This window comes from Macaca nemestrina, chromosome 8 (assembly GCF_043159975.1).
Source record: "Macaca nemestrina isolate mMacNem1 chromosome 8, mMacNem.hap1, whole genome shotgun sequence".
NCBI lineage: Eukaryota > Metazoa > Chordata > Mammalia > Primates > Cercopithecidae > Macaca > Macaca nemestrina.
In genome coordinates, this window is record NC_092132.1 from 42695479 (window position 1) to 42839657 (window position 144179).

Here is a 144179-nt window from a genome sequence, read left to right on the forward strand (position 1 = left end):
ATTATTTTATTCCATGAATTTAAGAACAGTCTTCTGAGAAGCATCCATGGTCTTCATCAGACAGCCAGGTGGTCCAAGGCACAAAAATGGCAAGGAGTCGTCCTGCCCCGTGCATTGCTTCATTGGTTGAAGCTGGGCCACTGCGTGTCAACCTTCATGGCAGAGGGAAAGGTGCAGGTATGGGACTAACAAATTCCTTGCAGGTCAGGGATGTGGAAGCTGTACATTTCACTTCTGTCACCTTCCACTGCCAGAACTCAGCCACAAGGCTGCACTCAGTTGCAAGGGAAGCTGGGAAGTATGGTCTTCACCTGGGCAGGAATGTGCTCAGCAAGACCCTGTTGTTATGGAGCCTGGCAGGGTGGCTCACAACTGTAATCCCAGCACTTTGGGAGGCTGAGATGGGAGGGTCAGCTGAAGTCAGGAGTTTAAGACCAGCCTGGCCAACACAGGAAACCCCGTCTCTACCTAAAATACAAAAATTAGCTGGGTGTGGTGGCAGGCATCTGTAACCCCAGCGACTCAGGAGGCTGAGAAGGGAGAGTCACTTGAACCCAGGAGATGGAGGTTGCAGTGAGCCGAGATTATGCCACTGCACTCTAGCCTGGGACATAGAGAGAGACTCTGTTTCCAAACAAACAAACAAACAAACGAAAAAACTTTATTGTTACGGATGAAGGGGAGAAAGGATATTGGGGTCCAACTAGCATTGTGGTTACAGTCTCCAACAATTTTACTTCCACACCAGGACCAGGAATCCTTCAAGCCCACCCTCTTTTTCCTGTCCTTCCCCTGCCTCATGGCTTCCCGTCTCATCCAGCTCAGCCTTTGTCAGTTCCTTGTCCTCTTGCTTTGCGTGAGGGTCCAGGCCTCGCCCTCCTTCCTGCTACTTTGGATGCTCCAGGCTAAGGCTTCTTCTCCCACCATACCCTCGATCCCATCCGTCTCACCTACTCAAGCCTAGCGCTCCTGTGAGTCTCTCCTTCATTATCAATGCCCCATTTCTCTTTCAATCATTCCCGTCCGCTTGTGGACAGGCTGTCACTCCCCCACCGGAGGAAACTTTCTCTTGACCTTCCACCCTTGCCACTCCATGGAAATTCTACTGACAAGCTCACCAAAGCTCTTCTCGTGGTCCATCCAAATACCACTTCTCCCGTCAGCAACACCGGACCCAGGTAAGCACCTCTTCCTCCCTGAAGCACTGGTTTTTCCTTCCAGGACACCAGGCACTCCTAGTTGCTCCGTCTCAGTTTCATCTCTAAGCACTGACAAGCCCCAGAGGTCAGACCTGGGACCTCTTCTCTGTGCACAGTGCCTTGGTGGTGATCTCATTCAGTCTCAGGCCTCGAATTCCAACCATATGTGAATGAGTTCCCATTTTATTTCTCTAGCCTGGGCTTCTCTCCTGAAGTCCAGCCTAATGTATCTAGTTGCCTATTTGACTACAAGAAACATCTCAAGCTTAACATATCCAAACTCAAAATCCTGATCTCACCCCCAGGAGCTTCTCCTCCCCTAGCCATTCCCATCATTCCAGCTGCTTAAGCCAGGAACCTCTGAGCCATCTTTACACAATTCTTTCACATCTAACAGCCCACCATCTTGGGCTTCAAAGCCATCCAGGAATGAACTGCTTCTCCATAGCCACCAGGCTTGTCTATGTGGCAATGATCTCCCACCTGGATTCTTGAAATACTCCCTAATTGGTCTCCCTGACTCCTTCTTTGTTCTCAGCTTGGCAGATGGAGGGTTCCTATCGACCATCCTTCTGTGGCTTGGCTCCCAGCTCTCAGAAGAAGGTGCAGATTCTCCTCAATGGCCTTCAGAGCCTTGTGGCCTGGCCCCTGTCATTTGGCTGACCCTGACCTCACTCACAATAGGCCTTCTTGCTGCTCCTCCCACTCATCAGGCACGGTCCCACCTCCTGCCTGGAAGGATCTTCTCCAGATGGTCACAGGGCTCCCTCCCCCACTTCCTTCAGATCTCACATTCCCCATGAGGCTCTCCCACACACCCCACTTCACCCAGCAGACCCGGTCCTCCTTTCCTGCTTTATTTTCCCCACAGTACTGCCACCATCTGTCAGGCTGCTTTCTTACTATTTATTGTGTTTTGGTCTGTTTCCCCTCAGTAGTGTGCAAGCTCCTTGGGGGCAGGGATATTTGTCTGTTTTGTTCATTTCTGGTTCCTAGTACTTAGAATGGTACCCAAGAAACTTTTGTTGAATGTATGAATTGACTATTCTGTTCTGCGGTCTTATTCAGGTCCCATAGGAAGGCTTCTTTACCCTTTTTCTCTTTCCCCTCTGCACCCTGGAAACTTTCTCCGAAACATTAGGCCAAGGCTGGGAACTCATCAGCAGGGGCACGAAACAGGTGGAGACCAAGGGTACAAAAAGGTGAAGGTGGAGTGTGTACGTTCATCCAATAGGCATTTATTGAGCACCTTCTCTGGGCCACCCAGATGCAAAGATAAAGGGTGTCCCAGGGCCTGAGAGAAACTGACATGCAGTAGAGTGGAATGGGCAAGCCAGTGACTATAGTGCCATGCTTTCACAGGAGAAGTCCTGCAATGGAGGCGCCAGTCAGGTAACAGGCGCTGCCTGTCAGGGTCAGCAGTGAACACTGAGTAGTGCCGAGGTCAAGAGCACAATTTGGGCCGGTGCAGTGGCTCATGCCTGTAATCCTAGCACTTTGGGAGTCCAAGGCAGGCGAATTGCTGTAGCACAGGAGTTTAAGACCAGCCTGGGCAATATGGTGAAACACCATCTCTACTAAAAATACACAAAATTAGCCAGATGTGGTGTGTGCCTGTAGTCTCAGCTACTCAGCAGGCTAAGATGGGAGAATCTCGAGCCCAGGAGGTTGAGGCTGCAGTGAGCTGTGATCATGCCACTGCATTCCAGACTGGGTGACGGGAGTGAGGCTTTGTCTCAAAAAACAAGAAAAGCACAATTTGGGGCAAGTTACCTCTTTTTATTTATTTGTTTGTTTGTTTGTTTATTTATTTATTTTGAGACAGAGTCTCTCTCTGTCGCCCAGGCTGGAATGCAGTGGTGCGATCTCAGCTCACTGCAAGTTCCGCCTCCCGGGTTCACACCATTCTCCTGCCTCAGTCTCCCAAGTAGCTGGGACTACAGGCACCCACCACTACGCCCCATTAATTTTTTTGTATTTTTAGTAGAGATGGGATTTCACTGTGTTGGCCAGGATGGTCTCGATCTCCTGACCTCGTGATCCACCCGCCTTGGCCTCCCAAAGCACTGGGATTACAGGCGTGAGCCACCGTGCCCGGCCTGGGGCAAGTTACTTCTTATCTCTGAGTCTCACTCTTCACATCTGTAAAATGGGGCAATACTTACCAACTTCATTGGGTTATGGTGGAGACTGCTTGAGACCAGAGATGGATTTACCACGAAGCTGATGAAGCTGGAGCATCAAGGCCCATCACTTGCTCAGACGCCTTCCAAGGCCCTAGCTATGTGCTCACAAGGTTTGTTTTTGTTTTTTTTTTTTGAGACAGGATCTTGCTCTGTTGCCCAGGCTGGAGTATGGTGATGTGATCATAGCTCACCGTAATCTCCAACTTCTGGACTGAAGCAGACCTCTGGCCTCAGCCTCCTGAGTAACTGGAACTACAGACTCAGCCACCATGCCCAGCTAAAGGAGGTCATTTTTGTTTTAGAAACCCTAGAAATACAATCAGATGTCGTGTGTGTGTGTGTGTGTGTGTGCGCGCGCGTGTGTGTGTTAAGAAGGCTTCCTAAATTGTGTAAGTTTAAGGCCTCACAAAACCCGAATCTGCTCCTGCATGGACGTATGTGAAGTGTTCAGTACAGATCCTGACATAAAACAATCACTTAATAATGCAGTGGCATGAGAAACGGGCTTCACAGAGGAGGTGTCATTTGAGCTGGGTCTTTTTGGAGAAGTAGAAGTTCACCAGATTCCAAATGGAGTACTAGGAACATAAGTATCTCCCTGATTTCGCAGGGATGTTTCAATGAGCTTCATTACAGACTGCAAGGAATGAAATGATGTTTCTGGTAGGGTAATTCTACCATTTGTCCAGCACTTGTGATGTGCTGCTCTAAACGCTTCTCCTGTAATAATTTATTAGATCTAAGTATCAGCTTAAGGTCTCACAGCTACACAAGGCATAGTGGGGATCTGCCTCTTGTGTGTGACTTTGGAAATTTCATCTATGGACAATGGCTCTTGCTTTTCCTCCTTGCACCCAGGATGGATAGTTCCCTGGTGGCCCCACTTTCCCAGGGCCCTAATTCATTGTCATGCACCAGCCAGGGAGGCTGGGCTCCCTAGCCTGACCCAGCCCGACCCAACCCGACCTGAGTCCCAGGCACGGCTGATCCACACACAGAGAAGGAGCCAGCACTGCCTGCACCCACGGAGCCACAGGGCGTTCTTTTTTTAGATAAAGGCTCTGATGTGACAGCATGGTGGCAGGATTCTTCTCTGGTCTCATTTCCCAGCTCCCGTAACCACCCAGCCCCCGGAGAACCTGGCCTTGAGCAGCTCAGAGCATCAGTCTGCAACATCTGAAAATGAGAATGGAACGCCCAGGGGCTGAGCTGAGCACAGTGTGTGCAAAATGAAAGCAGCAGTGTCCCCCAGACCTGTGGCTTCTCCCACTGCCCCTCCTAAATCTACAGGACACCCAGATCTCAGTGCTGCCAGAAAAACCTGAGTAACTGTCCAAACCTCCTTGCAAAGCGACAATTGTTTGAATAAGTCACAATTGCTTTGGGTTTTATTTAACAGATGTTGTCCATTATGCTACATATTGGGACAAACGTGTTTTCCCTCATTTCCTACACCCTAACCCCACAGGCGCCCAGCTGAGTGAAGCAGAAAACAAAAAGAAACTGGAAATAACCAGAACTCCTTGCATTTGGACAGCATCCTAGAATGTACCATGGACCCATTAAGCCTGTTTTGTAGATGAGACCCCACAGGGGTTCAGAGAGATTCGTGACTTCTCAAGTCCAGTGGACTGATAAGTGGCAGAGCTAAGACTGAAACTCCACTTCCAACCTGGATCCAGCTCTCTCCTGTGGAGCCATGCATGTGGAGTCAGTCCCAGGGAAGAAAGGCAGGGCCCAGGAGGTGGCACAGTCAGACAATTGCTAGGTTTCATGTGGCAATTTGCTGTGAACTGGGTCTATTGGCTAGTCCATTTTTAGACTGGAGCCGCGGGTTCCGTATGATACAACAGGCCTCTCATGGAAGACTGTGGGCCCGGAGGGGATGCCTGGGTCCCAGAAAGGGTCCCATTCAGCAGGGATCCAGAGCCTGATGTGTCACGGCTGCAGCTGTGTCATATCTGCCTCTACCTCCAAATGCCCTTTAAAACGTGAATATTTTTGCTAACATTTAAAACTTAGTAGGATTTACATAAGAATGGATATTTCTGGCATCTCTTAACAATGTGAGGATTGGCTGGTACCAGGCTTGCCGTCCCTGGAGCTGAGCAGTGCTGCTCCCTCTAGAAGGAGCATTTGCTGTCCAGGGCACTGAGCCTGTGGCCATGCCCTCATCTGACCTCTGTGATGTCACCTGTCTGGCCCCTATAGGCATGGGGGTTTTTGACTGTTGCTACAGAACCGAAGTTCTTAACATTTTTGAAGGTCAGGGGGTCCAAGAACTTGGATGGGTAACAATTACATCTTTATTTTCACTGACCTCTACCTAAAACTGAGCATTTCCTTCCATTAAGAGTGTAGGCAGCAACCATGGTCATAATGGGATCTGTGACTGTCACCAGAAGAAATCACAGACAGTTTTGTATCACATGAGAGTTCTGCAGGTACCTCCAAATGCCATCCATGCTCATCAACACTGTGACACCAGCTGCGGTTCTTTAATGCATGTGATAAGGAAGCACATATATTAGAAGTTTGGGTTTTAAAATATATTTTGAGAAGTGTTTTTCCATGCATTTGGCTCCTTTGGTAATCCTAGGTATTTTATTTTATGCCTTTATTCTAAGAAAAGGTCCATCGCTTCATGTCAGAGGGATCCAAGCACAGCACTGGACTCTTCAAAATACAGTTGTCAGCATCCTTGGGGAAGGGGAGGCCGTTCTAGAACCTCTAGGGGAAGTGAGGCAGGAGAGGAGCTGCACTCCCCCATCCAGACCCTCCACAGTGGCTTCACACCGGACTCCAGACCCAGGGCTTGGGGCCCTCTGAGGACTCCTAGCAAGGGGGCTTTCTAGGAAAGGGGCTCAGGGTGAAGGCTGTGCTGTGGGTCTGCATTCAGAGCCTGAGTTCCCGCCTCCAGCCTCCATGGTCATTCTCCCTTCTCCAAAGCAACCCCAGCGTGAATATAGAGGGAGAAAGTTTAGCTCCCAGCCCGAGCCACGGTGCGGGTGCCGCCTCCCTGCAGCGCTCACTGACTGAAGCGCTGAGCGCTGACTCATCATCGGACTCTCCTGCCCAGCCTGGTGCACGCCCACGACGTGCCCTCCTTCTTGCTTCTCCACTGTTTCCTCCCCGGCTCTTCCCGGGCGCCTGCAAACCCACGCGCGTCTCCCCATGTCCTGGCTGCCCCCTCCCAGCAACCATCCTCTTCTTTCCCTGCCAAATCCGGAAATGTGTGGTCTCGTTGTGTTTCCTCCTGAATCCTTGAAGCACCCACTCAGCCTCACTTCGTCCTCCACCTCCCATTGCAGTTTACTGAAACTGCCCTGCTGAGGGTCAGCAGGGTTGATCTTCCCAGCAGGACAGGTGGCCCTGGGCCTCCCACCTCCCCCTCCCGCTCCCGCCCTGGTGTTCCCACAGCCCAGCCGCCTCTTCCTGGATGGAGGGATGGATGGACAGATGTACTCCCTCCCCTGGTTTCCATGACACTGCACTTTCCCACATCTCTAGGTTTGTGACAGCTCATTTCCTCCTCGCTGGCATCGCCTTCTCCCAGCTTCTCACCGTGGGTGTGCCCAAGGCACTGTCCTTCGCGTTCTTTTCCTGTGTGCCCACCACCTCCCGTGGAGGGCTTATCCTCCTGGCGGCCTCATATCACCTCCCACCACTGCTGCCTCTCCAGCCTCTGACACCCACCATCCCAGTCCTACATTGTCAGGGTTTCCAGAACCTCCCCCCGTTCCCCACCCCATGAAACGTGTCTTAAATCACAGGTTTTAGACGTTGGGCCCTGGAGGTATTCAAGGGTAGGCTGGCCAGGCAACCCCAAACCTGGTAGGATGCTGCAGGGCAGACTTAAATATGTGCCCCCCCGAGCCTGAGAGGCTGCAGATCTGTGAGAGACAGTCTAGTGTATGGCTAAGAGGAGAGGACTCTGCAAGCTCACTGCCCACGTTCAAATCCTGCCTCTGCCACCTGCTGCTGTGACCTTAGGCAAGTTCATTGATTTGTTTGTCCATTTATCTAGCAAATGTTAATTGAGCCCCTACTCTGTGCCAATGTTAAATTGTGACTGTGAAAGCAATGAGAGGTAGAAGATGCTGTGAGAGCCCATCATGAGACAGTCTTATGAGGGAGGTCAGGGACAGGTTTCTTGAGGACATGGCCTTTAAGCTCAGATCTGAAGAATGGGAGAAGTCACGATGTGTGACAGATTGAATCAGGTCCCTCAAAGATGTCTGCATCCTAATCCCCAGAATCTATGAATGTGCTACCTTGCATGGCAAAGAAGATGTGAAGAAGTTAAAGATCTTGAGATGGGAGATTATCTTGGATTATCTGGGTGGGCTCAAGGTACCACAAGGGTCCTTATGAGAAGGAGTTAGAAGGGTCAGAGTAGAAAGAGATGGAAGCTGAGGCCGGAGTGGTGTCATTGCTGGAAGGGGGCCATAAGCCAAGGAAGCTTCTAGAAGCTGGAAAAGGCAAAGAAATGGATTCTCCCCTAGAACTTCCAGAAACAACACAGCCCTGCTGACCCATTTTGGACTTTCATCCTTCAGAACAGTAAGATATAAATTTGTGTTGCTTTAAGCCACTGAGTTTGCAGTAACTTATTACAGCAGCGATAGGGAATTAGCACACTGGGAGAAAAATGGAGAAGCATGTGAGGCAGGTGACAAGGCCGGGGTGAGAGATGGGCATTGGAGATCTCGTGTGTGTGTGTGTGTGTGTGTGTGTGTGTGTGTGTGTGTGTGTATGTGAAAAGGGGAGTGATGAGGCTGGACAGGAAGCAGGTGGTGGGTTAGGCAATCATGAGGGATGAGGGGTCTGGCATATCATTGTCCAGATGTGGTGATCTGGTGAATTTCAGCTCTTTGGTACTGTCTGGGAAGCCTGATGGTTGGTTTCCTGAGAAAAGAACTCAGATAAGACAAATGTAACTTTCTCAAGTGTCAAGACTGGATCAATTTCTATATTTATTCAAGGAAACCGGAAAAATTAGTTCTGTGAGACAATTGGGCCCATTTCAAAACTATCAACAAGTTTCAAGCAGCTATTTGTTTACATTATTAATCCCTCTAAGCCTCAGATTCCTCACTGATAAAATGATGACTTTGTAGGGTTGTTGGGAAGATTAAATGGGATGATGTAATGACTGTAGCTCTTAGTTAGTGCTCATTTAGTACCATTATTATGATCCAGTGGCTTTCCAGCTGGGCTCCACACAGCCCTAGAAATTCTGAGTCTCTGCGCTGCTGTGAAGTGGAGGGAGACAGGGAACAGTGGGGCAGTTCTCTCCTCAATCAGAGCAGCTGAGTCTTGTTAGCACTTGTTAGCACATTGGACTGGACATTTGCTTAAGATCATGTTTGTTTGTCTGTTTTCAAGACGAGGTCTTGCTCTGTCACCCAGGCTGGAGTGCAGTTGCATGGGCATAGCTCAATGCAGCCTTGAACTCCTGGGCTCAAGTGATCCTCCTGCCTCAGCCTCCCTAATAGCTATGACTGCCAGTGCATGCCATCTCGACTGGCTAATTTGATTTTTTTAGAGGTGTGGTCTCACTGTGTTTCCAGGGCTGGTTACGAACTCCTGGGCTCAAGCAATCTTCCTGCCTTGGCCTCACAAAGCACTGGGATTACAGGAGTGAGCCCCTATGCCTGGCCTTTAAGATCGTGTTTGAATAAAATCTATTGCCTGCCCCTGCTTTTTCCTGTAAGGAAACCCTGGCCTAGAGGTGACACCATGACATTGGAACCAGCCTGGAGAACTCAGGCTGCAAACCAACAGCGCTTCCCTCCTTTGTGGCCCAGTGGCCTGGGCCTGGGGTCAGCGTGGGGGCTTCATGGCATGGAGTCCATTTTCCTTCTTGTCACTCCGTATGATTTGTGTGATCTTTTTCCTTGCATTTCTGTTATGTGTTAATCTCCCTTGTGGGACACTCTAAGGTCCACAGGGGCAGGAATCACATATGATTTGTTATCCACAGTGTCTCCAGGGCCTGCCACTGTGGCTGGTACATGATAATGACAGGAAACACTTGGAAGATGCTCACTGTGTCCTGGGCTCTGTTCCACGTCCTGCACACACATTCACACATGTGTGCAGAATTAAAGGCTTCACGTCACTTCTGCATCTGGATGAGTTTCTTCACCTCTTTGAACCACAGTGTTCTCATCTATAAAATGGAGAATAGCAACACCTCCAGTGGTGATGGTGGGGGTGAAACAACATGATGACGTCTGCAAGCCTCCTGGCTGGGGATCTGGTCACAGCAGGCATTCAGGAAAGGACAGCTATTATTATTACTTCATTGCACTGGTTGCCAGATTGCTCTGATTCCAGTGCCCAGTCTCGATAGGGTCACTACAGTAATCCCTGGACTGGGATGAATTCCTTCCCTCCATCAGTCAAGTCGCTTCCTGCGAGCTTTCTTTCTTTCACTCACTCCTCCTCCTCCTCTTTCTCCCTTGGGCCTAGACCAGCTCCTCTGCCCCTCTGGCCTCCAGCTGCCTTCATTCTAATCAACCATGCAGGCCACTGCCTGTGCTTCCGCCTGCACCCACTTCCATTGCCTCCTTCCCTCCCAGGGCCCCAGGGAAGCTCCTACAGCCTCTATCATCAAATGTGATCCTTGGGCTCATATTGAGGGGATCCTGAGCACTAGTGTAAATCGCTCCCTGCTCAACTACTCCCAGGCTACCACTGACACCCCCAGCACCTGGCCCAAAATTTAAAAAATAAGCATTTATCACTTTTACAAAAAACAAAAAAGCTTTTAGTTGTGGTAGATGTTGTTGTTAAAGTACAAAATTAACAACACAAGCTATAGAAGCGAAGAAAAAGAAAAGATGAACTCCAGGGTGTCTAGGGCAAACTAGAAAACCTTTCAAAAAGAATAATGCTATAATGTTTGGTTCCTAAAAAAAGTTCATCATAGAAATAGCCAAGAAGATGTTCTAAAACCAATGCCATAGTAACTAGAAGTTTCCACAATTATTCAAAAGAGTAAAATTATTTTCTAGGCCCTAGGAAATATACATATCACATTGATTACATAAGGGCCTGCAGTGAACTTTTAAGTATATGTATTACATATTAAAACACACTTTTATAACATACCAAAGCATATGCAATACTACAAGGTTGGCTACAATAAATGATACACATCCAGGCTGGGCGTGGTGGCTCATGCCTGTAACCCTAGCACTTTGGGAGGCCCAGGTGGGTGGATTGCTAGAGTCCAGGAGTTCAAGATCAGCCTGGGGAGCATGGCAAAACCCCATCTCTACAAAAAATATAGAAATTAGCCAGGTGTGGCATGTACTTGTAGTCCCAGCTACCGGGGAGGCCGAGACAGAAGAATCGCTTGACTCCAGGAGGTTGAGGCTGCAGTGAGCTGTGGTGCCGCTACTGCATTCCAGCCTGGGTGAGAGAGAGACCCTGTCTCAAACAACAACAAATAAAACACATGTAATTGACGATTGTTTTGTTCTTCTTCCACTTTAGAAGTGGCATAATGCTTGATGTAATACCTCCCTTTTCTGTGAGCAAGCAGGGATGTCTGAAGTCACTCCTTGGAGCTCAGTGCTGAGCTAATCGAGGAGGACAAGTGTGATTTAAATGTCTTGGTGCTGATGCTAACGATGCCCTTCTTTTAACTGAAAATTGTTTTATTAGGTTGGTGCAAAAGTAATTGTGGGTGTTGCCATTATTTTCAACAGCAAATACCACAATTACTTTTGCACCAACCTAATAAATATCCAGAAGGGCTGGCCTAGCATTCTCCTTCCTCCATACCTGTGTACATGCAGAGCTCAGGGGCCAGGTTAACACGGGTTCTAGGAAGTCTTCTGCAGGCTCTGAAGACAGCCCTCCCACCGTTCCCTCCCTGTGGACCACCAGGCACTGTTACTGACAGCCATCAGAGCTCAGAGCCATGCTGCTGCTGCTGCTGCTTGGCTCTTTTCATCTGGGCCAGTGGAAGGTAAGGGAGAGATGGCAATTGAGGTACAAAAGCTCATCAAACACGCTCTGTGGAGGCACAGAATTAAAGTAGGTCTAGAGTGGAAAGGATTTTTGCTATGAGCTGCTCCAACCTCTAAGAGCCGCCACCACCACCACTGACAAAACAGAGCACACACTCTATGCCTGGAATTATGACAGAGATGGTTTAATTTCATGTAATTGTCAGAACTGTGTGAGGTAAGTAAAATCATCCCCATTTTACAGATGAGAAGGCAGAGGCTCAGTGAGCCTAAGAACTTACTAATTATATTAGTTTGCTAGGCTGCCATAAGGAAGTGCCACAGACTGGGTGGCTTAGAACATCAGAAATGTTCTGGAAGCTGGAAGTCCAAGATTGAGGTGTCAGCAGGGTTGGTTCTTGGGGTCATGAGACAGTATCTGTCCCATGCCTCTCCCCTAGCTTCTTGCAGTTTGCTGCAAGTTTAGCCTGTTTTAGCATGTAGACGCATCACCCCATCCTCCCCTCGTCTTCATATGGTCTTCTCCTGGAGTGTGTGTCTCCACGTGCACATTTCCCCTTTTTATAAGGACACCAGTCATGTTGGATTAGGGGCCATTTGCACCTTTAGTCTTTTCTCCTTTTTTTTTTTTTTTTTTTGAGATGGGGACTCGCTCTGTCACTAGGCTGGAGTACAGTGGCGTGATCTCAGCACACTGCAACCTCTGCCTCCTGGGTTCAAGCGATTCTTCTGCCTCAGCCTCTGTAGTAGCTGGGACTACAGGCACACACCACCACACCCAGCTAATTTTTGTATTTTTAGTAGAGATGTGGTTTCACCATGTTGGACCAGGATGATCTTGATTTCTTGACCTCGTGATCCTCCCGCCTCGGCCTCCCAAAGTGCTGGGATCACAGGCATGAGCCACCACACCCAGCCTACTTTTTTAAATTCAGAAAGCACTGTTGCTCCTTGTCTAAATTAGGTTTTGTCTTGGTTCCCTTCCAGGAGGTGGTCAGCTCTGACCTGGAGTGTGTTTACCCTGACCGTGTGACACTGGCATCTAGTTCATCCTCTCTTAGGGTCTTGAGGACGCCACATGTGGGTGAGGCAGTCATTGAGCAAGGCAGACCCTGCCGAGGGTCTTGTGGCGGGCATGGCCGTGTGCCACTCAGATCCCCCTTCAAGCCAGGCCTGGATGCAGCAGCTGTGGAGAGTGCCTCACCTGCAGGCGCCTCACCACACCCCAGACCAGGCCAACATTCACAGACTGATTGAGGCTGGTGCATAAAGGCCTGGGGTTTCAGCCTATGTGGGACAATTCTGAGGGGCCATCTTAGCCCTAGAGTCACTGTGGAGTTGGCTGAGGTTGTCCTTGGGCCTAAATGTCAACTTAACTTCTCAGTCCACCCCTGCCTCCTTCTCTTCCCTTCCTCAGGCGTTGCTCTAAGGAGCACTTGCTCCTAAGCCTCCTGCACATGGAATTCCACTGTGGAATCTGCTTCCCAGGAACTCACCCTGGGACCAGCCCCTCTGAGACTCAAGTCAACATTTGGTCCAGGGCTGCAAAGAGGAGGTGCTAAGAGGCAAAAGGCGACTTCCGCCCAGAGAACAGGCCCCACGAGCCAGCTTCCCCAAGGCCTGGCCAGGATGCTCTGCTTGGAGGCCTGTCTTGACTCCCTCTGCTCATTGCCACCTGAAATTACCTAATCAACACCTTTCTTCCTCCCACCCTTCCACAAATACTTACTGAGCATCTGCTAGGTGCTAGGTACTGTTCTGCACAATGGCAATACAGCCGTGAAAGAAAGAAAACAGAAACATTCCTGTTCTCATGAAGCTTCCATTCTAGCAGGGGAGCAGATAAATATCAAATAAATAAGCAAAAGAATGTCACTTGGTGATAGTACTGTGGGGAGGAAAAAGCAGAGTTAAGGAGCAGGGTGGAGGAGACCCAGTGAACAGGAAAGGGCTCACAGAAAAGGTGACTTTTGAGAAAAACCTGAAGGAGGTGAGGGACTGGGTCATGAAGCTATTTTGGGGAAAAGCCTTCAAACAGCAGGACCAGCAAATGCAAAGCCCCTGAGGCCGGAGCTCGCTGCGTGTGTTCAAGGAAGAGCAAGGCTGCTCCGGTTGCAGCCGAGGGAATGAGCAGTAAGAAGTGACCTCAGGGACTGTGGGAGGGATCATGGGACTGCAGGTTGCGCAGGCCTCCTAGGCCACTGTAGGGACTTTGGCTTCGACTCAGAATGCGATGAGTCACCAGAAGGCTCTGAGCACAGGAGAAATGAACATTTTAAAAAATCACTATAGGCTGGGAGTGGAGGCTTATGTCTATAATCCCAGCACTTTGGGAGACAGAGGTGGGAGGATCACTTAAGTCCAAGAGTTCAAGACCAGCCTGGGCAATGTGGTGAAACCCTGTCTCTACCAAAACACAGACACACACACACACAGACACACACAGACACACACACACAAATTAGCTGGGCATGGTGGTGCACGTCTGTGGTCCCAGCTACTCAAGAGGCTAAGGTGGGAGGATGGCTTGAGCCCAGGGGGCAGAGGCTGCAGTGAACCAAGATCACACCACTGCACTCCAGCCTAGGTGACAGAGCGAGATCCTGTCTAGATAATAATAATAATAATAATAATAATAATAAAGAATCACTATGACTGCTATATGGAGAATGACCAAGGGGGTAAGGGCAGGAGGGGGAGGCCCCTTAGACTGTTCCAGTGAGTCCCGGTGGGAGGTAGTCGTGGCTCAGGGTGAGGGCTGGGGTCAGATTCTGGGGATATTTTGAAGGTGGAGCTCATGGGATTTGCTGTCGATCCTTCCAGGGGAGACAGCTGTGTAGCTGGCAGTGTTGTGCAGGTGCGTGCAGCCGGCAGCATTTCTCAATGAGGCAAACACCGTGCGGTGGCCTTGGAGCCACACACACCTGGAGCCACACACACCTGGGTCTGGATCTCAACTCCTCGCATCCTAGTTGCTCATCTCTGGCAGGCTACGCCTAACTCTCCCAGCCTCCATTTCTTGTAAACTGGGGATAACAATTTTTATGTCATGGGATTACTGTGAAAATTAAGTGAGATAATGTAAAAGAAGGTCTGGCACAAAGTTAATTATGATTAGTTTAAATAATGTGGTTTCCTGTGAGTCCTGGATATAGAGCAGAGATCAGTGGGAGGAGGGGTGAGTGAGCAAAGTGTCCCTGCAGGGGAGGCTGGGACCCTGCAGAAGGCACTTGCCAGAGCTGGGGGCAGTCAAGCCGACCCAGGAGCGCAGTGGTGGGGAGACAGTGAGAGTCCAGGGCCCACACTTGCCTTCCCAAGTGAGGATGGGGAATTCCAAAGCCCAGGAAGACTGGAGTGGGGCGACCTTTAGAGAAAAGACAGTCAGAAGGGAATTCCTTGGATAAAGGCGGAGCTGTGGAAAATGGGAACGCCACCAAAATCTGGAGAGGATGAGGTCATCCCAGCTGAAGCCAATCAAAACTCTCCCTGGAGCAGGCAAAAAAATAAAAAAATAAATGGAAGGGTTTTACTAGGCCAGAAACTGGAGATTTCTAGCAGCTGCCAAGAAAGGAAGCAAGCCCTGGGCCCAGAGCCCATAAGCCCTGGGAGGCCCCACCCTGGCTAGGAAAAGAGACTGGGGGGTGCTGGGGCACAGCCCAGAAGTCAAGACGGGAGGGGAAGCCATCTGAGTTGCCTGGGGGTAGTGATGGGGGCGCTCCTGGAAAAGCCATTAGATCCTCGTCAGAGGCGGCCGGCAGAGCTCTGTGTCCCACCGCTCTGTAGGCTTTTTTCCTTAAGAAAGACAAGAAGCAAGATTAGTATTCCTTCAATCAGAGCCGTTCTACTCATTTATACTTAGGATGCTTTCCCGATAAACCAGGGCCTAGCCAGAAGTTTAAACTGAGGGTCTGCCCTTCTTACCTAATTAGAGAGAGCGCTGGGATTGAATAAATGTGGGTTCAAATCCCGCTTGATTGTGGGCAGGAGGCTTGACCCCAGAGTGCTGTGACATGGAGATCGCACTCACTTGCATGTGTTTGGGGGTGGCTGGCTTCTCCCCTCCACCCCCAGGGTGTTAGAGAATTAAAGAAGACATAACGACTGTGAGAGTGGACACTTGGCCACACAGACCATTCTTTCCCATGTCAGGAAAGTCAGGCACCGGCTTCCAGGGGTAGGAGTGGAGGGTCTGGAACAGTGCCCCTGGTCCCAGGGCAGGGGTGTGACCCTTCTTCAGTGTCCTGCAGTTCAGACTCCCTCCCCCTGTGGCTCTACCATCTGTTCCCACTTCTCCAAGGCCCTGAAGAAATGGCATAGAGTCCTCAGGATGGGAGGCATCCTCTTCCCAGACTCCCAGACCCCATGTGGTCCAGGGTGCTGACGTCGGCCAGAAGCGGCGGAGCTTTTCTGGTAACTTCTTCCTAGAAGCATCCACCTCCGGGAAGGACAACAGCGGGACCAGGGCCAAGTCCAGCAGCTGCTCCACGCCTGCCTGGCCTGGGAGGTTTCCTGTGTGTCCACTCAGCCTGTCCAGATCCAGGGCAGTCAGGGCAGGCGATGGCTGGCTTGCCACTCCCCTCCCCTCCTTGTCACCACCCTCTCCAGGAAACCAAACCACTTTAACCGCTGACCCCCAGCACCACTGATGCCCTGAGCCTGTTTCTCCAGGCAAGAAGGGAATGGGAGTGCCTCCCCTCCCCGCTCCCCTCACCTGCTCTAACAGTGCTTCCTCCATGTATCAGAGGCTTCTAAGCCATCTGAGTCTTGTTTCTAAGTAATTTAGCTGAGGACAGAAGCTCCCTCCCCTGGTCCCTTCTCAGAGTTTTTGAGGCCAATGTGTCATAGAATTTTGAGCAGACACAGGGATCTCCCAACCCAGCCTAGTGCCTTTTAATGAGTGGTTTTTGGGGGCCAGGAATTGTGCTCAGTGCTTCACAGGCATTATTTAATTCCGACAACTGCATGGGGAGATAGTATTATTTAGCTTCATTTTCCAGATGTGATATGGACATAAACAACTCGCCTAAAGTCACACAGCTACTAGGTGCAGAGCCTGTGAAGCCAGGTCCTGTGACTTCAGAACCCACCTCTTGGCCACCATGTTCCACTTCTCAAAGTATATTCCATGGGCCATTCATTCCTCAAGGTCTGTAGCAATGAAACAGACCTGTGGTCAAGCATGCTTGGGAAGAACTCTGTCTTCAATCCCACCCTTGAAGAGTCTTGGAGCATACTGACAGTTTAAAGAGTCTGGAAGTCCTGGAGTGAGTCGATGTTTAATTTTCTTTAACCCGGTGTTTCCTAAATTGTGTTTCCCAAACTTATTTTCACTTGGAACCGCTGCCCCCACCCCGTCATTTTTTAATGGTATACTGTGAATATCCCAGAATATGCTTTGGGAAACACCACACAAGATCGCATTGCTGTCTTGTTCAGCTGGTGTCTGATACATATTAGAACTCGATAAACATCGGTTCCATAAAACTAACAACATTGTCTGCATTTTAGGTGATCCTAACCCATTCTCCAGTGTTCCTTTTCTTAAGGAGTTCCTTAGTGGTGGAAGATACCCCAGATCCTGCAGATAACCCAATCCTGATGTCACCTCCCCACTGGGGTGAGTCTTCTTTTCTGTGCAGGTCACACGGGAAGAAAATTCCATCTAAACAGTTCCTCAGGGCACCCCTATTTCAGCCTCCCAGAGGTTTCTATTCCAAGGACGAAGGGAAGTTTCCAAGACAATTCTGTTCAGTGCGGCAGCAGGAATGTGGGTGTGGAAGAGGGTGTGAAAACCTCTGTACCTGTTCACCTTTTCCCAGCCCGCCAAGCCTTCCCAGCAGGACAGTGCGGACCCCTGAGCATCCCTCACCTCTGCCAGCATTCACCCCAACCTTTACCTTTCTTAGAGCCCTGCCCTAGCACCCCCTCACTGTCCTCCTTTGATTTTATATAGCCTGTCTAGCAGCCCCTCTTACTCCCGACATCCCAGTGTGACTTGAACTCCACGCTAGATTGGATTCAGAGCTCCTCCACCCTGGCCTCCACCTCAGGGTCGTCACGGGGACTGTGAGCACAGAGCAGAACCAGGCCCAGCTCTGGAGACTCAAGTTCCACGGCTGTGAAGTGGGGCTCAGCCCTCCTGTGCTTTCAAATGCAGCTAGGGTCGAGAACCGCTGATGCTCCCCAGCACCCACTGCCCTGGTTCCCAACTATGCAGTCTCCAGCAGGCTTCTCCTCCCCTCTCCCGGCCCCTGAGCACCACTGGAGAGGTCCTCGCACCTCACAGGACCAGCACCACTGTGAATCCGGTCTCCCCTCTCAGCACCACCGTGGCTGCCAGCCCGTGTACCACACTTGGTCTCATCGCCTCTGCCACTCACTGCTCTGGGCCTTCCTCTCTCTCCCCGCACTCCCTTCCCACCTGAGCCTAACGCTTGGCACCTAGTCTCCTACTTCTTGAAAAAAAAAATCAAGGCCATTGGGATCACATGATCTCCATCAAATTCCTGCTCCCTACTGATTCTCCTCCCCCGACCCTCCTCCAACCCCCACTGCTTTCCTGTTAATTTTAGAAGCAGGCCAAAATCCAGGCCAAATACCCCCAGCAGATAGAGTCAGGCTGCCAGGTTCAAATCCCATTTCTATCACTTTCTGGATATGTGATCTTGGGCAGATCTCTCTGGTTTTTTGGTTTTTGTTTTTTTGAGACAGAATTTTGCCCTTGTCACCCAGGCTGGAGTGCAATGGTGAGATCTTGGCTCACTGCAACCTCTGCCTCCTGGGTTCAAGAGATTCTCCTGCCTCAGCCTCCCGAGTAGCTGGGATTACAGGCACCTGCCACCACGCCCAGCTAATTTTTGTATTTTTAGTAGAGATGGGGTTTCACCATGTTGGCCAGGCTGGTCTCGAACTCCTGATCTCAGGTGATCCATCTGCCTCGGCCTCCCAAAATGCTGGGCTTACAGGCATGAGCCACTGTGCCCAGCCAGATCTCTCTGTTTCTCTCACTTTCCTCATCAGTTAAATGGGATAATGCTTGCCTTTATCACGTGGAGCTGATGGAAGGATTAAATGGAGTAAGCCACGTGGAGAGTTTGGCATAAACCTGAAACACAGCAAATGCCAACAAGGTTTGTTACTGCTGTGCCTGGCTCTTTCATGGTGAAACCTCTCCTCATGTGGAATGTGCTTCTGGCACATTCCTCCAGCCAATAAAAACACACAGTCCAGGCCGGGCGCCGTAGCTTGTGCCTGTAATCCCAGCACTTTGGGAGGCCGAGGCGGGCGGATCACGAGGTCAGGAGATCAAGACCATCCTGGCGAACACGGTGAAACCCCGTCTCTACTAAAAACACAAAAAAATTAGCCGGGCGTGGTGGCAGGCAGCTGTAGTCCCAGCTACTCGTGAGGCTGAGGCAGGAGAATGGCATGAACTGGGAGGCGACGGAGCTAGCAGTGAGTGGAGATCGCACCACTGGACTCCAGCATGGGCGACAGAGCGAGACTCCGTCTCAAAAGAAAAAAAAAAAAAACCCACAGTCACAGTCCCTCCTGTCCTCATAACCTCTTGAATCTACAACACTAATTTCTCGTCTCTTCTCCAAACTTCTCAAAAGTGTCCTTTATCTGAGAGCTCCTTTCTTTATCTCCCTGTCTCTCCTCAGTTCGCTGTGATCTGACTTCCAGCCTTACCATAGTTCAGCCTTGTCAGGGTCGCCAAGGTCCTTGCCAAGATCCAGAAGTGGACGTGGGCCCTTCTCTGTTCCGGGCTTTCTGCCTGCTGCCTTTGTTGATCTTTTCCTCCTTTTTGAAATGGCGATGGCTTGGCTTCAGTGCCTCTGCATCATTTGCCTGGCTCTCCTTATGCTCCCCCGCCTTTCCTTCTCTGTCTCCTCACAGGGCTTCCCCAGGACTGCCACTGCTTCCCTGAGGTTGTCCTTAGCTCACGGGTCTCCGCTGCCCTCACTCCTTTTCAGGTGGTCTTAGCAGGCCTCATGGCTTCCACTCGAAGGATTGATACCTGTTATGGACTGAATTGCGCCCCTCCCAAATTCATATGTTGAAGTCCTAACCCCCAATATGATTGTATTTGGAGACAGGGCTTTAAGGAGGTAATTAAGGTTAAATGAGGTCACATGATAGGGCCCTAATCCAGTAAGTCTGGTATTCTTATAAGAAGACAAAGAGACACCAGAGATCTGTCTCTCTGTGTGCACACAGAGAAATGGTCATGTGAGGACACAGAGAGAATGAGGCTGTCTGCCAGCCAGGAAGAGAGGCCTCACCAGAACCAAACTTGATGGCATTTTGATCTTGGACTTCCATAGATCTAGTCTATGGAACTGTGAGAAAATAAATTTCTGTTGTTTAAGCCACTTGGTGTGTGGTATCCTGTTATGGCAGCTCACCCTCAAGAATACAGTACCTAAGTATATCAGTTAGCTTTTGCTGTATTATAAAAACCATTCCAAAATTTAGTGACTGAAAAGAACAACAATTTGGTTAGCCACCATGGCTCACCATCTGTAATCCCAACACTGAGAGACTGAGGCAGGAGGATCACTTGAGCCCAGGAGTTCAAGACCAACCTAGGCATCATGGAGAGACCCCATCTCTATAAAAAATTGAAAAATTATCTGGGTATGGTGGTGGACACTTGTAGTCCCAGCTACTCAAGAGGCTGAGGTAGGAGGATCACTCAAGCCTGGGAGGTCGAAACTGCAGTGAGCCATGATTATGCCACTGTACTTCAGCCTGGACAACAGAGCAAGACCCCATCTCAAAAAAAAAGAAAAGAAAAAGAAAGGAAGGAAGGAAGACAGAAAGAAAAAAAAGAAAAGAAAGAGAAAGAAAGAAAGAAAAAGAAAGGAAGGAAGGAAGGAAGAAAGAAAGGAAAGGAAAGAAAGAAAAAGAAAGAAAGAAAAAGAAAGAGAGAAAGAAAATAAAAACCATTTATTTATTTAATTTTTTTTTAAGAGATGAAGTCTCACTTTGTCACCAAGGCTGGATTGAAGTTGCAGGATCACTACCACCTTGAATTCCTGAGCTTGAGCTATCCTCCCACCTCTGCCTCCCCAAGCAGCTGAGACTACAGGCATGTGCCATCATGCTAGCTAATTTTTAAATTTTTGTGTAGAGATAGGGTCTTGCCATCTTGTTCAGACTGGTCTTGAATGTCTAGGCTCAAGCAATTCTCTCATCTTGGCCTCCCAAAGTGTTGGGATTACAGGTGTGAGCCACTGTGCCTGATCCAACCATTGATTTAGGTCACCTTTGTGCAGATTAGCAATTTGGGCTAGGCTCAGCTGGGTGGTTCTTCTGGTCTTGGCCAGGCTTACTCATGTGTCTGTGGTCAGCTGCTAGGTTGTCTGGACACTGACACTGGTTGGTCATAGTGGCCTCAGCTGGGATGGCTCACTTCTGATCCCTATAGTCTCTCATTCTTCCAAGGGCAGGCTGGGGCTTGTTTTCATGGCTGGGGAAGAAGGTTCCAAAACATCAAGCAGAATGGGGATTTAAAAAGAAAAGCCTCAAACTAAAGGCAGAGATCTAGTCCTTTCTATTCACATCTGGGATTCTGGTCATTGGCTTGTCAATATTAAGACACCTTGGACAATGAACTAGGAATATATAATAATAATTAAATAAGTAAACTCTGAGAATGCACCTACTGTTTTAAGGTATAGCAGACAGGACTTGATGGGTATAGAAGGAAGAATAAGGGAAATAGGCCTCCTTTTGGGTATCTGGTTTGGTAGACTGCCTGGAGAGTGGAAATAATTTGCTGAGCAAATTATTTGTACAAGCCTGGGCTCCCCAAGCTTGACCAAATTTGAATACCCTTCCAAGTCACTTCCCCAGACATAGGGTCTTATATGCTTGATATTGTTCAAGGAATTTGCACACACAGAACACTCAGGTGCTTAAGAGGACGCCACTAGAGCCAAACTTCCTGAATTTGAATTCTGATTTGGCCACTAACACAAAGAAAATTACTTCTCTGCATCTCAGGGTTGCTCACCCATAAAAGAGGAATAATAATGGCCCTTACTCCAGTGGGTTGTTGTGAAGATTAAATGAAATAATGCATGAGAGTCATATAGAAGTGCTTGGCTCAGAAAGTACCCTATAAATATCTGCTATTATCATTATTGTCTCATTTAATTCTCACAACCCACCCATGAGGCAGGCACTTCTATCTCCATTTTCCAGGTGAGAAAACTGAGGGTTAAATAATTACTATGCATGGCTAGTAGGTGGATAAGCTGGGTTTTGGACCCCGGCAATCATAACTCTGGAACCTATCATCTTACCTGACACTTCCTCCATATTCCCCCATTTGCCATTCTCCAAAAGGAAGAGAGCACAGTTGGGGTTGAAGAGAATGAGTCTGGTTTTAGGAGTAGATTTGAACCTGCCCCTAGGACATCCAAGTAGAGACTTCTGGGCAGCAGTTGCACTTGTTCTTGGAATAGAGAAATCAAGACATTGTACTCACAGTATAGGCAGGGAGTCCTCAGCAGACAGAGCGAGATTGAAGCTATGGATGGATAAGATCACTCAGGGTGGCCAGGAGAGGTGGCTCATGCCTGTAATCCCAGTACTTTGGCAGGCCAAGGTGGGCAGATTGCTTAAGGTCAGGAGTCAGAGACCAGCCTGACCAACATGGAGAAACCCTGTCTCTACTGAAAATACAAAATTAGCTGGGTGCGGTGGCACATGCCTGTAATCCCAGCTACTCGAGAGGCTGAGACAGGAGATCTGCTTGAACCCGGGAGGCGGAGGTTGCAGTGAGTTGAGATCACGCCATTGCACTCCAGCCTGGGCAACAAGAGCAAAACTCTATCTCAAAAAAAAGATCACTCAGGGAGATGGTGTAGCATGAGAGCAGGGGAGAGCCCAGAGCACTTTTAAGGAGTGGACAGTGGATGGAGGAAGGAGGAAAAGGATCCCATGAAGGAGTCTGAGGAGGCTGAGCAGCCCAGGGAAGGGAAAGGCACGTTTTGCAGGGAGGGTGACCACACGTCGGAGTGTGCCTGGGAGAGTCTTGGCTTCTGACAGTGAGCCTGGCATAATTATTCATTAGTGCCCCCTTTCACTTTAAACAGTGACCCAGTTTGGGAGATTAATTGTATATTCACCCTACTTAGAGGGTCAAGGAGGGGAAACCTTCAGGGAGGAGGAAATATAAGCATAAAATCCCACTGAGAAAACAAGCAGGGTAAGAATGGAAACTGGTCCATTAGAATTAGATTTGGCAAACTGATGACCTTGAAGAGAGAAGTTTCTGCAGAAAAAGGTGGAAAACAGATTGGATCAAGCTGAAGTCTGACAAGAGATAAGTAGAGATAACAAATGTGCATAAATCTTTTCAGAAGCCAGGCTGGGAGAAAAGAGGCAAGTGGACAGCTGCAGGGAAAGAAAGCCACTTCCCAGCCGCCACCCAGTGTGGAAGGGATTTTTGAGCATGTCCAGACCTGACAGGGAGGAAGCCACTGGATAGAGAAATTGACAAGCATTAAGCGGGGAATACTGACTGCTGAAAGTCCCTAGAGAGCCAGAAAGTACAGCCCAATTAGATGCAGAAGAGCTTTGAAGAAATAAAATTGGAAATTTAAGACATGTTGGGAAAAATCATCCCAAGAAGGTCAGTTTCTGGTCATGGAGGTGGCATCATCTTACGAATAGTTCCACCCAGGCTGCGACAGAACTCAGTCAGCAATGCCTGGTCTTTCTCGTTTACCCCAGTGTGACTCCTTACCCCTGAAAAATGCATGATTTCTACGTATGCATGATTTCCACACACTTGTAGGAGGTTCACAACTCCCTGAAGTCCAGAGAGCAGTCAAGCACTGTGAGGAAACCCTGCCCTTTGGAGCACTTTTCTGCTCCTTGAGTGTCCCCACCCCAAAAGCCATTCCCTCCAGCTCCTCAAGCTGATCAGGAACTCTTACAGTAGCCATTAAGGTGGCCCCGTCTTCGTTAAAAATTTTTTTAAATCTTATTTTTTTAAGCCACCTCCTACCAAAAAGACCCTTCCTCATTTTAAAAGACTTTCATAACTTGCTACAAATTCCACATTTGCAGATTACATTTTACCAGTTGCATTCAAAATCAGCTTCTTCCAGATCCTTCAGGGGAGAGTTGAATACAATTAATTTGGTTTCTTAGTCCCGTTAGTGTGGTTTCTCCAAGGCTCTTCCTGGGGTGGGGTGGGGTCCTGTTGAGGGTTTCCAGGAACCCCACAAGCTCCTGCTTGGGGTCTGGGCTCCCCAGGCTTGACCAGAAATGGACTCCCTTTCAAACAGGGCCTTACAACACTTGGGGCGCCGAGCTTCTGCTTGATGAGGGCCTGTTTTTACGATGCTCCTTTCACCTCCCAGCTGTGTAGAGATTATCTGGTAAGAATTTTCTTCTTCTTCTTTTTTTTTTTTTTTTTTTTGAGACAGAGTCTTGCTCTGTCACCAAGGCTGGAGTGCAGTGGCACAATCTCAGCTCATTGCAACATCTGCCTCCCTAGTTTGAGCGATTCTCCCGCTTCAGCCTTCTGAATTACTGAAACTAAGGTGCCTGCCACCACGCCTGGCTAATTTTTGTGTTTTTATTAGAGATGGGATTTTGCCATATTGGCCAGTCTGGTCTCGAACTCCTGGGCTCAAGTGATCCACCCACCTCAGCCTCCCAAAGTGCTGGGATTATAGGCGTGAGCCGCTGCACCCAGCCTGTCTTCACTTCTTACACTTTATCGCTTAATGCATATTAATGAGGTAGAACATGGCCTTCATTCATTTATTCAACAAATGTTTGTCAAGCCCAGGTACAGGGTCGGATACTGGAAAGGGAGAGGGGCTGATGCCTGCTCCCTGAGCTCAAGGTGTCTCTCAGAGGCAAAGTCCATCAGCAAAACAGATGGCAAAAAAAACCCCTCACCTAAATAATTCTGAGGAGTTGATGACATGTAGAAGCATTCATCTGAATCTCCACGGAGTTGTGGATTAAGACAGTGAAAAGCCTTTACAGCCTCCAAACACTCGCTTCATTTCTGTAGCAATGGAAGCCTGTGTGAAGGCAGTGTGAGCAGGGGGGTGGGGGTCTTCTGAGGCCTGTTCTACAGACGAGGAATCACAGACAGAGACAGAGGCTGAGAGCCGCCTTGAAGGCCAGCTCAGACCCTCTGCCTTCCAAACTGGAGGACGAAGAATCCACGAGGAGATAGAAGAGTACAGGGAGAGAAAAAATAGCCTGGAGAAGAGTTGGAGAAATGGGGAAATAGTAGATGGAGCGACGTGGGTGGAATAGGCACCAGGCAGAGATGGAACAGAATCTCTGAATGAATGAAGACAGCCAGAGTGCTGCTGACAAGATGAGAGAGAGTTCCCAGCTCTCGTAATTCTCAGTGCATGGGTGCCATGGCCCACAGGCAGATGCGAGGCCCTTGCCTGAAGGGCAGCCCCTGACAGCCCTGCCAAGATACCATCCTGACTGCTTTCCTTGTCATCCCCCAACTTTCAGCACGTGTTTCAGTGAATCCTCCCACTCCCCCAGGACTCATAGCCCTGACCTCTCTCTGACCTGCATTCCCAGGGGACACTTCCACCAGGGCTCCCAGCCACCTCATTCATTTATTCAAAAATGTTCTTTCAACACCTATTACGTACTAGTAACTGCTGTACCAGTCCCAGAGGGGACAACCAACAGCAAACGACATGGTCCCTGCCCTAATGGGGTGGGAGACAATTAAATAAACAACTCGATCACAGTAAGGTGGGAGGATGTCTTCCACTCTATGCCTGGGATACTAGCACCATCATCAACTGCAGTAGACCCAGCCAGAGTCCTGGGTCCCCTTGACCCCTCCTCTCCTACATGACCACATGTCCAGGTGCTAAGAGTGTCTTGCATGTGTCCCCCCGCTTCTCTCTCCATGACCTCTGCCTGGACTCCTAGTCTCCACTCCCAAGCCCTCCTCCACATTACTCCCTGAATTTTCTTTCTAAAATGCAAACATAATCATGGTATTCTCAAGATTAAGAACTTCTCCAGGTCAGGGGCAGTGGCTCATGTCTGTAACCCTAGCACTTTGGGAGGCCAAGGTGGGTAGATTGCTTGAGCCCAGGAATTTGAGACCAGACTGGGCAACATGGTGAAACCCCATCTCTAGTGAAAATACAAAAATTAGCCAGGCGTGGTGGTGTGCACCTGTGATCCCAGCTACTTGGGAGACTGAGGCAGAAGAATTGCTTGAGCCTGGGAGGTGGAGGTTGCAGTGAGCTGAGATGACCATCACAGCTCACTGCACCCTGGACCTTCTAGGCTCAAGCAATCCTCCTGCCTCAGCCTTCTGAGTAGCTGGAACCATAGGTGCACACCATCACGCCTGGCTAATTTTTTAATTTTTTGTAAAGACGGGGTCTCACTATGTTGCCCAAGTTCGTCCCGAACTCCTGGGCCAAAGCTATCCTCCAAAATGGCTGGGATTGCAGGTCTGTGCCACTACACCTGGCCTGACCTATTTTACTAAAGAAGTTGAAGCCACATGATGACTTGATCCAGCTTCCTCCTCAAAACAGACTCTCCCAGCTCCCTTGTATTTCTTCTTCCTGTCTATGTGGACTCAGAGATTCATCCTCCCCTTGTATTCTCTTTTGTTTTGTTTTTGTCTGTTTGCTGGTTTTGAGACAGAGTCTCACTCTGTTGCCCAGGCTGGAGTACAGTGGCATGATCATGGCTCACTGCAGCCTTGATCTCCTGGGCTCAAATGATCCACCCAGCTTAGCCTCCTGTGTATCTGGGACCATAGGTGTGCACTACCATGCCTGGCTAATTTAAAAAAAAAAAAAATTTGTAGAGATGGGACTCTTACCATGTTGCCCAGGCTGGTCTCGAATTCCTGGGCTCAAGCGATCCTCCTGCCTCAGCCTCCCAAAGTGCTGGGGTTATAGCTGTGAGCCACTATGCCTGGCCCCCCGTATACTCTCAATGCTGCCTATTTCCTTGCTCCATTCATCTCCTTATTCATTTATTTCTCTTTCCTCACACATCTCCTCTGCTTTCATTCCTACTTGTCTTCGTTTGGATTCCTCTAGGAGCAGACTCTGAGCCAAGGCCTTTATTGGGAGATAAGTGTAACTGACAGAATGGTGTGCAGGGGGAGAGTGGGGAGGGAGTGATACAGGGAAGGAAAAGTCACCGAGAACAGGTGCAGTTAGATGCCACGCACTGTGGTGAGCTACTGGAGTTGAATCCTGCAGAGCAAACTGGAAAACATCACCAAGCACATTCCCAGAAGTGTTCCCATGAAGGGCGAGGAGCCAGGGGTTCCTCTGTATTAGTCCATGTTCCCCAGAGAAACAGACCAAAAGGAGATATGAGAGAGAAAGACAGGGAATTGTTAGAGGAATTGGCTTATGTGATTGTGGGGGCTGAGAAATCCCATCATCTGCCGTTTGCAAGCTGGAGAGCCAGGGGAGCTAGAGGCATAATTCAGTCCGAGTCCAAAGGCCTGAAAATCAAGAGTGCCAACATCTTAGGGCAGGAGAAGAAGGAGGTCCCAGCTTCAGAAGAGTGAGCTAATTTGCCCTTCCTCTACCTATTTGTTCTATTGGGGGCCTCAATGGATTGGATGGTGCCTGCCCACAATGGTGAGGGTGGAGCTTCTTCACCCAGTCTGCAGACTCAAATGTTAATCTCTTCTACAACCCCCTCACAGATGCACCCAGAAATGTTTCACCAGCTATCTGGGCACCACTTAGTCCAATCAAGGTGACATATATAATTAATCATTACATCCTCCTCCACACCCATCAGGCATCGGAGAAGGGCTTCAGGGGATAGGGGGTGAGGGACGGGACAGCGGGGGTCGGAGGGGTGTTAATTCCCAGCCACTCCCAGTCTTCCAGCTGCTTGCCAAAGTGGCTTCCTTACCTTACCCTTAAACCAGTGGTTCTTGACTTGGGGTGATTTTGCTGTCCAGGGGACACTTGACAATGTCTAGAGACATTTTTGTTATTGTAACTCAGTGTATGTGGAGGCTGCTACTAGCATCTAGGGGGTAGAAGCCAGGGATGCTGCTAAACATCTTACAATGCATAAGACAGACTGCACCCCCACCTTCGGCCCAAGAATTATCTTTTTTTCCCCCTTATTTTACTGCTCCATTCCAGTTGTAACCAAGAATTATCCTGCCCCAAATGTCAATAAAGCCAAGATTGAGAAACCCCACCTTCAACAACACTGCAGGTGCTGGCAGCTGGCCGTCACTGACATGCCAGAAACCATACGGGGATCTGGGACAGTAAGGACAGCATCTGCTAGGGTGCTCAAGACTCTGGCCTAAAACCAGCGACAAAACGCTCTCCACCTCGCTACCCCTCGAACTTCACTCCAGCTCTCTCTCTCCTTCTACTCTCACACGGCTAAAGACCCCCTACCCCTCTGCCTCCATGTCTTAGCACCCGATCTCATCCTAGCCACTTGCAGTCTGGCCTGCCACTGAACCCCACCCTCCCCCGCCGAGATCACCAGTGAAGTCGTCACTGCTAAATTGAATAAACACTTCTCAGAACCTGTTTTGCTTCACCACTAGTCTTTGAAACTCACCTTACTGGCTTTTGGAAACCTCACGGTGATCGCTCCGGTAAGTGAAGACTAGCCACTGGCACCAGGGCCAGGGGAACTAGCAAGGATTTGGAAACTGTGGAACCTGAGCCCATGTAAATGCAGGGAATTAAGGCAGCCTCCATGAGTCAGAAGCTGACAAGCAATTCTAGAAAACATGTCCTGGGCGCAAAGCCAGGAGGCATTCCAGGGGCAAGCAGCAGCCTGGTGACGTCCCCAGGAGTGCGGGGTGTGCTACACCAGAGCTGAACCTGCCCAGTGCTATGGGCGTCTGGGACCTGGCCAACAGGAGAACTGCCCGACTGAGGAAGTAGAACTGGTGCTGGTTCCAGAGTGTTCACGATGTGCTGGACACCGGTGCTGCAGAGATGATCCTCATGGAGTGACAGCCAAGTAGAGAAAGCAGTGAAGAAGGCAAGTGATGTGACCATGAGAATGGGTAATGGTAAAAGCATGTGGTACTAGGGCGGCAGAGAGAAGTCAAATAAGGCTTCCTGGAGTGGGTGACATAGTGACTGGGCTTTTTGGTTTTTATCATTTTTTTTTAGGACAGAGACTCGCTCTGTCCACCAGGCTGGAGAGCAGTGACGTGAGCTCAGCTCACTACAACCTCCGCCTCCTAGGTTCAAGCGATTCTCCTGCATCAGCCTCCTGAGTAGCTGGGACTACAGGTGTGCGCCACCACGCCCAGTTAATATTTTGTATTCTGTTTTTTTTTTTCTTTTTTGTTGAGACAGAGTCTTCTTGCTCTGTCACCAAGGCTGGAGTGCAATGGTATGATTACGCCTCACTGCAATCTCTGCCTCCCAGATTCAAGCGATTCTCGTGCCTCAGCCTCCCGAGTAGCTGAGATTACAGATGTGTGCCACCATGCTTGGCTAATTTTTTGTATTTTTAGTAGAGATGGGATTTCACCATGTTGGCCAGGCTGGTCTTGAACTCCTGGCCTCAAGCAATCCACCCACTTCAGCCTCTCAAAGTGCTGGGATTACAGGTGTGAACCACCGTGCCTGGAAAATTTTTTTTTGTATTTTTAGTAGAGACGGGGTTTCACCATGTTGGCCAGGCTGGTCTCAAACTCCTCACCTCAGGTGATCCACCCTCCTTGGCCTCCCAAACTGCTGGGATTATAGGAGTGAACCACGTGTGTAGCCAGGAACTGGGTTTTGAATGAAGAAACAGACCCCAAGCTGAAAAAAGAGCAAGCCGTCAGAAGAGACGACACCAGGTGCAAAGACTCAGCGCGAGGGCCGTGGCAGAGTCCTTAAGTGTGAACAGAGGGAAAGCGTGAGGAAGCGTCTGGGGTGGGGTGCGTAGCACCACAGGGGTGGGTCACCGAGGGCCTGGGATGCCCAGGCGAGGAGCCAGGATGAGCTTGTGGAAACTGGTCATGATTTTTAAGCCCAGTGTGATCAGATGTGACTGGAGACAGGTAAAAGGTAGCTGTGTCTGAACAGGCAAAGAAAATAAAGGCAGGCATGAAAGCATCAATCGTTTCTTCAGTAGATTTGTATTAAATGCTTACTCTGTGCTAGTCTGCTTTAGACACTAGTAGTACAGAGGTGGTAAACCAGGTGAGGCTCTCTGCCCTCACAAAGCCTGTCGTGTGTGTGTGTGTGTGTGTGTGTGTGTGTGTGTGTGTGTCGGAATAAGATGAGAACAAATCTACAAATAAACAGGAAGATACTGGATGGTATGAAGGCCTAGGGGAAGAATAAACAGAGTGACACGGTGGAGTCACTGGGGCTTCTGGAGGCCGGTAGGGAGGGACGCTCTCTTGTAGGCGGTGGTAGCTGAGCTGAGAACTCTGAAGAGAGTGAGCCCACTCATGAGGCTTGAGGGATGGAACCTTCCAGAGAGGGGGAAGAGTCCATGCAAAGGCCCTGGTGGGAGCTTGAGGAGGAGAAAGAAGGCCATGGAGGGTTGCTGTGGAAATCAAAGAGGGTGCGCTTGAGAGTAATTAGGAGTTCATTGACAGCCTTTGGTGACTGACTGGATATGAGGTAGAGGGACTTCCCATGTCCACTTCGGGAATGTGGGTACCCCCAGGCAGACAAGAGACAGCAGGATGAGCCCACCTGGGTGGAAGGGAATGCAGTGGGCTGAACAGTGGTTTGTCCAGTTGGATAGAAGAAGGCAAGTCCAAGACCTAACCTTCAGAACGAGTGAATGTGACGTTATGTGGAAAAAGGGTCTTTGCAGATCTAATTAGGTTAAGGATCTTGAGATGAGGTCATCTTGGATTTAGGGTGGGCCCTAAATCCAGTGACAGGTGTTCTTATGAGAGAAAGGCAGAGAGGGAGATTGGAGACACAGACACACAGAGGGGAGCCGGCTGTGTGAAGATGGAGGCAGAGATGGGAGTTGTACTGCCACATGCCAAGGACAACTGCGATACCAGAGGCTGGGAGAAGCAAGAGGACATTCACCCTGAGAGCCTTTGGAGGCAGTGCGGCCCTGCTAACATCTTGATTTCAGCCTTAGGAGAATAAATTACTGTTGTTTTAAGTCACCAAGTTTGTGTTGATTTGTTACGGCAGCCACAGGATGCTAAAACAAACCACTCCATGATGAGTCTAGGGAGCCAGAAAGAGGAGTTAACTAGGCAGGTGGATGCACAGAGGTCCTCTTGGGAGAGCAGCCAGGGCAGAAGACGAAGTTCAGAAGCCATTTGAGCTTGCAGGTGGCCGTCTAAACCAGGGTCATTTTTGTGCTAGTCAGAAACCACCCTAGAAGCTCTCTCTCAGAAGCACAAAACAGAAAGCTTTCCAGATTCTTCCTTCAACAGATTTCACTCCCATAGAACCGAACACCCACACTATCTAATCAATAAGATACAATGTTCATATCAGAGAATATGTTTCTTTACATTTTAATGCCTCTTGATAAATTAAATTATATTTTGTCAGATTTTCTCTTTCTCTCTCTCTCTCTTTCTTTCTTTCTTTCTTTCTTTCTTTCTTTCTTTCTTTCTTTCTTTCTTTCTTTCTTTCTTTCTCTCTCTCCCTCTCTCTCTCTCTCTCGCTCTTTCTTTCTTTCTTTCTTTCTTTTTTTCTTTTTTTTCGGCAGAATCTTGCTCTGTTGCCCAGGCTAGAATACAGTGGCATGATCTCAGCTGACTACAACCTCTGCCTCCTGGGTTCAAGTGATTCTCCTGTCTCAGCTTCCCACGTAGCTGGGATTTACAGACACACGCCACCACACCTGGCTAATTTTTGTATTTTTAGTAGAGACGGGGTTTCACCATGTTGGCCAGGCTGGTCTCAAACTCCTGACCTTAGGTGATTCACCAATCTTGGCCTCACAAAGTGCTGGGATTACAGGCGTGAACCACCAGGCCTGGCCTCCCCTTCTCTTTTGAGATTATTTTCTTAAGTCAGTAGTGATTGCACCTCCTTGCAATTCTGGCCTTATGTAAGGCCAGCCCATTTTATATCCACCACAACTGAGAACATGTAAAGAGAAAGGCTAGAGGAGAGGAAGTGCCAGAAATGATCTTTATTAGTTGATGGCATTGTGCATCGTAAGTTCCTCCTGATGCCTCAGAGCGGGCTGAGGAAATGCTTCTGTTGCTCAAGCTGTATTTGCACCTCCTCATTACAATTCCTTTCAAAATGTGTCCACTCACAGATAGTGCGAGAGTGCCACCCAGTCTTTGCACCTGGCCTGCCCTTAACATTTGCAGGACCCAGGGCATGAGTACAAGTGGAGGCTCACATTTCCTATGCCTAAGTGTTTACAAAGTATTAAACCACAACATGTTAAGTAGAATATATTTTGTCTACCTACCTTAACAGTAACGTCCCAATGCTCTGGAAGGCCAGGATCAACCTCAGAACTCTTGGGCTCCTTGGAATTAAGCACCAGAATGTAGAATGCAGCCGACTGGGACAGAGGGAAGAGAGGAAGATTTATTTTTCCTCTTTACCCTCTGAGCTATTTGAGATTTTAAAAATCAATAGTGTTGTAGTGGAAGGTGTTGAGTTCCTGTCTACCACCTCTTCCCCAACTCTCCTTCCTTCCTTCAGATATCCATCAACCTCTGCATAGCCCACCGCCTTTTTGGGGGAAGCTGATTCTTAAGCACCAACTTGGCTGTCAGAGGGAGTGTGGGTCCTGATAAGTTAAGCCATTCTCTGCATGTATGTTATCATTGTGTGCCCTGACTGGGGCACAAGACCCAAGCTGACCCAATCAACTGTCTTCGCTTTCCTCATAGATGTGGACAAGATAATGCCAACTGTTTCTGGTAGCCATGTTGCAACCACAAAGGGCCCTGGGGATGGTGGGGGGGCAGACAAAGCTCTTACTGAGGATGGCAGACCTGAGAGACAAGAAGAATTTGGGCCCTTGATGCTGTCACAGGGTTCATTAAGAAGCTACCCTGTGTCTACATGGCCAGTTCACTCATTCCTTCATTCTACAAGTATTTATTGAGTACCTACTATGTGCCAGGCACTGTTTTACATGCTGGAATATAGCAGTAAATATAAACAGACAAAAATCCCCATCTTGTGGAACCTATGTTTTTGTGTGGAAAGAAAAAAGTGACAGACCATAAACATAACTAAAATAAGCAAGAATAATATGTCAGAAAGTTATACGTGCTATGGAAAAATAAAAGCAGTTTGCTGGAATGGATTATCAAATACTAAATTCCTGTATGTACTGAGCATTATTTTCAGTAATAAATCAAAACATCCCTTTTAAGAATGCATAATTGTGCACTGGTGCTAGGCTTCTACTCAGAAGCCTGTAATCCCAACACTTTGGGCGGCCAAGGCGGGCAGATCACAAGGTCAGGAGTTCAAGACCAGCCTGACCAACACGGTGAAACCCCGTCTTTACTAAAAAAATACAAAACTTAGCCAGGCGTGGTGGCGCATGCCTGTAATCCCAGCTACTCAGGAGGCTGAGGCAGGAGAATCACTTAAACTGGGGAAGCGGAGGTTACTGTGAGCTGAGATCGTGCCACTGCCCTCCAGCCTGGGCGACAGAGACTCCATTTCAAAAAAAAAAAAAAAAAAAAGTTATGATGGAAATGGGAGGATTCCTAGGGATTGTGATTTAAAAAGGCATTTGCCTTTGGACAAGTGTGATAATCAAATTAATGAATCTTATGAACTGCCTATTAGTGTTGCAAAGGTATCAGATTCAAACAAAATAACAAAACGGCACACACACATACACACACACGCAGTGGCAGTCTTTGAAATCTGGATAACCAATGAGCTGGCGATAAAAGTGAAACTATGCCATCACGTGACACACATTTTAGAGATGCTCCTAAATTCTGGGATAAATCTGTCCAATTTCAAACATCATTTTGAAATGTACACAGAATTCCACATAAAAACTATCAAAATAATTTAATGTTAGGACAAGAACACAGTACATTAGAAGATAAAAATGCAAAATCTATGGAAGCCAAATGTATATGATCATATTTAATTTCAAGGCCTGGAACTGCTAAGTTTATTGACAAATTGTCAGTCCTGATGCCAATGAAATGTGGTGAGTGATGATCAGAGCAAAGTAAGCTAAATGATTGACAAGGCATCTCTGTTCTGCAATGTACTTCATCACTGAATTACAGAGATTGAATTTATTTACTTTGCTGTTGATATAAAGCACAATGAAGTGAAATGAGTCACTGCAAACTAGCAAATCCGGTGATACTACGAATTCTTGCATTCTTTTACGGTTGTCAGCCATGAGCCGAGTGAAAGTCAATGAAGATATTTTACACTGCCAACCTTTGCAACTTGCAAGGACAACTTGCTAATCACTCATGACATAGACTAGAAGTGAAGATTTGGGATAGGCATGGATGGGCTGAGGCTGTGGATGGTAAATATCTCCACAGTCAAGCTGTTATACCAGAGCTGTGTCCCCTCAATGCCACTGCATGCAGGGAAACCATCACCCTCCAGAACAGGTATGAAGATTTCAGACAAGTACGAAAGCCCGTAAAATTGACAGCCATGTCACAAGCAGGCAATTAAATACCTGACTTTTTTCTTGGCTGTGTGAGGAGATTGGCAATGTCTACAAAGAACTGCTGCTTCAAACAGAAGCTCAATGTCTTTTGACTAGAAAAGCTTTCATTCATTTAGTTCAGTTATAAGAGAACTTCATTTTTTCTTTTTTTTTTTTTTTTGAGATGGAGTCTTGCTCTGTCACCCAGGCTGGAGCGCAGTGGTGTGATCTTGGCTCACTGCAAACTCTGCCTCCTGGGTTCAAGCGATTCTCCTGTCTCAGCCTCTGGAATAGCTGGGGCTGCAGGCACGTGCCACCATGCCCGGTTAATTTTTTGTATTTTTAGCAGAGACGGGGTTTTACCGTGTTAGCCAGGACAGTCTCGATCTCCTGACCTTGTGATCCGCCTGCCTCAGCTTCCCAAAGCGCTGGGATAACAGGCGTGAGCCCCTGTGCCCGGCCTACTTCCTTTTCTTAGAAAACTTTCCCTTTGCGAGGCCAGGCACAGTGGCTCATGTCTGTAATCCCAGCACTTTGGGAGGCCAAGTCGGGCAGATCACGTGAGGTCAAGAGTTCAAGACAAGCTGGGCCAACAAGGTGAAACCCTGTCTCTACTAAAAATACAAAAATTAGCCAGGTGTGGTGGCAGGTGCCTGCAGTCCCAGCTACCTGGGAAGCTGAGGCAGGAGAATCGCTTGAACTCAGGAGGTGGAGGTTGCAATGAGCCAAAATCGCATCACTGCACTCCAGCCTGGGCAACAGAGCGAGACTCCGTCTCCAGAAAAAAAAAAAGAGAGAGAAAACTTTCCCTTTGTGAGATATTATGACTGAATGGGTCTGGCTTTGTAAATGAATCTACTTGCTCATCTAAACCCCTAGCTGTACGGTTATGAGGAAGTGCAGGAGTACTCCCCACTCAAGACTAGGGACTAAAAAGTGGGGCAAATCTGGTGCCACAGACTTTGATTTGAGTCAAGATTTTTTTTCCATTGCCTAAAAGACTTGGCTATTAACTCATCTGAAGATGTGTTAGAAAACAACACTTAAGGCCAGGCACTGTGGCCCACGCCTATAATCCCAGCACTGTGGGAGGCCGAGGAGGGCAGGTCACCTGAGGTTAGGAGTTCGAGACTAGCCTGGCCAACATGGTGAAACTCCTTCTCTACTAAAAATACAAAAATTAGCCAGGCGTGGTGGCAGGCACCTATAATCCCAGTTACATGGGAGACTGAAGCAGGAGAATTGCTCGAACCCAGGAGGCGGAGGTTGCACTGAGCTTAGATCACGCAGCCTGGGGGACAAGAGCGAGACTTCATCTCAAAAAAAAAAAGAAAGAAAGAAAGCAAAAGAAAAAGACACTTAAAAGACTTAATAAAAAGGCTTCCATAAGTATTTTCCTTAAACTGGCAGTGGTTAAATATACAAGGAAACTTTTATTCCACCACTTTAGGACATCACCAAATGACTCTAGACCTTCAGAACAGATTCTGAAGATATCTGCAGATGGTTTCTTGAAACACTTTTTTGGTTTCTTTTCTGTTTTTGAATACAGTAATTTACATTAGTTTATTCCACTTATATCATTTTAAATGGGAATCTTTTCTTAGCAACTGAACCTATCAGAGAAGATGGTTAAACCTAGTAGCAGTCAACGTTTATTAGCACTTTCTTTGTGCACATATTGTGTTGGAAGCGCACATATTAACTCATTTAACCATCAATAACCCTTTGATGTGGATATTACCTGCTAAACAAATAAATGTTAGTATTTTTATGCTATAGATGATAAAACTTAGACACAAAAGGTTAAGCAACTTGCCCAAGTTGCACAGTTAGGAAAGCCATTAAAACCCAGATAATTCTGGCATCCAAGTCCAAGCTTCTAACCATTATAGTATATATTTTGAATATATAAAATGTATGTAGGTGTATGTGTGTGTATTTAAAATAAGTGTTACATTAATACTGCTGCAAAAAATTACCACAAACTTAGTGACTTAAAACAACACCACTTTAGGCACATATTCACCATGGAATACTATGCAGTCATAAAAAAGGATGAGTTCATCTTCTTTGCAGGGACATGGATGAAGCTGGAAACCATCATTTCAGCAAACTATCACAAGGATGGTAAACCAAACACTGCATGTTCTCATTCATAGGTGGGAATTGAACAATGAGAACATCACACCTGTAGCAGGGTAGGGGGCTGGGAGGGGTAGCATTAGGAGAAATACCTAATATAAATGACGAGTTGATGGGTGCAGCAAACCAACATGGCACATGTATACCTATGTAACAAACCTGCATGTTGTGCACATGTACTCTGGAACTTAAAGAATAATAATTAAAAACAAAAAAACCAAAAAAACCACCACTTTATTGTGTTAGATTTCTGGAGGTCATTAGTCTGAAATGGGTCTCACTGAGCTAAAATCAAGGTGTAGTCAAGGCTGTGTTCTATCCGGAAGCTCTAGGGGAGAATCCATTTCCTTGCCTTTTCCAGCTTCTAGAGATTGCCTGCATTTCTTGGCTGTTGACCCCTTCCTCCATCTTCAAAGCCAGAAGGGTAGCATCTTCAATTCTCTCTACCTCTGACTCTGACTCTGACACTGTCTCTCCTGCCTCCATCTTTCATCTGTAAGACACTTGTGAGTACATTGGGATCACCCAGAATAATCTCTTTATTTTAAGGTCAGTTGATTAGCAACCCTAATTCCATCTGCAACCTTAATTCCTCCCTGGTATGTAGCATAACATATTCACATGTTCCAAGGATTAAGGCGTGGACATCTTTGCAGGGTCATTATTCTGCCTTCTACAATTTCCTCAGTTCAAAATTTAAAATTTACAAAACAGCCAGGTGCAGTGGCTCACACCTGTAATCCCAGCACTTTGGGACGCCGAGGTGGGTGGATCACTTGAGCCCAAGAGTTCAAGACCAGCCTGGGCAACATGGTGAAATGCCATCTCTACAAAAAATACAAAAATTAGCCAGGTATGGTGGTGCACGCCTGTAGTGCCAGCAACTGAGGAGGCTGAGGTGAGAGAATCAATTGAGCTTGGGAGGTTGAGGCTACAGTAAGCCATGATCATGCCACTGCACTCCAGAGCCTGGGTGACAGGGTGAGACCCAATAAATAATTACAAAACAGAAAGGTATGGAGTGAAATCTTCCTTCCTTCTCTACCTCCAAGTCACACAATCTCTTTCCCTGGAAGCAGCTGATGCTTCTAGGACAAATATGTCCTAGAGATCATTTGGGTTGATACATAAAGATCTGTGTCATCAGGCCTCCTTTAAATCATATCACCTTTTTAATTATAAATAAATATATTTAAATGGAATTTTATAGTACTTTACAAGTGGAAAGCCAGTGTCACTCACCATAAATAGGAAGCTTAAAAATTACAATAAAGATAAGGCCAGGCATGGTGGCTCACGCCTGTAATTCCAGCACTTTGGGAGGCCGAGGCGGGCAGATCACGAGGTCAGGCATACAAGACCAGCCAGGCCAACATGGTGAAACCCTGTCTCTACTAAAAATACAAAAATTAGCTGGGGGTGGTGGCACACACCTATAATTCCAACTACTCGGCAGGCTGAGGCACGAACATCGCTTGAACCCAGGAGGTGGATTTTGCAGTGAGCCAAGATCGTGCCACTGTACTCTAGCCTGGGTGACAGAGCAAGACTCTGTCTCAAAAAAAAAAAAAAAAAAAAAGACTCTAACATTTGTCTAAACCAGCATTATCCAATGGTGGTCTACAGAAAATAATTTGGTAGGACTTCAATAAGTATTACTTGAAAAGGGGGTTCCATAATGAAGTGTTTGGGACACTCACTTTGACTTAAACAGCTTTGTTTGCTACCAGCCTGCTCAGAGCATTTATTATGCTCTTTGGCTAGAGCAGTGCACATGCAGATCATCTCAAGAATTTCATGGACCAGGCTTTCACGGCACCAGCCCAGACGAAACCTAATTAGGAAAGTGAAACTTTGCCTAAATCAGAAAATGCATGCTTTAGTCCATTTGGGTTGCTATAACAAAACACCATAGATTGGGTGGCTTAAAAACAATAGAAACTTGTTTCTCACAGCTCTTGGAGGCTGAGAAGCCCAAGATCAGAACTCTGGCAGATTTGATGCCTGGTGAGGGCCCACTTCCTAGACAGTTGCCTTTTGCTGTAACCTCACATGGTGGAAGGGGCTAGCTAGCTCTCTGGAGTATCTTTTACTAAGAGCACTGATTGTAATTACCAATCACCGTGACCTAATCACCTCCCAAAAGCCCTACCTGCTAATACCATCGCCTTGGGGACTAGGATTTTAACATATGAATTTGGGCACAAACATTCAGACCATAGCAATTCAGTTCCAAAGCTAAATATAGGGATAATTGAGATTATCTGTTTTTTAAAATTGTTCATATGATGATAGCTTCCAGTTACCCAGCACCTATTTTGTGCTGGCATCTCATTGAATCTTATAACAACCCTGAAAAGATCTTTTCAAAATCTCCATTAAAAAAAAAAAAAAAAACCAATTAAGGGCCAGGCGCAGTGGCTCACATCTGTAATCCCAGCTCTTTGGGAGGCTGAGGTGGGTGGATCACCGGAGGTCAGCAGTTCAAGACCACCTGGCCAACATGGTGAAACCCCATCTCTACTAAAAATACAAAAATTAGCTAGGCGTGGTGGTGCACGTCTATAGTCCCAGTGACTCAGGAGGCTGAGGCAAGAGAATAACTTAAACCCGGGCGGCAGAGGTTGCAGTGAGCCGAGATCACACCACTGCACTCCAGGCTGGGCAACAGAGCAAGACTCTGTCTCAATAAATAAATAAATATAAACAAATTAAGGATCAAAACAACTAAATAACTGAGTTCATTCATTCAACACATTTTTATTATTAAGAGCTTAAGTGCTGGGCGCTGTGACTCCTCACTGTCTCTGCAGCCCTCATGACCTCTGAATTAGTTTCCTGTAACCAAGAGTAAACATTCCTGGAAAACAGGCAAACACAGCTCTACAAAGCCCCTAGCCCCCAGCATAGCCTGGGAAACAGTGACATGGTGGCTAAGAGCATGGGCTCTAGAGTCTGAATCGCTCAGAATCTCAGCTTTTCCACTGGAAAAACAGGGCTAGTGAGAACACCCTACATCACACGGATGTTGTGGTGATCAAGCAAGAACATACAGAGAACATGCTTTGCACAGAGCTGAGCACACGGATGTACCCAACAAATGTCAACTTGAACTGTGGGTCAAGACATGAGAAACCCAAGGATTCAGACTTTCTGTGGAAATACTCTTTGTCTCATCAATCTAAAACAACAGAGGGAGGAATGGAAAGAAAAAGGAAAAAAGGAAATCAAACAATCAAAAAATTTGATTTTCTAACAAAATCGCTTGGGATTGGTGGTGGTGCTGTGGAGTTAGCCTTGATATAATGCAAAACTCCCCAAATGGAGGTCTCAGCTCACCAGCCCCAGGGAAGGAGAGAAGTCAGAGTTGCTCTCCCAAGGGGGAACATTTCTGAACAGGAGCAAGGGCATTTAAAATGGCATACAGAATTTATAAAGCAAAAGAACCCTGATGCTAGAAATGAACTATCACAACTAATAGGAACTTAAGTTTATTATCCTTTAAAGGCAAAAGTAAGTCTGGTTGACTTATTAGAACCAGACTGGGCAAACCCTGATAAAGGAGCAGATGCAAGCAATGATGGTGACTTCAGCATGGATGGATCAGGCTGATATCATCTGAAGCCCCTGATCAATCTGAATTTCAAAGACTGAGTCTACCAGACACCATGTGCCTTCTGAGGTGACATGATGGAGACAACCCAGAACTGCCTATGGAGAATTCTTGCAAATAAATAACCAAACCTGACTCAATTGAGTCTCTTCATTTTATGGTAAACATAAATTTAAATAAATGGAACACGTTAACTGTCATAAAGATGCATTTAGCCAAACCTAGAGTGAGGGAAACTACAGGACAAATTACTTTGCTTTTCAACAAATACATGGCATGAAAATGGAGGTGGGTTGGGGAGGGGAAGTTGTTACAGATTTAACAAGCATTTAGGAAATGAAAGAAAGAAAAAAAGAAAGAAAGAAAGAGAGAGAGACAGAAAGAAAGAAAGAAAGGAAAGAAAGAAAGAAAGAAAGAAAGAAAGAAAGATAAAGAAAGAAAGAAAGAAAGAAAGAAAGGAGGGAGGGAGGGAGGGAGGGAGGGAGGGAAGGAAGGAAGGAAGGAAGGAAGGAAGGAAGGAAGGAAGGAAGGAAAGAAGGAAGAGAGAAAGAAGGAAGGAAGGAAGGAAGGAAAGGAAGGAAGGAAGGAAGGAAGAGAGAAAGAAGGAAGGAAGGAAGGAAGGAAAGGAAGGAAGGAAGGAAGAGAGAAAGAAGGAAGGAAGGAAGGAAGGAAGGAAGGAAGGAAGACAGGCAGGCAATGTGTGGAGCTTATTTGGATTCTATTCAAATAAACCAACTGTTAAAAGGCATTTTTTTGAGACAACTGGGGAAGATTGAACTCAGACAGGATATTAGATGATGTTAAGGAGTTCTGGGTAGTGGTAGCTGTGATAAATACTTTTAAAAAAATATACAGAGACAAGGTCTTGCTGTGTTGCTCAGGGTGGTCTCAAACTCCTGGCCTCAAGTGATTGTTACCAAATGCCAGGGGTTTGGTCTAGGTCCTGCCACTTGCTGCACAGAAAGCCAATCACTGAGACAATGAGTACTGCCAGGGAAGAAGGCTTTAATCAGGTGCTGCCACCAAGGAAATGGGAGGCCAGTCTCAAACCCATCTCCCTGACTGACTAAAATTAGGGGTCTATATAGCAGGGAAGAAATTTAACCGTGTGTGGGGAAACAGGAATTAGGGAGGGGTAAGGAAGAGAAGTTGGTTAACAGGAAGCAGGTGGTCAGTTAGGTAATCATGAGGGGTGAAGGGTCTGATGTCTTATTGTCAGGACGCAGTGATCTGGTACATTTCAGCTCCTTGATACCATCTGGGAGGTTTGATGGTTGGTTTCTTGAGAATGAAACTCAGATAAGACAAATGTAACTTTCTCAAGTTTTAAGACTGGGAGGGCCCAGCCAGGCATGGTGACTCAGGCCTGTAATCTCAGCACTGTGGGAGGCTGAGGCAGGTGGGTTGCTTGAACTCAGGAGTTTGAGACCAGTCTGGGCAACATGGTGAAACCCCGTGTCCACAAAAAATTACAAAAAGTAGCTGGGCATGGTGGTGAGTGCCTGTAGTCCCAGCTACTTGGGAGACTGAGGTGGGAGGATCCCTTGAGTCTGGGAGGTCAAAGCTGCAGTGAGCCACATTTGTGCCACTGTACTCCAGCCTGGATGACAGAGAAGAGAAACCTGTCTCAAAAAAAACAAAAACAAAAACAAAAACAAAAAGACTGGGAGGATTAATTTATGTGTTTATTTAAAGAAACCATAAACATCAGTTCTATGGAACCGTTGAGCTGGTTTCATGATCCTCCCACTTTGGCCTCCTAAAGTGCTGGGATTACAGGCATGAGCCACCACACCTGGCACGTTACGTTTTTATTAAAGGACTTGTTGGTTAGAGATCAATCCTGAAGTATTTACGGATGACATGATATGTCTTCAGGAATTTGCTTTAAAATACTTCAGCAAAAACCAACAAGCAATTAAACAGAATTGTTTTGGGGGGCAGGGAAGGCCAGAGGAAACAAAAAACAGCGGGAAAAAATGTGGACAATGATTGAAGCTGAATGTTGGAGTCCATGGGGCTTCATGACCCTTCTCTCTATATTTGTGTATGTTTAAAATGTTCGAAAACAGTCAAATGAATAAAACTAATTTTTAAAATTTGAGAGCTGAACTGCAGAGTTTTCCCAGTTCAGATCAGATGGAAAACAGGTACCTGGTGAGATGCTAAGAGGGTTTCTGGTGCAGCCCTGGGGAGCCCTGATCAGCACTGCAGCCTCTGCAGACAGCTCAGGATGTCTGGTATTCACAAACACGGATCATGAAGGCGCCCGCACGGCGACTGTAAAACTGTCTATTTGACATGCTGCACTGGCTTTGATAACGTCTAACTATCTATGGGGCTAATTAAATTATTAGACTCAAAGCTGTGAGATGGCCCCGTTTACACGTGAAGAGTCTCTCTTCCAAAGCTGCAGCAACTCAGCGAATTCCCTTTGAAGTCATAATTACTCATCTGGAGTTGTTCCCAATCAAGTTGTTCCTCTGATAGTGATTTCCCAATTTACTCCTAACCCTTCCTGAGTGGCGAGATTGTTTATTTGGTTTCAGCACAAACAGATAAAGCTGGGGGCAGATCAGCAAAGAGCCACCCCATGTGGCCTGGAAGGGCCTGTTTGAATCAAGGTGCCCGGTTAGAGGGGCGTCTACTCACCAACAGGACTGAGTCCACTCCTCTGGAAAGGCTCAGATGAGGCCTGTTGACTGTGGCCCAGAAACACCAGTCTCTGAGATGGGGAAACTGTGTTCCCTTGACCCTCTCTGTCAGCACCCAGCAAGGTCAGAAAACGGGGCTCAATGCCCAAGCGGGGGACGGATTCAACCCCTTGAAGAGAAGTGACAAAGATCAACAGCATGGTGGGTGGAGAAGCTACTATGCAGAGAACCAAAGACCTGGGCTCCAGGCAAGGCCCAAACTCAGCCGGTCTCTGCATCCTCATCTGTGGTATGGGGGCTGAACAAAGTGGTTTCAAAGACTGTAGCTAGAAAATGAACTCATTTCTGGTTTAAGTGGCTTGAGCTTTTCTGGCAAAAGGAACAAAATCTCAAAAGGAAATGTTTACAATTTCCATCCTCACCAGAGAGGCAGTATAGCTTAGTGGTCAAGAAAGTATTCTGAAGCCAGATTGCTTGGGTTCAAGTGCTGCTCTGGCACTCCCCAGCACGGTGGCCTAAAGAATGTCATGCATCCTCTTGAGCCTCAGTTTCCCCCTCTATAAAATGAGGATAACAGCAGTACCTTCCTCATCGGTTTTCATGAAGACTAAGGAAACTAATACATGTGAAATATGCAGAACTTAAAGGATAAGTACTATCTATACAAGTGTTGCTATTATTTTTATCCAGAAAAGTAACACTTTACATACCTTTACAGCTCTAGGAATCAAGTATGATGCTGTTGAGGTTTTGTAGATTAATGAGACCACTCTCCATTAATTTTAGAGTTTAGAAGATAGACGTTTCTATTAAAACCCTGGCCTCGACAGTGATAACTATTATGATACTGAGTAGCATTTAGTGCACACTTCATTTTCTGACCTTGTTTTTAAGTCAGAAGGTTGGAAGGACATAGGGCTGGGAAGGGACCCTAGGATTTGCCAGCTGGAGCCTCAATCACAAGTTGCAGTCCCATCCCTGCCGAGTGACCTTCCATTTTCTGCTTGCATTCCTCCAGAGACGTGGGACCCACTTCCCTCCAACAGAGCTGCTGTTTGAAAACTTCCCCAGCAGAAAATGTCAAAAGAACTGGAGACTTTTAAACTAGAAAACAGAGTTTCATGGCAACATCACGGACATCAGATATTTGCAGAACTGTGATTATAATTATTGTTAACCTTAATAAGATTAACATTAGGGATCATCTCTAATTTTTTGTTATTATGGTGATCATGCATTGATCTCACACTATAAGCCAGACATTGTACAAAATGCTTCACACGCCTTCTCATTTAATCCTTCAATGACCTCATAAGACGGTATTATTATTCTGATTTTACAGTTGAGGAAACTGGAAAACAGTTATGGAAAACTCTGCCCAGGGACAGAGAGTTAATGAGGGGCAGAAATAGGATTCAAACCTAGATTGGTCTGATTTTGGAAGGTAGAATTAAAACAGCTTTGTGGAAGTTATCAGGACTCCAAAACACAGACTGCCTGGGAAGTGGGTTTTGGGTTAACGTGATGAGAACTTTCAAACGAGGCTGGACTCATTTCAGGCAATGGGGTGTTGACAGGTGTTGACACACACACATACATACACACACACCCTGCCTGGCATGGCACACTTTCTTGAAGGGGCAGTGGATAGATAGGCAGGGGCTGGGTCCCAGGAGGCTGGGAGGAGGAGCCCGGCTGGTAGAATGGGGCATCCATGGTAGTCTCATTGCTGGAGAAAATGCCCAGGCAAGATACCCGGAACTGCCACCAACATATGGTTTCCAGTAGCAACTGCTTGCTCAGTCCCGTAGACCCCGCCCCAATTCCCTGGGCAATTCACCCTTTCCCTGGCCCAGTCCCTTCAGGACTGAGCACGCTTCCCACTTCACGGAGAAGAGAGCTTACCAGGCATGAATTGTCTCAACTGTCATCCTCCAGGCTGATGCACAAAGCTGCACTGTGGGCTCTGCATTCCATCCCATTCCATATGGCCTGCTCCAGGTCTTTGTTCTACCATTGTCCACTCTCTTTCCTGCACCCTTCTCCCCTGGCCTGTCCCGGCTTCTTTCCATCAGGCTGCACCCGTGCTAAGACTGGGTTTTTGAAAAAAAAAAAAAAAAAAACCAGACAAGGAAAAATAATTCTTTGATCCTGCTTCCAACTCCCAGTAAGTGTTGTAGGCTTCCTTTTCCAAGCTGACCTTCTCAAAGAGCAGGTGGCACTAGCTCTCTCCTTCCTTCTCCTGGCATTTCCCTTCATACCCCCACCTGGTTTCCTACCACACCATTGCAGGGAAACAGCTCCCACCACAGACGCCACTGACCATACCATTACTGACATCCAATAAACCCCTGTAGGTCTTTTCTTACATGACCTGATCTGTTATTCACTCTCTCTTTATGAAACTCCCATTTCTCTCGGTTGCTGTATAACACTCTTTCCCAGGTTTTTCCCTTTCAGCTTTCCAGCTCTTTCTGGATCCCCTTTCACTTGGGGCCTCTTATTTGTTTGCCAGGGGTCATCTGAGGCTCTGTTCTCAGTCTGGACCCATCCAGGACCATCCACCCACACAGGGCCTGCCCCACCACCTCCATGCTAACCACTCTCCCAGTCTAGAGGTCCAGCTCCTCTCATGATCTAGGCTTCTGCATGCAGCTGCCGCCTGGGTGGTGCTTTGGTTTGAATATGTCATGTCCACAACTCAGATGTTGAAACTTAATGGCCAATGTGATGGTATTCAGAGGCGGGGTCTTTAAGAGGTGATTAGGTCATGAGGGCTCCACTCCTCACGAATGGGATTAAAGTCCTTATAAAAGAGGCTTCACACTGCACAGTGTTCAGCTTCCTTTGCTTGCCCTTCCTCCTTCTGCAGGGACACTGCTTTTCCCCTTCCAGAGGGTGCAACAACAAAGGATCATCTCGGAAGCAGAGAGCGGCCCTTACCAGTGAGGAAAATGCTGCTACTTTGACCTTGGACTTCCCAGCTTCCAGAACTGTGAGAAGTAAATTTCTGTTCTTCATAAAGTACTCAGTCTTGGGTATTTTGTTAGAGCAGCACAAATGGACTAACGCGGGTGGTTCTGTACCCTCATCCTAGAAAAACCACAAATTTCCAATACACACAAATCTTCCAACAACTTTTGGGAATTCCTGAAAGATGCTTTAACGCTCCCCAAACATCCTATGTGATCTGTAGTTTTACAGCTTAGAAGGCCCCAGGCTAATGCAAAACTTTCAGGATCCTCTGGCCGGGCTCCCTCAGTGCTTCCTCCTCATCTCAGGAGCGTGTTCCAAGGCCTGCTGGTTTTGACTTCGCCTCATCCCACCAAGGCTGCATTGCAGACACATTGTCTTTCTTCCGCCGTTTGCTTCACTTTTGTCCCTTCTCTCAACCCCCGATTTTCACACTTTTTCAATAACTACGTTCCCACACATTGTTTTTTATTATAACCCTCTCCCTTTTCTTCTTCTACACTATTTATAGAACCCAAACCAATTATTGCATATCCGTTATCTTTTCAGCTCACTGTAAGTTCTGGGGAGAAGAGAAATGGCTCACAAAAAGACAATGAAATGTGATAGATCGAGGCCATGAATGAAGATGACACATGGGTGCTCCTCTGCCCTCCTCCAGGGGCTGCAGTGGGCCCCAAAGCACAGGCCAGCTGAAGAAGAAAGAAGTGGTCTTTCCCAGCCAGGACTCCCAGGGGATCCAAAGCATCCAGGAACTCATAAAAACAGCACGGAGCCTCATGACAATGCTGAGGGTGGATGAGAGGAGGAGCGAAAGGAGGAACATGCCGGCTTGGAAGGGCTGTGAATATTCTGCTATGAGTCAGCTTTCCAAAGGCAAAAACAGGCTTAATCCCCAAGTCCCCCTTTCTGCACCCCTGTGCTCTTTGGCTGCATCTTCCTTCTCCAGGACCAGTGTTTGCCGTGTCAGGAGCAGCTCTTACCCTGTGGATCTCCTTTCTCCTCTTTCTTCTTTGGAGGCCAGAATTCCTGCATGTCCCACCCTACCCTCTCCACCCTTGCCTGTTCAATGTGCCCATGTCAGCCTCCAGCAATGGCCCCTGCACCAGGCTGTCCTGGGTGTGCCCTTTCCATCTACTGGGACTCAACACTGTGCCTCCCCCAGGAAGCCCAGGATGCTTTTCATAAGGGATGTTCAATGCCCCTCATGGATTCTCCGACACACAAGAACAAGCTGTAGAACATAGTGATTGCCAGCCTTCAAGCTACACTGGGCCCTTCTCCTGCTTTTTGATAATCAGACACTTAGCTCAGGATGGGGGATAAAAGATCTCCTTACACTGCACTGAAGATTCTTATCGTATCTGTGAACAATAATTTTGTCCAGATACACAGCAATCTTTACCTTAGCTTGGTACACTCTTAAATTCTCAATAGATACAAAATAACCAATGAAGAATGTTAAAAACAAACAAACAAAAACCCAGGAATTTTTTTTTTTTTTTTTTTTGAGACAGAGTTTTGCTCTTTTTGCCCAGGCTGGAGTGCAATGGCGCGATCTTGGCTCACTGCAACGTCTGTCTCCTGGATTCAAGTGATTCTCCTGCCTTAGCCTCCCAGGTAGCTGGGATTACAGGAGCCTGCCACCACGCCCCGCTAATTTTTTGTATTTTTAGTAGAGACAGGGTTTCACCATGTTGGCCAGGCTGGTCTTGCTCTCTTGACCTCGTGGTCCGCCTGCCTCGGCCTCCCAAAGTGCTGGGATTACAGGTGTGAGCCACCGCGCCCAGCCAAAACCCAGGAATTCTTAATTGAGAATACACAATAAGCTATTTAAAAGAAAGATCACCAGAAAAATATACTAGATATTTCAGTTAGACAACTCACACCCAAAAAGTTCATACTATAAAATTTACGTAGGTCAGATATCTGTTCTACATTGCCTAGATCTCAAAAGCCCAGATCACAAAAATCAGTTAAAACCTATTTTTCCTGAAATAAGAATTTACCAAATGCAACTGCAGTTTAGAGGCTAGGGAAGTGATAAACTCTGTGAACCTGAACTTTGGCACAATAATCCCCCCTGCCACCGTTCATGGCACTCTCCCTCCCCACCAGGCAGTGTGCTGGGTGCTTCACACGCATGACCTCATTTGGTCCCTGCCGTGGCACTAGGAAGCAGGTGTCATCCCATTTTGCAGGCCTTAGAAAGTTTACTCAGTGGTCCAGGATTTCAACCATGAAATTATTTCAAACTCCAAAGTCTTTATGTTTAACCTCTGCATTCTTTTGCCTCGTGCTATATTTCAAGTCCTTTGCAAACCTGTTATAATTCATTCTCATAATCCTTAGCAAAAAAACAAAAAATAAAAATCAGAATTCTTCCCAAATGAAACAAGGGCAGAAAACAAAACTTAGGGTGTGCTCATCCATTAACATTTTATTATTTATTTATTTTTGAGACAAAGTCTCGCTCTGTTGCCCAGGCTGGAGTGCAGTGGCGAGATCTCAGCTCACTGTAACCTCCACCTTTCAGGTTCAAAAGATTCTCGTGCCTCAGCCTCTGGAGTAGCTGGGATTACAGGCAGCCACCACCATGCCCAGCTAATCTTTTTGTATTTTTGGTACAGATGGGCTTTCAACATGTTACCCAGGCTGGTCTTGAACTGTTGGCCTCCAGTGATCCAACTGCCTTGGCCCCCCAAAGTGCTGGGATTATAGGCATGAGCCACTGTGCCTGGCTTCATTAGCATTTTACTATATCTTAATTAATTAATTAATTAATTAATGTGGAGACTCAGTCTCCCTCTGTCACCCAGGCTGGAGTGCAGAGGCGCAATCTCGGCTCACTGCAATCTCCGCCTCCCAGGTTCAAGCAATTATCTTGCCTCAGCCTCCCGAGTAGCTGGGATTACAGGCGAACGCCACCACACCCAGCTAATTTTTGTATTTTTAGTAGAAACGGGGTTTTACCATGTTGGCCAGGCTGGTCTTGAACTCCTGACCTCAGGTGATCCGCCTGCCTCGGCCTCTCAAAATGCTGGGATTACAGGCGTGAGCCACTGCACCTGGCCGCCGTTAACATTTTAAATGAAATTCCACTCCAGTCTAGATCAGGGTGTCTCAATCTTGACACTACTGATGTTTTGGATGGGATGATTCTTGGTTGTGGGGGTGTCCTGTGCACTGTAGGAAGTTTAGCAGTATCCCTGGCCTTTGCCCGCTAGATGCCAGCAACACCCCTCTCCCACCCCAAGTTGTAATAACCATAAATTTCTCCCAACATTGCCAAATATTCACTCAGTGGGTGGGTGCCTCTAGTGGAGAACCAATCTAGACATCCAGACAATTTGCAGGGACTCTATCTCATTCCAGCTTTACTTTCTATGCCTTGCACACTCCCATCTTGAAGCAACAGATCTGGACACAGATCACAATAGGCAAGAAGAGCATGGCCATGAAGAATTCAGGAACAGGTGATGACTTAAAAATCAGGTCGGCTGGTAGATGGCATCAGGTTTAGGACTTTTCATTCACATTAGTATTTTATTGACAAAAATGTCAATTTTGCCCTCCCCATGCCAAGTCTGCTCATTTTATACAAAGTACATTCGTGTCGTGTTGCTATTAATGGTCATGGTTGTGAAGACTATGAGCAGCATAAAAATGCTCACGCCAACAGGAAAAAAGCAGGTTAAACAATTGCACAAACACTGTGATGGCAACTGAAGTGACAAGAATGATGGAATTATGGTGGGATTATGGCTGACATTTTTCTTCTCTTTCTAAATTCCTGTCATGTGACTTCCATAATGCCTTCATAATTCAGAAAGTACATTTTCAGATGATGCCCCCAGACACTGCTCCACTGTCCCCCAACCTTCAGGTAGTGTCACCAGAGCAGTACCCTCATACATTACCACCTGTACTCTCCAGATAATCCCCTAGACCCATAGGTGAACCCTCAAAAATGTCATCTGGGTGGTCTGTGTTTTATCCAATGGCACTTAATAAATTTATGTAATGACCCTGACTAAAACTCCAAAGTGATTACATTTATTTTTAATAAAAAATTAAGAGTTATTCTCTTATTGCCTCATCCCATTCTGGAATCTTGCAGAAACCCACTGTGTCTCAGACTGCTCTGGGGGTGTCACACAGGTCCAGCAATTCCCATCTTCTGGAAGCAGCTCCAAGGCATGAGGTGCCTAGCAGCCATGTTGGTCCTTTAGGTCCTGTCCCTCAACACAGCTGGGCCCATCAGTTTCTCTCCATCATCTCTGTTCCTTCTGAAATTTAGTGGATAGACTCTTCCTGGGATCCTCCCCCAAATATTATTATTTTTTTAATTTTTTCTCTTTTTATGTAAGCTGGCTCCAATCGATTTTTGCTTCTTGCAACCAACAGAATCTTAACTCATAGGGGTCATATCTGAGATCTCCTTGTTATTCACATAAATATTAGGCTGTAAGTATTATTAGGTCGATTCCAACTTCTGGCTCTGCCTCTTTGCCTGAGTTTCCTTACGTAGGCGAGAAGACCCTTAGCCAGGTTTAAATGAGCGGCGTATACAGGGCATGGAGCACAGGATGTTTCTGCACAGATCACCCCCTTCCCCTTACATTCTCCCTCAAGCCAGGGGAGATTTGCTCTTCCTCATTAACTCATGATCCAAAAAATCAAATCCTAGTTTGCAATAAAGTCTACATTTCTCTTCAAGCACTTCTCACAACTCCTTTCTCTCCCCTAATCCCAGTGTTTGACTTGAAGCCTGTCCTGAAGGCCTGCAGTCTCCTATCCAGGCTTTCCTGGGCCCTGGAGATGCTTGTCAGGTTTCTTCTGACGTAGCCTTTGGTCCTCACACAAGTGCCTGAACATAAGTAGTAGTTAATGGGCTCGAGGCATCCAGGAATGATAACAATTACTGACTGTTACAACGTGCTCTACTTGAGTTATCTCATTTAATCCTCATGCAGCTCCAGAAGGGGCAGGTAGCATTATTACTCTTGTTTTACAAAAGTGGAAACTAAGGCTCAGAGTGGTTAAGTAGCCTGCTCAATGTCACAGAACAAGTAACTGGGAGAGCTGAGTCCAGAGTCTGTGTGCCTAATGGCTAAAGATGCTAAATTTACCAGCTTTAGTCACCCACGAATAACCTCCTGGCCTGCCCTCAATGCACGATGAGCCAAGCAGCATGAGACAGCCCTTTATCCTGGACCCTGGACCAAGAGTCCTTCTTGACAGCATCTGGGAGCACAATCCGCAGCTCTTCCCCTAGCAAGTCCCACTTCGTGCTGCCTAGCTCTGTTATTTAGAGTCTGCTCCTTCTTCTCTGTGTCTCATTCACCTACAGACCATCTACATCCTCGGCTTCTTGAGCTTTTGTTTATTGAGCACTTACTCTGTGCTGCGTAAGTGTTCAGAATATCCTTCACAATAAACACTAGCTCTTGTTTTCATCATTGAGTCACACACACACACACACACACACACAAACACACACACACACACAGGCCCACATGGCCCTGTGTGGTCTAGTCCTGCTCACTCCCTCACAGGTCCAGCCACAATGGTCTCCTTGCTGTCCCTGGAACCTGTCAAGCATGCTGCTGCCTTGGAGACTGTGCACTCCCCATTCCTTCTGCCTGGCTTGTTCACATACTTCCTTCAGTTCTCTACTCAAATACTCCTTAAAAATTGTCCTAGGAGGCCAGGCGTGGTGGCCTGTAATCCCAGCACTTCAGGAGGCCAGGGCGGGCGGATCACTTGAGGACAGGAGTTCAAGACCAGTCTGGCCAATGTAGTGAAACCCCATGTCTACCAAAGAAACAAAAATTAGCAGGGTGTGGTGGTTCACGCCTGTAATCCCAGCTACTCGGGAGGCTGAGGCACAAGAATTGCTTGAACTGGGGAGGCGGAGGTTGCAGCCAAGATTGTGCCACTGCACTCCAGCCTGGGTGACACAGTGAGACTGTCTCAAAACAAAAAACAAAAAACAAAAAACATTGTCTTAGGCCCTTTGTTTTCCTCTCTCTCTCTCTCTCTATTTAGAGACAGGCTCTCTCGGCCGGGCGTGGTGGCTCATGCCTGTAATCTCAGCACTTTGAGAGGCCGAGGTGGGTGGATCATGAGGTCAGGAGATCGAGACCATCCTGGCTAACACGGTGAGACCCCCCTCTCTACTAAAAATACAAAACATTAGCTGGGCGTGGTCACGGGTGCCTGTAGTCCGAGCTACTTTGGAGGCTGAGACAGGAGAATGGCGTGAACCTTGGAGGCGGAGCTTACAGTGAGCCGAGATGGTGCCACTGCACTCCAGCCTGGGCGACAGAGCTAGAATCCGTCTCAAAAAAAAAAAAAAAAAGAGAGAGAGACAGGACCTCTCTATGTTACGCAGGCTGGCCTAGAATTCCTGGGCTCAAGTAATCCTCCCACCTCAGCCTCCTGAGTAGCTGGGACTACAGGTGCGTGCCACCACTCCTGGCCTGCTATGCCCTTTTTAATAAATGATCGTTCATTCTCAGCAACTGTATGAGGTAGGTACCAACTTATCAGGTTGTACCCGTATGAAGTTGAAAATATTTGGTAATAATTTGAAAATAATTACATAAAAGCCATTTCCTATGGTTCAACCTCATAGTATTGCTAGCTTACAGATGAAAGAATTGAGGCTTAAATAATTTGGCAAAGATCACACCATTTTGAAGTGACAGAGCCAGGCTTTAGTCTTAGATCTCTTTTATCCTAAAGTCCAGATTCTTAATGTCTACACTGCACTATTTTGATTCTTAGATCTTCACTGTGTCCTTCTTGGATTTTTGTCCTTCCATTTTGTCCACACTCTCTACTAAGCTAGGGTGCAGAGACACTGAAACACGGATACTGCCCACTTTAAAAGTCTGGAGCCCTTCAGTCAAGAAGGTCTGTCTACCTGGATATCCTGCATCTCTGCCTCCGTGCAGCTCCAAAGGCCCGGTGAGGGAGCTCTGCCAGCAGAAGGCTGTGCCCTAAGACTGGATTTGAAAAGTCTAGTCACTTCCTGAAGAGTGAAGAGGAATTACGAGCTACGAAGTGTTGGGCACCTTGCCTAATAACAGAGAAATGACTCAGAAACCATGGAAGGGAAAAGAAAGCCAGAGAATTAAAAAACATTTAGAAGATAAAGACTCTGTAATTCTCTCTAATGTTACTCTCTCACCTGTTTAGAAGAAACCTCCTTAAGCGGTAGGCATAGAGCCAAGGGTTTAGGGAAATCTCTGAGAGTCAGTATCAAGAGTGCAATGGTAATAAACACAAACTTGGAGTTTAGGGAACACCAACCATTATCCACATTTCCCCCCTAACCTACTTGCAGTCTAGAGGCTAGATCTGGTCTAGGCTTCACTTTGTTGATGTCATTTTGAATATCACTCCCAGACAATACTGTGCATTACAGAGTTCACCAGTTATGGCAAATCTCAGGAAAAAAAATAGCTCCCATCCTCTGTTTACCTTTCTGGCTTCCCAGTTTTACTTGGATTTGAACCTATCAGACAACTCTTTATTATCCTGCCAAGTCATTGATACCTTTGAGATTCTGAGTATGTATTGTACAACGGAAGGTTTGTCTGAAGCCTACCCCATCATATTATTGAAAATGGAAGTCCATTAAATGTTTGAAAGCAGAGAAGACACACAGTATCAGACCTTTTGTTTTGTTTTGTTTTAAAGATGACTGACAGTTGTGTGGAGAATGGGCTGATTAAAGGACAAAATTTAAAAAAGGAAGATCATTTAAGAGGTCATTCCAGTACTTCGCGTGTGGATGGGTGTTTGCTTGGCCTTGCCTGGAGAGGTGGCAGTGAGGGAGACAGAAAATAACCAATTCAATGTGAATTCTTGAGTCATCTGTACAGATGACTGCCGGCAACCTGCCTCTGTGTGCAGGTGCTGCTGTTAGCGAAACACCAGGGGTTTGGTCTAGGTCCTGATGCTTGCTGCACAGAAAGCCAATCACAGAGACAATGATTATTGCCAAGGAAGGTTTTAATCGGTTGCTACAGGTGAGGAGATGGGAGATCAGTATCAAATCCAACTCCTTGATCCACTAAAACTAGGGTTTTATACAGCAGGAAAGAAATGTAACAAGATATGGGAAAACAGGTACTCAGTAGGAGTAAGGAAGCAATCACGATGAATGAGGGGCCTTGCGTCTCGTTGATGATCTTGTGAGTTTCAGTTCTGCGATATTTTTTGAGAGGCCTGGGGGTCCTTTGCTGAGTGAAGGAACTCAGATAAAACCAATCTAAGCATCAAGCTTTAAGACCAGAAGGGTTAATTTCTACATTTATCAAAAACAAAAACAAAAACAAAAAAAACAAAAACAAACTGTCTACAGGACCACTGGGTCAGTTTCATTGCAAGAAGCCCATCCTATTGCCTTCACCCTGTAACTAGTTGGACCAAATGACCTCTAAAATGCTTCCCAATGTGGTTATTCTCAGATTTGATATGGAATAGCAATTTAATAGTTATGACACATTTCCACCTACATGGTCTTGTTAGATCCTCATTACAGCTCTGGGAGATAATATTATTTTCTCTATTTTATAAATTGAGAAACGCAGACTCAGAGAGTTGGAATGATTAATTCAAATACTAGTTCAAATTAATTCAAATACTAGTTCAAATCCAGGTCTTCTAACTCCAGAACCCATCTGTTTCCTCTGTGATGAGAACTGATCACTTCTGAGCAACAGAGCCAAGGGGACCATAAAGCTGAGGTGCACAAAATCAATGGTGTTATTTTTAAATAAATAAACATTCCATGTTATTAAATTGATACAAGTAGAATTATAACAGCCCCTATATGAGTGTTTACTTATATATGATCACATTTCATCTTCATGAGAACCCAGAAAGGTAGGTACTATTGTCATCTCCATTTTACTTATGGAGACCTACAGCACAGAGGCTAAGTATACTGCCCATGTTCACACAGCGTCAGCCATGGAGGTGGGATCAACACCCAGGGCATTCTGACATCTAAGTCCACATTTTAATCTTTGGGGCTACGTGGCCTCCCAAGAGAGAACATATACACATACCCTATTATAGCCACAGAAACTCTGGAAACTCCCTTTAGGGAGGAAGACTAGAAGCCAGAGTTGGGGGAGGGATGCCAGCTCTCTGTCCAATCTGTCATATCACTTGAATTTTTACACTATAGGGACCACAACTGCTAGTTAGCCACCAATATCCACTCTCTCTTTCTTCCTTTAATTATAGAAATCCTGGGTTTTAGCTGGGCCTGGGGGAGCCAGACTAAAGATTATGCTTCCCAGCTTCCCTTGTGCTAGGCCATGTAACTAAGTTCTAGACAGTAGAATGAGAGCAGAAAGGATATGTGTAATCTTTGGGCCATGACTTTCAAAGGAATAGATAAAGTTTGCCCTTGTTATTTTCCCCTTCTGGATCAGTGGGATGCAGACATGATGGTGGGAGCTGGAGCAGCCACCTTAGACCCACAGACAGAAGCAATATATTGAGGAAAATCAAGTTGCCTTCATGATTCTGGGAAGTCTAACTTGGGACCTTTACCTGGGAGAAAAAGAAACTTCTATTTTATTTAAACCACTATATTTTTAGGTCTCTTTTAAACAAAAGTTTATACTGTACTCTATCCAACACACATGTTGCATGTATGGCTTTTTCTATTTAAAAACTAGTTATGTTTTATTTTTATTTTTTCATTTTTTTGAGATGGAGTCTTACTCTGTCACCCAGGCTGGAGGGCAGTGGCGCAATCTCGGCTCACTGAAACCTCCACCTCCCAGATTCAAGCGATTCTCCTGTCTCAGCCTCCAAGTAGCTGGGATTACAGGTGTGCACCACCATGTCTGGCTAAGTTTTGGAATTTTTAGTAGAGACAGGGTTTCACCATGTTGGCCAGGCTGGTCCCAAACTCTTGACCTCAAGTGATCTGCCCGCCTTGGCCTCCCAAAGTGCTGGGATTACAGATGAACCACCACAACCAGTCACTAGTTAGTTTTCTTTTTCTTTTTCTTTTTTTTGAGACAGAGTCTCACTCTGTTGCCCAGGCTGGAGTGCAGTGGCGCTATCTCGGCTCACTGCAAGCTCCATCCCCCCCGGGTTCACACCATTCTCCTGCCTCAGCCTCCTGAGTAGCTGGGACTACAGGTGCCTGCTACCACGTCCGGCTAATTTTTTTTTTTTGTATTTTTAGTAGAGACGGGGTTTCACCATGTTAGCCAGGATGGTCTTGATCTCCTGTCCTCGTGATCCACCCACCTCGGCCTCTCAAAGTGCTGGGATAACAGGCATGAGCCACCGAGCCCGGTAGCCACTAGTTAGTTTTTAAAAACATATCATGACATAGGGTACATAACCTACTATTATATGATATTTGAGACAATTGTTTGGCGGACTGGCAGCAAATGTTTAAAAACCAGCATCTCCAGGAAAAAAAAAAAAAAATCCTGATTTGTGGCATTTGCAATTTCTTTGGTGTAAATACTCCACTGGGGCTGATTTCAAACTATCAATACCTGGTCTCTGAGCACAGACTTGGGAAGAGAGGCACATGTTGACTCTGGGGAGTTGGTATGAACCACCTCCAGGAAGCTGCTGCAAAGATCCCTGTGACCTTTGGAGAAAAAGCTTTAAATACTAATTGCAACAAACTATGGGCTTGATCATATAGGAGTCCCAGTAGCCTCTAGTATAGATGAATTAGATTTTTTTTTAAGTGTTTCTTAGAGAGCTTGCCAACCTTCAGATTGGACCACCACGACCCCTCCCCTCTCCAGCAGCCACCGTCTGCTTGCTGGGCCTGCTCTGCCAGGGCATCTGAGGCCATGGCCAGTCCTGATATGTGGATGAGCCCCCGATGACAGCTGCCTGCGTTTCTCTGCTCATGGGTCTGAAGCACCCGTGCTGCCTCGGGTGCACTACTAGAAGCTGGATGCTTACCAATATCAGAATGATTCAGAATTAGAACAATACGAAAGGAGAGAAACTACTCCTGGATGGACATAACAACCATGTGCAAAGATAAACTATCAAGTTATGAAGAAAAGATTAAGATGTTTTATGAGGGGTATTTGCACTTGGATGATGAGTTCTGCTACATTTGTTTTCTTTTTCTTCCCCACCCACCCCCGCCGCCCTTGCCTTTTTTTTCATTTTTAGAGACAAGGCCTCACTATGTTGCTCAAGCTGGTCTGTAACTCCTGGCCTCAAGGGATCACCTTAGTCTCCCAGGTAGCTGGAATTACAAGGTGAGCCGAGCCACCACACCTCCTGCAGCAGGCACTTTGATGTGAGAGATAAAAGAGTACAAATGGATGGGGATCTTTCTGGAGTAAGGAGACATCATAACTCTCCCCACTTCTTCTGGAGGAAAAGATCTATATGAAGGCCATGTGGCTGTTTGTGGGAGACCCAGTGTGGACTGTGTACAACCGGCCAGGTGACCTTTTTGATGCCTAGGGAGAATACAGGAAATTTCTGGCACAAACAGCATAGCAGTGTTCCCTGGGAATTAACATGTGCCCTGTAAAAGTCCTAAACATGATAACTGAGCAGAAAATCAATCATTGTCTCTTTGCTTTTATATGATAGACTTGAGGCTAGGTTATCTTCCCTTTGCAAGATTATTTGACCAGAATATTTTCTAACAAAAGGAGATATAAAACTTATTTTTACAATGGAAGCAACTTGGAAATATAAACATGTTACCTTCATTTTCTCTAACTCAGTCAAGACTAGTGGTTCTGTAGCCCCATGTGAGTCCATGCATTCATCTCAAACCAGAATGAAAGTTTCATCTCCCAACGAGCAGTTGGATGCTCATTCTAGAGATGATGTGGTGCTTACTTTACAAGAAGGTGCACTGGGCTCAGTGGCTCACGCCTGTAATCCCAACACTTTGGAAGGCCGAGGCAGGCAGATCACCTGAGGTCAGGAGTTCGAGACCAGACTGGCCAACATGGTGAAGCCCTGTCTCTACTAAAAATACAAAAATGAGCCGGGTGTGGTGGCAGGTGCCTGTAATCCCAGCTACTTGGGAGGCTGAGGCAGGAGAATTGCTTGAACCCAGGAGGCAGAGGTTGCAGTGAGCCAGGATTACACCATTGCACTCCAGCCTGGGTGACAAGAGCTTGACTTTGTCTCAAAAAATTAAAAAAAAAAGAAGGTGCAACAGTAGATAACTAACCAGATAGAAGACAGCTATTTCTCCCAAAATTATTATGCCACTTCCTTGTTCAAAATAAAGTAATTGCCTTAATTTTGTGTTGTTTCTTTACCTGTGAGACATTGCTCAGGCTGGAAAACCTTACAAAAAATGAAGGGTATTTGATTTCATTTATCCAACTATGGGTTTAGACTCTTTATAACTGATATAATTATTGTTATGATAACATATGATGAAGGCTAGAAATGATGCTGGAAAACTCAGTCATTCAACAAACATCATAGTCTCTAGAATCTCTTGAAACATTGGTGGCTTTAACATACAGTATCTGGAAATGAAGCTCCACTTACGAGCTGGTAAGATTTATGATGGTTATACCAAAAAATATTTCTTCCCCTCCAAAAATACAAATTAAACAAAGTCTTCCTTACTAGTGATTTAACACAATTTTACAAAAATAAAACCCCCAATAAGAAATAATGCCAAACTCTGCTAAGAGCATGGCTCCATAGGACAAACTGGAAGGTGGATACCTTGGGGAAGTGATGACCACAGAAAAAAGTTGCAGACTTACAGCATTTTAAAATCAGAAGGATAGTGAGATTATAATAACACATGCTGGAAATCCACATGGCTTCATGAGTTCAGTAACCTTGAGTAACCTTTTCCCTAGGGAAATGGTGGAAGCCATATTGCTTCATCAAGTCTCACAGATAGATCCCAAAGAATCTGAGTGCACAAACATCAGCTGCTCAGATTTCCACAAACCTTTTCCCAGTGGACCCATATTAAAGCAAAAAAACATGTCTATGCAAAACAGCTAAAGGAATGTTATGCCCATGGTCTGAATTTTCTTTTACGTATAACAGTCCTCAAAAAGGCCAGGCACTGTGGCTCACACCTGTAATCCCAGCACTTTGGGAGGCTGAGGCGGGCGGAACACTTGAAGCCAAGAGTTGGAGACCAGTCTGGCCAACATGGTGAAACCCCGCCTCTGCTAATAATACAAAAATTAGCAGGTGTGGTGGCGTGCACCTATAATCCCAGCTACTCAGGAGGCTGAGGTGGGAGAATTGCTTGAATCTGGGAGGCGGAGGTTGCAGTAAGCTGAGATCACACCATTACATTCCAGCCTGGGCAACAGAGCAAGACTCTATCTCAAAAAAAAAGTCTTTGACACTGAGAGCTTGCTTTATTTAGGCCAGAACTGAGTATTTTAGTCCATGGCTCTGACAGCAATGTCCAGGTAGGACAACTTTCCAACACCAACTGTGATCCATGTGAACAAATGTCCTTAATGTCATTGCTGCACTTGGAAGGATGGGAGCTAGCTCCACTCTCTAGGAGACCTGTAGAAAGGAAAGGAGAAGCATACTGGATTGCAGGCCTTCTTGCTACTGGTGTCCAGTGTCATGGCAGGGGTCACCAGTGGCCTGGAGCTAGTCCAGCTGGCAGATGTTTGGATAGCCTGCAGGGTTCCCCTGGGCTTATCTCCTCCTTGGCTTCAAGCCCCTAGCTCTAGCTCCTGCCCAGGCTTGCATCAGGAGCCGTGGGGCGGTGTCCGAACTGCTGAATTCCACCCACAAGCAGAGGCTGTATGCCACTGGTAACATCCAGCCGTCAGCAACGAGCTTCTGGGCAGTTCTTTCAAGAGACTAGATTGACACCTGGAGCCAGACTTTATCAGACTTACCAAAGTTTGACCCTAATAAACAGTTCAGTTTTCCAGAGTTTTCTGGCTGCACATAGTTGAAAGCAGGACTCTGCCAAGTTCTGAGTCCAGCTCTGAGCTGTTTATCTTCCACCACCTGCTGCAGAACACAAGGTGAGTAAGTGGCCAAGGCTCATGGCCTGGTGTGCATGGGGCTGCCTGACACCGCCAGGGGCAGCTGACCTCCCAGATGGCCACCAGCTATGCCCTGGACCTTTAGCTCCTGACAGTTTCCACGATGGTTCCCCTGACAGGCTGTGGCTTTGGGTGGTATTAGGGGACTGTGTTTTCTTACACCTGTTGCCACTAGGAAAATACTACAAATTTTGTGCCTGTGTAACACTGTTCTTCAAAGTTTCTGGGGGTAAAAGTGCAGTCACAATAATAAAAACCAACTTGCAGTACCAATAGTTACCTGAACCCTAGTCAACAAAACAATTACTAAGGCCTTATAAATGCAAGACACTCTCCCAGGAAGTGTGATGTTGGGGAAGAAAATACATGGTCTTGTGTTCAGGGAAGGACCATGCAGTGGAGAAATCAAGACTGGAAACATTTTCTGTGTCTCCTCTGTGAAGTCTGATCGTCACCTTCAACCCAGTCCAAAGCATGTAGGTTAAACCACATTTTGGGGTGAACCATACAAAATTGCTGTTTTTTCCAGTTAAAAAGGTAGCATGTCAGCAACTTAGTTTGGTTCAACCTAATCATCAGGTCTCCCAGAGCACTCTGCCTATCCTCTATTAGGGCCCTGTTTCAACCTGTCTTGTGAATAACTGGGTGTTGACGTGAACTTTTCCTCCATTTGACTGCCAAGCTTCCTGAGAGCAGGAACCTTAGTTCTGTGCATCTCCAGCTAAGTACTGCACTTTACACTGAATAGAGGAATGAATGAATGAAAAAAACAACACAGGCCAGCACAGTGGTTCATGTCGGTAATCTCAGCATATTGGGAGGCCCGGGTGGGTGGATCACTTGAAGCCAGGAGTTCCAGGCCAGCCTAGGCAACATAGTGAGACAAAAAATTTAAAAACTGGCCGGGCACGGTGGCGCTTGCCTAAAGTCCCAGCTACTCAGAAGGGCTGAGGTGGGAAGATTGCTTGAACCAGGGATGTCAAGGCTGCAGTGAGCCCCATGATCGTGCCACTGCACTCCAGCTTGGGTGACAGAGCGAGACCTTGTCTCAAAAGAAAAAAAAAAAAAAAAGAGGCCACGTACAGTGGCTGAAGCCTGTAATCCCAGCATTTTTAGAAGTTGAGGCAGGCAGATTACTTGAGTCCAGGAGTTTGAGACCAGCCTCGGTAACATGACAAAAACCTGTCTCTACAAAAAAATACAGAAATTAGCCAGGTGTGGTGGTGCATGCCTGTAGGAGGCTAAAGATAGGAGGATCATGTGAGCCTGGGGAGGTGGAGGTTGTGGTGAGCTATGATCACAACAGTGCACACCAGCCAGGGTGATAGAGTAAGATCCTGTCTCAAAAAAAACCCCACCCAATATCGATATACATAGTTTATATATACATATTCACACGTGTATCTGTGTGTGTGGTTAATAGCAGTGTACTGGGTGCTGGGGACAAAAGGCTGAATCAACCTTGGGTCTTCCCAGGTTGATATGGGTCCTTACTGAGACGCAAAGAGATAACTTCATACCGTCAAGCAGGGCTTCTCAACAGTAGTGCTAATGACATTTTGGATCAGACAGTTTATTGTGGGGATGGCTGTGCTGTGCACTGTAGGATGTTTAGCACCATCCCTGGCCTCTACCCACTAGATGCCAGTGGTACACATTCTATTCCCACCCCCAGTCATGACAATCAAAATTGTCTCCAGACATTGCCGAATGTCCCCAGTGAAACAAGGTCACCCACCCCCAATGGAGATCCACTGCCATAGACACGCTAAGGTGTGCAATGCTTTTTAATCCAGTGAGGTGGTTCAGAGAAACCTCCTGGAAAGGATGACGCCTGGGATAGGTCTTGAAGGATGAGTAAGACTCGCAAGGAGAAGCGAGGCAGAGGCCACTGCACAAGCAAAGAACCACGGCTTACCTGAACCCTATGCTGACTCGGCGCAGGAGGGACCACACATAGTGAAAGGCAGTGAATTCAAGCCAAAAGATAAGCGTGCATGTTTCCTTTTAAAAAGCAGATCTTGGTTTCTGGTATAACCTTCTCTCCATGAATTCTTCCACCTTTCAGCAATGTTTGGCCCCAACATAGAACCTTTGTGAATTAAGTGAGATCACTTAGAACTGTTTTAATGGCAGAGCAAAAGCTGTACTCACACTAATAATAGCTTCCTTTGGGAAGGCACTTCACAGGGGTTTTTTCTGTCTACTTGTTTGTTTGTTCATTAATTTTTTAAAAATGCTTTCATTATACATTGAATACATACAAAAAATATTCAACACACAAACACAGAGAGGAACTAGAAAGCATGTAGCATGTAGCCCCCTTCAGTCTCATAATACAATATCTCCTCCACCTGTGAGGCCCTCCTGTGTGTACCTTCCTCATCTCACTTCCCCCTCCACTCCCAGGGGAGCAAGATTTTTGTGTTCACATTTGTTCATTCAACAAACCTTTTACTGAACACCCCACTGTACTATGGGCCAGGCTGTGTGCTATAAAGTAGCAAACAAAACAAAAACTTTCCCCTTTCTTACTTAAAGCACTTTCACATTAGCCTTTTCAGTGTTATATGATATTATCAATATCCCAACGAGATACATACATACAGGCAACTAATAACTACTGCCTCGACTTCCTTTAACAGGTGAGGAAGTGGAAGCTCCCAAATGTTGACTTATCACAGGTAACATGGTTTGTAAGTGGCAGAACTGGGGCGAGAAGCCAAGTGGTTGCCTCCTGTCCCCTCCTTCCATTGTACCACAGTGCTGGCCTCTCCTCTCCTCACCTGACACTCCAGGGGTTCGAGACATTGCTACCGGATGCCAAACTCTGCAGGTAAAGCAAGGCAACTGCAGCGCAGGGAGACAGATGGGATTTGGAGACTCCTACCGGACCTGCATGTGGGGCTGTGGAGGGGGAGAGGAGGTTTCTTTGTAGTAAAGGAGTCCCCAGTGGGGGCAGTCTTGTCCCCAGACATTTGAGTCCATACCAAACTCCCATTTTAAAGTGGCATTGACTGGGTGCAATGCCTTGTGCCTGTAATCCCAGTGCTTTAGGAGGCAGGACCAGGAGGATCACTTCAGACCAGGAGTTTGAGACCAGCCTGGGCAATACAGCAAGATCACATCTCTAAAAATAAAAATGAAATTAGCTGCACATTCCTATAGTCCCAGCTACTCAGGAGGCTGAAGTGGGAGGATCACTTGAGCCCAAGAGCTCAAGGTTACAGTGAGTTATGATCATGCCATTGCACTCTAGCTTGGGCAACAGAGCAAGAGCCTGTCTCTAAAAATAAATAAATACATAAATTAATTAATTAATAAATAAAAGTGACATCATAGTATATAAACAAAGCCATCTTTTTGCCTTTTCCATTTGACTGGGAGAAAAATGTTTTTCTCCCAGTCAAGTGGTTGGTTTATTGGTTGCTTGAGTTGGATAAACTTGGTATCATTTATTTACAACTCAATTGCTACTTCACTTGTTGATATTTTGGTTTGGTATTCATGCCTCCCCATAAACAAAAATAGTGATGCCTCGGATGGCAGGGATGATGGTGAGACAGATCTCAGAGGCTGCCTGAGGGTGAAGAATGGCTTCCATTTATAGCTGCCACTCTGATGACTGGTAGCAGCTGCCTAGGTGTTATCTTGAGAAGGTTCAAGGGCCATAATAGATTAGGGAGTGTGGGCTCTGGAGAATGGAGCGGGGGGCTCTTGTGCCACAGGATTATCAACCCTGACGTAGCCTGTGATCAGCCAACATTGGCCAGGCACCACAGGAGGTCACACACCAGTCAGGTCCCTGGTGGCCAGTAGCTGGCCCTTCTACAGCTCCGTCTCCTGGTATGTGGGCCTCATACTCTAAAGGGGGCACAGACCTGGCCCCTGGTTCCAGGCCCTTTCAAATGAGGATATAGCCTGATAGGAAAGTCCCAGACTCAAAGCAGATGTGACCTCCGCATGGCTCATCACTCACACCACAAATGTTTACTGCATGCTTCTCTGTGCGGGTGCTGTGCTGGACACTGGGGAGCCAAGTGACTGGATGAGAGACACCATCCTAAGAGTACTTGCCATCAGCTGGGCGCGGTGGCTCACGCCTGTAATCCCAGCACTTTGGGAGGCTGACGCGGGCGGATCGCGAGGTCAGGAGATCAAGACCATCCTGGCTAACATGGTGAAACCCCATCTCTACTAAAAATACAAAAAATTAGCCGGGTCTGGTGGCAGGTGCCTGTAGTCCCAGCTACTCTGGAGGCTGAGGCAGGAGAATGGCGTGAACCTGGGAGGTGGAGCTTGCAGTGAGCCGAGATAGCGCCACTGCACTCCAGCCTGGGCGACAGGGCGAGACTCCATCTCAAAAAAAAAAAAAAAAAAAAAAAAAAAAAAGAGTACTTGCCATCTAGTGCATAACACAGACATCCAGTGAATAGTAGCAGCACAGTATTGTGAAGGCTATAGTAGGGACAATCCAGGATCCTACCAGAGCTTTTTCACATGGGTGGTCAGAAAAGAATGGCTGACCAATGCTCTGGCATTGGAGCAGAGAAAAAATTGTACAACAAGCCAAAGAACGCCTATCCTTTCATGAAGCATTTTGGTGGGGCCATTCTGTGACCTGTCTATACTTAATGATTCTAGGAATGGACTCTGTTACAGGCTGGACTCAGGGCTTCTTTGCAGTAAATGACAAGCTACCACATACATACCATATATGCACGCTGTGGTCTGAACAAGGACACCAGCTTAAAAGGAAAGGCAGGAGGAAAAGGAAAGGGTGACTTGTACTGCTTTTGCCCAAGGTACTGTATTTGCCAGTAGAGAACTTGGGGAAATCACATTTTTCAATTACCCTATAATCATGGAAGGTAAGACCGATGGGTGAGCTTTTAGCTGCCTTCACGGTGTTTACACATCTTTACATCCCATGGACATTCCTTTGGATCTAAATGGAAGTCCTAATTCCCAGATCTTGATTTATTTCAGACATGGGAAGTACTTCTTTACTGAACAGTCAGGGTTAAGTCAGGGAAGGGAACCCCTTGGAGTTATGGGATAAGGGACACACTTATTATAGGAATTGGATCTTACACAACTTTGGGAGGAACTGGAGAGGCGAAGGCCCTGGAGGAATGGGAGGATCAGAGAAGGAGATGCCAAGCAGTCCCTTGGACAAGCTAAGCACATCCTGCCACTGTGGAGGGGCGGAAAAGAGAAGCCTGTGGTCCCTCCTCCGTGGAAATGCCATCTGAGGGAGGGGCTGGCGCTGCTGCCGGTCCTGGAATCAGCAGTCAGGAAGAGGACTGGATGTGCAGTGCAGGACAGCAAGCACAAGCTGGAACCCGCTGGCCTGTGTCTGTCACCACATTTAACCCTGACGACCTTCCGAGAGTAATGGCTGCTGTTTCACATCTTCCAAACCTGGTACAAATTCTTCTTCTGGCCAAATTCAACTCAGAACTGTACAGGGAAGGGGATCTTGAAAAGGTAGTTCCATCTTGGCCAAGTGGACAGAGCACAAACCATCACATTTGAAGAAAAGGCTGAGGGTGGAGGCAGAATACCCTGCCTTAATTAAGAAGCAAATACTCGGCCAGGTGCGGTGGCTCATGCCTGTAATCTCCGTGTTGGGAGGCTGAGGCCGGCAGATTGTTGGAGTTCACAAGTTTGAAACCAGCCTGGGCAACATGGCAAAACCCTGTCTCTACAAAAAATACAAAAATTAGCCAAGTGTGGCGGCGTGTGCCTGTAGTATCACCTACTCTGGAGGCTGAAGCAGGAGGATGACTGGAGCCTGGGAGACAGAAGTTACAGTGAGCTAAGATTGTGCCACTGTACTCCAGGCTGGGCAATAAAGCCAGATCTTGTCTCAAAAAGAAAAAAAAAAAGAAATAAAGAAAAAAACACTGCAGAACTTCCTAGTTCAAAGAACCAGAGATAAGCTCATGGGGTGTGTGTGTGTGTGTGTGTGTGTGTGTGTGTGTGTGTATGTGAAGTGCTTGGGGAGTTTTGGTGAAAGGATAAATTTCCAGGCCTCAGCTCTTAAGAGTCTGGGGTGGGGCACCTGTTTAACAAGCTTAATAGGTGATAGTGATACACATAAAAGCTTCAAAACCACTGTCCTCAACCTTACAAGCAAATAATAGGTTATTAATTAATTCAACTTTAATGACCTGCTGTTGGAAGCCTTATGTCAATAATTTGTCATTTAGGGGCACTTGGATGGTTACCCAGATGCCAACAGTGTCCCAAATTGCCTCCTGAGCTGAACTTTATGTCCTCCATCTCTCTGCCTGAATCCTTTTAAGAACAAGCTAAAATGCAGATTTGAGACTCACTCCTGAACTCTTCTATGAGGGAGCTGGGTGTGGTTGGACAGCAAGAGGAATCACATGGTGATACCGCCAAGGGGCTAATGGATTGGGAAAGCCAAAGGTGTGCTCCACCCTGCAAACTGGGTTTACTGGTAACTCACACAAGTGATTTCTCTCATCCAGATAATTACCATTAAACAATATGTATCTGTCACCCCAAAGTGTGTGGGCATTGATGCAGCGTACCATGTGAAGCACGTAAAAATGATAGCTACCCGTCTTAGAAGTCAGAGATGAACTTACAGACCTTCCCACGTGCTTTGTTTGCCCTGCCACACTCATGCCCATCCCCCAGCCAGCCATCAACCCACCTGCCCCTACCCCACACCAGAGAAACTTTTGGCACAGCTGCCAAAGCAGCTGACAGTGTCAGCCTCTAGCTCCTTGGGCAGGCAGTGTGGGCAACTCAAAAAGAGTCAAAGGGCCTGGCGCAGTGGCTCATGTCTGTAATCCCAACACCTTGGGAGGCTGAGGCAGGTGGATCATCTGAGGTCAGGAGTACCAGACCAGCCTGGCCGACATGGTGAAACCTCATCTCTGCTAAAAATACAAAATATTAGCAAGGGGTTGTGGCATGTGCCTATAGTCCCAGCTACTTGGAAGGCTGAGAATTGGTTGAACCTGGGAGCCAAAGGTTGCAGTGAGCCGAGATCATGCCATTAACACTCCAGCCTAGGTGATAGAGTGAGACACTGTATTAAAAAAAAAAAGAAGAAAGAAAGAAAAAGAGGAAGAAGAGGAGGAAGAGGAGGCGGAAGAGGAAGAGGAAGAAGAAGGAGGAGGAGGAGGAGGAGGAGAAGGAGGAGGAGGAGGAGGAGGAGAAGGAGGAGGAGGAGGAGGAGGAGGAGAGGAGGAGGCAGGGTCCAGAGTGGCCCAGCTAAAGTGCAAGGGTGAGCTGGCCAAGATCTTCCTATAGAGCACATAGGGCAGAGTCCAGGCCAGCATGTACACCTCTAGACTGCCTTCTTCCCTTGCCTTCCTTTTCTGTCTTTGTAAACAGAATCCAAAGGCACTGATGCATATTAAATACCCCTGTTCCCCCGTCTTCTCCCTGTGTTCTTCTTCTAGTATTGTTCAGCATTAATCCTACTGACTGAACAAACCAGTGAGCCAGGGGTCCTCAATGTGCCTCAGCCACTCAGGGAGCTTGTCAGTGATGCATATTCCTCAGTGTCACCTTCAAGGAACCTGACTCAATAGGTGGGACTTGGAAAACTGAATTTTATCTTCTTATTATTTTTTTACTTTTTATTTTTGAGACAGAGTTTCATTCTTGTTGCCCAGCCTAGAGTGCAATGGCACGATCTTGACTCACTGCAACCTCCATCTCCCAGGTTCAAGCAATTCTCCTGCCTCAGCCTCCCCAGTAGCTGGGATTACAGGAGCATGCCACCATACCTGGCTAATTTTTTTGCATTTTTAGTAGAGACGGGTTTTCACCATGTTGGCCAGGCTCGTCTCAAACTCCTAACGACAAGTGATCCACTGGCCTTGGCCTCCCAAAGTGCTGGGATTGCAGGCATGAGCCACCATGCCTGGCCTGGAAAATTGAAATTTAAACAAGGGCTACCAGGGATTCCCAGGCAGATGATCGGGGACAAGATTCTAGAAAACATCGTATAAGGCAGGAGGTAGTGCAGGAAGAGGAGGAAGAGACAAACCAGAATAAGGCCTCACAATCTGGCTGAAAAGGCAGATCACACACAAATGAAAAAGACTTAGGACAGGCAACATGCATTATCCCTGCAAAGAGCCAGGGCACCTAGGGCACAACATTTAAGGAGGTCCTCAGGCTCAGGTGCACTTGCATGATCCTAGAGTAAGTGTCTCCTTAAATTGTGCACCCTAAGTACCTTGCTTGCTTCACTCTCATCATTGTTCTGGTACCAACAACGATGCCTGGCACGTCATAGGCACTCTAAATCTTTGACGAATGAATAAACGCATTTATTTAACAAATATTTACAGAGTGCAAACTATTATACTAGGTATAGGTGACTGGGTGTAGGGGTGAGTCCAGGAGAAAATGATAGTCTAGAAATGAATTGGACATAGATTCCACTTTGAAAAGAGAAGTTTATGGGCAAGGTGCAGTAGCTCAGGCCTGTAATCCCAATTCTTTGGAAGGCTGAGGCAGGAGGATCACTTGAGCCCAGGAAGTCAAGGCTGCAGTGAGCTATGACTGCACAACTGCACTCCAGCCTGGGCAACAGAGTGAGACCCTGTCTCAAAAAAAATTTTTTTAATAAGAAAGTTTATGATCTCATAAGGTCTGAAGACCAGGAAAATAAAAAAGATGCAAGGAGGTAAAGGTGGTGGAAAGAAAGGTGCTGGAGTGGAAGCAAAGGGGTTTTGGATATCTCTGCTAGACTACATGCTCCATGAGAGCAGTAGCCCTGCCTCTTCTGGTATATCCCCATTCCTGAAACAGCACAGGTACAAGATGGGTATTTCATGTACATTGGTCAAGTGACTAAATGGCCAGAGCCAGACTTACAGTTCCAGAGATATACACTAGTGTGTTTTGCAGCCTTATAATTGAGTCTAAGTCCAGGAAAGCAGGTGCCTGGACTTAGGTGATGCTCATTACAAAGGCCCCACTAATGATCTAACCCAATGGTTCCTGCACTTGGTTGATTATCAAAACCACTTGAGGAGAGCTTGGAAATTACTGACTCCCAGGCCCTATGCCAGAGGTATGAAGTCAGGGAAGGGACTCAGGAATCTGTATTTGGACTTCCTAATGGGCAGCTCATGATCACCCAGGCTTGGGAACCGTTCCTGTAACCAGGAGTAAGGACTCCAGGTTTTAGAGAACACTTCGTGGGCCCAGCCTGGCAGAGTGGCCATGGTCCCCAGGCACACACCACACCAGGACAGGGAAGCAATGAGCAGCCTGCCTGGGCTCCTGTCCACCCACCAGCAATGTGACTTGTTTTTAGACTTCTCTCTGTGCACCTCTGTTCCTTCCTCTGTGGAGGAGGGCATGTTGGCAGCTTGTAGTAAGGCCAAAGGAGATAACTTCACAGAGATGTAGCCCAGCGCCCAGTGCAGTTGTGTTTGGTCCTTATCACACTCATCTTTCTAGCAACACACCCAGCTTCTCAGTTTCCTTTTCTGGACTCTACCAAAGTCAGACCTGGCATCAAAGGATTGGATGGCTATGGAGGAAGCTTTACACATGCTCAGAAAACTCTGAGGGAGTGGTGAAGCCCAGAGAGGAAGCTTCCATCAAGGACCCAACAGTTGGGTTGAAACCCTGATTTTAGGGTTTAGTGCCAGTCTTACTGCTATTTTCTCTTAAAGGCAGCCATGCCTCCTGCCCTCTCTTCTCTAGATCCAGCACCCTCACTCTTCCTGCCCTTACCCATAACTGGGCTGCCAGCTGGGCCATCAGATGGACAGGCATGTGCCTGTGGGGAGGACTGATGCTGTAGGCCACAGAGGAGCCCTCAGCAGGTCTCGAGTCCCCTCACGAGGACAGGAAGGTGCCATCCTTCACATTGCTCCTTTAGGCCAATTCTCTCCCCAGGTAAATGATGAGGAGACAGGTAAACAGAGAAAAGCCCCTGAACTCCCAAACCCAGAAACATTCTTCAACATAGGAAAGGAGAAAGCAGGCCAGGAGCAGTGCCTTACGCCTGTAATCCCAGCACTTTGGGAAGCTGAGGTGGGCGGGTCACTTGAAGTCAGGAGTTCGAGATCAGCCTGGCCAACATGGCGAAACCCTGTCTCTACTAAGAATACAAAAATTAGATGGGTGTGGCAGCAGGTGCCTGTAGTCCCAGCTACTCAGGAGGCTGAGGCAGGAGAATCTCTTGAACTCCGGGGGCGGAGGATGCAGTGAGCTGAGATCACACCACTGCACTCCAGCCTGGGTGACAGAGCGAGACACCATCTCAAAAAACATAAGAAAAGGAGGAAACTAAAAATGGCCTCCTCCCTTCTGTACACAGTCCACCTGCCTTCCTCATCTGAGCCCAGCAAAATAGAACTGCGAGGCTGCTGCTTCTCCTGCACCAAGCTTGTCATCCTTCTGAAAGGGAGGAGCCAGCCAGATGGTGGCCACTGAGACTCCAGGGCCATCTCTGAGAGAACCTCTGCTTCAGAAAGAGGTCAGCTGTCAAAACAAACTGATGCAGAGGCACTTCCCCGAGGGAATCTCAAACTGTAGGCAGCCAGGCCTGGGAGGTGGGTTATTAACCTCATGACCCTTTATCACATTCTCCTTAATAGCTTCAGGCACCTTCTACACGGTGTCTGGGGGAAAAACCCACCCTTTGTTTTGGAAGATGAGGCAAACATTTTACAAGTAATTTATTGGCCCGTTTTTAACCTTTATTCAATGGGTCCTAATTTATTTCACTAATTGACTGCTCAATTCCAGTAAAATCTCTGGTTCTAGGTTTACAGCCTGCTGAACAAGTGCTTCAGAGGTGTATACCCACTGCATGGAGTATCTCGCCACAGTTCAGGTGAGTGCCTTCCGCTCCTTGGAGAATATCCCCACGGAAAAGGAATTCTAGGCCAGATGCAGTGGCTCATGCCGGTAATCCCAACGCTTTGGGAGACAGGGATGGGAGGATCTCTTGAGGCCGGGAGTTCGAAACCAGCCTGGGCCACATAATGAGATCTCTTCTTTACAAAAGTAAAAAAATTAGTCAGGTGTGATGGTGTGCACTTGCAGTCCTAGCTACTCGGGAGGATCTTTTAAGCCCAAGAGTTTGAGGTTGCTGTGAGCTGTGTTTGAGCCACTAGGCTCCAGCCTGGGCAACAGAGTGAGCCTTTGCCTATTAAAAAAAAAGAAGAAAGAAAAGGAATTCTATTGGTTTAGGGTAGTAATTCCCCAACAGCGGAACTGGGATTGGTGGGGTGGGTGGAAAAATCTTGGCACAAGGAAAAACTTTTGAACAATTATAATTGTTTAAAAAGAAAAAGAAAACAAGGTGCCTCAGGAGCTGGTGGACATCTGAGCACTGGGGTGTAGAAGCGGGGCTAAGGGGCTGTACTGGGAGGGGTCTGAACTGCTGCCAGAGGAGTCCAACCTAGCTCAGGGTTCTGAGATGAATGTTCAGGCCAGAAAGCCATATATACAGAGCTATCTTCCTGTCCAGGGCCAAGGAAATGCTTTTTCAGGCTGGACTAAGGAGAGAGGCTTTCTACCGGTGAAGACCAGTTGCAGAATGCTTCCAGTTATTTCAAGAGGCATTAGCAACATAGAGCATCCATGTGAACTCATTTACAACCTGGAGATAGCATTATTCATATTGGTCAGAGAGCTGCTGTAAATACGGTAATAGGCTTGGAGCAGAGCCTTAGCTCAATAAGTATTAGAGATTATTATGATTACTATATAGAAAAACTAGCAGTCACTTCCTTTGTGAAGACACACTGACTAAAACTCAGTTAACATGCCTACTCCTTCAGGTACAGGAAATAGTAACATTGTCTGAAATGCCACATTTACGTACAAGGTACAATAATCTGTGTTTTTTTTGTTTTTTTTGTTTTTTTTGTTTTTTTTTTTTTTTTGAGGCGGAGTCTCGCTCTGTCGCCCAGGCTGGAGTGCAGTGGCGCGATCTCGGCTCACTGTAAGCTCCGCCTCCCGGGTTCCCGCCATTCTCCTGCCTCAGCCTCCCGAGTAGCTGGGACTACAGGCGCCGCCACCACGCCCGGCTAATTTTTTTTGTATTTTTAGTGGAGACGGGGTTTCATTGTGTTAGCCAGGATGGTCTCGATCTCCTGACCTCGTGATCCGCCCGTCTCGGCCTCCCAAAGTGCTGGGATTACAGGCTTGAGCCACCGCGCCCGGCCGCAATCTGTGTTAACTAGTATATACTTTACAGTGCACAGTTACCTCTTTTGTGTATATATGGGTCAATATGCAATAAGTATATGTCTATTTATCATTACTCAGGTGTTCATTATCCAATTCCTTGAAGTTAGGAAGTTCAGTAGTGAAAATATTCACTAATACATATATTAATATAGTGAATATATTATATTCACAATACATGTATTAGTGAATATATTATATACATTATATACACAATACATATATTAGTGAATATAATATATTCACAATACATATATTAGTCACTTTTAAAACTGGTCCCTATTAAAACATCACTTCAGCTAACACTACTACCCCACTGATTAGGTTAAAACATCACTTCAGTTAACACTACTGCCCCACTGATTAGGTTTCTGTGGGTCAGTCTCTTGCCATTGTAAAAATTCAGCAAATGTAATGTAAATATTATGCAAATTGCCTTCAGAGTGAAGCTGCAAAACTTGCAAAAGATACAGGATTTCATGAAAGTGACAAAAGTAATATTGGCAAATTGACAAATACTTGTCAAGACATTGACAAATGAAGATTTGGCATGTTTAGACCAGTTCATAATTGAAGAGCAGAGTGCTGAGAAAGACAGTGCCACTTGGCCCTTCAAAAGAAAATAATTTAAATATCAAAGAATAAAAAAAGGCTTTTAGGAAAACTAATAAACTCTTTTTTATATTTTTTCTTTTCTTTGGGACAGGGTCTTGCTCTGTTGCCCAGGCTGGAGTGCAGTGGCATGATCTTGGCTCACTGCAACCTCCACCTCCTGGGCTCAAGCGATCCTCTGACCTCAGCCTCCCAAGTAGCTGGGATCACAGGCACCACCATGCCCAGCTGATTGCTGTTGTACTTTTTCATACAGATGGGGTTTTGCCATGTTGCCCACGCTGATAAACTCTTATTTTGCAAAACAAACACAACCAAAAAACTCCACCTCTTCTATGATAGGGTTTAAAAGTCCAAGTGAAACATGTTATCATATAGAATTCCGTTAGGAAATGAATATTGAGAAAAGTAACTAACATATAATTCATTTTGTAACAATTAATGAATAGTTGCAATTATAATTTAGATTTGTTAAACTAAGAAAATATATTTTAATATCTTTTAATTTCACTTCTCAGTAGGAAGTTCCAATCAAACATTTTTCACATTGATTACAAAATCATGATTCTCTTTTTAAGTGGATTCATACTAAATGTCCTTGCCTGATAGCAATTATCGTCAGATGTGGTAAGACACAGAGTGTGCACAAGCACCAGCGATCGTTTGGACAATTGTCTAATTCTTCAGCTAACGAGCAGAAAGAAACAAACAAACAGAGCCACTGTCCTTTCCTTAATGTCTTGTCTGAATCTGGAGCAACGGTTCTCAACCTTAGCAGCACATTAGAATCTCTTTGGAGAGCTCTAAAAACTACACACGTCTTGAGTCTCACCTTCATTGGTATTGGATGTGGCTGAAGTGGGGATTTTTTTTTTTTTTTTTTGGAGATGGAATCTCACTCTGTCACCAAGGCTGGAATACAGTGGTGCGATGTTGGCTCCCTGCAACCTCCGCCTTCCAGGTTCAAAGGGTGCTCCAGCCTCATCCTCCCGAGTAGCTGGGATTACAGGTGTGGGCCACCATGCCCAGCTAATTTTCGTATTTTTAGTAGAGACAGGGTTTTGCCATGTTGGCCAGGCTAGCCTCAAACTGCTGAACTCAAGTGATCAACCTGCCTCAGCCTCCCAAAGTCCTAGCATTATGGGCATGAGCCACCGCGCCTGGCCTGAAGTGGTGATTTTTAAGACCTCCTCAAGTGATTCTAACATGCAGCCAAGGTTGAGATACACTAATCTTTCCTAATTTTTGCTCTTGCTAAAGGACCTATATCACCTTCCACTACGGCCCTTTTCCTCATCTTTCCACTTTTTCCTCCCAGTTAATCCCATTCCTTTTCTAGTGTTGCTATATCCCAAGAATTATTAAAGCCCACTGCCCCAAAAGGTGAAGGGAGTTTTGTGAACTCAGGCCACAGGCAGTGGGCGGAGGAGGGTGGGAGGGCTGGGGACTGGGTGGGGATGGGGTTGGGGAGAGATGGGAGGGAACCTGGAGACCCAGGAGAGTGGGAGGAGCATCAGAGGGGAGGGAAGGCCAGGGACAGGGAAGGGAGTGGAGGAGGGTGGAGGGACTGGGGACCCAGGAGTCGGGGAGGAGGAGGGGTGGGGTGGGGACCCGGGATTGGGGGAGGAAGGGAGGAGAGGGAGGGTTGGAGACTCAGGAGTGGGGAACAGGGGAGGTAAACAACCTCTGAGCAGCACGTTCCTAGTCCTTCCAGCCTGCTTACAGCTGGACAGACGGCAGCTTTCAAACCTGAATGCACCAGGGAACAAACACCAGTCCCGCAGTAGCTGTATACCCAAATTTAAGTTGAGACGTTCTGCATTATGCTTGGAGTTTGGATTCTATCCTGGAGCAGCAGGCAGCAGAAGCCAACCACCCGGAGTCCCAGCAGACCACAAATGACTTCTGGAACTGAACACTGCTGCTGCTGTGCTGATGGGACCTTAGAGGCAGGCCCTAGCTGAACCCGTTTCACCACCTACTTGCTCTCCCTTGGGCTGTGAGGGTCTTTTCATTCCACTTAGCTGGGTGTGAAGCAATGTCCTGTCCTTTAAAATGTGCTTTTTCACCACTGCCTTTCACCCTGTCCGACAAAGGCAGCCATGAAAAAGCACGTTTTAAAATTAACATTTCCTTTTGAGAAAGTGATCAGTACAAGAAAAGCCAGTTCCAGAGACCCAAGGCCTTGTACTGGGCACTTCGTTCACATTGGTTATGACAGCCTGCGACCTCTACCCACAGGCATGACAGCCTGCTCCTTCCCACTCCCAGGCCATACTCCCTCCAGATCTCAAGAGGCTCTGATCACCTCCTGGAGAATGTGCCAATCAGGATGGGTGCACCTGTAGTCCGAGCTAGGCCGGAGATTCCCAGGATGCTGAGTCATGTGCTGTACAGTTTGGCTGGAGGTGGGTGTGGCCGCTGCTGCGTGTATCTATCACTCCAATAGTGGAAAAAATGCAGACTTTCCCATAAGCAGCCAACCAGGCACATATCCAACCCTGCTGGTAATGGGCACGCCAGATCTGACTGCACAGAAGACAGGCGTGTCTTCTTGATTTTTCTGAAAGAGGCAAGGTGCCAGTGATGTATACCCGCTATTTTCCTGCACAGGCACTCACCTACAGTTTCACCCAGTTCTGCTTCGCATCCCAAACCGTAGGAATCCAAGAGTCGAACACTTTAATGGTATCTAGACTCTCTTTTTTGTTTCATCCAGTCATTGCCTGGAGCACACATGCATTCTCTCAGCGTCCTGAAGGAAAGGGAAATATGGACATGGTACTTTATGCCAGGACTTCAGAACTAGGACAACACTCTCCTTGTTATTGCATATTTATTATGTGGCATACTCTAGGACCATCACACAAGTACTTTGAAACTACAACCAATTAAAGTTTTGAATTAGATGTGTAAGTTAGTTAGAGGCCAAATTGTTCCATCATCTGATTCAGGGGACTGGGGAATCCATTCATTTCTCAAACATTATTAGAGACAGGCTTCTTATGTGATTAGTTCTGGGCAGTGGACATCGGTAATTAAGGTTCTGATCCTCCATGAACTTACAGTCTAACGGAGAACAGAGACACCTGAATTACAGATGATCATGCTGTGTGGAATGTGCTACAGGGGAGAGAAGCACAATGAAGGGACTTCCTAAGGTTCTATGTCAAATCAGTGGTGTCACCAAACCCACAGAAGACAAATCCCTGATCTAACACATCTTAACTTTTTTTTTTTTTTTTCCAGACAGGGTCTCACTGTGTCACTCAGACTGGAATGCAGTGGCATGATCTTGGTTCACTGCAACTTCTGCCTCCCGGGCTCAAGTAATCCTCCCACTTCAGCCTCCCAAGTAGCTGGCACTACAGGCACATCCCACCACACCTGGATAATTTTTGTGGTTTTTGTAGAGATGGAGTTTCACCATGTTTCCCAGGCTGGTCTTGAACTCCTGGACTCAAGCAATCCCCCTGCCTTGGCCTCCCGAAGTGCTGGGATCACAGTCATGAGCCACCGCACCTGGCCCTAATACATCTTTATCTGAAGTTGTCCACATCACACCGGGACTCAGCCCTGTCTGCTAGGGACATATTGAAGGTGGATGTAGCAAGAAGCTAAGATGAAAAGAAGTTGACTCTAGCGAAAAAATGTCAAAGAGGAAGAGTTAAAGACCTGTTGTGAGGTGATGGTGAGGAAGATGGCACCCGAGATGGAGAACTAGCTTTGGTTTAGGTCATGCAGCGATGGACTGTGAAGACCCCTACACACTGTGGTAGAACAGGGTTTGGGGAGTGAGGAGTGATTTTGCTCTAATACTTTTCTACCGCAGGTGAAGAAATTTGAATTAAAAGCTCAGTTTTTAAGTACTTCATCATTAATCCAAACAAAGTTCTTCCCTTATTTTACTTTTTATTTTTCCTTTATACCTCTAAACCCTAATTATATTTCCTTCAATTCATAGCACCTACTTTAATATGTTTAATATATCTTTAGATATGCATGGATGCCTTCTTACAAAAGTTATATTATTTTAGGTGAGATGTCTTTACAAAAATGATAATGTACTATATATCCTTTCCTATTTCCTATGTTTTTCCCTTACCCCTCGGTATTTTTTTGTTTGTTTTTTGAGACAGGGTCTCACTCTGTCACCCAGGTTGGAGTGCAGTGATGCGATCTTGGCTCACTACAGCCTCAATCTCCAAGCTTCAAGTGATCCTCCCACTTCGGTCTCCCACATATATGGGACTACAGGCATCTGCAACCACACCCAACTATTTTTTTAGTTTTTTAGTTTTTGTAGAGACAGGGTCTCACTATGTTGCCTAGGCTGATCTGAAAACTCCTGGGCTCATGCAATCCTCCCATCCAAGCCTCTCAAAGTGCTGTAATTACAGGCATGGGCCACTGTTCCTGGCTACCCCTGGATTTTAAAGATCTATAGTGCTGCAGTATAATTCCAGTTGGTTATTTCTTACTGTTACTTAGTATTCAGCAGTCCACATCTGCCATATTTTACTAATCCTTTTCTCTACTGATAAGCACCTAAGCTGCCTTCAACATCCAGCTACCCCAATCAGTTTCATGATGAGCATCCTTATGAACTTGTGGGAGAACTTCCTTGGAAAAAATATATATTCCAGAGTTTTTCACAGATCATAGGATATGTGCATGCTTCATCTCAACATCTCAAGTCAGTAGAAACTAGTCAAACATGGGGGGTGGGGGCAAAGACTGAATGGGATATTTGTGCAAAAAAAGAAATATATGCAGAAAATATTTTGCATTTGTAATGCAGAATATCTCACAAAATTCCCAGAGAATACAACATATGTTTCATCTTCTGGTTTTTTAAGTAAGATCAATCATTCCTGCACAGTTCTTCGAAAGCATCCCCTTTCTCATTGCTCTCATGAAGTGAAGAGCCTTTGATAGCTCCTGTTGGTTACATTCACTCTAAGCTTCTGTCTAAAGCCAGATTGCTTTCCTAAGTGGTGGTACTGGTTCCAGTTGACACTCCCTCCAACAGTGCCCAAGAGTTCTATAATATCTTCCACATTCTCAGCTGCACTGACCTTTCTGCTCCTGGTCATTCTTAGACAGAAGCTTAGAGTAAATGTAAACAACAGGAGCTATCAAAGGCTCTTCACTTCATGAGAGCCATGAGAAAGGGGATGCTTTCAAATAATTGTGCAGGAATGATTGATCTTACTTAAAAAAACCAGAAGATGAAACATATGTTGTATTCTCTGGGAATTTTGTGAGATATTCTGCATTACAAATGCAAAATATTTTCTGCATACATTTCTTTTTTTTGCACAAATATCCCATTCAGTCTTTGCCCCCACCCCCCATGTTTGACTAGTTTCTACTGACTTGGTTTGAAGCATTCTTTGAGTTGGCTGTGGCCAGTCTTCATCATGACCTGGTGGTGGTAGGCAGCAAAGGGGAGGTGGAGTTCCAAGACCAGCGTGTCCTGCTGAGCAGAAGACTGGCCTCATGAGATGAGCTGGGCCTACCTCCCTATCTTCAGCTATCATTCTCCTTGGGTCAGAGGGTAGAATATTAAAATGGCAATAATAGGGCCACACATGGTGGCTCAAGACTGTAATCCTAGCACTTTGGGAGGCTGAGGTGGATGGATCACTTGAGGTCAGGAGTTTGAGACCAGCCTGGCCAACATGGCAAAACCCTGTCTCTACTAAAAATACAAAAATTACCTGGGTGTGACACATGTCTGTAATCCAGCTACTCAGGAGGCTGAGGCAGGAGAATCACTTGAACCTGGGAGGTGGAGGTTGCCCTGAGCCGAGACTGTGCCACTGCACTCCCGCCTGGGCAACAGAGCGAAATTCCGTCTCAAAAAAAAAAAAAAAAAAAAAAAAAAAAAAAAAAAAAAGGCAATAATAATTAGGCACATTTGTAGAGTAGTTTAGACCCTGCTACTCGAAGCGTGGTCCTCAGAGTAGCATCTTAGGTACCACCTGGGATGCTGCTTGGTAGAAATGCAGAATGTGGGGGCCCAACCCAGAATCACTGAAGCAGAACCTGTTTGAGCAAGACCCCCAAGGGATTCCATGCACATTACAGTTGGAATAGCACTACTTCAGTCTTTGCCAAACATGTTCACATTGATTATCTCACTTAAACTCTTCTCAACACCCCTGATTTCCTTGGGTATAGTTATGTAAATCTTACGTTGCAGTTGAGGAAACTGAAGCTGAGCAGGTTAAAATAACTGGCCCAAGAATATTCAGAAGAACCCCATGAAAACAGACTTTTTAACCCCCAAGGCCATACTTTGTTTATATCCCTTTCACCCCATGCCTTGTTTTTCCTCACTCCAGCTGCCCACTGGAGGCGAGGTCTGCAAGTCTTGCAGCCCTCAGGATCTTTCTCTGTTGGGCTCTAGACCTGAAATATGGCAAATTTGGTTTGGAACCAAAAATGCTGACTGCTTTTTGGCCTCAGTCCTTCTTCTCTACCTTCACTGCAAGTCTCAGTTAGGAGTTCAGAGCACGCTATGGTCTGAATGCTTGTGTCCTCCAAAATTTATGATTCAAATCCTAGTTCCCAAGATGACGGTACTTGGACCTGGGGCCTTTTGGGAGGTCATTAGGTCATGCGGGCTCTTGGATTAGTGCCCTTAGGAAATAGGCCCAAGGGAACCTGTTTGTCCCTTCCACTATCTGAGGACACAGTGAGAAAACTCCATCTATGAGAAACAGTGCCCTGACAAAACACTGAATCTGCTGGCACCTTAATCTCAAACATTCTAGCCTCCAGAACTGTGAGAAATAAATGTCTGTTGTTTATAAGTCACCCACTTACAGCATTTTGTTACAGCAGCCTGAACAGATGAAGAAAGAGGGACAGCCAGACCTTCACTGGGTGTGAGGTAGGTGGAGGTATTAGTGGGTCTCTCCTTTGAGTGAAGTTTACCAAGTTCCATTTTTTTCTTCTTAAAAGCAGGTTAAGCAGGGGTGCTGAATCTGGGGTTCCTCAGACTCCCAAGGCATCTGTGGATAGAATTCAAGGAGTCTGTGATCTTGGCTAAGAAAAATATTTCATATTTTTATTTGCACTAACCTCTTAACCACACCTAGCGTTTTCTTTACTATAACTACAGGAAACAAACCACACTAGGCTCAGCAGGACCTGTGACCTGTGACTTTGTCACTATGAGAAATCACAGATATTTCCATATTGCATAACACCTACTGCAGACCTTGAAATCTCATTTATGCTCATGATAACTCCATTATTACCTCAGTTGTTAGACCCACACTAGATCTTGTTATTAAACATGTTAATAGGTGGAGCGCAGTGTGGCCCCCACCTGTAATCCCAGCAATTTGGGAGGCTGAGGATGGCGGCTCACCTGAGGTCAGGAGTTCAAGACCGGTCTGGTCAACATGGTGAAATCCCACTCTACTAAAAATACAAATATTAGCCGGGTGTGGTGGCACGCACCTGTAGTCCCAGCTACTCAGGAGGCTGAGGCAGGAGAATCGCTTGAACATGGGAGGCAGAGGTTGCAGTGAGCTGAGATCACACCACTGCACTCCAGCCTGGGTGACAGAGCGAGACTCTGTCTCAAAAATAATAATAATAATAATAATAATAAAAGAAATAAATGTATTAAAGCAGCACTATAATGCCAAAATACCACAATATATGTGTATACATATGTAATATTTTATATTTTTTAGAGACAAAGTCTCTCTCTGTCACCTACACTGCAGTGTGGTGGCACCATCATGGCTCACTGCAGCCTTGACCTCCCAGGCTCAAGCAATCCTCTCAACTCAGCCTCTTGAGCAGCTGGGACTACAGGCATGTGCCACCATGCCTGGCTAATTATTTTTTTTATTATTTATAGAGATGAAGTCTTCCTATGTTGCCCAGACTGGTCTTGAACTCCTGGGCTCAAGAGATCCTTCTGCATCAGTCTCCCAAAGTGCTTGGATTACAAACGTGCACCACCTCATCCAGCCTATCTTTTTATATTTGGATAACTGTGTTATCAATATAATGGCTTCATTTGTAATCTTATGAACTTCATTTTATGAGCTTAAAAGCCCACCACAACCCTTCCTGTCCCGTGTAACCTTTCTACTGTGACTCTGCCATTTTTGCATCAAGAGGTAAAGTCTGTTACCCTAACCCTTGATTCTGGGCCGGCCCTGCCTGTGACTTGCTTTGACCAGGAGAATCTGGGGCAGTGCTGTGGGACTTCCATGCCTAGATCTTAAGAAGACTTTGAAATGTCTGTGTTTATCCTCTTGGAAACTAGCCACAAGGCAGAGGAGCCCAGGTTAAACTGAATAATGAGAGAACATGTGAAACGAGAAGGGCCACATGGAGAAAACCAAGGCACCCCAATGAACAGCCAGGACCAACACTCCAGTCACATGACCAGGGCCACCTGGGACCTGCCAGCCCCAGTCACGCAGGCCCAGCTGACACCACATGGAGCAGAGATGAGCCATCCCCAAGCCCTGACCGACAGAATCATGAACAATAAATAGAAGCGCAGCCCAGGCTGCCTCCCCTCCACTCCATGGTCCCGCTTCTGTCTGCAGGAGTGTCACTGGGTTTTGGGGTGGTTTGCTGTACTGCAAGAGATAACTGAAACAGTCCATGTGTGTTTCTTTCAGCTCTGCAGTGACAGCTACAGTTTTCAACATACTCATTTTATACTTGGCTCACTGCAGCCTCGACCTCCTGGGTTCAAGCAATGAATGCCTCAGCATCCCAAGTAACTGGGACTACGGGCACGCACCACCATACCTGGTTAATTTTCTGACATTTTGTAGAGACAGAGGTCTCCCTGTGTTGCCCAGGCTGGTCTCAAACTTTTGAGTTTGAGCAATCCTCCTGCCTCAGCCTCCCAAAGTGCTTGGATTAATGGCATAAGCCATTACACCCTGCTAAAATTTTAATCTCCAGCCTAGATCTTTCTCTGTTGGGCTCCAGACCTGAAATATGGCATTTTCTTCCTTTCCACCAAAGCCCACTACGTCTCTGTGGTCCCTTCTATTTCATACAGTGAATCAAGCCAGAAACCTGGCAGTTCTCAATACTACCCTCTTCCTTATGTCTACATCCAATTGATTACCGAATCCTGCTTGCTCTTGGCATCTCTATTCCATCCTCTGCAGACCTGCCACCATTTCTTAGTTTAGGCCAGCATCATCTTTGCTGCCTGCAAAAGCCTTCTCAATGGTGACAGACCCTCACTCCTCTGGTCCATTCTCCACACTGGGCCAGAATGAGTTTCCTATACCATCATCCCTGTTACAACCTGTCAGCAGGTCCCCCTTGTCCTTAGGATAAAAGCTCCACTTATACATTCCTTAGTATGGCATGCAAAGGCACTTCATGTTCTGGGCTGCTTTCCTTAACAGCCTAAGTTCCCCACCTGGTCCCCCACTCAACGAGTGGGAATTATGGGGATTACAGTTCAAGGTGGGATTTGGGTGGGGACAGAGCCAAGCCATATCCACCATATATATGCCCAAGATGACAGTTTTCCATGTCTGACCCTACAATGACACAAGCTAAGGGAAAGGCATAGAAGGACCCACACGTCCACCTAGGTGTTTGTACATATCCTGTCTGTAACTCCAGTGGGTCTTCAGACAATCTACAATTACTTTCTCCATTAAACAAACAAACAAACAAACAAAAAACCCAAAAAACTTGAGTGCTTTGTATAGAACAGATACTGGATCAAAAAGATGATTATAGGCTGGGTGTGGTGGCTCATGCCTGTAATCTAAGCACTTTGGGAGGCCAACAAAGGAGGATAGATTGAGCCTAGGAGTTCAAGACCAGCCTGGGCAACACAGTGAGACCTAAGCTCCACAAATAGTAAAAAAAAAAAAAAAAAAAAAAAAAATCAGCCAAGGCTGGGTGCAGCAGCTCACGCCTGTAGAGCTTTGGGAGGCCAAGCTTTTTTTTGGGAGGCCAACACTTTGGGAGGCCAAGGCAGGTGGGTCACTTGAGGTCAAGAGTTCAAGAACAGCCTGGTCAATATGTGAAACCCTGTCTCTACTAAAAATACAAAAATTAGCTAGGCGTGGTGGCAGGTGCCTATAATCCCAGCTACTCAGAGACTGAGGCAGGAAAATCACTTGAAACCAGGAGGCGAAGCTTGCGGTGAGCTGAGACTGTACTACTGCACTCCAGCCTGGGCAACAGAGTAAGACTCTCAAAAAAAAAAAAAAAAGAAAAAAAATTAGCCAAGTGCTTGCTTGAACCTGGGAGGTGGGGGTTTTAGTGAGCCGAGATCGCGCTACTGCACTCCAGCCTGGTGAAAGAGCAAGACACCGTCTGTAAAAAAAAAAAAAAAGAAAAAGAAAAAAAAGAAAGAAAATCCCCATTTCAAACCAGACACCCGTAGTCTCAACTACTCAGAAGGCTGAGGTGGGAGGATCATTTGAGCAGAGGAGGCTGAGGGTTCAGTAAACTGTGATTACCCCACTGCACTCCAGCCTAGGTGACAGTGCAAGACCCTGGCTAAAAAAAAATAGATGATTATACATGATCACCATCTCAGGAGTTCAGATCTCAGGAGTTCAGATCTGGGTGGAGCATGGGCAGGATTCAGTATTGTAAAAAATGTTTCTTGCAAAATAACTGCTCCACTCCCAGCATGAAGGTGTGGACAATGTACACTGGGAGCAAAGGAAAACCATCAATTCATCCTGGTGTTATCAAGGACGGCTTCAACCAGGTGACAGTGGTACAAAGATCTTGAAAGCCAAGAAGGCAAAGGAGGCCTTCAGGGATGCAAATGTACATTTCTTGTACATGGCCTCCCCTTGTACTTAGAAAATCCCCATTTCAGCCGGGCGCAGTAGCTCACGCCTGTAATCCCAGCACTTTGGGAGGTCAAGGAGGGCAGATCACAAGGTCAAGAGATTGAGACTCTCCTGGCCAACATGGTGAAACCCCATCTCTATTAAAAATACAAAAATTAGCTGGGCATGGTGGCGTGTGCCTGTAATCCCAGCTACTCAGGAGGCTGAGGCAGTAGAATTGCTTGAACCTGGGAGGCAGAGGTTTCAGTGAGCCGAGATCGCGCCACTGCACTCCAGCCTGGTGAAAGAGCAAGACTGTCTGAAAAAAAAAAAGAAAGAAAAAAAATCCCCATTTCAAACCATGACCTATAACTTCCTCAGTAGCCTAGCTCCTCCTGCCTTACTTTCCAACCTCATCCCCTCCCACTCTCCCTGACACCCTCTGCACCTCCAGCCACACTGCATCCCACGGGGCCAGCTCTTTCCTGCTATAAGACTGCCTTAGCTGCTCCCTCTACTTAGGTGCACTTGCCTGGGATCATTCTATCCTCTCATGAGGTTTTCAGCTTAAACATCTCCTTGGAGCGGGCTTCTCCTGTATTTCATACCAAACCAATTGCCCAGTCACACTCTTATCACCCTGTTACAATTTGGTGCACTGCAGTGAACTTACCTTCATGGTACGTGTGTGTGTGTGTGTGTGTGTGTGTGTGTGTGTGTATGTGTATATTTGACGTGTACTTATCTTTGTCTCCCCTGGCCTGCCTTGTTCACTGCTGCTGTGCCTGGAACAGTGCCTAGAACACAGTAGATGCTCAACAAATAGTTGTCGAATGGAGTGGATAAACGAACAAAGGCATGCACAACACTGTTTCCTGAATGAGGATGTGGCACCGAGACATGAAAATGCACCATATGTTTGAGGAACAGCAAGCAGTTTGCTGTGGCTGTGGGCAAGGGTAAGTCTGGGTGGGAGACGAGGTGGGGAGGGTTGGGAGAGTCCTATAGTTGGAGGCAGACTGGATAGCTCAGAACTGAATGGCCTTTCATCTCCTGGCAACAGGAGCCACGGATCATTTTTAAGGAGAGAATGTTATGATTGGATCATGACTTTTAAAAAGCCATTCCAGTCACAGTGTGGAGCTTGGGCAGTGGAAAATAAGCTGGAGTGTGGGTGGAGGTTGGGTGGGGGGATTGCAGATTGTTTAATCCGAGCAAGACTTGATGACAGATTGATCTAGTGCAACATTTCCAGGGTAGAAATGGAAAATGAGAACAGAGACATTTCTGAGGCAAAACTGCTGGGTCCTGGGGACCAATCAGATCCAGGGCTTTGAGAGAGAAGGTGAAGGCTGGAAGGAGGCAAGGCTTGCATCCGGGAAGGAGTAGAAACAGCAATTTTAGTTTTGGATATGTTGAATCTGAGGAGCCCGGGAAACATCTTTCTCTGAATCTCTAGGAATTGTGCCACCACCACACTGTTCCTCCTACCCCTTTTCTCTTTTCTTTCCTATTTTGAATCACTCTCACAAGTCAAGACCGCTCCCTGCTTCTCAGCCCGCTGGGGAGCCAGGCCAGCAGGCCCCACATTCGTAAGGAAGGGACAGGGTTCTCGCCTGGAGGGTCTGGCAGAAGCCACCCCAGGGGAGGGCCCCGACAGGAAGGAAGGTAGGCTTCCTCTCCCGCCGCAGTGTCCAGGGCCAGCTGCTCCAGCCCTCAGGCTGGGTCAACAGGATGGGACAGCCCAGGCGGAAGGAAGCCTGTGGGGAGGGACACCCCGCAGACAGAAGCAGGGACATGGGGTGGGGAGAGGCAGGAAGAGCTGCCGGGCTGCTGAGCTGGCGCCTTTCCAGTAGACTCAGGAGGGGCGGTGACAAGAGGCCATTCCGTCCTCATCCCCGCAGCCCTGGGCCTCTCTGGTCCTGGCCAACAGTATTATCACTATTATTGCTGTTGTTCGCTAGCCTGGGCCTTAGATATATTAGAAAAAAAAAACATCGGAAGATACGGATAGCATTGGCAGTTTATAAAACAATTAATTCCCTTTCTAGGCTCATTCTGTGATCATTGGGATAGAAATGCCATTTGCATTACCAGCCTTTCAGTTACAGAGACGTGAGTGCTCGCAGGAGGGACAGTGAATTTTGCCTTAAATTCAGCCTGTCTAAATCGGAGATCTTATCTCCGATTTGCTTTAAGCCCCGTTATCACTGCCTTCCTCTCCAACAACAGCTGCTGTGATCGCGCACAAACGGCCAAAAGGGGGCAAATCCGTGCCAAAGCAGAGCCATGGGCTTTCCTGATCAGAAGGCCCAGCCCCAGCCCCGGGCGCAGCACGCGGGCGGCTTCCTTTCAGAAACCCAGCCTGCCTCCCACCGGCTGGAGCGGGTGGGTGGGGCGGTAGTGGTGGCGGTTTCTGGGGACGGCCGACAAACCACCTCCAGGCGTGCTCCAGCGGGAGCCTGGAGACCCTAGGAGAGCCCTCCCCACAAGCGGCTTCCAGGCAGGACGCTTCCAGAGGTCTTGGTCGGGGGTGGGGGTGAGATGGGGTCTACCTTTGAAACAGCTACAATTTAAACTTCAGCTACACCGAGCTCAAACTCGATTCCGCAGCCGAGTGTCGGCGCCAGACGACGATAAAAACTCGGGTCTACGGCTCCCTACCACGCCCCTGGGGCTTCCAGGAGTCCTCACGCCATCCTCTCGGTTGCCCAGGAGGAAGGATGGGCGGGGCGGGCAGGCGCTGCGGGCACTGCAGATGGGGAGGGCGAGCCCGCGGCACGGCGTGAGCGGGGGAGGGGCTCGCGAGCAGGTGTCGGCTCCGTGACAGGGTCCCCCATCCCGCGCCCCAGTGCTCCCCGAGGCTCAGCGAGGCAAAACCCAGCAAATGCTTCAGAAATGCAGCTCAGTCGGTCACCGGGTTCTGCTTCCTCATCAGACGCGCAAGAGGATGGCGCTTCCAAGGCAAATCTCTTGGCTCCGGCCCCTTGGCTGGCAGCCGCCGCGTCCCCCGCCTGCCTGGCGTCCCGCCCACTCCGTGGCGGGCTGAGACGAGGCCCGGCGCTGAGGGGACTGGGCGGAGCGGGCATCCCTCCCCACCCCCCACGTGGGGCCGGCCCTCCGCAGTGCCTGGGCGCGCTGCCGTCGCCGCGCCTCCCCGCCCGCTGCACCGCCTCTCTAGGCAGGGGCGGGGGACGAGGGGCGAGGAGTGGGCGAGGGGCGGGGGGCGTCACTGAATCAGGTGGCCTCTGGAGTTCCCCCGGGCAGGGCCGAGGGAACACGCTGCCGGGGATTGTGTACACGCTCCACTGACACCAGCTTCACGCTGCCGGGCAGTCGCTGATCACGCGTGGCCCCGCGAGCCCATTGGCCGGCGCCTCACACACCTTTGCCGCTGATTGGCCAGCCTCAGGCTCCGCCCCCGCCCCCGCCCGCAGCGCGGGGCAGGCTGAGCGGCTACCTGAATGGGGAGGGGGCAGACAGCGCTGAGCGCGGCGGCGGCGGGAGCGACGTCGAGTGTCTCCGGGCGCCCGTCTGTGGCCAAGCAGCCAGCAGCCTAGCAGCCAGTCAGCTTGCCGCCGGCGGCCAAGCAGCCAACCATGCTCAACTTCGGTGCCTCTCTCCAGCAGACTGCGGTAAGTCATTTGGGGATGCCCCTGTGCTTCCTCACCTGGTCGTGTCTGGGGGTGTCAAAGGGGGCGCGAACCCCGAGCCCCTGACATCAGCCACGCCTGAGAATCGGGGCTGCAGCGGAGTCGTGGGGAAGGAAAGGGCTTCCTGCCTGCAGACTATGGGCATTAGTGAGGGCGTGTGTGTTGGGGAGGGGGTCGAAGCCGGGGGCTCGGATCTTGAGACGGGGACAGGGGTCTTCCTCTAGATGTACTGAGGAGGGGAAGGGGCAACTCCGCATGGAGACCCGAGAGGGCTGGTGAGGAGGAGGACGACTGTGGAGCGGGGGAGGAGTGAGGAGGGGGCTGTTGCCCTGCAGCGAGGTTGGGGTACGGCATGTAAGGGGAGTCGTGGGAGGGACAAGGGGGCTACCCTGCACCTGGCACCGAGGAGAGATGCCCGGTCTGGCTCAGGAACGCGAGCCAGGGTAGGAGTGGGCTGCTCGCAAGCACTCGGGAGGCGGGGTGTCCACAGGAGAGGCTAGTGGGCTACCCATCCTGGGGGTCTGAACCCACGCTTGGAGGACGGGGGCTGCTCAGCAGATAGCCGGCGGCTGGGGGAAGGGGCGCCTGGCGTCGGCGCAGGGGATGACACGAGGGCCCGCCGACCGCCCAGGGGGACGAGTTGCTCCTCCAGACGTCTGGAGGGGGACTCTTACCCCAGGGGCAGGTGGCCGCCTTCTGACGACCCCTTGGAAGAGGCGGGGAGCCGCCTCGGTGGCGGGAGGGTGGGAAGCGGGACCTAGCAGCTGGGGCGGGAAGGTGGGCGGGGGGAGCTGGGCCGCGAGACGCGGGGGCCGCGCGTCTGGAGCCGGGGCCTGTGGGGGCTGCACGTCTGGGAACCCGTGGAGACGCGCGGCGGGAGGGGCCTGGAGCTGCCGGAAGCCACGGGGAGGGGGCGCCGCGTCTGCAGGGAGAGACGGGGTGGTCTGAGGTCCCGTGGGCCGCGTGGGCGGGAAGTGCCGAGGGCTCGGCCGGGTTCCCGGGGGCTGCTGGCGGGAGGAGGGCGGCGGCCGGGTTTCCGCGGGGACCTGGCTCCTCCTCCCGCATCTGAGGCGGAGGCCGGGGGTGGGTCGGGAGCGGGTGCGCCCGGGGAGCTTCTCGTCCCCGAGTGACCCAGCCCCGGCCTCCGCCAGGGGCGGGAGCGAGGCCCGGCCCCGCTGTCGGTTCCTAAGGGAACGGCGGCTCGCGGGGAGCTGGAAGGGGCGGGCGCCTCCCGGAGCTTGGCGCCCGCAGCCCCGCCCCTCCCCGAGGGCCCGGCGCGCACGGCCGGGCGGTTGGCGGCTGCGCCCGCGGCCCCTCCCCCGGGTCGGGCGCGGGCGGGGGCCCGCAGGCTCAGGAAGTAGGGGAAAGGTGACGGCGCGGCAATTCCCAGTTCACGTTTCCTGCGCCTCCCGGAGCAGCCGCTGATCACGCTTTGTTCACATGCCTCGCCCCCTCCTCGCCCACGCCCCCGCCCTGGGCCGCACAGCCAATCCGGGCCCGGGCCGCCGAGCCGGCCGGCCAATGGCGGGGGCAGGGACGCGGGGACGTGAGAGCGGCGAGGAATGTTCCCAGTGACTCACCCGCGAGCCTCATTGAGGTTAGGGCGGCCCCATCCGTCGGTCCCGGCCAGCGAGGATCTCCCCCGCCGTCCACCCCCGCCCCTCGTCTGCCTCCCCCGCCAGCGCCTCCGCCCGCGCTTCCCTTTCCTGCCTCGCGCCCCACTCCCTTTCCTCCCCTCCCTGTTTCCCTTCCTGTCTTTCCTAGCTCACGCTCTCCTTCCCTGCCGCCTGCCTTTCTTTTTTCCTTTCTTTGCATTGGCGTCTTGGGGCTGTTAAACACACGCGCGCTGTCCATTGCAGCTTACATAAAGGCGGGCGCGATTATGCAATTGCATTGTTAGCGATATTTCAAGAGCAATGGCTCGTTGTCAGGATTTCAACACGAAAGCATCATGCTTTTTTGAAAAACTAGTATTGAGGATAGTCCCTTGCAACGTAAAGAATGGTTTGTTTGGTTTTTTTTTTTTTTTTTTTTTTTTGGTATTTTTACACAATCTCTGCTTTGACCAAACAAGTCTGAACAGTTGTTTTTTTTTTTAATGAAAAATAGGAGAAATGGTGGGTAGTACCTTTTTTTGTAGTGTAGTTCAAAGAAGTTTACTATAAAACATTAGGTAGGAGGTCTACACATAAGTGCAAAACATGTGCTGTTATTTTGTCATCAAGCAGTTCTTTAAGGAATTAAAATATATTCTACTTTGATTATGCTCACTCTTTAAAGTCGGTTTTCGCAAATTCCAAGTAGAATGTTACATTTTTTGATTATCCAGTTTTTAGTAATTTTGCATTAACTAAGTTGTAGTTATGCATGGCAAACCATTGTGTCAAATAGATTCAGTAAAAGGGAGCACAAATATGAATAGGTTGAAAGTTAATTAAAATAAGCGTTGGAATTTTTTTCTATGTATTTCACTTGATTTTTCTTCACCATAATCAAGTTACCAAATAACTTTAGATCTTAAATAGTACAATTTTAACTTGAAAGATACCCTGAGGATCCCTTATCTTTTGATTTTTATCCCGAAGTGCAAAGTGACTTTCCAAAGGTCAGACCCAGAGCAACAGGCCAGAGCTCTACTACATTTTGTCTTTATTAGAAGGTTTTGGCTTTCTTCTTGTCTATCAGGAATTTGTACCTCAAAAGACCTCAGGCCGGGCGCGGTGGCTCAAGCCTGTAATCCCAGCACTTTGGGAGGCCGAGACGGGCGGATCATGAGTTCAGGAGATCGAGACCATCCTGGCTAACACGGTGAAACCCCGTCTCTACTAAAATACAAAAAAAATTAGCCGGGCGAGGTGGCGGGCGCCTGTACTCCCAGCTACTCGGGAGGCTGAGGCAGGAGAATGGCGTGAACCCGGGAGGCGGGGCTTGCAGTGAGCTGAGATCCGGCCACTGCACTCCAGCTTGGGCAACAGAGCTAGACTCCGTCTCAAAAAAAAAAAAAAAAAAAAGACCTCATACCATACCTGTAATATTTTAAAAAGATAAAGTTTTCGCAGCACTCTCCCTTATTTTGTCCGACTCTAGTTGCAGGTAGCTACTCTGGAAAGTCTTTATAAAACACTTTTTTTTCTTCTTAGCCAAATACTTCTCTTTTTGGATCACAAATGCATTGATAATTTTCGTCTTAGTCCCCTTAATGGGACTAGGTGTGCCTCTCTCCCATGAAAGGATATCAATGTTAAAGTCTAAGTGTTAGAGAAAGAATGAGGAAGATTTTATTGCCACTACTGTGAGGTTTGGGTTACCTACCTAACAAGTGTAGCTGAACTTCCTAAGTATCATAGTAGGTGTGAGAGGAAAATTATTTCTGATTTTAACTTGGAAAGTTGTGTGAGTTGTTAATAAAAAAAACAGTATTTGCTCATATCTCTGTGTGTCATTTGGATGACAGAAAATATGCTTATAAACTTTCCTCTTGTTTTTATAGGAAGAAAGAATGAAAATGATTTCTGAAAGGCCAAAAGAGAGTATGTATTCCTGGAACAAAACTGCAGAGAAAAGTGATTTTGAAGCTGTAGAAGCACTTATGTCAATGAGCTGCAGTTGGAAGTCTGACTTTAAGAAATACGTTGAAAACAGACCGGTTACACCAGTATCTGATTTGTCAGAGGAAGAGAATCTGCTTCCTGGAACACCTGATTTTCATACAATCCCAGCATTTGTAAGTATTATTATTTTTAAGATAGATGTAAATTACAGAATTTCTTAAAATTTACATAATAAACTGTAGATTTCTCATGCTTATATATTTCCCTTTTCTTTAGTGTTTGACTCCACCTTACAGTCCTTCTGACTTTGAACCCTCTCAAGTGTCAAATCTGATGGCACCAGCGCCATCTACTGTACACTTCAAGTCACTCTCAGATACTGCCAGACCTCACATTGCTGCACCTTTCAAAGAGGAAGAAAAGAGCCCAGGATCTGCCCCCAAACTCCCCAAAGCTCAGGCAACAAGTGTGATTCGTCATACAGCTGATGCCCAGCTGTGTAACCACCAGTCCTGCCCAGTGAAAGCAGCCAGCATCCTCAACTATCAGGACAATTCTTTTAGAAGAAGAACCCACCTAACTGTTGAGGCTGCAAGAAAGAACATACCATGTGCCGCTGTGTCACCAAACAGATCCAAATGTGAGAGAAGCACAGTGGCAGATGTTGATGAGAAAGCAAGTGCTGCACTTTATGACTTTTCCGTGCCTTCCTCAGAGACGGTCATCTGCAGGTCTCAGCCAGCCCCCATGTCCCCACAGCAGAAGTCAGTGTTGGTCTCTCCACCTGCAGTATCTGCAGGGGGAGTGCCACCTATGCCAGTCATCTGCCAGATGGTTCCCCTTCCTGCCAGCAACCCTGTTGTGACAACAGTCGTTCCCAGCACTCCTCCTAGCCAGCCACCAGCCGTTTGCCCCCCTGTTGTGTTCATGGGCACACAAGTCCCCAAAGGCGCCGTCATGTTTGTGGTACCCCAGCCCGTTGTGCAAAGTTCAAAGCCTCCAGTGGTGAGCCCGAATGGCACCAGACTCTCTCCCATTGCCCCTGCTCCTGGGTTTTCCCCTTCAGCAGCAAAAGTCACTCCTCAGATTGACTCATCAAGGATAAGAAGTCACATCTGTAGCCACCCAGGATGTGGCAAGACATACTTTAAAAGTTCCCATCTGAAGGCCCACACGAGGACACACACAGGTACCAGCCACTTCTTACTTATGTCTTTAGTGTTTAAATGAAGAGGTTTTGGCTGTGATCACACATTTAAACCCAGGATGATAAGGAAGAACTTGCCTTAGCTAGTTTAGAGGATGGTATTTACCAGTGCAAGGTCCTCCAAAAGGCTTTATTGGAGGCCGCTCACGAGTGCCATAATCCCTGCACTTTAGGAGACCAAGGTGGGAGGATTGTTTGAGCGCAGGAGTTCAAGAGCAGCCTGTGCAACATAGTGAGACCTCATCTCTACAAATAATTTAAAAATAAATAAGTGTATAAATAAAGACTTGATTTATGTGCTTTTGTTTCAGTCTCTCAAATGATGATTCTGTAGATGTCTGAGTAGTTACTTTAATAAGGTATCTTTAAAGCTTTTGAATCATAGTTGAAGTCAGGAAGTCTTTTCATTTTTGGAAGTCTTCATTTTTGGCTTTTTAAAGGGATGAGGTCTTGCTCTGTTGCCTAAACTGGTCTCAAACTTCTGGGCTCAAGCTATCCTCCTGCCCCAGCCTTCTGAGTAGTTGGGACTACAGATACATACCACCCCACCCGGCTGCCTTATTTCATGAGGAGAAGAGTTTTGTAAATGTGATCGAGTGACAAGTTGAAATTGGAGCAATACATATCTCGTATTCATTTGATGGTTTGATTTATTAACTTTTATTATTTAAAATATGTCTCCTCATACACTTTTAGATAGAATTGAACATATAATTTACCGCAATCTTATGCATAACAATGATTTGTATTTCTTTGTTTTAGGAGAAAAACCTTTCAGCTGTAGCTGGAAAGGTTGTGAAAGGAGGTTTGCCCGTTCTGATGAACTGTCCAGACACAGGCGAACCCACACGGGTGAGAAGAAATTTGCGTGCCCCATGTGTGACCGGCGGTTCATGAGGAGTGACCATTTGACCAAGCATGCACGGCGCCATCTATCAGCCAAGAAACTACCAAACTGGCAGATGGAAGTGAGCAAGTTAAATGACATTGCTCTACCTCCAACCCCTGCTCCCACACAGTGACAGACTGGAAAGTGAAGAGTCAGAACTAACTTTGGTCTCAGCGGGAGCCAGTGGTGATGTAAAAATGCTTCCACTGCAAGTCTGTGGCCCCACAACATGGGCTTAAAGCAGAAGCCCCATAGCCTGGCACGAAGGCCCCTCCTGGGTTAGGTGACAAAAAGGGCTTCGGCCACAGGCAGGTCACAGAATGGCAGGTTTCATTTCTTATCACATAAGAGAGATGAGAAAGCTTTTATTCCTTTGAATATTTTTTTGAAGGTTTCAGATGAGGTCAACACAGGTAGCACAGATTTTGAATCTGTGTGCATATTTGTTACTTTACTTTTGCTGTTTATACTTGAGACCAACTTTTCAATGTGATTCTTCTAAAGCACTGGTTTCAAGAATATGGAGGCTAGAAATAAACATTACGGTACAGAGATGGAAATGTAAAATCAGTTTGTATTATTACAAATATTGTCATCTTTTTCTAGAGTTATCTTCTTTATTATTCCTAGTCTTTCCAGTCAACATCGTGGATGTAGTGATTAAATATATCTAGAACTGTCGTTTTTACACTATTGTGAGTATTTGGAATTGAACGGCTGTATATTGCTAAGAGGGCCCAAAGAATTGGAATCCTCCTTAATTTAATTGCTTTGAAGCACAGCTACAATTTGTTTTTGTATTTTTGTTTTGAAAGTTTAACAAATGACTGTATCTAGGCATTTCATTATGCTTTGAACTTTAGTTTGCCTGCAGTTTCTTGTGTAGATTTGAAAATTGTATACCAATGTGTTTTCTGTAGACTCTAAGATACACTGCACTTTGTTTAGAAACAAAATCTGAAGATGAAAATATATATTGTAAAGAAGGGATATTAAGAATCTTAGATAACTTCTTGAAAAAGATGGCTTATGTCATCAGTAAAGTACCTTTATGTTATGAGGATATAATGTGTGCTTTATGGAATTAGAAAATTAGTGACCATTATTCACAGGTGGACAAATGTTGTCCTGTTAATTTATAGGAGTTTTTTGGGGATGTGGAGGTAGTTGGGTAGAAAAATTATTATTAGAACATTCACTTTTGTTAACAGTATTTCTCTTTTATTCTGTTATATAGTGGATGATATACACAGTGGCAAAACAAAAGTAAATTGCTTAAAATATATAGTGAAAAATGTCACTATATCTTCCCATTTAACATTGTTTTTGTATATTGGGTGTAGATTTCTGACACCAAAACTTGGACCCTTGGCAAACAAAAGTTTTAATTAAAAAAATTCCTTGTGACTTACAATTTGCACAATATTTCTTTTGTTGTACTTTATATCTTGTTTACAATAAAGAATTTCCTTTGGTATATAGAATGGTCATTGCATTTCTTAAAAACCATTCTCAACTCTCACCTTGACATTGATCACTTCTATTATCCAAGGACTTAGTGTCTGAATTTCTCTAAGGATCTCATTCAAATTTAGAACTGTAGGAGTATGTCTTTAACATGAATTGATTTAGACAGTATACAAAGTGAGGCCAAGTATCTATTTATCTGGTGAGGTAATATGTGAACCAGCCAGTTCTAAGAAACCACATTTAATTTTTAAACATTGTTTTTTATTTTTCAAGACACAGTTTCACTCTGTCACCCAGGCTGGAGTGCAAGTGGCATGATCTCAGCTCACTGCAACCACTGCCTCCCAAGTGATTCTCCTGCCTCAGCCTCCAGAGTAGCTGGTATTACAGGCGTACGCCACCACGCCTGGCTAATTTTTATGTTAGTAGAGACGGGGTATCGCCATGTTGACCAGGCTAGTCTCGAACTCCTGACCTCAAGTGATCCGCCCATCTTGGCCTCCCAAAGTGCTACTTTTTAAGCATTCTTGAATATTTTGGTGATTTGGGGTTGAAATACAGCCCCGACTCTCAATAAAATCTTGTTAAGTAGTATTCAAGTTGAAGGGAACACCACAGTGAATAATTACAAGCAATGAAACTGCTGTGGCAAATGAAAAGAAGGCTGACTTATTAAACAGTGAGTAAATTGCTCACCTCTAGAAGTTAACTCCGACAATTAAGTGATACCTTAAATGCAATAAACATATTGGTACTTAAGCTGCATGAAAAGTAATCCACTTCTGAAGAGAAACACTTGTTAGTCACTCATCAGTAGAAAAAACTAAGGGCTGTAAATGCTACTTGGTGTATAGAGTATAATTTTGTAGATTACTATTTTAGCTTGCACTGAAATCCCCTGTGGTCAGGAGAACATCTTCCACAATGCCCAACTTAACCAGTGACTTAGAGTCTGCCTTACTGTTGAACAAACACTATGGTAAGGGGCCGTGTACTGACTTGGCACTAGTTGTAGGACAAGTGTCTTGGGACATCTGTACACCTGTTGCTACTTTTCTTGGAAACTTAATACCACATGAGTATGACACAGCTGCTGGAGAGAGGCTCTGCCATTCTGGCCTCTTGTGTAGCTTTGGTGTTGGGCGCCTGAAAGATCCTCTTCCTTTAGAGCTTTTCATGGTGGCAGGTCTCCAGAAGTGGGAATGGAGGAAGACGGCTGAAATATTCTCTGCCTCCCCTAATGCCCAGTCCTTTGTAATGATGTGGCCAGTGAAACTGTGCCACCCGTTGGCTGTGTTCTTTGCAGTCCTAGTTAGTATCTGAGATCTTTCCTTAAGAATCTTGTAAATAGAGTTATTGTTTTTGAGTTGAATGTTGAAGCAGGATCTAAATTTTTTTTTTTTTTTTAGATGGAGTCTTACTCTGTTGCCCAGGCTGGAGTGCAGTGGCATGATCTCAGCTCTCTGTAACCTCCACCTCCTGGGTTCAAGTGATTATCCTGCCTCAGCCTTCCTGAGTAGCTGGGACTACAGGCGCCCAAAACTAATAAGTTAAACTTAGTACAATACTATTAAGTTTTCATAAGGATACTAAAATGGAGAAAAGTTGAAGCACAAACACCTTTTTACTAGCTTAATTTTTTACTAGCTTTTCTGCTTTTTTCTATTACAGGACCTAATCCAGGATCTCGAACTGCATTTAGCTGTGATGTCTCTGTAGCCTCCTCCAATCTGTAGTAGTTTCTGAGTCCTGTCATTTGAATATTACTTGTCAGTTACTTTGCAGAATGTCTCTTAGTGTGGGTTTGTCTGATGTTTATTCATGATTAGATTGAGGCTATGGGGTATGTGGGAAAGATGCCCCAGAGTGATAATGCCCTTCTCAACACATCTTACCTACGAACACATGGTGTCCATACGCATTACTAGTGATGCTAACCTCACTCACTTTGGCTAGGGTAATATCTGCTGGAATTTTCCACTGTAAATTTACCATGTTTCTCTTTATAATTATTAAATATGCAGAGAGACATACTTTAAGACTATGCAAATAACCTGTTTCTGCTTACACTTTTCCCCATTTATTTTAGTATCCTTAAGGAAATCTTGCCTGGGGCAATTATTACTGTGATATGCTAATTCCCTCATTATATATTAAGTTGGAATTCTGTAAGAGTTGTTTCTTCTCCTCCATTTATTTCAGTTTATTCAGCATGGACTTGAATATTTATCTCATTCTTTGAGTTCTAACACTATATTTAATTATTCTGTGACTCAGTTGTTCCATCTTCAGCCCTTATTAGCTCTTTCAGTATTCAACCATTTTTAATAACTAAAGATGAAAATTTTATATGGTTCAACCTATCATTTCTCACTGGAACGAGACCTGTTTGGTATTAGTAACTACTTTTTTAGAGTGTTTTCTACTTGCATTGCTGCCACCCTGTCTAATCCAGCATCTCTCACTCAAGCCAGTGCAGCCACCCCTAACTGGCCTCCCTGCCTCTGTCCTGTCTTCTTACTATCCAGTCTCCTCACAACAGAGTCTTTTGAAAATGTAAACCTGATCATGTCACTTTTCTGTTTAAAACACTTCGGAAATCTCCCAGTGCCCTCAGAGTCAAATTTAGGTTTTATAACATGGTCTAGAACAGTGCTGTCTAATAGAAATATAATGTGAGCCATATGTAATTTGAAATTTTCTAGTAGCCACATCAAAAAAGTAAAAAAAAAAAAAGTTTAAATTTAAAATTTTTATTTAAAAAACATTTACTTTAATGTTCATGGTAATCTTTGCAATCTAGTCTAGTCTCAGTAGAGACTAGCCTCATTCCAAGTGCTCTGTAGCCACAGGTGGCTGGCGGCTGCTGCAGTGGACTAAACAGGTCTAGAAGACCCTGCACCTTTTGGCTTCTACCAACCTGCCACCACACCACTTTCCATCTTATACTGTACATTGTGTCTAAGCTCCGAGCCTTCCTATGTGCTATGTCTTCCGGGAATGTTTTCCCTGCCCCCCGACCCCTTTTTTTTTACCCCGCCCCAGGCGTAGTCTCACTGTTGCCCAGCCTAGAGTGCGATGACGTAATCTCGGCTCATTTTAACCTCTGCCTCCCAGGTTCAAGTGATTCTCCTGCCTCAGCCTCCCAAGTATCTGGGATTACAGGTGCCCACCACCACACCCGGCTTATTTTTGTATTTTTAGTAGAGAGGGGATTTCATCATGTTGGCCAGGCTAGTCTTGAACTCCTGACCTTAGGCGATCCACCAGCCTTGGCCTCCCAAAGTGTTGGGATTACAGGCGTGAGCCACTTGCCCGGCCTTCCCTGCCCTTTTGCTTTGACGTTTGCACTATCATAATAATCATTATTACCCTTTACTTCATGTCTTTTTTTCCTTGACTGTAGAACTTCATGAGGACAAGCATCCTGTGGGTCTAGCTCACTGCTACATCACCAGCATCTAGCACAGTCCCTGACACGTAGCAGAGGCTTAACAATTTTACCAAACTGAAAGTTGAGCCACAAAGAGGCCTGTGCAATTTTCGGGAGGGAGAACAACTAGGAAGTTGTTACATGACATGCAGGATACAGAAAAAGGAGGCGAGAAGCTGAAGATTGCCTTTTTCTTGTTCCCATCATTCTTTGATCATGCTGGAAGGACCATTTATTCCATCTTCCAAACTCTTAAAGAGTCTCATGGCATTTGAATTCTCTTCATTGCATTTTTAAGGGGGCAGGGAAGAAATCTGATCAAGACAGACATACACTAGGCTCACTAAGGCCCTTTGTGTGAGTCTAATGCTTCAGCCTGGAAGGGCCGAGAAGTGTTGCCTTGGCTCTTACCCTACCCCTTCTGTTTAGAAGACTTTCAGAATAAGGCGGAGACAGAAATGGAGACTTCCGTCAAGTGCACTGGACATCAGCAAAGCCCTGGAACTAGACAAGATCTTCTGGGCAACACCTTAAGGGAATTTTATTCTGATGCCTTAATCCAGTCCTGGCATTTTGTTGACCAACTTAAGCAAAGCATGAAAAATGATAAAGCTGGTTTTCAAAGAGCACTGCCTCTAATTTTTTACACAGGTAACTGCTCTGGAGGTGTCAGTATCAGGGAAAGAGTAGTGATCAAATTAAAAGACCTGGTATATTAAGGTTCTCCCAGAGAAATAGAACCAATGGAACAAACAGAACAGATACACATATGTATTCCTTATATGAAACTGAATAAAAGGAATCGGATCATGTGATTATGGGGACTGAGACGTCCCGAGATCAGCAGTCAGTGAGCTAGAGACCCAGGAGAACCGATAGTGTAGTTCCAGTCCAAATGCCAGCAGGTTCAAGAACCAGGAAGAGACTATGTTTCAATCTGAGTACAAAGGCTGGAAAAAAAAGACAAAGTCCCAGCTCGAAGGCAGTCAGGCAGCAAGGGTTCTTCTTAGCCTTTTGCTCCATTCAGGCCTTCAACTGATTGGATGAGGCCCATCTCCACTGGGGAGGGCAATCTACTGTATCCAGTCTACCAATCCACATGTTCATGTCCTCCAGAAACACCCTCACACACACCCCCACAATGTTTGACCACATATATGGGCATCCTGTGGCCCAATCGAGTTGTCACATACAATTACCCACCATGGGCCAGGTGTGGTGGCTCACTTATATTCCCAACACTTTGGGAGACCAAGGCAGGAGGATTGCTTGAGCCCAAGGAGCTTGAGACCAGCCTGGGCAACATAGGGACATCCCCTCTGGACAAAAAAAAAAAAAAAGGAAAAAGTTAGCCAGGTGTTACCATCATATTGGGGATTAAGTAAAAATAAATAAATACATACATAAAAATAAAAATAATAAATAAAAAATTAGCCAGGCATGGTGGTGCACACCTGTAGTCCTAGCTACTTAGAGGCTGAGGTAGGAGGATCACTTGAGCCTGGGAGGCTGCCAAGCTGTGACTGCGCCATTGCACTCCATGCTGGGCGACAGCATATGAGACCCTGTCTCAAACAAAAACAAACAGAACACCACACCTGGGTTCCAGTCCTTGTTACACTGATAACTAGTTTATTCCTTAAGAAGCTTGCTTTATCATTCTGGGTCTGGGTCTGCCTTTAAATATGAGACTAAATGCACCTGCCCTATTCAGCTCATCAAGCTACTGATGAGTTCAAATAAAGTTCTGTACACAAAAGCCCCTGGGAAGTATAATGCATTCGATGTTTGCTGGCACCATTACAGCACCGGTGTCTGGGAACACACACATGGCAGCAGATCCTTTAGAATGCCCACTGAGGGTGGCTGCCAATTCAAAAAAAGGGAAGCCAACTAGAACTGGATGATTAGAGAATTTTGATACCCAGGGTGCCCACATTTCTACCTACGTATGGTAATTATTTGGGTGCCCCATTTACAGTAAATCTCATTGCAGCGAGGTCAACCCAATGGGAAGGAAAGCACAAAGCATGAAACCATGGCCATTTGCTGAGGAGAGCTAGAGCATGAGTACTTATCATTTAATTAAAAAGCACACATTTGGGTAGAGTTACCATAGAAGCCTCCAATGTATGAACTGAGTTCGTCAATTTACCGAAATCACTTTGTTCTCTTTATAATGATCGCAGCTTAAGGGAATTCTCCAAGTCTGAATTTAGTTCATTCATGATGAAGTGCCCAATCTCAGATGCCCATCAAGCATGGGCTAAAAATGATATAAAGTTATGCCCAGAGCTCTAGGAATTCACAATCCCAAGGGAATGAGGATCAGCATGAGTGACAAAAACATCCCTGCCCCAAGGAAATCATCAGGCCACACCTGTGCCAGTTCTGCCCACATAATGCGGCCTCAAATTGACAGACACAGAATTCCAAGGAAGCACAACTCTCTCATCTTTGGCTTGTTCTAACGGAAGGAATAAAACTAAATGGAGCCGTCTGTTGTTTTAAGCTTCCCCTGCCAGTTGGCATCCTAATCTTGACAGAGATTAGAAATTCATGGCTCTCTACCATGGATGCCAACAATCCCTGCATGACCTTGATTGACCAGCTTGGCAGCCAGAAGCTGAAAGGGAGAAAATGCCCCCAAAATATAAAAAGGTGACACCTTATCTTTCTTTTATTTTCTTGGAAGAATTTACTTTTTAATTCTAAATTTTAATTCTAAACTGGAGGCACAGTCTGGGTTTAGAAAAATCTATATAAAATTCTGAGAAGAAAAGTTAAGAAATAACATGAAATAAAGAAAGGATGGCCCAGGCTGTGGTAGAAGCAGTTTCCTATTTCTCTGATTAAGCTGTGTGAAGCTTGAATATCAGTTTCAAAAAGGCACCCTTTTAGTTTGCACAATCTCATTGAAAAGATAAATACTAGCACTGAGTGTTTATTACCACTAGACAAAGTAAAACAGTGTGGCCTTGTGAAAGGAATCTTCTCCTGGGGTCATGGGACCATCATGCTGGTATCACTTCTATGCTGGCTACAAATGTAAGCTAAGTAAGCAATTTAACTATTTCACAGCTTTGTTTCAGTATCTATACAATGAGGTTATAATGCTCATCTAACCTGTTTCTCAAGATACAATTAGGCTTGAAAACTGTGTGTGTGTGTGTGTGTGTGTGTGTGTGTGTGCTGGGGGGGGTGTTGGCAGTGGAGGAAGGGGGTCAAACACTAAGAGGGCTGCCCAAATATCAGTGGTGGGTATTGTACTGTCACAACTCAGATCAATTATTAAGACAGAAAAAGGCCCCTATAGGTGGGGCAGCAATCCGATGTCAGCATAGAAATTGTCATGTTGTGGTCCCTGTTAGGGAGGAAGGTCAAATTCCGAATGTTCACAAAATTGGGATGAAGCAATGAAGCAGCTCACTTCCAAGATGGCACCCAATAATTTTTGCTCTTGGATATTCACGTCCTCATGTAGTGTCTGCTCATTTTGACTAGAGTTGATCTATACAACCAGTAGGATGGTGTAGAAATGACGGTATGTAATTTCCAAGACTCCTCATAAAAGATATTATTGTTTCCAGCATGATCCTCTTGGATCACTCACTCTGAGGGAAGCCAGTTGCCATGTTGTGAGGACGCACAAGCAGGTCTATGCGGTGGTCTACATGCTGAGAACTACACCTTTTGCCAACAGTTAGCACCATGATGCCAACCAAGTGAGAGAGCTACTTGGAAGTAGATCTTCCAATCTCAATCAAGCCTTCAGATGACGGCAACCCTAGCTGATATTTTGACTGTAACCTCTGACAACACTGAGCCAGAACAAGGTAGCTAAGCCATCCCCGATTCTTGACCTACAGAAACTGTGATAGATAATAAGTTATATAATTATCTTAAGACACTACATTTTGGGATAATTTGCTAACACAGATTTAGCAATGGATATTACAAGCAGTAAAGTATTTCTACAGAGTAGGCAGTAAGACCCCAAAGTCCTGAAATAAAGACAACGTTCAGTTTAGTCCAGTTTCCATGCTGATTTTAGCTCTTTAATTGGACAATATATTTGGGAAGTGGCAAGACAGAAAGATTCTAGAGATTTCTACTAATTGGGACAATAGTATTGAAACTTCTAAGCTTTGACTACCTTTTTTAAAAATAGAAGAGTATCTGGTATACTGGTTGTATTAGTTTGTATTAGTTGTATTCATTTGTATTAGTTTGCTAGGGTTGTATTAGTTTGCTAGGGCTGCCATAACAAAGAACCACTGACTGGGTAGGTTAAACAACAGAAATTTATTTCCTCACAGTTCCAGAGGCTAGAAGGCCAAGATCAAGGCGTCAGCAGGATTGGTTTCTCCTGAGGCTTCTCTCCTTGGCTTGTGGGTGGTTGTCTTCTCCTTGTGTCTTCACATGATTATCCTCCTGTGTCTGTGCCGTAATCTCTTCTTTTAACAATACCAGTCATATTGAATTAGAGCCTGTTCCAGTGAACTCATTTACCCTTAATTAACTCTTTTGAAACCTATTTCTAAATACAGTCACATTCTGAGGTACTGGGGTTAGGACTTTAACACATGAATTTTGGGAAGGATCATAGCATTGGTCAACATGTCAGTCTATATTATTCCATCATAATACACCAATTGCAGTATTTTTTTCCTTCCTTTCCTTCCCCTTCCTTCCTTCCTTCCTCTTTCCTTCCTTCTTTCCCTTCCTCCCTTCCTCTCTTCCCTCTTCCTTCCTCCCTCCCTCCCTCCCTTCCCTTCCTCCTTCCTTCTTTTCCTTCCTTCCTTCTTCCCTCCCTTCCTTCCCTCCCCCTTTCCTTCTTTCCTCCCTTCCTTCCCTCCCTCCTTCCTGCCCTCTTCCCTTCCTTCCTTCCTTCCTCACTCTCTTCCTTCCCTCCCCCTTTCTCTCCTTCCTTCCTTCCTTCTCCTTCCTTCCTTCTTTCCTTCCTCCCTCCCTCCCTCCATTCCTTCCTTCCTTCCTTCTCTTCCTTCCTTCTTTCCTTCCTGCCTCCCTCCCTTCCTTCCCTGCCTCCCTTCCCCCTCCCTCCTTCCTTCCTTCCTTTCTCCCTCCCTCCTTCCTTCCTTCCTCCCTTTCCTTCCCTCCTTCCCTTCTCCCTTTCTTTCCTTCATTCCTCCCTCCCTCCATTTCTCCTTCCTTCCTTCCTGCCTTTTCCTTTTTTTTTTCTTGTTTTTTGAGACAGGATCGTGGTCTATCACCCAGGCCGGAGTACAGTGGTGCCATCAGGGCTCATTGCAGCCTCAACCTCCACAAGCTCAGGTGATCCCCCCACCTCAACCTCTGAGTAGCTGGGAACCTAGATGCATGCCACCAAGCCAGGCTAATTTTTAAATTTTTGGTAGAGATGGGTTTTCACCATGTTGCCCAGGCTGGTCTTGAATTCCTGAGCTCAAACAGTCTGCCTACCTCAGCCTCCCAAAGTGCTGGGATTAAAAGCGTGCACCACCACACCTGCCCACCAACAACAGTGTTTTCTAAACTGGTCTGAAGTTCCTATTTCTAGCGTCTGGTAAATCTAGAGAGCTGCTCCCACACCCTTAGCCCATGTCACAAAGGGACATTATGCCTAGTGCAAAGTGCAACTCCCAGCCAATAGGCAGACACATTTTTCAACTATGCACTGACGTATTTCTTGGTCATGGAATATTCTTTATCCTCAACAAAGTTTTCCTTCATTACATGTTTAAAAGCATTATTTGTGACAATCCTTTTTTTCTCTAATTATCCCCAAAGTAAACTTGTCCTTCTTTGGACATAAATCAGATTCAGAATCCTCTCTCTATTCCCAACAATATCATTAATCATGATGGTCTTTTTTTAAATCCACATTTAGATTTGTTCACTTTGATTTTTCTAAGAGATTATATATTTTCTTCCCAAATTTAAATTTAGTTCAACTAGGAACTTTCAGTCAAGGTTTTAGTCAGCTTTGCTGGTTGGAGTTATGGCCCGGCCATGATGCCTTCTGATACCATTCATCACATCCATTCTATTCTTTGCCAGTGTGGTTCTAATAACAACAATTTTCATACAGAAAGGGGGCCTAAGTCCCCATCTCTATAGAGGTCATAAGACTGAGTTCATCAAATATTTCAGACTCTTTAGCCAGGCATGGTGGTGCATGCTTGTAATCTCAGCTGCTCGGGAGGCTGAGGCAGGGAAATTGCTTGAACCTGGGAGGTGGAGGTTGCAGTGAGCTGAGATCGTGCCATTGCATTCCAGCCTGGGTGATGACAGTGAAACCGTCTCAAACAAACAAACAAAACAAATATAAATATAAATATATATATATATTTCAGACTCTGTTTTTCAGACACATGGTAGCATTGCGCTTCCCCCTTGTGTCTGGGAGGTCTGGCCAATGGGCTGTGAATGGAAATAATGACTTTCTCTCTACTATGGTGACCAGCAATATTGGAGCTAGTCAGCCTTCGTTCTGCAGCAACTATGACAAGGAATCATGGGTGAGAATTAAACCTTGCTGATTTAATTGTGATTGTGATTGGAGGGATTATTTGTTACCACAGCAGAACTTTGGCTTATATCTTATATAATGTATCCTGACTGACACAATCCCTTTTGTCTCATGAGACTGCCTCCGAGTGAACTTATTTCCTCCTTCCAAGGAGGGAGCAGTGGATTATATAGATTTAGAAAAATGTGAGCCATATGTAATTTGAAATTTTCTAGTAGCCACATGAAAAAAGTAAAAAAAAAAAAAAAAAAAAAAAAAGTTTATATTTAAATTTTAAATTTTTATTTAAAAAACATTTAATTTAATGTTCCTGGTAATCTTTGCAATCTAGTCTAGTCTCCATAGGGACTAGCCTCATTCCAAGTGCTCTGTAGCCACAGGTGGCTGGCAGCTGCAGCTTGATATGGCACTTCTGCATATCAAAATGTATTAAAAGGGGTGACTTTAAAGGACAGAAAAACCTCTAAACTCTTCCTCCTTGACAGTAAGTACCTTATATTTGCATAATTAAGAGGGGCCAAATCCAAGCTCACTGGACCTTGAACAAAGAAGCACTGATGCAAGGTGGCTAGTAGTGTCTACCTGGTCTATCCAGACACAGGAGCAAGCTACATCTGCCTCCCACTTTACACACCACTAGAGCCAAAGTAAAGGTTATGAACCACTGTTTTAATCGTTCCAATGACACCATCTAGATAACTCATGAGGCCTTCTGGAATTAAGGCCTTAACTTTGGGATTCACAAATATTTCATGGTGATAATCTACTCCTCTCACCTGAAACATCTTATGTGTAGGAAGGACAACAGAAGGGTGAAACCCTCTGGGAGGTGCTGCAGGGAGCAGGGAAACAAGCAGCCCCCAGAGTTTTGTCCTTAGCAGCTTTGCAGACTAGAGAAGAAAGAACATAGGACTGGCAATTGCTGCCTGGTGCCTAGTTTCAATGGTGAGGATATTATACATGCTAAAGGAGTAAAATGTAATCTCCTTCCCCCAGTTTTGTTTGTTTGTTTGTTTGTTTGTTTTTTGTTTATTTGTTTTTTTGAGACGGAGTCTCACTCTTGTCATCCAGGTTGGAGTGCAGTGGCGCAGTCTTGGCTCACTGCAACCTCCACCTCCTGGTTCAAGCGATTCTCCTGCCTCAGCCTCCTGAGAAGCTGGGATTACAGGCAAGTACCACCACGCCCGGCTAATTATATTTTTAGTAGAGATGAGGTTTCACCATGTTGGCCAGGCTGGCCTCGAACTCCTGACCTCAGGTGATCTGTCTGCCTTGGCCTCCCAAAGTGCTGGGATTACAGGCATGAGCCACCGCGCCTGGCTCTACTTCCCCAAATATTTTAAGAAAGGTAGTGTAGGCCGGGCGTGGTGGCTCATGCCTGTAATCCCAGCACTTTGGGAGGCCAAGGTGGGTGGATCACCTGAGGTCAGGAGTTCAAGACCAGCCTGGCCAGCACAGTGAAACCCCGTCTCTACAAAAAATACAAAATTAGCCGGGCGTGGTGGCGGGCCCCCGTAGTCCCAGCTACTAGGGAGGCTGAGGTAGGAGAATTGCTTGAACCCGGGAGGTGGAGGTCGCCATGAGCCAAGATGGTGCCATTGCACTCCAGCCTGGGCAACAGAGAAAGACCTTGTCTCAAAAAAAAAACAAAAAAACAAAAAAAAACAACCAAAACAAAGGAAAAAGAAAGGTAGTGTAGTGTGGTGATTAAAAGCACAAGTTCTGGACTGTTGGCTTTGAAATCCTAATTCCAACAATAGCTGGCTAAGCGACTTTGGGCAAGTGAGGATGAAGTATGAGGTTGGAATGAACGAGCACATAGGAGCATAGGAATGCCTGGCACAGAGCGAATGCCACGTTGACGTGCTTATGAGAATGACGATGTCCGTGTGTCAACAGCCACAAGGATCCTGTCTGCGTGTAAGGCTGAACTATTTGGGACCTTTGCCTTTAGGGGCAAAAAGGGAATTCTCATAGATGACTTCGTAGGCACGGTTCTTGGAGTGACACATGTGCTATTTGATAATAAAGATTCCAGAGTTAGGCAAGACAGCTGAGTCCCTGACTGCCTGTTTGTAGGAGCTGAAACTGGAGCTACAAACTGGCTCCTTTTCCTCGGGCTGTTGCTTAAGTGAAGAGGCTTTCAGCCATTTTTTCGGAATCTGAACATTTTGGGGGATTGTTTGGTTTTGTTTTCAGGCTTTCTTTAGCAGCTGTGTAGAAAATCCTCTTTAATGGGAGTACATATGGCCGTGCCTAAACCACCCTGCATCTCTTGGCCAGTGCACAGGCACCCTGGGTGGTCTCTGCAGTGGCCAGCTGCCACCATGGAAGAGGACTGGAGCAGGAACTTGGCACCGGCCCTGACTCCTCTGCTCTGGTTTGGCTGGTTTAGCCCCGGACCTGTCCAGTGGCCGTGTCTGGGATGGAGGTTAACAGGCAAGAACAACTTCAGGTTAGGCTGATCCTAGGAGGCTCAACTCAGGCCCAGGCTAAACCTCCAAGGGAAGATCAGGGTGAGCTTTAAAGCACAAATTCTATTCTCCTATGCTTGGAAAGTTGAAAACAAACCGTTGTGGTCCTGGGTTCAACCCATGGGCTTCCCCACTTATCTAATCTTGGACATAACATTTAACTTTCCGAAGCCATTATTCTCATGTGTGGATAGAATGGACATGATAGTAAGACTTACCTCCAAAGAATTGTTTCAGGGGTGAGCAGACATACTGCACTGGAATTAGCATGTATATAGGAGTTGCTCGATAAATGTTAATCAGCAGTGTTATCCTAACTCCCACCTCCCATCCCCACTGCAAGAGTATCCTGTCAATGCCTGTTTCTGCTCTTATTACTTTTCTTGTCTAGCAATGTCTTCTTCCGCTCCATGGCACACATACAACTCCTGTTCATGATTAATGCCCATGGCAGGGCAGGGGAGGGAAAGGGCCCATCCCAGAGCCACCTGGAAAGAGTTTGTATCTGTTTGCTCAGGCTGCCATAGCAAAGAACCACGAACTGGCTCCTCAGGCCAGAAAAGAGAAGGAAGAGAAGGGAATAAGAGATGGAAAGAAAAACCAAAACTGGATTCCAGGGAAACCTTGGCCTGAAATCTTCTGCACATCAGCTGCTAGGCAGAGCTGCCTGCTGACTGAGCCCCGGCTGCCATCCTTGCTGAAAGACCTGTGCTTATGCTCACAGAGGAAACTGAGGATGCTGGGACATTACTGGGGGGCTGAAGTAGCCTTTTTTTCTTTCTTTGTTTTCCTTTTTTGAGTCAGAGTCTCAGTCTGTCACCCAGGCTGGAGTGCAGTGGCATGATCTTGGCTCACTGCAACCTCCACTTCTTGGGCTCAAGTGATTCTCCTGCCTCAGCCTCTCTAGTAGCTGGGATTACAGGAACACACTACCACGCCCAGCTGGTTTTTGTATTTTTGGTAGAGACAGGGTTTCACCATGTTGCCCAGGCTGGTCTCTGAACTCCTGAGCTCAAGCAATGTGCCCACCTCAGCCTTCCAAAAGTGCTGGGATTACAGGCGTGAGCCACCACACCCTGCTGAAGTAGCCTTTTTTCTGACATCAGATGTGGCACTTCCAACCCTCACTTTCAGGGACCTCTGTCTTCATTGGCCAGCCCTGAGGCAGCAGAGCACTGCATTCAGACTGCAGTCTGGGGAGACCACAGTGTGAACCCAGAAAATCTGAGACAGATCTCTGTTAACTTAGACAGTTTATTTTGCCAAGGTTGAGGATGTGTCCCTGATCTAGTCTCAGAAAGTCTTGATGACATGTGCCCAAGGTGGTCGGGGCACAGCTTAGTTTTAAACATTTTAGGGAGACATAAGACATCAATCAATTATGTAAGAAGTACATTGGTTTGGTCTAGAAGGGCAGGACAACTTGAAGCAAAGGCAGGAAGACTTGAAGAGGTGGGACGGGGCTTCCAAGTCACAGAGAGATGAGAGAAAAATGGTTGCATCTTCTGAGTTTCTCATTAACCCTTCCAAAGGATGCAATCAGATATGCATCTGTGTCAGCAAGGAGAGGGGTGACTTTGAATAGAATGGGGGCAGGTTGGTCCCAAGCAGTTCCCAGCTTGACTTTTCCCTTTAGCTTAGTGACCCCAAGATTTATTTTCCTTTCACAGTGAGAAACCAGCCATTCACATGATATCCATGCTTTTGGGGTATGTGGTGCGTGTGTGTGTGTGTGTGTTTAAGGGATAGAAACTGAAATATGTTATGTGATGAGCATTAATACTGACTTTTGCTTTCAGTTACACAAATATTTATGGTGGTCTTGCTCTGTACAGGCCATGCTTCCAAAATCAGCAGTCTAAAACACAGAATTTTCCCTCTGATTTGTCCCTTTCGTTGGTTTTTAAAGCCGGCTGAACCAACAGGTCAGAAATTCTGCCCTTCGCCCCCACCACTTGGCGTTCTGGTTTTGGCTGATGCATCGCTTTGAGTTTTTCCATGCTGGCTGTGTTTAGATTAAGCCCCCGGTTAGTGCACACCTTTGGCTGTTCTGTCTTGCCCCAGTTTCGGGTTTGTCCTATGCTGTAGTGTGAGCAGCTGCTATAGGGCAAGTACTTCCTCATGTCAGTTGCCTGAGTGCCTCTTCTTGTGCTGAACAATGAGGTATTATAAATTCATATCCTCTCAGGGCAAAATACAGAATGTAAAGACTCCTCCTGAGAGTCACCCCATTACCCATAGAGTGGGGTCCAAACCTCTCACAGCGTTCAGGAGATTTTCGTGATCTGCCCATAGCCTCCTAGTCCAGCATCACCCACCACCACTGCCTCCCATGAACTACAAATGCCAGGGGCATCACATTCCTGCCTTTGAGGAGCTCAGAGCTGGTGTGGAGAGGCCCAGAAGGCCTTTACAGATCCAGTAACAACGGCAGGCTCCCCTAAAAGAGCCACGTATGCACTCAGAGACACGTGTGGAGGTGGCGGGAATGCTGGGCAATGCAGCCCCGCTTGCAGGTTGGATGCTGTAGCTCCACGCCCATCCTTCTTGGCCTCGTTGTCATCTTCTTCCTTTCTCGAAAAGGGCCTGCCCCTCCTCCCTGCTCTCCTGGCCTGTGCTGCAGCATGCACAGGTCTACTTTTGGAGGCGGAGATGCCTCTCAGTGCCACACCACACAGTGTTTCCACATAGCACGGGTACTCATGTCCCCTGAGCCCACTGATCACACACTCCTGCCCTCCACAGGCCTCTGCTGGTGTAGACTGGCCAGGTTTAGGTGGAGTGGGGGAGATAGCCCACGAATGGGGATACCCACAAGATGCAGGCTGAGTGCGACGGGGCCCCCGGCCTCCAGTTTTGTTTTGTATATTTTTTGGAGGGGAAGACTGTTATTCTCAGCTTCCCGGTTCTGACCGGAGGACTTTTTCCGTGTATTCACAGAGGGTCCGTCTCTCAGCAACAGACTAAAATTACAAATTCCACAAGACTGCTGTCTGAGCCAGAATGACATTTAAAAAACTTTTTTAAAATTTCTTATCTTTTTATTTAATTTTTTGTTTGTAAATTTCCCCCATACTATGCTAATATAGAGAATGACAGTTTATTACTTTATGCTGGATATTAGTTATGGGGGACATTAGTTAAGGTATTTGGCCACTGTAACAGATGATCCAGAAATTTTTTTTTTCCTTTTTTTCCTGTGTACTGTCGTTAATGTTGCTTCTGCCCTGTGGGCAGGTGTTCCTGCTCCCTCCGAGCAGTGACTCGGGAATCCACACACATTCCATCTTGCGGCTCCCCAGCCTCTGCCTGTGGTTTCCATCACCCCGGGACTGTTACCAGGCCAGCCGGCCAGAGGGGAAAGAGCAGGAGAGATTGCAGAGAGAGTTTTAGGCCCCCTATCAGTTGCTAGGGCTGCTTTACCAAACTGCCGCTACAGCACTTGGGTGGCTTAAAATAACAAAAATGTACTCGCTCGCAGTTCTGAAAGCCAGAAGTCCAAGCTGATTCCTTCTAGAGGCTCTAAGGCCTGGGGGCCGCTGGCCGTCCTTGCCATGCCTTGGCTCTTGCCTCTGCCTTGGTCTTAGCGAGGCCCTCTCTCCTGTGTCTCTCTGTCTTCTTTTCCTTTGCTATCTAAGGACACCTGTCATTGGCTTTAGGGCCCACCCGAATCCAGGAAGTCGTCTCAAGATCTTTACCTTAATTACACCTATAAAGTCCTGTTTTCCAAATGAGGTCACCTTCTGAGGCTCTGGTGGACATGAATTTTGGAGGGAACATGATTCAACCTGCTGCGTGGGACACATCTGGAGATAGTACAGCTCTTGTGCCTACTTTCCATGGGCCAGAAATGAGTCACATGGCCATACCTAACTCCAGGAGACACTGAAAGATGTCACCCAGCTGTGCCCAGAAGGATGAGGAAGACAATCTGGGGAAGAGCTGCCTGGCTCTGCCACATGGGAGAGGGTCCTTGTCCAGGCCAGGAATCTCAGGCATCCAGGGGGAGGAGTGATTCTTCCGGAGGCAGAACTGGATGTAAACTGACAACATCTGATTATCTGTTCCCCTTTGTTGATGGCAAGCGCTGGCTGCTCTACCTGCAGACATTTTCTATGAGATACAGAACTTCAAGGTCAGTTCCGCGTGCTTGATGTGTGCTGAGGTAGCCGGTTCCACCACTTGTCCTTTGGGTGAAATTGGGAAGCCTTCCTCACCCCTGCTAGGCAGTCCCCTCCCCAACTTGTTATACCTCATTCCTGATGCTCCCTTCCAGGTGTCAGTAGCTCCACTGACTGTAAGCTCCCGGTGACCTCTCCTGCCACCTTACTCCCTTGGAATGGGGTGAGACCCTGCCAGGTTGGTGATTTTGGAAGACAGACCACAACTTCTTCCTCTTTGCTCTCCCTTAGGTTCTAGTTTCCAACAAGGAGTGCAAGTTATGTTCTGCTCCTCCAGCTGGGTGGGCAAGTCTGTCCGATTTGGCAGTTCCAAATTAGGAAGCTCATTTACCTGCAAATATAAGCCAGATTTATTTTCCAATATCAACATAATAAAGGTAATAGTTTTGACCCCAAATGCTGTACTATTTTGTCTTATTGCTCATTTAGTTTAGCCGAGAAGAGATGTGCTATTTGTTGAGAGTTAAAAGTCCCTAACTCCTCTGCTATAGTCATTTTAACTTTCTCCTACATTTAATGAAATACATACTTATTTTTAAGGGCCTTGCACGGTGCCTGAAACGTAGTAAGTGTTTGTGTTTGTTGAATGAAAGAATGAAAACTAGGAAAATTTTATATATATATATAATTATATATATATGTAATTATATATATATATATTTATAGAGGTTATACATATAACATCTAGAGGTTATGTGTAGAGGTTATACATATAACCTCTAAAAAAACCTGCAAAAATATGACATTATAAACTCCTAATTTTCTGGACTATGATTTGGCAATATTTATCAAGAGCCTGAAAATTGCTTATATTTCAATTCAGGAATTTTACTTCTAGGAATTTATACGAAGTAAATACAATAGATACGTGAGAAGAGTTATGTTCAGGATCTTGGCCACAGTATTATTTAAAATAACAAATATTGAAATGACCTAAGCATTTTTTATCAATCATATTTCATTGTTACAAACAACAGAAACTAAGTCTGGGTATTTTAAGTTAAAAAGAGAAAGGGAGAATTTATTACAGGACACTAGACAGCTCACAGAATCTCCAGGAAAACCAGGAAATTGGTCCTGAAGGCTACAATCAATACTCAGGTTCAAACTGCAGCATATCTAATGAATGTACCCCTGCTGCTGCTCCAGGAGCAAACTACAGTTGATTCCGCCAACATTACAGCAGCTGAATGGTGGGTTCTGGAATCTGATGGAGTGGCCAACTCTCCCCCATCCTCACAGGATTGGAAGTCTTTAGACCTTGCTTTTTCACACTATCTTCCCATTCAAATTTGGGTAGAGTCATTGCATTGGTAAAGACTAGGCTATGTGACCACACTTTAGCTGCAAGGGAGCCAGGGAAAGTGAATCTTACTGCCATCTTTCTTCATTTCTGTTTCATTGGGTGAGGGAGTCTCCAAACATAGGAAAAGGATTCAGATACAGAGTGTACAAAGTTGCCTATGAGAATGACAAATATCCACTACAGTATCCAACCCTCAGAAGATTACTAAGTATATGACACAGATGGCACATCCAAATGATGCAATACTATGGGAGTCTACAGAATTCATGCTTTAGAAGACATAATGTCCTGAGGAAATAATCATGATATACTAAATTTTTAAAAATCAAATTATAAAATAGTACGATCCCAGATACATATATTTTGAGATGGAGTCTCGCTGTGTCACCCAGGCTGGAGTGCAATGGCTCACTGCAACCTCTGCTTCCCGGGTTCAAGCAATTCTTGGACCACAGTAGCTGGGATTACAGGTGTGCACCACCATGCCCAGCTAATTTTTGTATTTTTAGTAGACAGGGTTTCACCATGTTGGCCAGGCTGGTCTTGAACTCCTGACCTCAGGTGATTCACCTGCGTTGGCCTCCCAAAGTGCTGGAATTACAGGCATGAGCCACTACGCTTGGCCCCAGATCTCTTAAAAAATTCCGTGTATATAAAAAATTGAATTATAATAGATGGCAGAATGTTAATAGAAGGACTCTGGGTGGAGGGAGCATTAGTGATGTTTTTCTACTGTATACTTTTCTAGGATTTCCAAATTTTCTAAATGTACATGTGTTTTTATAATTAGAAAGCAAGTATGCAAAGATTTTTAAGAGACTAGAAGTGAGCAAAACAGAAACATTAAGTGAAATGTCTTAATAACAAGCTCCTCAGGAACACATCCGCACTACACTTGAAGGAGGAAATTGATAGCAGATCACTTCATTAAAACCTCAGACAGCTCTCCAGATCTGTGAGAGCTTAGGTGACATGGTCAGAGCCAACTTAGATTTTCCTTCATTTTCCATAACTATTGTCTTGTCAACCTCACTTGGGGTGTATCTTACATAGGAATAGGTCTGAGGGACAGGACAGGCTTGGAGGCACCATTATGTACCTTCTCCACCTCGGGAAGCATGAAGGCAGGAGACACAGTGAATATAGTCTACATAGCTTTGGTGGGGTGGGCAGCAGGGCTGGATTTAGTGCCAGGGTTTGGCTGTGGAATGGTAGCACCATCCAAGTGAAATGCAGGTGGAAATAAACTAACTGGTCCAAGGTATTTTTCAACTAGGGAGACTTTGGTGTGAGAAAGAAAAAGTCAAGCCCCAGGAGCTTAAAAGATAGGGGGAAAAAAATGTGACAACTAAAAGTTTTTTTAAAAAACTGCTAAAGCAAAAATGGGGCAAAACTCAAAACTAGGATAAGAATATGCAGCCAAAGGTTATCAGCATTGAAGAGAAAGATCAAAGAAGACGCTTATTGAGAATCACCAACCTGCCAGGCAGTGAGCTTAGGGTTTTAGGGCACATTTATTTCCTTTCAGCAGGTTAATCACTCTGAAGGGGGCCCCAGTACAGCTGAGGTCAAGGGCCTGAGGGATTCAGGCACAATTTTCCTTTCTAAGGACTTCCATATTCTCAACAACAAAATTACTCATTTTTTCAAACCACCATAAAGGGGTGAGATCTCCAGGAGTAAGTTAAAACGTTCTGTTCACTTCAGTCAGAGGTGCTTATTAAAATGCAGATTCCCAGGCACACTGAATCTACAGAATGCTCTGGGGAGCGTCTGGAGACCTGCTTTGTAAAAATGCACTTCTGGGTGAGCGGTAAACATAATCAAGTTTGAAAGCCATGTAGCCTGCTGCCTTCCCCCAGGTCTGTCCAAGGTCTGAGCAAAGGTGCCAGCTCAGACTTTGGTCCTGGGGCTGGCTCTGCCACTCAGGGATGTGACCTTGAGCCCTGGCTCTGCTTCTTTGTACCATCAGATGGGGTAATAATACCCTGTCCTTTCCTGCAAGGCGGCCAGGAGAACAAAATGAGATAATAGAGATAACAGAAATGAAGGCGTGTTGAAAGTAAACTGATCTCTGCAAATGCGAGGCAGTGGGGCGACGTTGGATAACTTCATCAGCTTGGAAGGCTCTGAAGTCAATGCTCTGGGGGCAGGTCAGGTAAAACTGTGGGAGAAGTAGGAAAGGCCCGCAAGTCAGGAAGCCAGGGACTGTGAGGGTGTAGCCACAGGCTCTCCTTGCTTTGACAAACTACAGCCAGCCCAGGAAGGGCAAATGTTACTCCTGAAAAGGCTGGATGGCAGCTTTGTGTGGTTTAATTGGGGCGAAACTGCCAAGAGTTCCTGTGGCCAGTTTTGGGGCTGGCCCCAGTACCACCCTCCTGGCAAGAGGTAGCGTGGGTGTCTGCGAGGCTGAGGCTGGTTCCTAATGTGGCAAATTCCAGTCCTGAGGGCCAAGCTTGGTTGGTCTGGCCGTTTGTTGGAGAGAAAAGCGTCTGACTTCGGGGTGGCCTTGCTGGGCTCTGGGCCAAAGCTGGGCCTGTGCAGATGTGGCTGAGCCACAGCGCAGGTGAAAGGGGCAGACACAGATGCCCAGCCCCAAGCAAGAGCCCCAGAGGCCTTGCCCTGGCCCGGGCAGGCCACAGCCCTCCAGGAGCCCCTTCCTCTATGAAACCCTCCACCACCATCCCAAATGATGGCAAAGTAACCTCTGGTATCCATTAATCTATTCATTCAGCCATTGCCGACCACTTACCAGTCAGAGAACCCGGACCACAGAGGACAGCACACCATTCTTCTTTCTAGAGGAAAGAGGTCGGTTGCTTATAGTTTAGTGGTTCTCACCCTTGTGTTTGTATGGAAATCCCTGGAGAGGGTGTTTAAACGGCTGATTCCTGAGCCCTCCTTCTGGAGATTCTGATTCAGCAGGTCTGGAAGGAGGAGGAGGAACCCACACAATGATGAGCATCTCAGATGACTGTGTTATGGGAGGTCTTCCTCTCAGCCTGGGAGAGACACTGCCCTGGCCTCAAACCCTTCAGGGAAGAACTTGGTGAGATGCAGCCTCTGAGAATGTCCATGCTTCACGGTGACCACCTGGGGTGTCAGCTTTGGAGCTGGGAGGAGAGGGTGCCCCTGATGAACGAGTGGGGTTGCTGGGAGTGGGAGAGTTGCTTTCTCCGGGTGGGGTTGCCTGCTTTCCTCCAGGACAGCTGCTTTGCCACCAGCCGGCCGCCTTCCTGGATGTGCTGGTTTTCAGCACCCACCGAGGTGAAATGTTTTGCCTGGTGAGACAGCTCACTCGAGCTGGAGTTCCCACGTTCTAATTGTCAGCAGCCAGCACTGGCAGGTGCCTTTTTGGGATTTTTTTCTGACCCTTATTTTTCCATCTGGTTTGGGGCAAACTGTGAGTCTAAGTAACTGTAATTCCCACCATTCTAGAACCTCATGTCTCTTTTCAAACTCAGGAAGCTCTTGGAATTAACCCTACTTACTCTCCAAACAATTTTAACTCAGAATCTGGATTAGGAAGCCTGCTAAAGGGCACAATGAAATCAGGACTCTATTTTCCCCAGCAAGTTTTTAAATTCTGTATTAAAACTAGAACAGTTATTTTAAAGGAAAATAATCAGATTTTTAAAAACTTTAGTCTGGAGGAAAATATATTTATTCTGGAGTCTTGTGTCCAAAATACATTTATTTCTTTACTTATTTTATTTTATTTTATTTTATTTTATTTTATTTGAGATGGAGTCTCTCTCTGTCCCCCAGGCTAGAGTGCAGTGGCGCGATCTCAGCTCATTACAACCTCCGCCTCCTGGGTCCAAGCAATTCTCCTGCCTCAGCCTCCTGAGTAGCTGGGATTACAGGTGCCCACCACCACACCTGGCTGATTTTGTATTTTTAGTAGAGACAGGGTTTCGCCATGTTGGGCAGGCTGGTCTCAAAATCCTGACCTCAGCTGCTCCTCCTGCCTCAGCCTCCCAAAGTGTTGATCACATTTAGATAAAAATTTTTGCTGTGCCTGGGGCAAGGGTCTCCAAGGATCTCAGTTTCAATTATTTTTTAAGAGTTTTTCTAATACTTTTTAAAAAAATGGGCGGTTTCTGAAAAGAAGAAAAAGAAAAAAAGAATAGAACAAAAGTGAAGCTTTCCAAATTCTAGAAAGTTTCAAATGGTTTGTTGTATCATTGGAAAGCAGCTCTGGCATTGATTGCACTGGTTTGGAAAAGACTGGGGGAGAAAAATGTCATGCTATGCCTTGGGCTCTGGACTCTGGGCTCTGCCATTGGACTTCCTGGGCTCCCTCAGATGCCACCCATGGTTTCAGGCAAGCTTCCTAATTTCTGGAATACTCAGTCTCCTGACTTGTAAAATGGAGATATGACGACCACTTTGTAGGTTCATTAATGAACATTAAGTGATATAATCTGTATAAAGAGTTTAGCACAGTGCTTGACACTGATATATATCAAATAAATGCCCCCAATCATCATCATCATCACCATCATCATCGTCATCATCATCTCTCAATGCAATGGAGGAAGAGGAAACCATATCATGAGGAACAACCAGAGGTCTCTACCACTGCCCTATTTCCTGCCTCCAGCCCCTCTCGTTCAAAGCATTCCTCAGAAGGATTGTCTAAATCACCGCTCTAAGGAGCCGGACCCCTCCTTTGCTGAATATGCGCTGGGTTTTTCTGCCTCTACGCCTTTGCTTAGGCCATACCTTTCCCCTAGAATGTCTTCCTCCCACATCTATGCCTTTCAACTTTCCTACATCTCCCTACAGATTCTTCAGGGTCCTGTTTACGTACTGTGTCCTTGATAAAATCTTTTTAAATCTCCCCTACAAAATCTTTCATTCACTCATTCAATCATGAATTCGATGATTGCACCAGGTGCAGGCGAGATGCCAGGTACCCAGGGTAAAAGAGCACAATCCCTCTCCTCTCACTCCTCACAGACTGGCCGTGAAATCTGCATGCCCTCTGGTTCCTCACAGTACTTTCTTTCTTTCTTTCTTTTTTTTTTTTTTTTTTGAGACGGAGTCTTGCCCTGTCGCCCAGGCTGGAGTGCAGTGGCACGATCTCGGCTCACCGAAACCTCTGCCTCCCGGGTTCAAGTGATTCTCCTGCCTCAGCCTCCTGAATAGCTGGGACTACAGGCATGTGCCACCATGCCCGGTTATCCTCACGGTACCTTCTTGATTCCACTCAGATGCTCATGCCACACTTTGCTGTGTGCAGCTGGTGTTTATATACTGGCTATAACTCCTCTGGGAGAGAAGGTGCGAGGTCTAAAGCTGAGCATGCATTGCAGACTGTCTGTGGAGGTAACGTTACATAATTGAAAAAGCAAACCTGGGCCGGGCGCGGTGGCTCAAGCCTGTAATCCCAGCACTTTGGGAGGCCGAGACGGGTGGATCACGAGGTCAGGAGATCGAGACCATCCTGGCTAACACGGCGAAACCCCATCTCTACTAAAAAATACAAAAAAAACTAGCCGGGCGAAGTGGCGGGTGCCTGTAGTCCCAGCTACTCGGGAGGCTGAGGCAGGAGAATGGTGTGAACCCGAGAGGAGGAGCTTGCAGTGAGCTGAGATCCGGCCACTGCACTCCAGCCTGGGTGACAGAGCAAGACTCTGTCTCAAAAAAAAAAAAAAAAAAAAAAAAGAAAAAGCAAAACCTGATGCATTTCGGACATTTATCCAAAAGAATTGAAAACAGGGACTCAAACTGTTATTTGTACAACCCATGTTCATAGCAGCATCATTTACAATGGCCCAAAGGTGGAGGCAACCCAAATGACCATGACTGATGAATAGATAAACAAAATGTGGTCTCTGCATACAATGGAGGCCAGTGTGGTGGTGCATGCCTGTAATCTCAACACTTTGGGAGGCTGAGGTGGGAGGATGGCTTGAGTTCAGGGGTTCGAGACCAGCCTGGGCAACAAAGTGAGACCTCGTATCTACTATATTTATATGTGTGTGTGTATATATGTGTATATATACACACACACATACACATATATATAGTGCATACAGTGGAATATTATTTAGCTTCAAAAAGGAAAGAAATTCTGACACACGCTACAACATGAATGAACCATGAAAACATTATGCTAAGTGCAATAAACCAGTCACAAAAGGACAAATACTGTGATTTCACTTATATGACATAACTAGAGTAGTCAAATTCATAGAGACAGAAAGTAGAATGGTGGTTGCCAGGGGCTGGGGGAGGGGAAATGAAAAGTTTTTGTTTAATGGATACAGAGTTTCAGTTTGGAAGCTAAAAAAAATCTGGAAAAGGATAGTGGTTATGGTTGCATAACAACGCATGTATTTAATGCTACTGAATTGTACACTTAAAATGATTAAAATGGAAAATTATGTATATTTTATTCCAAAAAAAGAAAAGCAAAAAAGGAAATAACTTGGGCATTTTTCAAAGTGTCTTTCTATGTTCAGCCCAAACCAGCGTCTTGTCACAGTAATGCTTGAGGTTTAAATGTCCGGGCCTTGGAGAAACAGATTATTATGAAGGAGAAGAGAATGTAGACAAATGAGAACTCACTTCAGGTACTTCCTGGAGACATGGATGACAGGCTACAAAGTCCATTCACAGAAAACAGAAAAAGATGTGAGCTTAAATTGATGCAGATGTATATATATACACACACATATGTAAGTATATATTATTTTATTTTATTTTATTTTTTGAGACAAGGTCTCACTCTGTCGCTCAGGCTGGAGTACAATGGTGCACTCAGGGCTCACTGCAGCCTTGACCTCACAGAAGTGAGCCTCCCACTTCAGACTCCCAAATAGCTGGAACCACAGGCGCGAGACAGCATGCTTGGCTAATTTTTCATTTTTGCTAGAGACAGAATCTTGCCATTTTACCCAAGTTGGTCTTGAACTCCTGGGCTCAAGCAATCCTCCTACCTCAGCCTCCTAAACTGTTGAGATTATAGGCGTGAGCCACCATGCTGAGCCCTGATATATGTATCTCTCTCTATATGTATTTTTACCAGTATATAAATATATATTTTTTTCCTTTAACTCTTGGAAAAATCAGTAATTATCAAAGACTCAGGGTGTCTATTGGCATAAAGATCAGAGTGGCAATTCTCTTTGGGGGCATCCTGGCGCTGGTAGCCTTGCTGGACTCTGAGGGCCCTGTCCGTCCTCAGTCACCTTGTTGCTCAGCCCACCCCATTCTTTCCGGAGAGAGCAGTGAACTGGAAAGATCCTCCCCTGCTCTTTCCCCCTCCTCGGTGTCACAGGAAAGACCAAACTTTTGAACCCAACATTGTAGGTGTGGAGGGCACTCACTAGAAAACGTTTTAAGGAAACATAGGCACCATGTCTTGACTTCTTGCTGGCCTCTCACGGAGGGCTTTGGCAGAGAGTTTTGTGGGTTTTAATAGACTTTTGATGTAGCTTTGACTTCCACAGTGGCCCAGCTATTTTTAGAAGGAGAACCCTGTTCTAGATCTGAAAGCTAATTAATGCTCCTGTTCCTCTCCTAGCTCCTGTCACAATACCTGGGATTCTTAGTGCCAGAAATCTAGGACCCAGTTTGCTCCATCAGAAACTTCTTCTGGGTATCACACTCTTACCCTGTGGGATGTCTGAGCTAGGCTGATGAGTTTTATTCATCTTCATCCCTCATTATTCCCAGCCTTTCCAGTTCCTAGAACATGAAGCATGGGGAAATTAATGATTTCCTCTAATCTTTGGAAATAACCATTAGAGAAGGCATCCAATATTATTTTAAAGGACAGTTGCTAATCAAAGATAATATGCCATATGTGGTCCCATTTAGCTGGAATCAAATACAATATAATCAATCTAAGAAGAGACATAAAGAACCTCTGGAGAGGGGACAGTCTCAGCCTGGGGCCTATGAACCCCTAGAGATCTGTGGATTACATTTTGGAGTCTGTTAATCCCATGAAATTGTGAACAAAATGTGTGTGTTTTGTTTGGGGGAGAAGGGGAGATGGATATATGACAAGGAAAGAGCTACAATTTTATTAGATTCTCAGTCCTCGGGCCACAGCATCTGTAATCCCAGCACTTTGGGAGGCCAAGGCAGGCAGTTCACTTGAGGCCAGGAGTTCAAGATGAGCCATGGTGAAACTCTGTTTCTACTAAAAATATAAAAATTAGCTGGGCATGATGGCTGGTGCCTGTAATCCCAGCTACTCGGGAGACTGAGGCAGGAGGATTGCTTGAACCTGGGAGGTGCAGGTTGCAGTGAGCTGAGATCATGCCACTGCACTCCAACCTGGGTGACAAAGTGAGACTCCATATGAAAAAAAAAAAAAATCATCCTTGCTTTACTTATGTGGCCACTGTGGCCCAGAGGCAGGACCTGCTCTCACCAAGGCGAGGAGCTTCTGGATGGCAGCACTTGGTCTGAAGCTCTTTGCACCAGTCAGTGTCCCAGACATGGCAGTCACACAGGACAGGTATTCAAAATTCAGATGCAGCCAGGCTTGGAGGCTCACGCCTGTAATCCTAGCACTTTGGGAGGCCAAGGCGGGAGGATCATTTGAGCCCAGGAGTTTGAGACCAGCCTGTGCAACATAGTGAGACCCTGTCTCCACAAAAAAAAATACAAATAAATTAGCCGAGCATGGTGGTATGTGCCTGTAGTCCCAGATACTTGGGTGGCTGAGATGGGAGGATGTTTTGAGTCCAGGACGTCGAGGCTTCAGCGAGCTGTGACGGCAACACTGCACTCCAGCCCGGGTGACAGAGGGAGACCTTGTCTCAGAAGCAAAACAAAAACCTCAGGGCCGGGCGCGGTGGCTCAAGCCTGTAATCCCAGCACTTTGGGAGGCCGAGACGGGTGGATCACGAGGTCAGGAGATCGAGACCATCCTGGCTAACACAGTGAAACCCCGTCTCTACTAAAAAAATACAAAAAAACTAGCCGGGCGAGGTGGCGGGCGCCTGTAGTCCTAGCTACTCGGGAGGCTGAGGCAGGAGAATGGCCTGAACCCGGGAGGCGGAGCTTGCAGTGAGCTGAGATCCGGCCACTGCACTCCAGCAAGGGGGACAGAATGAGACTCCGTCTCAAAAACAAAAAACAAAAAAAAAACCTCAGATGCCACAAGGAAGTCCTGTGCCCCCTATTGTATGAGTTCTGCAGTGGAGTGGTGTGCTGTGGACGCCAGGTTGGGACGAGGTGGCCTGGAGACCTCTCAGCCCAAGGGCAAGGCAGGAGCCCGGGTAGAGAGCAACTCCCGGGGGCCCTCCCTGGAGCCCAGCGCTGCCCACACTGGGGCTGTGAAGCTGGACAAGGAGAAACTGGAGCAAAACCTAAGGGGCCCCAGGACATCGAAGTTCTGCAGACAGACCTCGAGCAATTTGCCAAGCTCCTGAAGCAGAGGAGGATCACCCTGGAATATTCCCAGACCCATGTGGAGGTCCCCAGGGGGTTCTCTTTGGGAAACTGTTCAGCCAAATGACCTCTGCCGCTCTGAGGCTCTGCAGCACAGTTTCAAGAACATGTGTTAGCTGTGGGCCCTGCTGCAGAAGTGGCAGAAGCTGGCAATGAGTATCTTCAGGAGATGTGCGAAACAGAGACCCTCCTGCAGACCAAAATAGAAAGCAAATGCTTACTGAGAACAGAGTGGGAGGCAACCTGAAGAACTTGTTCCTGCAGTGCCCAAAACCCTCACTGCCTCAGATTAGCTCCATGGTCGAGCTGCTTGGGCTTGAGAAAGATGTGGACCAGTGTGGTTCTGTAACCAGAGCCAGAAGAACAAACAATCCATGAGTGTTCACAGCAAGGAGATTTTGAAGTTGCTGCGTCCCCTTTCTCAGGGGACCAGTGTCTGTTCCTCTGGCTGCAGAACCCCATTTTGGTATCCCAGGCTATGGGGGCCCTCACTTCACTACCTGTACTCCCTGGTCCCTTTCCTGATGGGGAAGCCATTCCCTCTGGGCTCTCCCGTATAGTCAGAGGTCCTGCCCTTCCCAGGAATGGGGACAAGAAAGACAAACCAGGGAAGGAGAACCCTGGAGTTTGTAGCAGGGCTTTTGGGATTAAGTCCCTCATTTACTAAGGAAGGATTTGGGAACACAAAGGATTGGGGCAGGGATTTTGAGGAAACCATGTTTAACGATGCTCTTGATTGTAATCCTCACATCACACATCACTTTAAAGAAGCTTGGGACAGACAACACACACACTCTCACACACACACAGTCACACACACTCACACTCACACACACACACTCTCACACTCACACACTCACACACTACACACACTCACATTCAAAATCACACACATGCACACAGACTCACACTCACACACACTCACACTCACTCACACACATACACACACTCATACACTCACACTCACATTCACACACACACACGCACATTCACACTCACATGCACTCACACACACAGACACACACACTACACTCAGTCACACACTCACACACTCACACACACTCACACTCTCACACACACACTCAGACATACACACACACACTCAGTCACACATTCACGCACACTCACACACACACTCAGACACACACAGACACACACTCATAATCACACTCACACACTACACAGAATCAGTCACACTGCACAGTCACACATTCATGCACACTCACACACACTCACACATACATTCTCACACACACACTCACACTCAGACATACACACACAAACACACTCTCACACACGCACACTGCACACAGTCACACATTCACGCACACTCACACTCACACATACACACACACTCACATTCACTCACACTCAGACATACACTCACACTCACACTCATTCACACACACTCACTCACACACACTCAGACATACACACTCACACACACACACTGCACACAGTCACACACTCATGCACACTCACATTCACACTAACATACATTCACACACACTCACACACTGACACACTCATACACACACACTCACACGCACTGACACACACACACTGACACACACACTCAGACACACTCACATTCACACTCTCACTCACACTCTCACTTACACAAACACGCACTCACACACACACACTCACACAGACACACTCATGCACACACACACTCAGACACTCCCATTCACACACACATACACTCAGACACTAACACACTACATACACACACATGCTCACGCTCTCACACACACTGACACACGCTCACACTCACACACACTTAGACACACTCACTCAGACACACACACTCACACTCACACTCTCACTCACACACACACGCACTCACACACTCATACTCTCACACTTACACTCACACACTCACACTCACACAGACACACACTCACACTCACACACACACAAGCACACAGTCACACACTCACCCTCAGACACACCCACACTCACACACACACTCACCCAGGCACTCGCACTCACACACATTCACACACACTACATACACACACACTCACACTCACACACACACTGACACACGCTCACACACACTAACGCTCACACTCACACTCACACACACTCACACACACCTTCACTTACACACTCACACACACTCACACTCAGACACACACTCAGACACTCACACACACACACTCACTCTCACACACTCACACACTCAGACACACACTCAGAGTCATACACTCACACACACACTGACACACTCGCACTCACACACACTTAGGCACACTCACACTCACACACTCACACTGACACACTCGCACTCACACTCACACTTAGGCACACTCACTCACACTCAGACACACTCACACACATTCACACTCACAGACACACCCACACACATTCACACTTACACTCTCACACACTCATACTCTGACACACACACACTCAGACCCTCGCACTCACACACACACTCAGACACACACTACATACACACACACTCACTCTCACACTCACCCTCACACACACACTCACTCTCACACTTACATACACTCTCACACTCACACACTCAGACACACACACACACTCACACTCAGACACTCCCTCACACTCACACACTCACACTCACACACTCACTCACTTAGACACACTCACACTCAGACACTAACACACTGACACACACACACTCACACACTTAGGCACACTCACACGCACACTCACAGACACTCCCACTCACACACTGACACACACTCACACTCACACACACTCACACTTAGACACACACGCTCAGACACTCACACTCATACTCAGACACACTCACACTCACTTAGGCACACTCACACACACACTCACACACTCACACTCAGACACACACTCCCCCACACACTGACACACACTCACACTCACTTAGGCACACACACACTCACACTCACTCACACTCTCACACACACTCACACACACAGACACACTCACACTCACACTCAGACATACACACAGTCACACTCACACTCAGACACTGTCACTCACACTCACACACACTGACACACTCAGGCACACTCACACTCACACACACTCACACTCACACTCAGACACACACACAGTCACACTCACACTCAGACACTGTCACTCACACTCACACACACTGACACACTCAGGCACACTCACACTCACACACACTCACACTCACATACACTCACACACACACTCACACACTCGCCATCTCACACACACTCGCAGTCACACACTCACAATCACACACACTCACACTCACACTCACGCACACTCAGACATACTCACACACACTTAGACACACTCAGACACACACTCACACTCACTTTGACACACATACTCACACTCATACACTCACACTCTCACACACACACTCACACTCACACGCACACTCACACACACGCAGTCACACACACTCACACTCCCTCACACACACTCACTCACACACACACTCACTTAGACACACACTCACACTCACACACACTCAGACTCTCACACTCACACTCACACACTCACAGACACACTACATACGCACACTCACTTGTGGTCACACTCATGCACACTCACACTCAGACCCTCACCCTCACACACACTCACACTCAGACACACAGTACATACACACACTCACGGTCACTCTCACGCGCGCACACACACACTCGGACACACTCACACTCACACACTCACCCTCAGACACACACACTCACACTCAGACACACACTACATACACACACTTGCGGTCACACACGCACAGTCACACTCACTCACACTCAGACTCACACACACTCACCCTCACACACACTCAAACTCACACACACTTAAACTCACACACACGCGCACACTCACACACTCACGCACACACACACTCAAACTCACACACACTCACTTGTCTCACTCACACTCACACACACTCACACACTCATGCTCACACTCACACTCACACTCACACACACTCACACACACACTCACACATACGCACCCTCACACACACTCACACACACATTCACTCACACACACACACACACTCTCACATTCACACTCACACACTCACACTCACACAGACACACACTCTCACCCTCAAATGCCCAGGCCTTTCCCCTATGCAGTCTGATCCCATAGGCCCGGGGTAGGGCCTAGGAATCTGGGTATGTAACAAGCTCCCCACATGATTGTTTTGAACAGCAAATTTGGGAAACATTGTACGGTGATGTGTCACTTAATTATGGAAATATGTTCTGAGAAATGGGTCCCTAGGTAATTTTGTCACTAGGTAAACATCATAGAATGAACTTACACAAACCTAGGTGGTATAGCCTACTACACCCTAGATATAGCCTACTGTGCCTAGGCTACAAACCCATAGCTACAGCATATTGACTGTACTGAATATTGTAGGCAGTTGTAGCAACATGATAAGGATTTGTGCACCTAAACACAGCTAAATGTAGAAATGATACAGTGAAAATAGAGTATAAAAGATAAAATGGTATACCAGTATAGGGCGCTTACCATGAATGGAGCTTGCAGCACTGGAAGATGCTCTGTGTGAGTCAGTGAGTGATGAGTGAATGTGAAGACCTAGGATATTCCTGAACACTACCACAAACTTTATAAACATATACACTTAGACTAAATTTATATTAAAAGTATTTTTCTTTCTTCAATAAAAATTAACCATAGAAAACCTTTCTTCAATAAAAATTTTACCGTACGGTAAAAAAATTACAGTAACTTTTTACTTTATAAACTGTAATTTTTTTTTGTTTCTTTTTTTGAGATAGAGTCCCACTCTGTTGCCTAGGCTGGAGTGCAGTTGTGCAATCTAGGCTGAATGCAACCACCAACTCCCAGGTTCAAGCTATTCTCTTGCCTCGGCCTCCCGAGCAGCAGGGATTACAGGCACCTGCCACCACATCTGGCTGAGTTTTTTTGTATTTTTAGTAGAGACGGGGTTTCACTATGTTAGGCAGGCTGGTCTCGAACTCCTGACCTCAGGTGATCTGCCTGTCTCAGCCTCCCAAAGTGCTGAGATTACATGCATGAGCCACGTTGCTCGGCCAATTTTTTTAATATATATATACTTCTGGGAGACATGTGCAGAACATGCAGGTTTGTTACATAGGTAGACATATGCCATGGTGGTTTGCTGCACCCATCAACCCGTCATCTACATTAGATATTTCTCCTAATGCTATCCCTCCCCTTGCCCCCCACCTCCCGACAAGCCTTGGTATTGATGTTCCCCTCCCTATGTCCATATGTTCTCACTGTTCAACTCCCACTTATGAGTGAGAATATGTGGTGTTTGGTTTTCTGTTCCTGTGTTAGTTTGCTGAGAATGATGGTTTCCAGCTTCATCCATGTCCCTGCAAAGGACATGAACACATTCTTTTTTATGGCTGCATAGTATTCCATGGTGTATATCTGCCACATTTTCTTTATCCCGTCTAACATTGATGGGCATTTCGGTTGGTTCCAAGTCTTTGTTATTCTGAATAGTGTTGCAATGTATATATATATTTTTTGAGACAGAGTCTCACTCTGTTGCCCAGACTGGAGTGCAGTGGTGTGTTCTCAGCTCACTGTAACCTCCACCTCCTGGGTTCAAGTGATCCTCCTGCCTCAGCCTCACAAGTACCTGGGATTACAGGCAAACACCACCACGCCCACCTAATTTTTGTATTTTTAGTAGAGACAGGATTTCACTATGTTGGTAAGGCTGATCTTGAACTCCTGACCTCAGGTGATCCACCTACCTTGGCATCCCCAAGTGCTAGGATTATAGGCATTAGTCACCGTGCCCAGCCTATAAGCTGTAATTTTAAAAAAATTTTTGACTCTTTTAAAATAACACTTAGCTTAAAACACACATTGGATAACTGTACAAAAATATTTTTTCTTTCTTTATATCCTTATTCTATAAGCCTTTATCTATTCATTTTTTTTTTTTTTTTTTTTTACTTTTGGAAATTTTTGTTAAAAACTAAGACACAAATATGTACATTAGCCTAGGCTTACACGGGGTCAGGATCATCAATATCACGGTCTTCCACCTCCAAATTTTGTCCCACTGGAAGGTCTTCACGTGCAACAACATGCATGGAGCTGCCATCTCCTGTGATAACAATGCCTTCTTCTGGAATCCCTCCTGAAGCACGTGCCTGAGGCTGTTTTACTGTCAACTTTTAAATATACAGATGAGTAGAAGAAGGAGTACACTCTAAGAATAAAAAGTGTAGCGTATTAAACACAAACCGGTAACACAGTCATTTTTTATCATTGTCAAGTATTATGTACCGTACGTCATTGTATGTTATTCTTGTATGTGACTGAGTTTATTTACACCAGCATCACAACAAACATGTAATTGCTGTGGTGATATTACAATAGCTGTGATGACACTAGGAAACAGGAATGTTTTAACTCCATGATAATTTTATGGAACCACCATCATACACATGGTCTATCATTGACTGAGACATTGTCATACAGCACTTAACTGTACTAAGCTAATATGTTCACCATTTCAAGCATTAGGCCAAACCTTAGGAGGTGGTGGCTCTCCATCCACCTGGTCCTCTGGATGAGGAAATGGGGGTGTAAAGTTACATTATTAACTACATTGTGTTGAAGCCTTTTCCATGTGCTGTTCAAAGCTGGGTCGCGCACACCTGCTTGAGAAAAGAAATTTCAAAATCACATAGGTACATGTAGAACAGCAGACTGCAACTGAGAGAAGGAGGTAAATAGGAAAGGAGAGAGGAGACGAGGGAAGGAAACGCACAACTATTGAATGCTGAGCATCACATTTATGTCAGATACTGTGCTGGGCAGTATACAATTTTTTTTTTTTTTTTTTTTTTGAAACGGAGCCTTGCTCTGTCGCCCAGGCTGGAGTGCCGTGACGCAATCTTGGCTCACTGCAACCTCCGCCTCCCAGGTTCAAGCTCTTCTCCTTCCTCAGCCTCCTGAGTAGCTGGGATTACAGGTGCTTGCCACCACACCTGGCTAATTTTTGTAGTTTTAGTAGAGACAGGGTTTCACCACGTTGGCCAGGCTGGTCTCAAACTCCAGACCTCAGGTGATCTGCCCTCTCAGCCTCTTGAAGTGCTGGGATTACGGTCATAAGCCACAACACCCAGCCTACAGATTTTCCCTTATTTAAGCACAGCCAAGTTCCATGATTTGCCATGGATGACAGACCCCTACAGCTCTTTTTCCCTCTTACGTTTCCCAGAAAAGCATAGAAGAGTGTAGGCTACACCATAGGCCCCAGGACAGGCATGGGATTGCTCTCTGGAGGCATATATCAGTGATCACAGGATCCCATGTGCTACAAGAATAGCCACCCAGCTATTAGGTAGTGAGTTCTTGGAACAAAACCCTTTACGGTGAGAAACAGCTTACCCCTGATGTAAGCTGGAGAGATGGGCTGAGTGACCAAGAGTTAAACAATGGTTAGCCTGGGACTCTCATTCAGGTTCCTGTGTGGGACACAGCATGTTGTTTTTCCTCTTCTTTGGCTACACCTGCCCTAAAATGGCTGGTTAAGATTTCAGTTCCTCCAGAAGGCAACATTCTTAACTTCCTGGGTGTGAGGATCTGTTGTTTCTGTTCTTTATGATACATACTCAGTGAGGCACACCCTTAGCAGGTCAGGGGGCTTGTTGGGTCTACATGATACAGCAAAGCTTTTAAGAGAGTGGTTTTTAAGCCCAGCTGGACATTAGAATCACATGGAGAGCTTTCAGTAAATTCTGACTGCAATTCATGAGCGATCTCAAGCCAGAACCACCCAGCAAGGCACTCCCAAATTCCTGACCAACAGAAACTGGAAGAGTTTTTTTTTTTTAAATATATGTTGTTTTAAGCTAAGCTTATGGTCAGCAAATACTGCCTGCAGGCAAATTCTGGCTCACTGCCTGTTTTTGTAAATACAGTTTTACTGGAACACAGCTGTATTCATTTGTTTACATATTGTCTACGGTTGCTTTCATGATCAACAGCAGAGACTAAAATATTTACTAGCTGGCCCTTTACAGAAAAGGTTTGCCAACCTCTGTTTTAAGTCGTTAAGTGTTGGGGTTTTTCATACCACAGTGTATAGCTAACACCACTGCTTTAGGTGGAACGTAAAGGAAGATCAGAGAAGGGTGTGGCTGAGGCTGGGGAATGGATCTCATGAGGGTTTCTAAAGCCAGTGGAGATTCCATGGCAGTAACTCTATCCCTCTCCTCTTTGAAACAAGGAAGTCTCCCTTTGCAGAAAAAAATGCTAGGAAGATTCTGGTTTTGTGCTTAGTAGCCTTCCATGTAGGGCTCTGTGCCTATCCAGCAACAGGTGAAAAAATGATAAGAATCTTTTATACGCAAATTTTGAAATGTAAAAACAGCCGGCCTTTACCGGTCACTTCTGAAAAGTATCTCGTCTGTCAACATTTAGCACATTAGCTGGAAAGTTTCTAAATCTCCTCTTCCCTGGGTGCTTTGTGATCAAGTTTCATATCAGTTAGGATGTTTTTGGCTACAGGCAAGAGAAATTCCAATATAAATTTGTATAAACATTAAGGGTGTTTATAGGCTCACATAAGTAGCCCAAAGCCTGAAGATCAGGCTTCAGACATGATATGATCTGGGACTCCAGTTCAATGTTTCTGCGATACTATTAGCGCTGCCTTCTCCATGTGATGGATTTGTCCTCAGTCTGGCTTTTCATATGATAACAAGATTGTTGTGTAAGATCCAGGTATTTCATTTGAATAACACACCGTCCAAAGCAAAATAAAACACATGGTTCCCAGAATTTTCAGTAAAAGTCCTGAGAATAATTCTGACTAGACCTATTTATGACCACCTCTGACAGGAACTTACTTATGGCCAGGGGATGCAATGTTCTGATCGGGCTTACTTATATCACATCATGGATTCTGCAGCTCCTAGAATCACACGAATCCCTGAATTAGGTTGAACAGGTTATGCTTCAGAAACAACCTGAACATCTTAGTAGCTTAGTACAACAAAAGTTTATTTCTCCCTTACAGAAAGTCCACTGTGATTCGTTCCAAATGATCTTCCAGGGCATCTGTTCTCCAAGAGCTGGCTCAGTGATCTAGGCTGAATATGTGGCACCATCAGATCAACACAAGTTTCATTGCGGCAGGGGAAGAGAGAGCCTGGAGATGCATGCGTCCGCCCTTAAAAGGCGGGTTACAAAAGTTACAGAAGTAACTTGTGGAAATCACATAAGTTACTTCTGTTTAGATTTCATCTGCTGATGCAAGCCACAAGATCCAAGCCCAGCCAATCAGAGTATCTTATTTCCCTGGCCATTGTGATTGGTTCAGGAATGGCCACATGAACCAATCAAAATTGGTTCCTGTTAATTTTTTCCCCCTTTAATTGTTGGGAAATAATTGGCTGGGCCAATCAAAACAGTTCCTGTGAGTTTTTTCCCCCTTTAATTATTTCACTGAGATTTCCAAAGTGGTAAGGCCTAGTCTGGTGCTACTGGTGGCCATTTTGCATCAAATGGAGAGTGTCTAGAGAGAGAGGGAGATGCCGGGTGACATCATCAGTCTCTAGGTCTGCACTGTCCAATATGGTGGCCACTAGCCTCCTGCAGACTTTGAGTACTTGAAATGTACCTAGTTTGAATTGAGTTGTGCTGTAAGTATATAATACACACAGGGTTTCGAAGACTTAGTATTTAAAAAAAGGAATGAAAATATATCATTAATAATTTTTATATTGGTTACATATTGAAATGATAATGTTGGATATATTAAAGAAAATATATTATTAAAATTAACTTTACCTGTTTCTTTTTACTTTTCTTAATGTGACTACTAGAAAATTTCAAACTACATATGAGACTTGCCTTATATTTCTATTAGCCAGCACTGCTTTAGAACTGGTCATGCCTGAAGTCAGCTGTGCTCTGCACTTCTGAACTGTGTAAGCTAATAGGTTCTCCTTTTTCCCCTCTTACACTAGCTGAGCTAAGTCTCTGTCCTTTTCACCCTAGAGTCCTGAATAACACAGTTGTCTCCTAAGAGTTCTTAGCACCTCCCTACCAAGGAGCTAAAATTGCCCACGTACATCTATTAAAGGAAAATGGCAATGACAGCAGAAGTTAATACTTGAATTTTGTGTTTCATTTTTTACTTTAAGTTCCCGGATACATGCAGAGAACGTGCAGGTTTTTTACAAAGGTATATATGTGCCATGGTGGTTTGCTGAATCTGTCAATCTGTCATCCAGATTTTAAGTCCCACATGCCTCCGGTATTTGTCCTAATGCTCTCCCTCCCCTTGACCCCCCACCCCCCGACAGGTCCCAGTGTATGTTGTTCCCCTCACTGTGTCCATGTGTTCTCATTGTTCAGCTCCCACTTATGAGTGAGAACATGAGGTGTTTGGTTTTGTGTTCCCGTGTTAGTTTGCTGAGGATGATGGCTTAAACATATTCTGATTTATAATCTATGGAAAGTTTTTTGAACACTTTGGGTTAATAAAGCTCACACCCTAGACGAGCTCAATCCCAAGGTCGGATGTGGACTTGGCAGGCATAGGGTGAGGGAAGGAGGGGAAGGAGAGGAAGCTGTGGTGGGTGGGACTAGGGTTGGCCACTAATCAGGGGTTGAGGCTGGCCCCCAAAGGGAGTGGCCAGAGGTTTGACTGACAGTGTTTCAAGGGGCCTAGCAAAGTTAGGAGCAATGAAATGAATATGGGCTGTGGAGTCAGCAGACCTGAGTTTGAATGTTAAGTTTGCTGTGCTCTGTCTGTGTGGTTTTGGGCCATCATTTGCACTCCTCTGAGCTATTTCTAAAATGGGAGATAGGCTCTCTTCATGCAGACTCTTGTAAGGATCAGTAGCAATATGCCTCATGTGCTTTCACACTGAGTGGTAAGTAGTTAGCAGCTTACTACGATTACTAGTCCAGGCCAAGATCCACATCAGGGACGTCCAATCAGATGAGTGGAACATGGCAGCATGAGTTTCCAGGAAGTGGCAATGCTTGGGACATCACTGGGAGGGTGTTCATCTGTTTTGAACCAGAACTTCAGCTAGTGGCCAGGGGTCAGATGCATTGTTCCTGATTTTAAAATTAAAAATAAAATTAAAATTAAAAATAAAATAATCAGTGTGCACTGAAAGGCACACACATGACATATCAGAATGCAGAACATTAGGAAGCACTTTGCAGGATCCCAGCTCTCCAAACACCTGGGTGCCCCACCCACTCAACTGCTGTGTTTTGACATCTGGAAGCCTTTGAGCATTTCTAGGCAAATTACATGTCCCTAAATTTCAGAGAATCTTAGAGACAGAAAGCATGTCTGAGATATACTTGATTTTTCACCAGTCAAGCAAGCAGTAACTAAAAGCAGCGTGTGTTCAGCATTGCATTGCATGTCTGGGGAGGCAACCAGAAGCAGAGAACTTGAAGTTGTGAACCTTGCCCTCCAAAGGACAAAAGACATCATATACAGCATCATGCCATTCCTGGGATACCAGGTTGGAATTCTCCATGTTTCTCAACCCTTTTATAGAAGGGTCATCTTTAAGGGCAAGATAGAAGTTTGTTGGGGAAATAACTTCAGAATGAATCCAAGTCTCATCACAGTGAGCTATGTTTTGGATGTTTGTCTCCCCAAACCTCATGTTGACATTTTATCTCCAATGTTGGAGATAGGGCCTAATGGGAGGTGTTTGGGTCATGGGGGCAGATTCCTCATGAATAGATGAATGCTATCCCTGGAAGAAGGTGAGTGAGTGACTTCTCACTCTATTCATTCTTACAAAAGTTGGTTGCTAAAATGGGAGCCTGGCACCTCCCCACCTGCTTTATTTTTCTCCCCCTATAGAGACAGGATCTGGCTATGTTGCCAGGACTGGTCTCAAACTTCTGTCCTTAAATGATACTCCCACCGCTGCCTCCCAGAGTGTTGCAATTACAGGCAGGAACCACCACACTTGGCCTCCCTGCTCTCTCTTACCTCCTCCTCTCTCGTCATGTGAGCTCTGCCGTGCCAGCTCCCTGTCACCTTCTGCCTTGGGTGGAAGAAGCCTGAGGCCTTCACCAGATGCCCAATCTTCCAGTCAGCAGAATCATGGCCAAATCAACCTTTTTTTCTTTGTAAAATTACCCAGTCTCAGATATTCCTTTATAGCAATGCAAAATGGGCTAAGTTAGTGAACTAGAGCTCTCTCTTTGCCAGTGCCAAGAACTGGTTTAACAGAGTGCAGGGATATTTGTCATACTCTGGTGATATATAACAACCAAAGTTTAGGATCTTGGTGTGAGATGCTCATACAATATAAAACCATACAGAGAAGACCATTTCCATTTATGGAATCAAGTCATTTCAGCAATTGTCCTTCTGAAACCCCCACCAATAGTGTTATTAAAGCTGTTGCTTGGTAACATGCTACTCTCTACTTTATAGTTCCTTTTCCTCTTCTTTTTCTTCTTCTTCTTCTGGTAAGGTTAATAAGTGTTTAACAATAGGCTAATATGCTTACTGAAGTGTAAATCAAAAGCATTGCCTTGAAAATCTTCCCAAACACTCACTACTCATACCATTCTTCACAAAGGAGCTGTGTAATGTGTATGACTATTCATAGTAATTAAATAGAAAAGGCACTGGGCACGGTGGCTCATGCCTGTAATCCTAGCACTTAGGGAGGCCAAGGCAGTTGGATTGCCTGAGCTCAGGAGTTTGAGACCAGCCTGGGCAACATGGCGAAACCCCGTTTCTACTAAGAGTACAAAAAATTAGCTGGGCATGGTGGTGTGTGCCTGTAATCCTAGCTACTCAGGAGGCTAAGGCACTTGAATCGCTTGAACCCAGGAGGCAGAGGTTGCAGTGAGCCGAGGTTGCGCCACTGCACTCCAGCCTGGGTGACAGAGCAAGACTTTGTCTCAAAATAAATGGATGGATGGATGGATGGATAGATAGATAGATAGATAGATAGATAGATAGATAGATGCAACATTGAAATGTCATTTTGATGGCTTCTGATGTTTGGGTTGCACATCAAACGTGAAACCAGACAGCCTGATTAATGCCCAATATTATGCCTTATAAATTGTTAAGTGTTACAGATGCTAACTGAATGTAATTTCCCAGTGTGCTTTCCTCAGCTTTCTCTTCATGGGGGTCAATTATTACAGTATATCTTGAGGATGTTACAACCTCCTGCCCTATTAGAAGGTCCTTCCTACACTCTAAGTTGTCCTCCCTACCATCAAGAGTGATGATGAATTTGCACTGACCCCACATATCTCATGCTTGTCCACAATGGCATTCATTTTACAAATTGGGAGTGTAGCAGGCATTTGTTCCTTACTCTGAGTGCACGTGGTTTGAGTGGCTGAACCCATGTCCCCACTTCCAACACACCCTCCTTTCTGCTCTATCCAAACCTTGACAGACTGTGTAATCTACCCTCAAGTCACAGAGACGGCACAGGAATGGGTACTTGCCCTGAGATGCCCCAGTTAGACTTAATGCAGGGATGTTTACTGGACCCTTGTGAAGAGAAGCCCTCTTTTGCCGGGGTACCTGAGAGACTGGAACGTGAATCTGGAATGTCTGGTGACCATTTTCCCTCTGAGTGGGAGGAGATTGAATGAAACCAACACAGAGAAAGCAGAGCCAAGGGACGGATATGGAGAGAGACCAAGTCTTGATGATAGCACTGGACCCCCTAAGCCCCTGAAAATCTTCTGCTGGACTTTCGGTTATGTATACTAGTGATTGAACCTTTTTCCAGTTAAGTCCATTTGAGTTGTGTTCACTGAATAAATGAATGAATGAATGAACCTGGCCACACACCAACAAAAGCCAGGAATACTGGTTACAATCCCAGTCGGTTTGTATGCCACAGTCCTGTAGAACAACTTCATTTCCCTATTGAATTGTAGTGAGTCACGTCCATGTGTGGCAGCCCTTGTAAGGTGCCTGGCTGTCTGCCAACCCTCCTGACTCCCTCCTTCCCTGTTCTTTGTTAACAGGGCAGCCAGGTAGAAGCCTACAGGGATAACTCATAATTATCTCCAGTGTGTCTCAACAGCTTGCATGGCGTGGGGATATCCTGCACATACTTAACAGGATCACTAGGACCTCTAGTTGCCACCCGTTAAATGACGGTCACCATTGCTGACGACTAACAGGCCTTCCCCACATTTTCAAACTCCTGCTGCTCTTTTGTGCCAGATATTAATTTTCCCATACTCCCTTGCAGCCAGAAGTGGCCACATATCCTGGCTAATAAGTAAGGAGAGTAAAGATCTGCTAATAAAAAATAAAATTCTTTGTTGTCCAAACTCTCTTTCTTTCTGCTTTGAATACAAGGGTGTGAGGATGTGATGTTTGTGGTGTGACAGCCATATTTAGACCATGAGTATTTTATCACTGCTGTAAAAAATTACTATAAACTTTTGGCTTAAAAAAACAGAAATTGGCCGGGCGCAGTGGCTCACGCCTGTAATCCCAGCACTTTGGGAGGCCAAGACGGGTGGATCACAAGGTCAGGAGATCGAGACCATCCTGGCTCTCATGGTGAAACCCCATCTTTACTAAAAATACAAAAATATTAGCCGGGCGTGGTGGCAGGCATCTGTAGTCCCAACTACTCGGGAGGCTGAGGCAGGAGAATGGTGTGAACCCAGGAGGTGGAGCTTGCAATGCAGTGAGCCGAGATCGCACCACTGCACTCCAGCCTGGGTGACAGAGCAAGACTCCGTCTCACAAACAAACAAACAAACAAAAAAAAACCCCAGAAATTTGGCTGGGCGCGGTGGCTCACATCTGTAATCCCACGAGGCCAAGGCAGGTGGATCACTTCAGGTCAGGAGTTCGAGACCTGCCTGGCCAACATGGTGAAACCCTGTCTCTAATAAAAATACAAAAATTACCTGGGCGTGGTGGCGTACGCCTGTAGTCCCAGCTACTTGGGAGGCTGAGGTAGGAGAATTGCTTGAACCCAGGAGGCAGAGGTTGCAGTGAGCCGAGATCGTGCTACTGCACTCCAGCCTGGGCAACAGAGTGAGACTCTGTCTCAAAAAACAAACAAACAAACAAACAAAAACCAAAAACAACCAGAAATCTACTTCTTACTGTTCTGGAGGTCAGAAGTCTGAAACCAAGGTGTCAGCAGGGTTGGTTCCTCCTAGAGGCTCTGAGGGAGAGTCCTTCGCTTGCCCCTCTCCTGGGCTCTGGGGTTGCCATTCCTTGGGATGTTGACACATCACTCCAATCTCTGCCTCTGTCATCATATCTGCTTCTCCTCCCCACTTCTTTTCTTTCTCTTTTTCTCTTTCTCTCTCCCTTTCTCTCTTTCTCTCTCTCTTTCTCTCTTTCTTTCTTTCTTTTTTTCTTCATTCTTTTTTGGTTTTTTGTTTGAGACAGGGTTTCACTCTGTTGTCCAGGCTAGAGTGCAGTGGCGTGATCATGGTTCACTGCAACCTCCACCTCCCAGGCTCGAGCAGATCCGTCCACCTCGGCCTCCCAAGTAGCTGGGACTCCACACATGCACCACCATGCCTGGCTAATTTATTTGTAGAGATAAGATCTCCCTATGTTGCCCAGGCTGGTCTCCAACCTCTGGGCTCAAGTGATCCTCCTACCTCAGCTTCCCAAAGTGTTGGGATTAGGAGCATGAGCCACTGCATCCAGCCGTATTTATTCTTTTATAAGGACACTTATCATTGGATTTAGGACCCTTTTCTAATCCAGGATTATCTCATCTTGAGAGCCTTACCTCAATTATGTGTGCAAAAACCTTTTGTCCAAATAAGGTCACATTCATAGGTTCTGGGTGGACGCATCTGTTGCAAGGCCAGCACCAATTCACCTACTACAATGAGGCAATATGGCTAAGGATAGAAAGCCGACATATGAGAATGGCAGAGAAGAGTGTTAGAAAGACCCAGGTCTTGATGACATCATCCACTCATCAATGGTTTATGAGCCACTCATTTGAACCTGAAGTGTCTCATCACTAAGAATTGCATCAATTAAGAAGTTCTGGGGCCCCAGAACAATGAGAGCCAACAATTTCCCCTTAGACTCACATTGGGTAAGCCTCTGACTTGCCATTTCCCTGTAGTTCATTTGCTGCTTTAACCTAGCAATTAATTTAGTGGAACCTGGGAAATTCAGCAACATGGCAAGGAAATTCCATTTAATTTGAATTATCACTTTTCATGGATTAGAAAAGATGTAAGGAATAGGAAAATATAAGGGTACCATTCAGTGTTGATTTATTTTGACTGGAAATGCTTAACTTCAATTATTCATGGTAGAATTTTGTAAGAAAACAGCTCATATGCTCGAGGAAGCATCATTAAGGGAATGCATGAAACCAAACTGCAGCTCATAAGCTCGCAGTCTTCCGTTACAAAACTCATCCCTGGGGTAAGATAGGGAAACGAGGAGAAAGAATTGAGTCCTTCTTGCAGTCGGGCAGCTGGCATTTTGTGTTTTGTTGCTTTTTAAATTATCCAAGTAGCATATATACTTTCTTTGTCTTTTTATTTTTTAAATTTAATTTCTTTATAAATGCCTTAAAATATGTAAAATTGTATCCAGATGTCTAAATGCAATTGTATGTAGTTCCTCAGAAGTACTGACTGGTATTTAGCATAACCAGATGCTGGTGAGTCCTTACAAGGGCATAAGGCCAAGCCACTGGTCAGGGCAACCTCCTCACCTGGCTGGACCCTCTACCGAAGGAAGAGAAGGGGACTCCCAAGGAACAACCCTGTCTCAGATGTGCCCTTTGTCTGCATTGCTTTCATACTTTTTAGGCTCAAGCAAGCTTGTAGATAAGACTGACCAGTACTCAAGGATTTCTCTCTGCAATCTTTGAACCCAGTTCAGGTCTTTTCATATTTGGGCATAAGGCTTAAATATAGAGGAGCATTTTTTATTTTTTCTTTTGAGACAAAGTCTTGCTAGGTCACCCAGGCTGGAGTGCAGAGGTGTGATCAGCGCTCACTGCAACCTCCGCCTCCTGGGTTCAAGCAATTCTTGTGTCTCAGCCTCCTGAGTAGCTACAATTACAGCCATGTGCGACCATGCCAACTAATTTTTTTGCATTTTTAGTAGAGATGGGGTTACACTATGTTGCCCAGGCTGGTCTCGAACTCCTGGCCTTAACCAATTCACCTGCCTTGGCCTCCCAAACTGTTGGGATTATGGGCGTGAGCCACCACGCCCAGCCTAGAGGAGCGTTTTTAAAAACCAAGTTGGTCTATCAAAAATTGGATTAGAAGAAGAAAAAGAATGGATTAAAAGATTGTACACATTATTCTGCCTCTTGCTTTTTCATGCTTAAAGAGTTCCCGGCCAGGTGTGGTGACTCAGGCCTGTAATCTCAGCACTTTGGGAGACCAAGGCGGGTGGATCACAAGGTCAGGAGACAGATACCATCCTGGCCAACATGGTGAAACCCCATCTCTACTAAAAATACAAAAATTAGCTGGGCGTGGTGGCACGTGCCTATAATCCCAGCTACTTGGGAGGCTGAGGCAGGAGAATTACTTGAACCAGGAAGTTGGAGGTTGCAGTGAGCTGAGATCGTGCCGCTGCACTCCAGCCTGGCAACAGAGCAAGACAATGTCTCAAGAAAAAAAACAAAAACAAAAACAATGACAATGCATTCTTCTTTAGTTGTGTTATATTCCATGGTGTGTATGTTTCATTCCTATTAGCAGGCATTCATGGCGTTTCCCATTTTTCTTTTTTTCTTTTTCTCTCTCCCTCCCTCCCTCCCTCCCTCCCTCCCTCCCTCCCTCCCTCCCTTCCTTCCTTCCTTCCTTCCTTCCTTCCTTCCTTCCTTCCTTCCTTCCTTCCTTCCTTCCTTCATTTTCTTTTACTGTTATGGAAGATTCTGCAATAAACATCCTGCACATATGTCCGGAGGCACTGGTGCCTTTACAGCTATGGAATGGACAGATTCTTTAGAATGAGATTACTGCAGTGTGAATGGACCTGGAGAGCATTATGTTAAGTGAAATAAGCCAGTCACAAAGGGCCACATCCCGTATGATCCCATTAATAGGAAATGTCCAGTACAGGCAAATCTGAAGGGACAGAAAGTAGACTCATAATTGTCTAGGGGTGCAGGGGGTGGGGTGGGGCAGAGAAATGGGGGACAATTGCCAATGGGTGCAGCAGGATTCCTTTTAGAGTGATGAAAATGTTCTAAAATTAATTGTGTGATGCTTGCCCAACTCTGAATATACTAAAAACCAGTGGAGTGTATGCCTAAAATGGGTGAATTTTATGGTACGTAAATTATATCTCAATAGAGCTGCTATTTAAAAATGATTGAAATTACTAGGTGAAAATGTATCACAGCTGTTTCCGTTTCTACCAGTACTGAATGAGAGCACCCTTTCCCCACATTCCCACCAGCAATAGGTCTTACAGTTCTTTCCGATTTTGCCAATCTGGTATGTATAAAGTGGTATCTCATTTTGTCTTTAATTTGTGTTTCTTGGTTAGAGTCTCATCAAAAGGGCTTCAATACCATTTCAGTGTACAGAGCAATAAACAAGAGGTTCCTCATGCCCTCATGTCTCCCCTGCAGTAACAACTCTCAAGGGTTAGGGGTGCTCCAGCCCTTCTTTATACATTTATAAACTGATGAATATATACATATCATCTTGTGATTGATAAAGAGAATCACACTACCACGTTGTTTTATGATTCGTTTTTTTCACATGACAATATGTCTCAGAGGTCTTTTAAAATTACCCTATGTAACTCTACCTCTTTTTTTTTTTTTTTTTTGAGACAGGTTCTTACTCTGGCGCCCAAAACTAGAGTGCAGTGGTGCGATCTCAGCTCACTGCAAGCTTTGCCTCCCAGGCTCAAGCGATTCTCCGGCCTCAGCTTCCCGAGCGGCTGGGATTACAGACATGCGCCACTACTGCCTGGCTAATTTTTGTATTTTTTAGTAGAGACGGGGTTTCGCCATGTTGTTCAGGCTGGTCTCAAACTCCTGACCTCAAATGATCCACCCACCTCGGCCTCCCAAAGTGCTGGGATTACAGGCATGAGCCACTGTGCCCAGCCAATCTACCTCACTCTTTTTGGTGGCTAATATAGTATGAAATGGATACACTCTCATTTATTAAACATTGATGGACTTTAGATTGTAGCCATTGTTTCACTATTTCAGACATGTCTCAATGAACAAACGTGTTCATACGTGTTTTATTTTTATTTAGGTAAAATTTACGTAACAAAAAATTAACCATTTAAAAGTGAGCATTTTGGGAGGCTGAGACGGGTGGATCCCTTGAGGTCAGGAATTCAAGACCAGCCTGGGTTAACACAGGGAGAGCTCATCTCTATATAAAAAAAAAAAAAAAACCAGGCATGGTGGTGTGTGCCTGTAGTCCCAGCTACTCAGGAGGCTGAGATGGGAGGATCACCTGAGCCCAGGAGGTCGAGGCTGCATGAGTCAAGATCACACCACTGTACTCCAGCCTGGGTGACAGAGCAAGATCCTGCCTCAAAAAGAAAAAAAAAAAAAAAAGATGGACAGCTCAGTGACATTCAGTGCATTCTCAATATTATATAATCATATTTTCTATCTAGTTCTAAAACATTTTCATCACCCCAAAATGAAACCTGGCACCCATTAAGCAATCATGCTGTCTTCTCCCCTGCCTTGAGCCCCTGGTAACCAACAGTCTACATTCTGTCTCTGTGGATTTATCTAGTCTGGATATTTCATATAAATGGAAATATTCAATATGCGACCTTTTGTGTCTGGCTTCTTTCACTCAGCATCATGTTTTCAGGGTTCACCCATGTCATAGCATGTATCAGTACTTCATTCCTTTATGTGGCTGAAAAATATTCCATTGAGTGAATGTGTCACATTTTGCTTATACATTCATCTGTTGGTGGGTTGTTCATACATCTTTCAGCTTATAAATAACTCACACTCACCATGCCTGGCATTGTCCTATTGCCTGAAATGTATAAACTCATTTAATCCTATAGCAGTCATATAACATAGACCCCTTATCCTACCTTGTATCCCCAGATTCAAACAACTCTGAGCCACTGAAGTGTATGAGTGTACCTATATCTAGACAGAAATCACCCTGTCTAATCTATCTATACTCCCTACTTGCCTCCCCACTACTCCCACTAGATATAAGTTCCATGAGAGCAAGAGCAGTGTCTTTTGGGTTCAGGCTTTTGGCACAGCGTGTCAAGCACATAGGAATTGCTTGACAAACATTTGTTGAGTGGTGAATGCGTAAATAAATTGCTTCAAAATGGAAGCTAAGAAAACTGATTTTAGTTTAAGTATTGGGGAAGTCATCATCATCATCCAAGATGAAGCCTGAAGGACAAGTGGAAGTCTGTTTAGAGGGAAATGGCTTCAGGCAGATGGAAAAGTCTAAGCAGGTGCTGGAGCTGTGAACATACATGGCATGGTTCTGGCACCAACGAGTGGCCTTATGTAAGTTGAAGAAATGGAAAATGCAGGAGGAGAGGTTGGAGATATTGATCTAGAAGCCAGAATTTACAGGAATGCCATATTAATGAGTTTGGACCTTTTTGTTCAATGGTGGGGAATCCCTGAAGAGTTCTGGGCAGAAAAATGGTGTGCATGGATCAGTAATACAGAAAGATCCATCTGGAAGCAATCTGGAGGATGGGTTGGAGGTTGGCAGTCCTGGAGTCAGGGAAACCCATTAGGAGATGTGTTTACCAGGTCCTTTTAGGAAAAATCCAATTCAACTGGCAAAAAGTGGACTGCATTATCTCAACTGACCACGGAAAGGGCAGAGGTTCTGCTGAGCTTCGGGAGCACTGCCAGGTTTCTCCATCACATGACTGACTCTGATTCTGTCTGTGTCAGCTTCAATCTCTCAGGCTGACTTATGTTACATCACACAAGACTGTTCATGGTCCTGGACTCTTGCACTGTCACTAGTGTCAGGAAATGACAGTCACTCCCTTTGTCCCAAGATCAATTATCCCAGGGAAGGACTGTCATTGGCCAAGTTTGGGTCAGGTGTCCCTCTCTGGTCCCATCAACAGTGGCCGAGATAATAAGATCTCGAGGCAATGGCAGTTTCCTTTCAAAACACATAACCAGAGATGGGGAAGAAGAATTTCCCAGAAGAAAAAGAGCTCTGTTCTGCGGTCACAAAAATAGTTGTTTGTGACTGTAACCTGCTGTTATAGTACAGACACGATGTGAGGAGTGTCTGAACCAGGAGCTCTGGAAGGGAGAAGAGAAGGCAAATTCAGGGACAGAATTTGAATAGAATACAGTACTCAGTTGCTGGCCTGTACTCTCCTGTATCCAGGAGCCAGGTGTCTCATCAGGGCCCATTGACTGAAAACCCAGGTCTCCTCTAGATTTGCCTCTACGTTTGCGGATCTTGGGAGCCTGGAAACTTGAAGACTGGAGGCCTATTTTTCAGCTTTGCAGCCACTCTTCTTCCACATAAGCCTGAGAAAGGAGCTTCTTTCTCATGAATCATTACAAACTCACCTACCTAAGTGAGGACTCAAAATAGAATTTCAGTTAATTTAATAGTTTTAAGTTTTAGAAAAATAAAATTGCATTTCTTTCTTTTTTTTCCTTTGAGATGGAGTCTCGCTCTGTCGTCATGTGGGAGTGCAATGGCGTGATCTCGGCTCATACCAACATCCACCTCCTGGGTTCAAGCAATTCTCCTGCCTCAGCCTCCCAAGTAGCTGGGATTACAGGTGCACGCCACCATGCACAGCTAATTTTTTTTTAATTTTTAGTAGAGACAGGGTTTCACCATGTTGGCCAGGCTGGTTTTGAACTCCTGACCTCAAGTGATCTGCCCATCTTGACCTCCCAAACTGTTAGGATTACAGGTGTGAGCCACCGTGCCTGTCCATACATTTCTTATTCCTCTGGATTTAAAAACTGAGATTTGTGACAGCAGCACTTGACACCTAACTGGTGCTATCAATTAATTCTTTATTGAGTGATTGAGAGAAGAGCTGGCCCAGATGGGATATCAAGGAGACCTCAGGTCAAGGAGAACCTGAAGCAACTAGGGAAAGGGAAAACCAGGAATTCAAGCTCCACTGGCTTCAGGTTCTTCTCTTAGGTAAGTTCTGACCTCCTTCTAACCTCTTCTTTCTGGTTTTTGATGGTGGTGGACAGGCTAGGAGGGGGAGGGTGGGATTGTGTTAAAGAATTCACAGAATTTGGGCCAGGCACAGTGGTTCCTGCCTGTAATCCCAGCACTTTGGGAGGCCCAGACGGGTAGATTGCTTGAGCCCAGGAGTTTGAGATCAGCCTGGGCAACATGGCAAAGCCCTGTCTCTACAAAAAATACCAAAAAATTAGCTGGGTTTGGTGGCACCAGCCTGTAGTCTCAGCTACTAGTGAGGCTGAGGTGGGAGGATTACCTGAGCACAGTGAGCCATGATTGCGCAACTGCACTCCAGCCTAGGCAACAGTGAGATCCCGTCAAAAAAAAAAAAGCACAGAATTCTTTAGGATTCCACCAGAGGGTACAATTCTGGAATTAAGCCACCCAAAGGAGTCATGAGTTTTTATGACCAAGTTTTAAATGGGTTTCTCCTTTTTATTTCTATGGTTCTTCCACCTTCCACTCTCCACCCCAGAGTCCCGGGGCACTTGGCTCGCTCTGGCCTTAGTCACAGCTGCAGGTGTCATCTGCTGCCTGGAAGCACGTTCCAAATGGCAGAGCCTTGAAGATTCTCTTTTGCTGAAGATGAGACTCTCGCCTTGGGCAGGAAGTAAAAGCCCAGTCCCCATATGGCACTACCTCCAATGGCAGCCTCCCAAAGAAAAACATGAGCTGGAACCTTCCACCTGACCTTCACTTCAGGTGAAACAGGGCTTAGGAAGGAAAGATAGTGACAGAAGTGGTTGCCTCAGCTCACCCTGTGGCGGCTGCTGGCTGAGGGCCTGGGGCAGGCTGGCCGGCTGGGGGAGTAGGGTGAGAGGGGGCGATCCGCCAGGCGAGCTTGCAGGAACTGATGTCTCTGCCCAGTTAGCAGCATCTGGCTGTAACCTCAAA

The 144179-nt window shown here is 46.3% G+C and overlaps 1 protein-coding gene and 1 long non-coding RNA gene across 8 annotated transcripts; one reads left to right on the top strand and one right to left on the bottom strand.

The window, feature by feature from the left end:
• Positions 1-31140: 31140 nt before the first annotated feature.
• LOC105476032 (uncharacterized) lies at positions 31141-86900 on the bottom strand. 6 transcript variants are annotated; one of them, XR_011606840.1, is made up of 6 exons: positions 86700-86900; positions 79053-79240; positions 74840-74973; positions 44284-44471; positions 42377-42547; positions 31141-31872 (listed from the first exon to the last, which is right to left on the bottom strand). It is a non-coding gene; the product is annotated as an uncharacterized lncRNA (long non-coding RNA). The 6 variants fall into 6 exon arrangements; XR_011606839.1 differs by lacking the exon at positions 86700-86900 and adding an exon at positions 86490-86624; XR_983795.3 differs by lacking the exon at positions 86700-86900 and adding an exon at positions 85585-86378 and having other exon boundaries at positions 31142-31872.
• LOC105476031 (KLF transcription factor 10) lies at positions 86504-92936 on the top strand. 2 transcript variants are annotated; one of them, XM_011731646.2, is made up of 4 exons: positions 86504-86664; positions 90173-90406; positions 90510-91422; positions 92203-92936. In XM_011731646.2, the coding sequence occupies exons 1-4, from the start codon at positions 86629-86631 to the stop codon at positions 92460-92462; spliced, it is 1443 nt and encodes a 480-aa protein (XP_011729948.1). In that variant the 5' UTR covers positions 86504-86628; the 3' UTR covers positions 92463-92936. The 2 variants fall into 2 exon arrangements, with proteins under 2 accessions (XP_011729948.1, XP_011729949.1); XM_011731647.3 differs by lacking the exon at positions 86504-86664 and adding an exon at positions 88139-88279.
• The last annotated feature ends 51243 nt before the right edge of the window (positions 92937-144179 follow it).

Bases quoted from the DNA above. Each gene is read 5' to 3' on its own strand.
- LOC105476031 (XM_011731646.2), top strand. From the start codon at position 86,629: ATGCTCAACTTCGGTGCCTCTCTCCAGCAGACTGCG. The intron at 90,407-90,509 runs GTAAGTATTATT...CCTTTTCTTTAG, and splicing joins TTCATACAATCCCAGCATTT to TGTTTGACTCCACCTTACAG. The intron at 91,423-92,202 runs GTACCAGCCACT...TCTTTGTTTTAG, and splicing joins CCACACGAGGACACACACAG to GAGAAAAACCTTTCAGCTGT.